Source organism: Sabethes cyaneus, chromosome 3, assembly GCF_943734655.1.
Source record: "Sabethes cyaneus chromosome 3, idSabCyanKW18_F2, whole genome shotgun sequence".
Taxonomy (NCBI): Eukaryota; Metazoa; Arthropoda; class Insecta; order Diptera; family Culicidae; genus Sabethes; species Sabethes cyaneus.
Window position 1 is genome coordinate 15481358 of NC_071355.1, and position 144179 is coordinate 15625536.

At 40.2% G+C, this 144179-nt stretch overlaps 1 protein-coding gene across 1 annotated transcript; it reads right to left on the bottom strand.

Annotated features, from left to right (window-relative positions):
* Positions 1-65556: 65556 nt before the first annotated feature.
* LOC128739306 (hemicentin-2-like) lies at positions 65557-112083 on the bottom strand. The gene is made up of 6 exons (XM_053834784.1): positions 111870-112083; positions 83180-83409; positions 66366-66576; positions 66151-66253; positions 65892-66079; positions 65557-65762 (listed from the first exon to the last, which is right to left on the bottom strand). Exons 1-6 carry the CDS (start codon positions 112081-112083, stop codon positions 65557-65559), a joined length of 1152 nt encoding a protein of 383 aa, XP_053690759.1.
* Positions 112084-144179: the final 32096 nt, after the last annotated feature.

Sequence of the window (144179 nt, forward strand, 5' to 3'; positions counted from 1 at the left end):
CATAAATGTAGTTGCTGTCTTGAATTTAGTCTGTCCCAATTTCAGTCTGTCCTTATTATAGTTCGTGCCACTTCTGGTCTGTCATCATCTCCAGCTACATCAATTCAAATCTATCCGAATAATATTCTTTCCCAGAATTGGTCGTTGCCCCAGACCAAGTCAAAGTATCAGACTTAGCCGGTGTCCAATGTTTATCCACTGTTTCAAATTTATTCTTTGTCCCAAATCTGGTCGCTTTTCTAATATTTGTTTCTGTCCCATATTTGGTTCCTGTCTCAGATTTAGTCGTTGATCCAAATTGAGTAGCTGCCCCAATCTCAGTTCCAGTCCGCCGGTTTTTCAAGCCAAGTTCAAAGGTGGAGGAGTGGCAAAAAAGTTTGCAATGGTCTTAAGTTGATGTCCCAAATAACATAACTTTAGTAGTTGTCTTGAATTTAAACTATAAGCCAATTTCAGTTTAACCCGTCCATCTAGGGTATCTCAATTTCAGTCTTTCACAATGATAAACTGTCTTAATTCCTGTCTGCCGTAATTCTATTCTGTCCCAATTAAAGTCTGTCCCACTCTTGTCTGTCTCAATTCCAAGCTGTCTCAATTCTAGTCTAACCCAGTAATATTCTTCCCCAGAATTATCCAGTTTAAGCAAAGTCGTAAGCAAAGTTACTGCCTCAAGTCCGTAGAGGACTACAGGTCTGATTAGCGTTTTGTACATCGTCATCTATGTGCGGCGGCGCATGCTCCAAGATCGAAGCATTTTGCGGAGGGAAAAGTAGGCTCGATTTTCAGCTTGAATGCGTCGATGGATCTCCTTACTCGTATTATTGTATAATTTTTGTTACTGTCCCAAATTTTGTCGCAGTCTCAGATAAAGTCGTTGATCCACTTTAAAAATAGTTTGGAGGGGCCTTACGTTATTGTCTTACATATCGTGAATTCGGGATTAATTGTCTATCTCAATTTCAGTCAGTCCCAGTCCTAGTGTGTCCGGGTTTCAGTATGTAACAATTATAAATTGTCCCAATTCCAGTCAAGAACCCTAATTCTATTTTGTCCCAATTATACTTTGTTCCAATATTAATCAGTCTCAATAATAGCCTGTCCAACTCCTCTCTGTCTCAATACCAAGCTGCCTTTATTCTAGCCTATCCCAATAATATTCCTCGCTAGAATTAGTAGGTGTCCCAGTCCCAGTCCCAGCTAGAGCTATATTGGATGCTCCTCATTTTCCTTCCCCATTTCATACCAATTTTTTTGTAACAAATAATTTAATTACGTAAAAAAGATACGCGATCCGAAAATTTGCATTTGATAGGTCGGTGCCCTACCTTCTGTTTAGGTCTAGGCACGCCAGTGAAAATAAATCAAAACTCAGAAACAAGAAAAAGTGCAGTCGCAACGAACAAATAGTTCGTCCTCGTCACCCCCAGATTCCCATCGAAGCAACAATAAGGCAACCAAACCCAAAAATAGAATCCCCATCGCAATCGTGAAGCATAAGAAAACAGTATTCCGAAATCAGAAGCATGTCGACAATAAATATCCATCCTATTCGGTTATTCGGCGGCCATTCCCCCGTTCTAAGAAACGTTCCAATTGTTGACTTCCCTTGCGGCGGGCAGCCAGCCAGCCAGCCAGCCAGCCAGAGCGCAGCGGTTCACAAAGCACTCCGCCGCCGAGTTAATAAACTGCTAAATGAATCGAGTGTACGTGCCGCACATTAATTAAAAAAATCAAAACCGGGGAAAAAATAAGCAGCAAAAACAAGCACCATCCGTCGGCGCCATCCTCACTAGGTCACACCCCCAGCTACGTGTTTCCACCGGACACCTCCCTCCCTTCCAAGTCCAGCAACGCACCGCGTTGCTTTTGATTCACATAAATAGAAATGTACATTCGTTCTTCGTATCGTTCATTTCGCCTGGGGGTCGATTTGTGTCCTTCTTTCATTCACAAGCACAACACACACACCGACACACAAACGATTCCGGTCCGCTAGCCCCTGGAAAGCATTATCCGCTGAATCGGGAAGATCCAAATCGAAAAGCAATCAAGCAACGTCGTCAGGCTCCTGACTTGGCACTGATCCGTCATCTGGTACTCCACTGATGTACTGTACTGTGCACTGTTACTTGCCAACTGTATATGTGTACCGGTACTAACTTTCCAGGATCCGCCGAGCGGCGGTTGGCACGTTTTCATTACTTCTCCTTATTAGGAAGCAGGAAGAAGATCTAATTTGCAACTAATTAACCTTTCAAAACAAAGAGATAAAGTTAAGTTTTATTTAGTTGCTGCTGCTGCTCCAGCTGGAGGTAGTGGTGGTGCCATATTCGAGTGAAATGCGCTCAAACAGCTCCGGATTGGACTGCGACCGAAGTTGGTGTCACTTCTCTGGATGCTGTGTTTGAGTTTGACTTGAGCGAGTTTGTTTGGTTGGTTGACGAAAATTGCGACAGCGCGACGGTCCCCGCTCTGTTTAATTGTAATTAAACTCTGTGGTTCCCAACTTTTTAACGGGCATGCAAACTGTTGATTCGGGTTAAATAATTTGTACCCGTGTAGTGTAATTTATTCCACTACACTGATTAACGTGCGACGGGCCGGTTCCGCCCTCCTTTCTGTGGTAGTTTTTCGGTAATGGTAATTTTTCCCGAGTGATTCATCATCTTCCACTTCACGTAAGCTTAATAATTTGCTAACAAACCTCCAGTAAAATCCCTTATCGTACGTTGGGTGAAGTATTCGTGTCCATTATGTTCAACAGAAACTCACCAAATCAAATAGGGCTGAAATTAAGTGTCCCATAAAAAATCCATCCTGGATCTGCCCTCGCTTGGATGGTAAGAATAATTAGCATCCGATGTTCGAAACTGGATAGGAATGAATAATCCAAGAATAATTAGTTTGCAGCCTAAATCTTCAAGCCCTCCTTTATAGAATGAATTATATATCATATAATTTTAAAACTTGATTACAATTTTTATGCGCGGAATAACCCAACCATAGAATGCCAGGAATATATATGAGCTAAGAAGTTTTGCTGTAATGAGAAGCTCAATTTATTATTTATCCACTGAACTTAAATGTAGCTATGTACGAAAACGTCGTGCAATTAAAACGTTTCGCAGATGAGAGCCAAATTACTTCCCATGTCAGCTAGACGATCCGTCTACCAGCAAGGTTGTACTCCAGGTTAGGAGCGGCTCGCGACAGCGTCTGATCCGGAGCTGATAGCTGAATTAAAAAATCTATAGTTTCGGTACTACACCTAAGCAGACTTGTAAATACATGCACCGCACCAGTAACGGTGCTCAAGCACTGTGATGCTCCGATCATAACTAACACGCATGCCGTTTAGGTGCATTTTATTAACACGCATCAGAAACGAACATGAAACCGGACATCAGTGCCGAAATTTTCTATTTGGCTCGAAACGATGTGTGTTTGGAGCGCTCCGGTTGACACCTAGGTAAGAACGTCAACCGAACACATGCGCTGAAAACACCCGTTCGGGTTCAGAAGTTCATAAGTTTTTACCGTATCCCTGCAAGAAATAATTTTCGTTCTTTTACTTTACGAGCGAAATCATGGCAGTTTACTAGCCGGCACCGAACTAGAGCGCGGAGCCCGAGTGTGCTAACAGCTCGGTCACATACACCGAATACGAACGTATAAGGAAGAAAGCAAAGTATGAAATTATGGTGCAAATCATGCTCATCCGTGCCTAGCCGAAGACAAAGCACCGGGTTCGGGTTCTTGCTTTCTTCGGGAGCGTGCCAATATGTAGCAGCGGCATTGCATGCTGAAAGTACCCGTTGAGGTGCGTACCTGGATTGGTAGCAGCGGTACCGCTCCGAGCAGTGTTTACAACAAGTCTGCACCTAAGAAGGCAGCCCCATAACGAGATTCGGCAGCGTGACCCTAGTAAGGTAGCCTACATAAACCTTTCTATTACGAAAAAATCAAGATAATTTAGTTCGATGCGTTCGAGATGGGTAAAGGCAACGAAATAAGGGCATGGAATGGATGGCTGGCACTTGGAACTGCAGATCGTTAAATTTCGTGGGTGGGGAAAGGTGCCGATCGATTAGTATCACAAAAAATACTGGTCGATTGAACTGAAATGAAAGTTGAAATTGGACTAGAAATAAGATCTAAAACTGGAGTGAAAATTAGAGTTGGAGTTGGACATCAAATCCGACTTGACATAGGGCATTAAATTAAATTTGAATTTGACTATTTAGACTAGATTTACTAGTCCGTCCAGTTTGCTTCGAGGTACGATGCTGGTCTAACAAGCCAGTCGTCATATGTTCGTATCTCGGCTAGGCGGTGCTTGCTACACAGAGTCAGAAGGATCGTTGCACTGGCCCCGTAACTTTCCTGTACTCTAAGGGATCATTCAATAATGACGTCCCCTGCTTATGGAGGGGGGTGCAACAAAACAAATAAATGAAGCTGATTCTCTCCTACCTTTGCTTCACTCAAGAAGTGACCTGTTTCATTTGTTGAACAGAATCTTTCAAGCAATTGAAACTGGTTATTGTTCCAGCTGACGGCGTTTGAAAGTCAGGCACGATTTTTTCATTATTAACTAGATTAATTATACCATGCGTTACATTGAAAGATATATGTAAATCAATCTCAGTTCATTTACAATCAAAGTTCCTAGCCTTTTACTAAATATTTGATAGAACAAAATCAACTCTAAAAGCTATCACCACGACGCTGCTTCACCGACGCAGATTGAAGCTTGTCTTGAAGCGGAACGGTGCTACTTTAATTGAAACCAAAGCTTCATTTTTTCATTGATTTGTGACGATTTGCAATGGAAGATTGTTCCCAGTTCTTAAATCGTGCCCATAAAAATATTTTTTACTAATAAAATTACATACAAGCAAGTCAGTAATTCAATAAAAAAAATCTATTTATCCGTTATGTGTTCGACAGGGTACCCGGGTACCTTTTCAGATTTCAAAGTAAGAAATTCTAAAGTTTTCTTCGACCCAGGATACTGAAACTCTGTGACATCTCAGAACTAGCTAAATTACAACTTTTCATAAAATAAGTTTTCATGTAGCACTTAAGGGGGAGGAAAGGGGAAGCTTCGAAATTTTTTACCCTTTAAGTGCTCGACAAGGGTACCCGGGTACCCACAAATTGAAATGCTTGTAACTTTGGCAATATTTGACCGATTTGGACCAACTTACCACCTAAAGATTCAGGAACTTATCCACTTTCAATGGGGTTACAACAGAACCGGAAGTAGTTCATCTGGTTTCCGGAAATCCGGTATTCCGAGGATGTGTTCCGGAATTAAAGCTAAAAAGTGCTGAAAAGGATTTTTCTATCTTCGCTAAAGAGATAGAAGGTTACTGTCTTCTAGAAAATTTCTTGTAATAACATGCTCTAAAACTTTGCAGAACCCGTAAATGTGTTATATTGAAATTGAAGAAAAATATAAATTTTATTTTACTTTTAGGGGGATTAATCAAAATTTTAATTTCACCAAACGATAGAACTTTTAATTTCAAGAAACTCTTCCAAAGCCTTTATAAACCTAAAGTCAAGTTTTCCCACTCAAAACTGTAATACGCTTGTTTATTGAAGCACTGGTTTTGAACCACTGTGAAGCCCCACGGGAATATGTTGCGGAATGGCCATGCCGGGGCAAAATCATTAGATAGAGTTAAAACAATGAAAAACGACCTTCCGGAGTAATTTCATGAATTTAGATACCCATATTGCCAGTGTTGCAATCCAAACAGTTCTGTGGCCGCAGGAGGTCCCATGGGAACTTGTTCCAGAATGGCCATTCCTAGGATAAATCATTATACTGTTTTAAAACTATGAAAAATAACCTTTCGGAGTCATTTGAGGAATTTTGGATACCCATATTACTATGATTACATCCAAAATCTTAAAAAGTGCTTTAATTCCGGAACACACCCTCGGAATACCGAATTTCCGGGAATCAGATGAACCACTTCCGGTTCTGTTGTAACCCCACTGAAAGTGGATAAGTTCCTGAATCTTTAGGTGGTAAGATGGTCCAAATCGGTCAAACATTGCCAAAGTTACAAGCGTTTCAATTTGTGGGTACCCGGGTACCCTTGTCGAGCACTTAAAGGTGTTTTTTTTGTCGAACACATAACGGTTATTTGTGACACAATCGGACAGAGGGTGGAAAGGGAGTCTAAAAAAGCAAAAATTTGGTGGACGTCATATTTGAATCGTCCCTAACAGCCGGCTGCGAAGCCGGTCGATAAAGAAGGGTAATGTCTATAGACGGTATAAATCCAAGGCTTTGCTTTTTTAGACTATATTTAGACTTGGAATTAGACGTCAAAATATATTTGAAATTAATGTTAAAATTGGACATTAAATTGGATTTCAAATTGAACTTAAAATTAGAATTGGAATTAGACGTGAATTGGATTTGAGAGTAAACACGGAATTACATTTTAAATTAGACTTGAAATCTGACTTGAAATTTAGCTTGAAATCTGAAATTGGTCATAAAATTGAACATTTATCCCTCCATTTTCTCCATTTTCGTCCATTTTCTCCGTTTCCTGTCCCATTTTTTCTTATTTATAGTTCTGTTTTTTTCTGTTGTTTTTTACTCATTATTAAGGAGGTCTGAGATTGGAAAGGGTTAGAACTATTCCGAGCTAATTTACAACTGTAAAGTATTTTATCCATTATAATAGGTATCCAGGATAATAGGTTAGCATCATATCCAGAAACTTGATCCTACCTTGCTGTTCTCTTTCTATGGTAAACTCAAGCCGTTCATGAAATGCATTAAACGTATCCAAGATTGCTTGGATATGCTCTTCTTTCGCAACACACAAACAGTCATCCACATATCGGCGGTAGTATAGAAGCGGAACCTGCTTTCCTTGTAGTGAGTGCGTACTCTCCTGTTCTAACCTTTCCATTACTACGTTAGCAATCACAGGCGAGAGGGGACTCCCCATTGGTACCCCATAGTGTTGCTGGTGGTAGTGTCCATCATACACGAAGTAAGTCGATTCCAACACTAGCTTTACCGCTGCCAAGAAGCTCGTTCTGTCGATGTTTGTATTTTTGTTTATCGCATTCCACCTTTCGTCTAAGCAGTCCAACGCAAGCTCAATTGGCACGTTAGTGTATAGAGACTTAACGTCCAATGAGAACAAAATACCGTCGGTAGGGAATTCCTCTCGCGTGATCTCGTTTGCAAATTCGAAGCTGTTCCTCACATGATGTATGGTTTGTCCAACAGTGCTGCTTATGGCATCGGTCAGCATTTTTGCCAGGTTGTATGTTGCAGAACCGATGGTAGACACTACTGGTCTTAGTGGTCTGTTTTCTTTGTGTATTTTGGGTAACCCGTATATGCGAGGCGGCTCGCTGCTGGACATTTTGAGTTTTGCGTGTATGCGTTTTTCGATGTACTTTTTCTCCAGCCACTCGTCCGCAAAAGCATTAACTTTCTTCTGAATTTTGTTTGTTGGGTCCGTTTGCAGTTTCTGATACGTGGTTTGGTCCTCTAGCATTTCACTCATTTTTTCCCGATATTCTTGTGCGGACAAGATAACGGTTTGGGTACCCTTGTCTGCTTTCGATATTAGCAATTCTGGGTGCTCTTTGAGAAATCCCTTGCTATGTTGTGCGTCTTTCCGAATCCAATCATTTTCATGATTTCGCGGTTGCATTTGGTAGTTAATGTGGTTAACCATGATGTTCGAGATTTCTGCTCTAATATCGTCCGCATTCTGCTTGAATCTTATGCTTTTTTCAATTTCTGACGCTACCTCTATGTATGGAGTATTTTGCTTGTTCTGTATATTGAAGTTTGGGCCAAGCATTAAGATTCGTTCTAAGTACGGTGGGATCTGTGTGTTAGTGGTGTTTACTATCCACTCTGAGTTTCCAGTTAGTGCGCTTACTTTGCGGGATTTTAGTGTTTCTATTTTCCTCTTCTCTTTCGTCTGGACGATGTTGCATACCACTGCGCACTTCGTGTTGATAGTTTGTTTTACTTTTAGCAGATCAGCGCTCTCGTACACACTACCCATTTTCAACACAAGAAAGTCTTTCTTCTTTTTCAACTCCACTACCGTTCGCTTCGCGTCTGCTATCATGATGCTTAGTATTCGTATTTTTTGTTTGAAAATAATTCGTTCGAACTCACGAATCGATGTCTCACTGTTCAAATTAATGTGAACCTTGTAATTTAAACATACCGGTATAATTTTACACTTTCTGCATTGTAGTAGAAATTTAATGCGGTTGTTTGTCTTAACGATACGTATAGATGTTTTTTGGTACTGTTTCATTAAATCTCTGCCACCGTGGCCATACTTGGCGGCGATCTCTTTTGCTATTAGCATTGTGCTTGATCAACTGGATACTATTGTTGGGGTTTCATTAAGAAAAGCCGTGTAGTCCCTTGAGCAAGTGCTATGAGAATATGAATCAATCTCGTTATGGATCCATACCGAAGCCTGATAGGTGTAGGGACGAGGAAATAATCTGATCACAAACGACTGTGAGGTGGTAGACAGGTGGAAGCAATTCTTCGACGCACATCTCAACGAGGATATAACGGAAGGAAATGCAGCAGAAGTTGACCTAACAGCGTACCGGCTTCCGATCCCGAAGAGATTCGACGAAAAATCGGTCAGCTGAAGAATACCCGAGTAAATGATTATAACAAACATATAACAAAAGATATCTCAATTAGATAGAAATAACATAATTTGTTATATTTTTGATCAGACAAAATAATGAGTCTAACAGAATTATTACAAGTTTTGTTCTTATATCAAAATTTGTTATAATTTTGTTACAGAGCAATTTCAGCTTGTTCCGGTTTGTCTCGACTATTTTTGATTGCAATGAAGTTTTGCTAATACATTACAATCACGCACCGAATCATTTTCCATAAAATATATTTTTTCGTCAAGAGTAACTTTTAAAAAGACCGTATTTAGAAATGAGATTTTTTTTTCAAAAATTCTATCTCGAAAACTATTTCTTTTATGAATAAAAAGAAAAGGTATAAAAAGTTGTCAAAAGAAAAGTTATAGTAAATTAAGTATATTTTCAGTAAACAATTACACTGAAAGAAAAAAACTTTGCAAATACGTGATAAAAATCATAAATTGTGAATTATCCGACAACATGTCTTTTTTAAGATTTTTTTAAGCGCAAATAATGCTCTAAAATCTGTTAAAGAGCTCTTTCGGAGTTTTTATAATCTTTGAAAACTGACAAGTTTTTGTGAAACTAAAATAAAATCAAATTCTACCCATAATATTAAACAAATTATGTCATATAAACTTTTTTCTTAGGTCGCTCTCAAATTTTTGCAAATTTCAAATCTAAAAGTCACGTATTAGGGTAATTTTGCGCGAAGTGTCCGAGATGTAATCGACCTTCACGGATTTGAACCAAATTTTGACAGATTGTTTGTTTTAGGTCAGAATGTAAAAATCCTAAATTTGGTGCTCCTCCTCACGATTAATGCGAGCATCAACTAGCAACATGTCGCATTCCACATGTTGCTAAAAAATTGTCTAATCTAAATGCACCTTAAGAAACATACTCGATGCAGTGGCACGCCGCTTCTGTTAAGTCACGTTCCGGATAAATAGTTGTACTATTTTTGGCAATTTAGCCGAAATAAATTGTCGATATTGCAGATGAAAGCAAAGAAGTTTTTGTTATATTTTAACAAAATTATAACAAAACATGTTACAAATATCATAACAAATTTTGTTACATTTTTGCTACTGCTGCTAAGAAATTCTGATAGAATTTTTGATATTTTAACTACTAACGAGACCAAAATTATAGCAAATCATGTTAGAAATACCGTCATAACATAATATCATGATTTGTTATAATTTTGTTATGTTTATCTGATCGGGACGCTTACCAGGCCTTAGGGACTTGTGGAGTCCGTGGTAAGCACGACTTCCGGTCTGCGTATTTCCCTGCTGCAGTCGTTATCCGACTTCATCAACGACCCGAGGTATACCAATTCATCCACGACCTCGAACTCGTCCCCGTCGACTACCACACTATTGTCTATGCGAGCTCGATCGCGCTCGGTTCGTCCTGCTAGCAGATCCTTGGTTTTGAACGTGTTCACCACTAATCCAACCTTTACTGCTTCACGTTTCAGTTTGGTATACTGCTCAGCAACCGTCTGGAACATCCTTTCGACAATGTCCACGTCGGCAGCGAAACAAATAAATTGGCTAGATTTATTGAAGATGGTGCCCTGCATGTTAAAAACAGCACATTTCATAACACCTTCTAGCGCGATATTGAACAGGAGACAGGAAATACCAGTGCCTTATCGAAGTCCCCTGCGTGTTTCAAACAGGCTTCGAAATCCCTCACAGCACCGAACACCAGCCATCGAGGCCTTAATCAGTCTTTTCAGCTTTTCGGGAAACCCGTGTTCGTCCATAATTTTCCATAGCTCTTCACGGTTAGTTACTTTAGCGGCTTTGAAATCTTTGAATAGATGGTGAGTAGGGACTTGGTATTCACGACGCTTTGGAGGATATGTCGCAGCACAAAGATTTGGTGCGCGAATCCACTTGCTAGCGGCGATAGACGGCTAAAGATGATCTGAGAAAGGACTTTATAGGCGGCGTTGAGAACGGTGATCGCTCGATAGCTCCCACATTCCAGCAGGTCGCCCTTCTTGTATATTGGGCATATTACTCCCTCCTTCCACTCCTCCGGTAGCTGTTCTGTGTTCTTCCTCCTGGCCAACCTGAGCTTCGATGTCTCCGATGACGATTTTGACGTCATGTCTTGGGCAATTGTCGTATTCACGATCAAGCTTTGCGTAAAAAGCGCCCTTATCGTCCTCGTCTTCCTTATAACCCACGAACGAGTACAGTGGAGAGGAATTTATGATATGGCAAGAGCCACCCCGGTTTTATGCTGTTAGAAGTAAGAAGAAGTAAGCCGTCGGTGCTGTAGATTAGAGCTCGATTCAATTAATATCTGAACGTGGAATAAGCTCTACCTCGGGTTTACTTTGCCATAATAGAAGCATTAAATAGTCTAAATGAATAACCTACAAATGTTAAATCAGACCAGACCAAGTCACAAAATTTACAGAAATAAGTTAATGACAGCAAACGATCAAGAATTTTCTAAACTACATTTTACTCTAATCAGACTACATAAATGATGCAAACAACCAGAGTTATGGGATGACCGGCTCACCGGCGAATACTCGTGGCATGCGGCTATCTCGCCCTGATTTATTTAAGAAACATTCACTATTGGCACGGTAAATGGGTCTCGCATCTTAGCGGTGTTCTTCAGGGAAATGTTCTAGATTCGCAGGGGGAAATAGATAAAAAAATCTATTCCAAATGTGTAAATGCATTTCTAATTCATGTTTTTTCATTGAATGATTATTTACGTATTCCGAGAAAATTCGTCTTATCCAGTTAAGCCTTTCAAGACTCAGTCAAATAGGGATTCGGCCTTTCGTGATTCGGCCAAATATAATTTCGGCCTTCTGTGACAGTTGTTGAAATTCGGCCATTTGGATTTCGGTTATTTGTTATTCGGTCATTTGCGTTTCATCCATTTGGTACCAGCCCAACGTCCGTATGCCTAATGGAGTACACCCATGATGTCCAAGGAATTGGAACGCAGGTTGTTTGTAATTAACGCTTTGCGGTATTGCTTCAATTTGGTTTTTATTTGTACAGTCGGTAGTTTCAGATTACTTATTACACAATAAGTGTCGATAATGACCAAAAAAAATCAGTAATCAAAACAAGCTACTGATTTACTGCAAACATTCCAGCAGCACCAACAAAGGCTAGCAAATTCATTACATACAGTTTGATTCCATCGCCGCTCAAGTGGCTTCCAGATTTAGATTGCATAACGAAACTTTCCAACATTTCGTGAGATTCATCTTCTAACCTTTTTCAAAAATCATCCATACCGCATGTATCCTTGAACTTTGCCTCTGCTGTGGGATGTGGGATCGAAGACTATGCCCTTTGCATTATGAGAAAGCAGAAATTTATCACGCCCCCTCTCACCGTGTTGCTGAGCCGCGTTGCTTCGCTCCTCGTTTCCGTTTTAAGCTGCTGATGATGGGAGCTTAAATCACTCGCCAAAGCATGCGGAGCCTAAAATCGAGCGAGCCCAAGCTCGAGGTTCGATAGAATCCATTACCACACTACCGGTACCGCATATGTTCGAATGCTGACGGGTCCTTTCGTGGAATGTGCGCTTCTCTTTCTATCTCTGTCTCTCCTCCTTGGCGAAGAAGCAAAAGGGTTCTTCTGTTGAGCTGCTGCTCAGAAACATGTCTAGGGAATTAATCTGCAATCTAAACGATGTTTAAATGCAATGAAATAATAATTACTCTGCTATTAACACCGCTTGACGCCACTCGGCACCGTACCAACCGGCCCTGCCACAATGAATGCTTTGGGGGAAATGTACTCTTCCGCTTGAAGTGACGTAGAAATTGAACGTGAGTTTTCCGGACCGTACATCCTATACTACAGTAATGTGTGCGATCCTGACGGTTATCCACGGAAAATCGCGTTAGAAGCAGCAGCAAGTAAGCACGCCAACGACGACGACGACGACGACGACCGACGGTGATTTCATTGGAAAAAGAAAACCCCAGGGTCGGTACTTGAATATTCATACCGAGTCTTCGAAGCGTATTTAAATCATTCCCGGGACAAGTGTTGAGGCGGAAATGCGAAAATAAATTGCGCTTCACTTGGAGACAGCGCGGTAATGCACATGGGTTACGTCTCTGCGTGCCCTTCCGGCCGGGCAAACCGGTCCGAATCATGCCGGTCGTACGAGCGAGTGCCAGTACCTACTCGAGGGGAGGGCCACAGTGCGGGCAAATGAAAAAAAAAATCTAATTTCGAGATGTTCTAGTTGAGAGTGATGTGTAATTCTATTACTTAGTGCTGACGGGTTGTTTAATGGGAATTTCAAGGTCTGTTTTCTTTTGTCCCGCAAATGAGATGCGCTCCGAGGCAACAAGGCGTGAACAGCAGTTTTGTAAATAGGAACATACATTTCTGACAAGAGCTAGCAATCCCGTGCTGACATTCTCAACAACTTTGAACCGAATCAAATATTAATCGACAAAGTTTTTCGGGCAAAATAACCTTGGCCAAAGATGGCTCCTGCCTTCGCATCACTACACGCACTCCAGCCAGCAACGAAAGCTGTAAACGAGAAGGAATTTATATTTATGTGAAGCATAAATTTGCATTATTTCTTAAACACATGTCGATAAATAGTGAAATTCCCTTCGATGTGTGTGCCCAGGAGTGGCTCGAATCGACAAACGAAACATGGAAGTGGCGCAGCAGCAAAGCTAAAGCGGAAGCTGTTTGTGTTTATTGTTTCTGTCCTGGAAGACTGCAGAAACTGTCGGTTGTGGTGTCGGTTTGGAATAGGTTCTCTTTCATTGCGCAATTGCCATTGGCAAACAGTATCCAGCAAGGTATGGGAAGACAGCACATTCCGGATGGACTCTCTGCTGGCAAGAGGCTCAACCAGGGAACGCACTTTATAGGCTTCTCGACAGATGCTGTAAGAAGCACTTGGGAATCTGTGCTGGTTGTTCGCTTGCATTAGAGTTGTGTGCTCCTCGAAAGGCTCGTTTCGAAAGGGTGCGATGAGTCAAAATGTTACCCACGGTAAGCAGCTGGAAGGATACATTTTACCCGCCTTGTTTGGGTGCTTGAATGTACGACTAACAAGGGCCGCCTGATTATCGCAACATCCGAAGCTGTTGAGTGCTTTTGTGAATTGAAGTGGAGAGGGAAATGTAATAAGGCTAACTATTTTCTCATGAACGAATACGTTTCCGAAAAAGCCTCCCCGACTGTCGAAAAGCCTGTTCTCCCGGTGGTAAACTCGGGCGAAAAGCCAACTCCAGATGTGAGTAATAAACAAGATGTTATTTATGTCCGGAAGTCCGGTTTTGTGGTGGGTGGGTGGTGGTGATGGGCCATTGGTTGTGCTCTTCCAAAAGAAGACAGTTCATAGAGGCTTTTTACGGAATGTTTCGGTTCGATAGAGTTTGGAAGTTAATTGAACTTTCATCATTGATATGCCATACCTATAGAAACAGAATTGTATGAAAAAAAATTTTTACGGAAGATATAAAAAGTCTCAACGGTAAGTTGTTCCATAACATGACATGGGAATTTATTACCTCCGGATCCTTTCTCGCCGTAGACAGCCACTCAGACATAGTAGAAAGAGACGGAGAGAGAGAGTGCACTTTCTTTCCGTTTTCTGAGCTTCACAAGCTGCATATTTACGTAACAATCCGACACTCCGGAGGCCAGCAAAAACTTTCTCTCGTTGTTTGGTTCTTCCCAAATGGAAAGGAATTTTATCGCAGCAAAATGTCTTTCTTCTGGGAACTGACTTGAGCCGTCGTTTTGTTCGGCGAGGGACTGCCGGATGGAATAATCGTGTCGCACGGTATCGAGTGTGGAATTATTATTTGAAAAATAGTTCTGTTTGAGCTGCTCAATGGGATCGGTTCTGGGGCGTGCCAAAAATCCGTACGGAAATTTTGTTTCCGGCTTTTATTGAAACATTCCAAATGCTAACAGAGATTATTTTATGCATAAGGTACGTTACATGTTAACATATAGAGTCAAATTGATTGCTTTTCAGTGAGCTAACTACGTTCAGTCTGCATTTCCGCATTATATTTCAATGTAAGCAACTAACAACTAACACTACCTGATTTACCAGCTGACTCAGATTTCTTTTTGAATAAAATTTGCCTAATTATTTATCATTCAATGTTTGTTTAATGTTGTCCCAATGTTAGTAGTTATTAAGATTTGAGAAAGCAGACAAATGGTGGAAAATAGAATATCGCAAAAATTTCATTTTTGTTGGAATAACCAAACACAAAAAGAGCTTATCAAACCACCGTTTTTGCAACCGGACAACTAGACATACCTTCTACTCTTTTTATTTTTCATCCACTCTTTGGGAAGCTAGTAGCTGGGAAAATTAAATATTCGGATGAATGTGAAGCTTCCAACACTCGATTACCGGTCAAGTGTGTTTCCAATTATACCATCGTGCAGTTATTGGACAGATAATGGCTTGATCAAGTTTCATTACGTACGAGCTCTCGCTGGAGAACGAGGCAACCCTTTAATACCCAAAAGACTGAATCTGAAAATAACCTGGCACATTTTTGGCTAAGCCAAGCGAAATTCATTTGTTTGTGTGTTTACTTCCTTCTTCGGACCATGAGGCATGCGGAAGAAGCAGTTTGATTTATTTTATTTTTGCTGTGCGAAACTGTGTCGCAAGTTCTAGGGAATATTTTGTTGTTTTATGCCACCGTTGGTCGTTCTACATTGCTGTATTTTTACATGGATTGACCGGGATACGATCTTCTGGATCCAGGCTAAATCTCTAAAGTATGTTCGCTACAGGGTAGGGTTGAAACACCTGGAATATTTAACGAATGTTCCAATGACTGTGAAATACTCCCAAAATTCCCAAAGTTTGTTGAAGAAAAATCAATTATCCATGTCCTGCCTAGTTCATCGATATTCTCGTTGAGCTGGTTTTCTCGATTTTAACTTTATACGAAATTTGGAATTTACGCGGAACGTATTTGTAAAAATCAACTTTACTGTACTTTCTTATTCCTTTCTTTCGTCACATTCGTCTCGTCTGTCCCGTCTGTCCTATTTGTCTCGTCTGTCCCATTTGTCTCGTCTGTCCCGACTGTCCCATTTGTCTTGTCTGTCCCGTCTGTCCTATTTGTCTCGTCTGTCCCATTTGTCTCGTCTGTCCCGATTGTCCCATTTACCTTGTCTGTCCCGTCTGTTCCGTCTGTCTCGTCTGACACGCCTATCCCGTCGGTCCCGTCTGTTCTATCTGTCCTGTCCGTTCTGTTCTGTTTGTCTGTCCTGTCCTGCCTGTTTGTTTTGCCTGTCTGTCCTGTCTATCTGCCCTGTCTGTCTGTCCTGTCCTAACTGTCTGTCCAGTTTGTCTGTCTGTTCTGGCTGTCTATCCCGTTCGTCTGATCTGTCTGTCTGTCCCGTCGGTTTGTACTGTTTGTCTGTACTATCTCACTGTCTTCCCTGTTCTGTATATCTTTTCTGCCTGTCCGGTCTATCCGGGCTATACCGCATGTCCCGTTTGTCCTGTATGTCCGGTTTGTCCCGTCGCTCGCTATCTGTCTTTCCTGTCTATCTGGGTGTCCTCTCTGTCTATCTGTCCTGTCTGTCTGTCCTGTTTGTCTGTCCTGTCTGGTTGTCCTGTTTTTCTGTCCTGCCTACCCTGTCTGTCCGGTCTGTCCCATATGTCTGTCTGTCTGTCTGTCCTGTCTGTCCGTCCCATCTGTCGCGTCTATTCTGTCTATCTATCTGTCTGTCCTGCCTGCCCCGTCTATCCCGGCTGTCCCGTCTGTCCCATTTGGCCTATCTGTAACATCTGTCCCATCTGTCCCGCCTATCGCATCTCTTCCATCTGTCCCAACTGTTCCGTCTGTCTGTCTGCCCTGTCTGTCTATCTGTCCTGTGCCGTCTGCTCTGTCCTGTCTGTCTGTCCGGTCTGTCTTGTCTGTTCTGTCCTGTCTGTTCTGTCCTGTCCTGTCCTGTCTGTTCTGTCCTGTCCTGCCTGTTTGTTTTGTCTGTCTGTCCTGTCTATCTGTCCTGTCTGTCTGTCCTGTCTGTCCTGTCTGTCCTGTCTGTCCTGTCTGTCCTGTCTGTCCTGTCTGTCCTGTCTGTCCTGTCTGTCCTGTCTGTCTGTCTGTTCTGTCCTGTCTGTCCTGTATGTCCTGTCTGTCCTGTCTGTCCTGTCTGTCTGTCTGTCTGTCTGTCTGTCTGTTCTGTCCTGTCTGTCCCGTCTGTCTGTACTGTCTGTCTGTCCTATCTAGCTGTCTTGCCTGTCCTGACCTGTATGTCTTTTCTGCCTGTCCTGTCTGTTCCGGCTCTCCCGTTTGTCCCGTCTCTCGTCTGTCCCGTTGATATGTCTAGCCTGTTTGGTTGGCTGTCCTGTCTGTTTGTCTATCCTGTCACTCGGTCCTGTTTGTCTGTCCTGGCTGTCTGTCCTGGCTGTCTGTCCTGTTTGTCTATCCTGTCCTTTTTGTCGGTCCTGTCTGGCTGTCTGCCTGTCCTGTCTATCTGGGTGTCCTGTCTGTCTATCGGTCATGTATGTCGGTCCTGTCTGTCTGTCCTGACTGTCTGTCCTAGTGCCCATCCTGGCGGTATGTTCCGCCTGTCTGTTCTATTTGTCCTGTCCTGTTTGCCTGTATGTTCTGTCTGTCTGTCTATCTATTCTGCCTGTCCTGTCCTGTCTGTCCTGTCTGTCAATCCTGCCTATCTGACCTGTCTGACCTGTCTGTCTGTCCTGTCTGTCCTGTCTGTCCTGTCTGTCCTGTCTGTCCTGTCTGTCCTGTCTGTCCTGTCTGTCCTGTCTGTCCTGTCTGTCCTGTCTGTCCTGTCTGTCCTGTCTGTCCTGTCTGTCCTGTCTGTCCTGTCTGTCCTGTCTGTCCTGTCTGTCCTGTCTGTCTGTCCTGTCTGTTTGTCTATCTGTCCTGTCCTGACTGTCTGTCCGGTTTGTCCGTCTGTTCTGTCTGTATATCCCGTCGGTCAGTCTTGTCAGTCCTGTCTCGCAGTCTTGCCTGTCCTGTCCTGCATGTCTTTTCTGACTGTCCTATCTGTCCCGCTTGTCCCATCTCTCGTCTGTCCCGTCGGACTGTCTATCCTGTTTGCTTGTCTGCCCTGTCTGTCTGTTCTGTCTGTCTGTCCTGTCTGTCTGTTCTGTCTGTCTGTTCTGTCTGTCTGTCCTGTTTGTCTGTCCTGTCCTGTTTGGCTGTCCAGTTTGGTTGTTTGTCCCGTCTCGCTGTCTGTCTATCCTGTCCGTCTGGCTGTCTTGTCCATCTGGCTGTCCTGTTTGTCTGGCTGCCCTGTCTGTCTGTCGGTCCTGTCTGTCTGTCCCGGCTATCTGTCCTGGCCATCTGTCCTATCTGTTATGTCCTGTTTGGCTGTCTGTCCTGTCTGTCTGTTCCATCTATCCAGTCTATCCATCTGTCCTATCTGTCTGTCCTATCTGTCTGTCTGTCCTGTATGTCTGTCCTGTCTGTCTGTCCTGTCTGTCTATCCTGCCTGTCTGTCCTGTCTGTCTGTCCTGTCTGTCTGTCCTGTCTGTCTGTCCTGTCTGTCTGTCCTGTCTGTCTGTCCTGTCTGTCTGTCCTGTCTGTCTGTCCTGTCTGTCTATCCTGTCTGTCTGTCCTGTCTGTCTGTCCTGTCTGTCTGTCCTGTCTGTCTGTCCTGTCTGTCCTGTCTGTCTGTCCTGTCTGTCCTGTCTGTCTGTCCTGTCTGTCTGTCCTGTCTGTCTGTCCTGTCTGTCTGTCCTGTCTGTCCTGTCTGTCTGTCCTGTCTGTCCTGTCTGTCTGTCCTGTCTGTCTGTCCTGTCTGTCTGTCCTGTCTGTCTATCCTGCCTGTCTGTCCTGTCTGTCTGTCCTGTCTGTCTGTCCTGTCTGTCTGTCCTGTCTGTCTGTCCTGTATGTCTGTCCTGTCTGTCTGTCCTGTCTGTCTGTCCTGTCTGTCTGTCCTGTCTGTCTGTCCTGTCTGTCTGTCCTGTCTGTCTGTCCTGTCTGTCTATCCTGTCTGTCTGTCCTGTCTGTCTGTCCTGTCTGTCTGTCCTGTCTGTCTGTCCTGTCTGTCTGTCCTGTATGTCTGTCCTGTCTGTCTGTCCTGTCTGTCTGTCCTGTCTGTCTGTCCTGTCTGTCTGTCCTGTCTGTCTGTCCTGTCTGTCTGTCCTGTCTGTCTGTCCTGTCTGTCTGTCCTGTATGTCTGTCCTGTCTGTCTGTCCTGTCTGTCTGTCCTGTCTGTCTGTCCTGTCTGTCTATCCTGTCTGTCTGTCCTGTCTGTCTGTCCTGTCTGTCTGTCCTGTCTGTCTGTCCTGTCTGTCTGTCCTGTCTGTCTGTCCTGTCTGTCTGTCCTGTCTGTCTGTCCTGTCTGTCTGTCCTGTCTGTCTGTCCTGTCTGTCTGTCCTGTCTGTCTGTCCTGTCTGTCTGTCCTGTCTGTCTGTCCTGTCTGTCTGTCCTGTCTGTCTGTCCTGTCTGTCTGTCCTGTCTGTCTGTCCTGTCTGTCTATCCTGTCTGTCTGTCCTGTCTGTCTGTCCTGTCTGTCTGTCCTGTCTGTCTGTCCTGTCTGTCTGTCCTGTCTGTCTGTCCTGTCTGTCTGTCCTGTCTGTCTGTCCTGTCTGTCTGTCCTGTCTGTCTGTCCTGTCTGTCTGTCCTGTCTGTCTGTCCTGTCTGTCTGTCCTGTCTGTCTGTCCTGTCTGTCTGTCCTGTCTGTCTGTCCTGTCTGTCTGTCCTGTCTGTCTGTCCTGTCTGTCTGTCTGTCCTATTTCTCTATCCTGTCTGTCTGTCCTGTCTGTCTGTCCTGTCTGTCTGTCCTGTCTGTCTGTCCTGTCTGTCTGTCCTGTCTGTCTGTCCTGTCTGTCTGTCCTGTCTGTCTGTCCTGTCTGTCTGTCCTGTCTGTCTGTCCTGTCTGTCTGTCCTGTCTGTCTGTCCTGTCTGTCTGTCCTGTCTGTCTGTCCTGTCTGTCTGTCCTGTCTGTCTATCCTGTCTGTCTGTCCTGTCTGTCTGTCCTGTCTGTCTGTCCTGTCTGTCTGTCCTGTCTGTCTGTCCTGTCTGTCTGTCCTGTCTGTCTGTCCTGTCTGTCTGTCCTGTCTGTCTGTCCTGTCTGTCTGTCCTGTCTGTCTGTCCTGTCTGTCTGTCCTGTCTGTCTGTCCCGTCTGTCTGTCCTGTCTGTCTGTCCTGTCTGTCTGTCCTGTCTGTCCTGTCTGTCCTGTCTGTCTGTCCTGTCTGTCTGTCCTGTCTGTCTGTCCTGTCTGTCTGTCCTGTCTGTCTGTCCTGTCTGTCTATCCTGTCTGTCTGTCCTGTCTGTCTGTCCTGTCTGTCTGTCCTGTCTGTCTGTCCTGTCTGTCTGTCCTGTCTGTCTGTCCTGTCTGTCTATCCTGTCTGTCTGTCCTGTCTGTCTGTCCTGTCTGTCTGTCCTGTCTGTCTGTCCTGTCTGTCTGTCCTGTCTGTCTGTCCTGTCTGTCTGTCCTGTCTGTCTGTCCTGTCTGTCTGTCCTGTCTGTCTGTCCTGTCTGTCTGTCCTGTCTGTCTGTCCTGTCTGTCTGTCCCGTCTGTCTGTCCTGTCTGTCTGTCCTGTCTGTCTGTCCTGTCTGTCCTGTCTGTCCTGTCTGTCTGTCCTGTCTGTCTGTCCTGTCTGTCTGTCCTGTCTGTCTGTCCTGTCTGTCTGTCCTGTCTGTCTATCCTGTCTGTCTGTCCTGTCTGTCTGTCCTGTCTGTCTGTCCTGTCTGTCTATCCTGTCTGTCTGTCCTGTCTGTCTGTCCTGTCTGTCTGTCCTGTCTGTCTGTCCTGTCTGTCTGTCCTGTCTGTCTGTCCTGTCTGTCTGTCCTGTCTGTCCTGTCTGTCTGTCTGTCCTATTTCTCTATCCTGTCTGTCTTTACTGTCTGTCTGTCTGTCCTATCTGTCTGTCCTGTTTATCAGTCCTGTCTGTCCCGTTTGGTCCATCTGTCCCATCTGTCTCGCCCGTCCCGCCTGTCCCGTCTGCTCTGTATGTTTAAGGACCGAAAGTATTATGCAGGCGGTTGCAGATTTTGGCGCCAGAGGTCCGATTTACAATTGGTTAGGAAGTTATTTGCTGCACAGAGTTCAATTTGTGAAGGCTAAGGAAAATGTTTCAGACTCCTTTGTTGTTACTTCGGGTGTGCCGCAAGGTAGCCGTCTCGGTCCATTGTTGTTTATGCTGGTGGTGAATAAATTTCCAGCTATGGTTTATATGTCCAATGCTATAAATTTTTTTTTAGTTTCAATACTCTTACAACGGAATTGTCCTGCCCGCAAAGAAATTGTTCGTGACATAGGAATTATTTTCGACAGCTCACTTTTTTTTACAAATCATATAAACAATGTTATTAAGGACTGCCTTAAATTATTCTCTCTCGTAAGGCGATTCGGGCGAGACCTAAAGGACTCACATGCAATATTAGCTATATACGTGGGACTTGTAGGGAGTAAGCTTGATTTTATGAGCGTTATATTGCGCCCTCAATGCGTAACTTATATACAACGAATTGAGAGCATTCAAAAAACGGTTTGTACGTTTTGCCTTGCGGAATTTGGTATTAAATTTGACAGGTATAGAATAGCTGATATAGTGTTCTTCGCAAACATTTTATCTGGACGAACCGATAGTCAAACACTTGCCGCACGGATGCGCTTTAACCAAAGTCCGTAACAGATGTGTTTTCAACCTGTTTTACAGAAATTATTCTCTTCATGAACCAACGTGCCGTTTTATGAGAGCTTTCAATGATCTACAGCATGTAGTGGATATTACTATGCCACCAACTACCATTAAAAATAAGCTTAGTTTATATTTAAGGGGACAACTGAATTCCTTTTGATTATTGCATTCATTTGTATTCATTGTGTTAATATTACGTTTTTTTGGGAGCGAGCTTGTAGCCTATCCTGGCCAATAAATGTCCCGTCACACCCGTCTGTCTCGTCTGTCCCGTTTGTCCCGTTTATCCCGTCTGTCCCGTCTGTTTCGTTTGTCCTATCTATCTATCTATCTATTCATTCTTCTTTTTTTCTCTTGTATTTCAAACTCTCTTCTTTTCTTTCTTTCTTTCTATATATTATCTCGTTTTTCATTATAGTTCTTTTAGATCACTTTTCTCTCTACTTCTTTCTTTCTACTCAACTCCACTTGTCTCTTTTCGGGCTTTCTCTCTCTCTCTTTTTATTTATGTTTCATACAGTTGGCATCGAGATACAACACTGCACTGCACAGTAGTTCGGTTTCGAAAAAGGGCAGACAATAGCAATTGGGTAAAAAATGCGTAATTTTTCAAGAGTGGTATCTTCGGAGAAGTTTAATATTATAAGCAGCAATCCTTGAAAAATGCTTGAATACAAAGCCGAAACGACGGAAAGAATTTAAAAATCTGTTCTGATTTTTACAAAAGACTGAAAAGCCGGACAGAAAGTGAAAATTAACATCAAAAAGACACCAGCCGATAGAGTACATTTAGTAATAAAATATAGCGCATCTTTCTGCACTATAAAGGTAATCATGAATTGACCTACTAGAGTGATACGAACTTTAAGGCCATGGTTGTTATGGTGCATGGAAAGCTCCGAGGTAGCAAAGATATATATTTTTGGATAGAAGTCTAAACTTAATTATCTGAACAATTTTAGGCAAAATTAAAGCAAAATTGTAATTGTGTGATAGATGCATATTGTACCGGGATGTTGAATCTAAACATACTGTCGATAATTGTAAGCGGTAGGCACCATACAATTGTCCTAGCGCTATCGAAACATCAGTATTCAGTCTAGATTTGAACCCTTTTGAACATCTTTTTAGATAATTTCATTTCTATAATGAGAAATCTTTCGATTTCTTATCAAAATGTCTTAAACCGAGCTCTTGTAAAAAAATGGTCAGCAATTCACAGAGGGATATTTGAAAAATTGTTAATTTTGTCCCAAATAGATTAAAACAGGTCATCAAGAATGTAAATGGTCCTACAAGGTAGTAGTTGAGCGAGAAAGGACATTTGTTTCAACTAATAGTTAGCTGTTCGAATACTTTTTTGGCTGCATTTTTAGTCAATTCAAATTATATGTACTCTATATTCAAAACGGAAAGCTTTTCCCCGAATTTTTGTTGTGCATCTAAATATGCTTTGGTTAAACATTGTTTTAAAAATATATGGTTCCATTCTTTGCAAAAATACTGCGCAAAATTACTAAAAGAAAAATTTATGCGCTGCTGTCCGAATACTTTTTTGGTTGACTGTATATTCAGAAAGAACAGTCTACCACTCTGCAAAATATTTCACTCATTGTTAATGTATTTCCGAAGCTGTGTGTGTGAGGGGCTCTGTAGCCGCAAGGTTACCGAGTCTGCTTTGGCAAGCGAATGGTCGTGGGTTCGAATCTTAGTAGAATCAAGCCATTCGATGTTCAAACTGACTTTTAGCATGGGTTTATTCTCAGGCCCCTCATTTACCCTTCCTTAATGCTGCATTCTATGTTATCCCGATAAGGCCTATTGACAGTGCAAAATGAGACCCTTATAGTTAAATGCACTGGTGTGCAGTGCCAGGGATGGCTATAATTGGGGCAGCGCTATCATGTGGAACAAGGTGGGTGAAGTAGAGAAAGCATTGAAAGAAGGGTAAAACCCAATTACACACAAGCACGCATGAAATTCAATAAGCATATCGCTCACTCAATAGCGATTATAGCAAATAAATGCAGTGCAGGTCATACAGTAAACACCCGGGCGATATCACAATAGATCTAACTATACTGGTCGCAGTGATGAGTCCATACAAAAAAAAAAAAAAAAAGCTGTGTGTGTTTAGGGGAGTCCGAATGTCGCGAACAAGCCTTATCATTTCTGTCTTCCTTTTTGAGCTTATAACGTATTTTTTTGCTCGATTACCTCGTCTACTTTCCTGACATAGGCACAAAAGACTAGCATTATAACCAATTTCGATACGTATTACATCCAAACTGATGCTTGGCATCAATATGTATATGCATTGTCTTTTCGTAATCGACAAAAGATAATGTAAGACAACCACTATTTTCACTATTTTTTTCAAATAAAAGTCCTCTTGGTTTTTCTATTCGCTTTGAATATAAAGAAGACCATCAGCAGCAGTTCAGTAGATTTCTTTGAGTAAAAACATCAAAATTTGAGCTCTGGATCAAACTACTTGCACTTTTTTTGTACAAGTTAGATACCTCGTGCACACGACTCCTTCCCTGGCAGACGATCGTAGCTTACACCGGGGTTAATTACCCAATCTCCGCTATGGTTGCTCGTATTATGGCTGATATCACGAGAAGATAGGGATAGGAGTTGTTGGATAAGAGGTTGGGGACCAATATGGGGTCTATTTTGCGGGTTATCACCCGTTGTGAAAATAAATAGGTTTACACTAAACTAAAGCAAATTCGATTTGAATACAGGGACAATTTTCCAATCTACTGTGAATATTTAAAGTGCTTTAAATTTCACGATAGTGATTGTTCCTCGTGAATTATGGCCGAATCCTACTTCGAAAAATCTATGACCAAATTTTCATATCAGTTTCATGATATTCTGTTATACTGTAGCTCAACCCGGTAACAATAATGTTGAAACATATCCACCTGCGTGGAGAAAATCCTTGCTGGAAAACGTGCGTCCCATCGGGGTTACCTACGAACTAGTGGATTTGTGTTACATGTTACCGACTTCGTTCCACAAAAGTGTTTACCTCTTTGATGGCATTTTATTAGGTAATCGATTGAGGTGTTCTGCCTAAAAGCCCTAAAAATGAAGTACGTTTTTCAGAGTCCAAGTCATTTGCAGTTGGAGCGAGTGTTTAACGAAAGGTATATTGAATCTATCCATCATGGTGTCGTTGTGGACCGCGCGGTTTGACAACTTGCCGTTGCACATCCACGAAAACATTTTCAGCAATCTCAACAATCCGGATCTATTGAATGCTTCATTGGTATGCAAACGTTGGGAAGCGATTATATCCCAATCACGAATGGTTCTTGCTGATTTATTCGTACCAGCGTATTATTTCGATAAGGAGGGCAAATTTCGTGTGTCGGACGACGAAATCGTAAGAAGCAGTAAACGACGTTACCAGGGTGTAAGGTTTCCAGTATTTCCTGGCCGGCAGAATCTAGAGCAACTACGTAGCTCAATCAGGCAGCTTGACGCTCAATTTCGCTTTCAGTCAGCTATGATCGAGCGGTGCAGCTTGTTTATTACCTGGACCGGGAGCTACCTGTTACACCTGCAGCATTTGGAGATCGACTTCGGCCACTCGGAGTGGGTTTGCCATGACTGTTTGTCTAAATCGTTTGAATATTTCCCAAATCTAACCACGCTTACGATGTGGAACGGTTCCGATGAAGTTCTCCGTTCGGCACAGAAACACTGTCGGAAACTTACCATGTTGCATCTATTACACTTTACGGACTTCGCAACTCTAAAGAACAATCTCAACTTTCCAGAGCTAAAAGTTCTTTTAATAAACCAAATGTATGATGAACCTGATAGTGATACTGAAGATAACACAGAAGGTGGTGGAGAGACGCTGTATCTGCCGAATTTAAAGCATCTCACTGTATTGATAGAAAACTCTAGACAGCAAGCAATGAGGGAGCCTCCATTTGATTCGGTTTTGAAGCTGCGTGCCCCTCAGTTACGAACCCTAGAGATGTCGTACATCGCTCTGCGTGCGATTAACATTACCGAACCGAACCTCATCGAATCACTTGTGTTGGACGAAGCTCCAGCGGAAACAATTCCCACGCCGCATGATTTCGGCAATCCTTCCTGGCTGGCTAAGCTTGAACGGATGGCAATCCGCCATTGGTCGGACGACATGTCACTGGTGTTGGCTATGTATGGGAAGTTGGGCCCGCGCCTAAAGCAGTTAGTCCTAGATAAGGATGTGGAATCTCAAGCGCCGGAATACAGACCAGCTTGGCGTCGCAGCACGACCAAACGAAGAATGTTGGATTGTAGGAAAGTTGCTGCAGCTTACTTTTAAGTTACAATCATAATAGTAATCATACATCATAATTTTGTGCTTACTACAATAAATATAGCGATTTTTTCAATTACTACTTGTATTCTTCTTTAGTATTTACAGTTACACGACAAGAAATTCGTTTCCGTTGCCATGAATAATAAATCATGAAAACAAAAAGCTTAGAGTATCTTAAAATCATTACCCATAACCCATGATTTCAAGACTAAACCGACAGGTATCATAAATTACAACAAGTATTTCTGTGAGTAATCAAGCGTTAAGGTGCGTTTAAATATGGCAATTTTTTGGCAACATGTGGCATGCGACATGCTGCATTCGATGTACAGACTTCGGATTCGGACCAACTGTCAATGTAACAAAGAGGTTCCGCAAGTGGATTTCTCATTTCTGGGAAGAGTTATGATAATATGCTAGGGACAGCTAGCAATACAGCTTATCAGGAGTAACATTCGCCACATATTTGCATATTTTGCCCCGCCATAACCGAGCTATAATGGTAGTCGAAATTAGGGGCAGGGTAAGCGTACCAGTAGTGGAGCATTTAGAAATAAAATGACAAATTTTCAGTTCAGTATTTCTTTGAACAAGGACTAAAAATAACAACCGATGTATACCTGAAGATTATGAAGGATGTTGTTATCCCATGGATCCCCCAGCAACCTCCTTCGCTACTCTGAATCTGAAAGTTCAGCGCATCTGCTCTGTAATTGCGGAGCTCTTGCATTATCAAGGTACAACTTTTTCAGAAGTTTCCTTCTTACTCCATATCAGGCATGGAGCCTAAATCCCAGAACGGTCATAGACTTTATAAGCCATGTAGTACCGAATTGAGGCACAGGATTACAACTATCCCGCTCAACTCCATCATTCGGTATGAATGGTCAGTAAACTGTGTACACCAATCGGGGTCTGCCACAAAAGACGATCATTAAGACTGTCGCAGTGGCCTTTTAACCAGAGGTGGGCACAATTCCGCTAATCCGCTAACAGCTAATTAGCTCAGCTAACATTTTGGTTAGCGGTTAGCGTTTTCGCTAATTTTTATAACCGTAAGCGTTTTTGTTAGCTTCCGCTAAATTTATGTACCGCTAAATAAACCGCTAACTTTTTTTTGGCAGAAGGAAAATTTGTGAGAAATATCACACAGGCTTCGGTTGTAGGGTTCCAAATTCCAAACTTTTGTACGTACTTTACCAGCCAAGAGCCGGGGTGGCTCTTACCGTATCAAGAATTCCTCTCCATTGTACTTCTGGGGTGACATTGCGATTCTCGTTTCGAGTGATTTTGGTTCGTTTTGCCCATTCGTTTAACGTGGTCGAAACGAACCAAAATCACTCGAAACGAGAATCGCAATGTCACCCCTGGGTCCTGGGCTACTCGTTTCCAAATCATTACGCGTCTCGGCACATGCAAGTCGGCTTCAACCTGGTCAAGCCATCTAACTCGTTTGGCCCCTCTATTCCTGGTGCCGGTGGGGCTCTTGTAGAGAACAGATTTTACTGCACAATCGTTCGGTATCCTTGCGATGTGGCCGGCCCACAGTAGTCTCCCAACTTTTTCCAAATAGCGACTACAACTCATGGTGCATACGCCTATGTCACTCTCCGCTATCCGTTTGTACTCCGCCAAAAATAGTTCGCAATACCTTTCGTTCAAATACGGCAAGTGCATTTCCGTAAACAAAGTTTGGACTACTTTTGTACGCGGGCTCAAATAAATCGATATTTAAAAAAATTCGAGGCCTCCCACATTCACTGAAAACATCAAGGGAGATTTTTCAATTTTCTCGGACATCACTAGTTTAATAAATTCGTAAGTGTTGGGCCAAGTATCAACGCAATAAAGTTTTCACAACAACCAAGGGCAATTATTATCAACAAAATATGTTTTTACAATTTTTCTACCTGCTAATTCCCTTTATTCTGATTTCATTGTATTTTTACTAAAAACTTGAAATTTTATAACTACCTTTGAAACAAAAATTATCTTTTATTGCCGAAATCAGCGCTTTTCGCTTAAGTAATGTTGATTCTACAGTGCTAACAAATTTAGCTGTTAGCGGTTAGCGTTAGCTTCCGCTAAATTGTTGATTGATTTAGCGGTTAGCGGTTATCGAAGCTAACGTTTTGATTTAGCGAATTAGCTGTTAGCGAAGCTAAAATTTTGGTTAGCGGTGCCCACCTCTGCTTTTAACCCAATGCCCTTCTGGCATACAAAAGAAAACCTCCTTCGCTGCTGGCCGTCATTTCATCTTCTAACAAGACCAGGGATGGAAGATCAGTGATTTTGATAAAATCTGTGAGTTATCGCCACACGCACAGATCACGATCCGTACAGATCATGACAAACAGTGAATCTTTAGCGTTGATCATTAGATTTTGATCTCTAAACAGTCTCAGCAGTCGATCACAGTGTTACATCTTATCTAGCTGCGATAAAAAAGGTCACACATGTTGTTTGTATTGTGTTTCATACGATGCACACAACCAATTGTCTGTATCTGGCAGATACTATCTGCTATATTTCTCAACGCAATCCTGCAATGAACATGATCTGACATGAGGTTTGTCATAATCTGTACGGATTGCGAAGAAGTGTTTGTTGCTTACAAGTAGTGATGCCAATGCACATAGGAGTATTTGAGCCGAAAAGTTGGCCAAAAGTATTGTAAATCATTTTTATTAGAGTAAACAAGCGGTAATGAGTTAAAAATAGTTTAATAGTTCATTAGTTCTATGAAGTGTTTTTTTATGGAATTAAGTTTGTATGTACCTACTAGTGTAGTACAACTTTTCTGCTATTGCTTTTACTGATAGTTGAAGAATGGAAACTTTTATAAAAATTGCGTGAATTAAGGGAGAGAGATATGAGAGAGAGGTAAGATAGAGAGGTGAGAGAGAGAGGTCCTAAACACTTTCCTTCGTTTTCCTACGCATGCTTCTCTCGGTCCATTATGAAACCCCTTCGATGGGCTTCGATCACAGGAAAACCTAATCCAGATCCAGCATGTAAAATCAGTCCACAATCATGGGTCATTTTAACTTTAACTGCCGATTAATTCATGATTGTTTTACTAATTGATTGACTAATTTGTTACTCACAAATAGCACTAATAATTTCATCAACTATTATGGGATATTTAAGCATTTAAGCATTAGCAGCTAGACCTAAAATGACTCACAATTGTGTGTGACCCATGATTGTAGACTGACTGTACTTATTTTTCTTACAAAACTGGCGTTTTGACTGATAGCACGCTTATCGAATGAATTGCGTAATGAAGAGACTCAAAGCATGCGGAAATTTGATAGATATTAAAGAAATTTGGCGAATTCTTCTTATAATACATGAAATTTCTTGTTCAATTAGTTTATAGAGCATTGCTCTGGTGTCTCACAATCACAATGGCATAAAATTTATCTTTCAAATGCTTGAAATTTCATGATAGTATAATTTACCCTGAGAAAAATGCTGCAAAATTGAAAATTTCATCATTTAGTAAAAAGTTTTTATTTCATAAAATTCCAAAAAGTTGCAAAAATTTCACTCACAACCTTCTTCCTGGGACTCTAAGCTATGAAATGGCATCAAAGATTGTGATGAGAAAAGGCGAGAACATAAACAAATATTAGTTTAAAGTAGCATCATATTTGCGCTATTTTGCTATAATAAATAATGCTCGCTTGTCATCATTATATTCATTGAAATCTAATATCTATATCAACAAATAATTGTAAAATCTTTGAGTTTCAAAAGCCTTTTTACAGCTGGTCGATAGGATATATATAGCCTTAGAAATGTGAAAGGCAACATCCTTACCTACATGAGCGAAAATATGTGGCCCATTTTTACTCGAAGTTTGACAGCTCTATGAAAGACGTAAACAAAACAAATGGGTTCAAAATTAACGTTACATTGTGTGATAGGTATCTGGGAAGACAGCGAGGTTTAATTGGAGGGGATTGAACGAGTTTTAATTTTCCTCATTTTGGCCAGCTTTTTGGTCCAAATACTCCTCTGTGCAATGAATCTGAATCTGATCGTTTCTATGATCTTGATCGCTAGAAGCGATTTTTTTCCATCCCTGAACAAGACGAAACACCTGCTCATAATGCCAACAAAACACATTTTTGTGTTGCTTGCTAAAAAAGTTCCGGGGTTTGGGAGAAAGAGATTTGGCCTCTAGCAGTCAACGAACCACGAAACATTGCTCGACTAACTGGTGTTAATTTTCTGACACATGTCATTTACTGCAAAAAATCGTGACGCACCCTGTACTTCACGTTCAGAGATAATTACTACAAGCAGTCGAAAGGTGCGCCAGCAATTTAGTTCGGAAACAGTCACTGTTGAAGCCTGCAAGTCGTAGGCGAAATGCGTATCTGTGGCGAGTAAATACATATAGAAGAATTTAATAGCTTTTAAAAGCCATGGCGGGCTGCGATCTTACCTGTTTGATCGTACGCTTCGAGTTAAGCTCGGAAATGTTGAATCTCAGGCCTTCGCGAATTTATCTGGGGTTCCGCAAGGCAGTAATCTTGGTCCATTAAGATTTTTGTTATACGTAAACGAAATTTGTTTTTTTTACGTTGGGTGCCACTTACTGTATGCTGATGACTTGAAAATTTTTCTGGTTGAAGATTGCCATGAGCTCCAGAAACTTCTTTATATTTTTGTACAGTGGTGCAAGTGGAACCATATCATCACAAGCGTCGAGAAATGCTGTAATACTTCATGATTATTATATCGAAGGAAGTCGTTTAACAAAAGTACAAAAGATCTTTTACTTCATGATCTAAATGAACGTAACATTAAACTGCGTAAAGTGACTTTTGATACAGTCAGTCAGTCAGTCAGTCAGTCAGTCAGTCAGTCAGTCAGTCAGTCAGTCAGTCAGTCAGTCAGTCAGTCAGTCAGTCAGTCAGTCAGTCAGTCAGTCAGTCAGTCAGTCAGTCAGTCAGTCAGTCAGTCAGTCAGTCAGTCAGTCAGTCAGTCAGTCAGTCAGTCAGTCAGTCAGTCAGTCAGTCAGTCAGTCAGTCAGTCAGTCAGTCAGTCAGTCAGTCAGTCAGTCAGTCAGTCAGTCAGTCAGTCAGTCAGTCAGTCAGTCAGTCAGTCAGTCAGTCAGTCAGTCAGTCAGTCAGTCAGTCAGTCAGTCAGTCAGTCAGTCAGTCAGTCAGTCAGTCAGTCAGTCAGTCAGTCAGTCAGTCAGTCAGTCAGTCAGTCAGTCAGTCAGTCAGTCAGTCAGTCAGTCAGTCAGTCAGTCAGTCAGTCAGTCAGTCAGTCAGTCAGTCAGTCAGTCAGTCAGTCAGTCAGTCAGTCAGTCAGTCAGTCAGTCAGTCAGTCAGTCAGTCAGTCAGTCAGTCAGTCAGTCAGTCAGTCAGTCAGTCAGTCAGTCAGTCAGTCAGTCAGTCAGTCAGTCAGTCAGTCAGTCAGTCAGTCAGTCAGTCAGTCAGTCAGTCAGTCAGTCAGTCAGTCAGTCAGTCAGTCAGTCAGTCAGTCAGTCAGTCAGTCAGTCAGTCAGTCAGTCAGTCAGTCAGTCAGTCAGTCAGTCAGTCAGTCAGTCAGTCAGTCAGTCAGTCAGTCAGTCAGTCAGTCAGTCAGTCAGTCAGTCAGTCAGTCAGTCAGTCAGTCAGTCAGTCAGTCAGTCAGTCAGTCAGTCAGTCAGTCAGTCAGTCAGTCAGTCAGTCAGTCAGTCAGTCAGTCAGTCAGTCAGTCAGTCAGTCAGTCAGTCAGTCAGTCAGTCAGTCAGTCAGTCAGTCAGTCAGTCAGTCAGTCAGTCAGTCAGTCAGTCACTTACTCTAGACACACAGTCAGTAATTTACTCAAGAGAAAACTTAAACATGAGAAAAATTATATTTGAAAATTAAATCCAACACACCCCTGGGCGCTTGAGCGCCGCTACCTTACGGAGCTGATTTCCGGCATTCAAACTGTCCACTTTAGTATCCCTACCCGGCGCGGCAGTGTAGCGTACATAGTAAGACAGATAATTTAATGCTGCCAGCGTAACAGCCGGTCGGTCGCTCGGTCGGTCAGTCAGTCGAGCGGACTGTGCGGCACAGTTACTTGAGCTCAGCCTCACAAACGGGCGGCCTCTTCAGGCTGTTAGTTACCCACCCATGACCTGGGGGACGAATGCCGGACCAGACCAGAACCTGTCAACTGTTCATTCAATTTAATGGCATTAGAGCGTCACATTTGCATTTTAATTTAGGTCCGTGCGGTTTATTGTCCATTGCATTGCTTTGGCCGGCCACTGCTGCTGGCTGCTCGGACAGAACGAAGAAAGCTGACCAATGAATGGAAGGGCAGTGGACAGACAATAATGAGGATATTATGAGAATGGACCACCGCTGAGAGACGGGGCATTATGAAAAGCGGATGGTGGCAAGAATAAGGGACGCGTAATAAAGAAGAGTATTTTATTGAAATGCAAAAAATGTTCAGTTCTTTTCGCGACTTACGACCAGGTGACGGTATTTAAAAATGTTTCATTCGCCTTTTAACTGGCGAACATTACATAACTTCCAAGAGATTGCTAGTTGACAGTTTTTACTTTGACATTATGTAAAGCCATTCTGCCATTATCAAACGAACCCCGTAATCGCCACCGTCCTACGTCCTACGCCAGGGTTGTTCCGTTGCTATTATTATATCAGCATGGATTTGTTGGCTAAAGTGGCAACCGGAACTTTGGCTTGCTTGCTTGCTAGCTAGGTCCTTTGTACGCCACATACATGGGACATGGCAAATCCAGTTGCAGTTCTGTGGCGTTGGAGGTGGTGATGGGGGTGGGTGGATCGAACCGACACCGACAGGTTTACCAACCGCACCGCATCAGAATGAACGTGATGTCGACAAAAGATACCACTTTAGAGAACGTCAGAAAGGCGGTGAGGCGGCGTCCTCAATCACACGTGTACGACAGCACGAACAATAAGTTTTCCCATCCAGCAATTCAAATTTGTCAATATTTGTAAATTCTGTACGCCATTGGCGCCTTAGTGGCACGATACGGATGCTGGCCTGGATTGGAAGGTAAGCGGGCTTTTTCCTTCCGACGGCGATGGATTCGATGGCAAGTGAACATCCTTTGAACGGTAGCACAGGTTTTGCCATCCGTGCTGTTAAGCGGGGAAATTGAAACCAAATTTGATTTCAGTTATCGATATCAAATGGAAAGAAAGCGACTCGATAATGCAAACAGGAATTTTCCTCTTACCTGATGGTTGCCGGCTGCCTGCCGGGCTGGAGCCGAAGCTGCTCCGTGTTTGATCGATACTAATTTAATTAGCTGTAATCGCATCAACGCTCGAAGAGCGGAGAAAGCAGAAGCGTAAGTCTCTAAGATGAGGTAGACAATATTTTTTCAATTTTTGTTGCTACGTTTGGGTTTAGGCGAGTGTCGGGGAATGTTCGTAAGGTGTACATGTGGCATTTTCTACTACATGATTATCAGAGAATAATCTTGTAGAATTTAAAACGAACTGACTGACGTCTACATAACTACATTTAACCTACATTGGCATTTTGAAAGTAGCAATCATTAAAAATACCAGCAATTAACTTGTAACAAAACGAAAACTTCCGTCGTTTATCGTCTTCCCCGGTTCCTTACAGCACGGTACAAAACTTAAAGTCTCCAGGCAGCTTACCAGCACAGCACTGATTGCTGAGGCCAACCTGGCACCTGCCGACACAATTCGCCAGGTCCCAGTGCTGTGCAATTTGCCCAGATCGGAATCTGGTAAAGTGCCCCGGACCGACGACCGAGGTCCGGAGCTGGACGCCTACCGTCAACGGTCGACGGTGCTCAGTACCCGTGAAAAACCCGAAACCCACATCGGGCACCAGGGCAACCAGAGCTGGATGGCAAAACCAAGCGCAAGAAACAGGCGGAAAATACAACACTAAACCAATTTGCATAATTTTTGTGCGGTTTCGTCCGAACAGGCGGAGGCAAAAAAGTGACTTAATAATGTATGTGCCTCTGCTGGCTGGCCTGGTTGCCGGTGCTTATTTGCTTTTTTCGGGACCCACTTCAAGCGCCTTCCGCGTCGGATGTGAAAAATGCCCGCTTCTCTTTCGATCCTGGCACTTTTCCCATCCGGCCGATCGGGCGGCTAAGTAAATCATTTATGCATAATTTATGGCCATACTAATTTCAACGGCGCGGGGATAGGTCCCTTCTTTCCCGGCAGCCTTAACTATCCGCATCGTACCGACCGACCAAGAGTGGGAACCGGTTACGATTAACGTGAACTATTTTTCAGTTTTCGACCGGAACACCGGAAGAGCCGGAGTTCGGTTTTTCTCGAGAAATGGCAAACCAAACGAAACAGGTTCATGGAAATTTATGACCTGCTGGAATTTTTGTTTTATCTTGTAGTTTGTTCGCACTGATCCGTGAAACATTGATTCGGGTGCAAAATATTATAAATGTTTTCGTTCCTATTTTTTTGCTAGACAATATTTGTTTTTTTCCTGAACTGTAAACATCCTTGGAAAGCTATTTTATCCTGACAGCTTCATCGATGGCCGTATCGACATGCTGTTTATGTCTGCGAAAGTCACAAACCATTCATCAAAACTAGCCTGTTATCCTCAACAACAGTCATCAGAGAGCATGAGTTTTCCGTCAGGATCAATTTATTTTCAATTTTACGCTGAATAACAATCAATTTAGCACACATCCGCCACTCTGCCGGGCTAAACCAACAACAGCAACAACAATATTACAGCCAACGGGCCAGACGACTAGCGCTGGGTATTTATATCTCATCGTTGTTCCGACTTATGCTATGAATTCTTGATACTGGTTTTGATATCGGCGCTTTGGCTCGGCACAAGGCACACACCAGCAGCGACAGCCGCACACATCCTGTTAAGCTATTCTAAGTCCTTCCTGTGATCAGTCAACCACCCGCGCGCGCGGGCAGACCCGCTTTGGAGGCCAAACGGCGTCTGGAGACCAATAGTCACATCCTAGCATATTCATAGGCCACCACATATTGCCGCCGCACTGCGAGACAGCGAGGCAACAGACAGCAAAGAAGCGTTATCGGTTGAGGCTTTATCCGAGGAAGTGAGTTCTGGTCTTCCCAGGAGAGCGATTTTTTCCTTTACGAATCTGTCCAAGTCGCCATCCGGTGACGTCCGCTCGCTCGCTCTCTCCCTCCTTCTGGTTTCTTCTCGAAATCTTCTCGCAATCTTCCAACGGAGCACAATCTGTTTCGACCCCGAGGCTAAACTTGGCTGCCGTGTTTCCTGTTAAAAATAAAGAAAGCCTACCACACCGTCTGTTTCGTCTGTTCATTCGTGTATCGACCGCCTGTAGCTGAAACCCACAAAGGTAGCGCCCACCTACCTACCGGAAATGGGAAAGTATCACACTGCCAGCCAACGATTTTGTGCCGACTCACAAAATCGATTTGGAATCTGCTATTTTAGTAAGAATTTCTGAAATGCTTGAATAGTATCTTCAATCAGGAAATATCTGGGCGAAATCTACTGCACTATACTTGCATGACTCGTGAATTTCGCATCACCAAACTTTCCCCTTCTGTATCCGGTAATTATTTTGCATCATTTGTTTGCATTGTATTTGTGTTTTAACTACATATCATGTAATTTAATTGCGACCGCTATTTTGTTCTCGATTTGGAATTTGAAATAATTGCTTAGATCACTTCGTCGTTCTTATAATCTAGCTGCAGCTACATGAAATATTAAAGTCAAAACGCACATAAAGTCTATTAAAAATGATACACATCGCCAGTGTGGTGCATTTTAAGCTTCATCAAGTCCCTTAATCTCAAGCTTCTAGTGCGGACATTGATATTGACTTATGCAAGAAGATGGGGCGCATTAATTTTACCAGTTACAAATTTTCCAATGAAAATGACTCTGAAAATATCACGTCTTTGCGCAAATGTTTCCATATTAAGTAACCAACAACACTGCACATATCCGTAAAATGGTATTGGGTCAAAGATCTAAGAGCACTACGTAAAAATCTAGACTGTACACCCTCAATTCTGTTTATTAAAATATCTGCATAAGGACTCCAAATTACTGCTGAAGTTTCCCAAACAGAGCGAACAAGAGAGTAATGCAGTGCCCTGTGCCCTCAAACAGTATGGGTCAGTGAACTCTTAGCCAATTCTGGTGATGAAACCAAAGTTTCTATTTGCCTGAACGATAATCGTTAAGCGGTGACCTCTAAAGGGCATGCAAGCGTCCAACAGTACCCTAAGATCCTTAAATGTTGACCTTTTTGCAAGCGAGTGACCAGAAATAGAGTAGTCCCAAAAAAATGGACGTTATTGCATGAGAACGACATTGCGTAGAATTTAGGTATACTGAGAATCAGCTGATTATAAAAAACACTAGTTGAGCCCAAATCTTACGATCCGGAAAAAATAAATATCCATTCAGAATTCAGAAAACTGCGGATACATTTCATTGGCCAGTGTTTGCGAAGATGTTTAATCTTTGTATTACTTCTTTGAGTTCTTATAAAAGAGTAAAGCTCTAAGATGTTGTACATAAAAAGTAAAGTGTTGCTTAGCAAAATTCTTGATCGTTTGCTATCATCAACTCATTTCTTAAAATTTTGCGACTTGGTCCGGTCTGATTTAACACCGACCATATGATATCGCGACAAGCAATCTAGTTGAGCAGGCCAGTCGAGCAGCCGAATAAAGCAATCGAGTCAAGCAGTTGGGTCGAGCAGTCGTTTCGAACAGTCAAGTCGAGCAGTCAAATCAAGCAGTCTAATCAAGCAGTTAAATCAATTCACTCAAGCAGTCCGGTCGAGCAGTTGAGTCAAGCAGTCGAGTCGAGCAGTTGAATCGAGTGGTCGAGTCGAGAGGTTGAATCGAGTAGTCTAGTCATGTACTCGAGTCGAGCAGTCGAATCGAATGGTTTAGTCAAGCAGTCGGGTCAAGCGGTTAAGTCGAGCAGTTCATCCGAGCAGTCAAGTCGAGCAGTTGAATCGAGCAGTTAAGTCGAGTTGTCGAATCAAACAGAAGTCAAGCCGTTGAGTCGAGCAGTCAAATCGAGCAGTCTAGTCAAGCAGTTTATTCGAGCAGTTAAGTCGAGTAGTCCAGTTGAGTAGTTGAATCGTGCAGTCCAGTCGAGTAGTTTAATCGAGCAGTTAAGTCGAGTAGTCCAGTCGAGCTGTCGAATCGAACAGTTAAGTCAAGCAGTTGAATCGAGCAGTCGAGTTGAGTGGCTAAGTCGAGCAGTAAAGTCAAGCAATCTTGTCGAGCTGTTGAATCAAGCTGTCAGTTGAGTCGAGCAATCAAATCCAGTGGTCTAGTCGAGCAGCTGAATCGAGCAATCAGGTTGAGCAGTTGAGTCGAGCAGCCGATTCGAATAGTCCAATCGAGTAGTTGAATCAAGCAGTTCATTCGAGCAGTTGAGTCGAGTAGTTCAGTCGAGCAGTGGAATCAAGCAGTTGAATCGAGCAGTTGAGTCGAGCGTCGAATCGAACAGTTAAGTCGAGCAGTCGGGTCGAGTAGGAAGTCAAGCAAATGTGTCAAGCAGTTGAATCGAGTAGTTAAGCCGAGTAGTCCACTGCGAGTAATTAAATCGAGCTGTTCAGTCAAGCAGTCAAGTCGATCTGTTCAGTCAAGCAGTTGAGTCGAGAGTCGAATCGAACAGTTCAGTCGAGCAGTTCAGTTAAGTAGTCCAATCGAGCAGTCTAATCGACCAGTCCAGTCGAGCAGCCTAGTCAACCAGTTGAGCAATCGAGCAGTCCAGCAGTCGACCAGTGAGGTGACTTGAAATAGAACTCATTGCTACGAAAACATGATGTCCTGTCAGGGGCCTGTTTTGGTCTTAAATGCCATCATAAGATTGTTATAAAACCCAAATTGTTACTTGGGTAAGTCATGAATTTTGAAAAAAAATCTAAAAAAAATTCCCGATTTTGTCAGTTTCCCTATTTTGTCAGCCCAAAATTTACCATGGGGCTGACAAAATCGGAAAATTACGGTATACAATTTTAAGTGCTTAGCATTAAAATATCTTTGTTATACATCTTGTTTTTACCGTTGACTTAGTTTGTTTAATTAACCCAATATTTTTCAATGTTGAAACATTTTTGTTTGTTAGAATTATTAACATATATCCTACCTACTTATACTCACAAGAAGCAGCAATTGACAATTATTTATAAGAAACGAATCAATGCTCGACCACCAGGACCAAAGAAAAATAACTCGTAGTAGGTAAACGTAGTAAAACGAATAAGCTTAGGCAAAAGTGATTTCTTTTTCCAACTTCAAATGAAGAACAATGCCTGTTTCGAAGGCTCAATCCGTGGATATCGACTGGGTACAATGCCCTGTGTGTATGTTTTGGGTACATTAAGTACAGAAAGTAGCCAAAGTAGATTGGCATTGTCCCCAGTGTGTGCGGTCAGATGTTCAGCAGTTGAAAGTTCCGGAAACTTCTACTAAAAGTCGGGCTAAGTAATCCGGCTCGAAGAGAGATGCGCGGTCTGATCAAAGTGCTGATTCCACCTCTGACCGGCAGACAGGAGAAAAACAGCTATTGAGAGAGGTTTTTGCGACGCAAATGGTGGCGCGGAAGGCACAGCTCGCCAGGAAGAAGGTGCTATTAGAACTGCAAATCCAGCATGATTGGGAGATGGGGGAGTTCGAGTGTGAGATGGAAAAGCTACAGCTGGAACAGGAACGGAAAGTGCTGGAGAAGAAACTTCCTACAGAGAAAGGTATCTGAGAAAGAGGGATGCTATTCAAAGAGAAATAGACGATAGCATTCAGATTCAGAGGTACCACGCGTTGAGGGATGACGGTGCTGCTGTAGCGGGCACAATCAGTGGTGCTACGGACGTGAAATCGAACAAAAGGTAGTAACAAGGCTGAGGAGACAGCAAATACTGGAACAGTGGTAGGTAAAAGTCGGTGCGCTATTCCGAAGGCAGGACCAGTCATCAGTCAGAAAAACTGAGAGGCAGCGAGGTAGATAGTGATGGGAGTGCATACAGTGCAAATCCATAGATTATAAACGGCTTTAAGACTTGACCCTACTTTTACGATAGACTTCGCAGCCGGTTACTTAGAGAATAGAACCATTACAAGACTAATGCAACAATCCTACTGACTCTATCTAGCAGCATCATTCAGCCGAGATTCGAACACACGACGAGTGGCTTGTTAGATTAGCATTGTACCGCGAAGCTAACTGAGCAGCTTTTGTTTTTGAGGCTCAATTTTTAGAAATTAGGTTTTGATTATGCCATGCCCTAATAGCACAGTTGTTACAAACAGGTTGTGGCGACCGATTTGTGACTAATTTGTAACCGTCGGCCTAGTCTCCACCCAAGATTTAGGAGACCGTCGCGCGTGTAAAATGTTTGATAAATGTCACGAAATAAAATGTCAAGCAAATAGTTGAAATATTTTATTGCGAACAGCTTTCCCCGGCGACGTACGCAGCCACGCATCAACGGTTTCCGTGGCGTGGATTGAGCATGGCAGGAAAACGATCTGCCAGAGATAGAGAGAGTAGGGTTTTTGGCGCGAAGAAAGGTCATAGGTCGTTGGACAAAAGCTAATCGAAGCCATTACCTTGTCTGAAGTCAAACCGTCAACGTGCATAAATTCAAATAGACAGACGAAATTAGACTAGAAGTTTCAGTTTGTTAAAATACACAAATTAGAACGAAGATAGGAGTCAAAGACAGAAATTACAGAAAGTTTGAAGGAGGAAAGGAAAGACGTGTATAACAAAGTAAACAACAGGTATGGCTATTCAGAAATTCTTCTACCAGAGTCCCGACCTTGACCGCCGTGAACCGGATGCTAAAAAAACCTCTCGCTCTTAGGACCCCTGTGTTTACCCTGAGCTTCCTGAGAGCAGTACCTTTACCTGCCGTCCTCACATTCGCCGTTGTCACCACATCCGTCAACCCCGAAGCTGGAAGAGCGTCCCTGCCATCGACGCCATCGCAGTAACGTCGCGTCGTCGGCATCGCGCTTGACAGAAGCCCTGTGTGAGCCCGCAGTCGGAACGCCGGAGGTTAGCCGTCGAACCCCTTTCCAACGTCGCCGACCTGACCGCAAGTGGATTCCGGTCAGCATCGCTACCGGATGTGAAACCCCGAAGCCAAAAGGTAGGAGTTACCGAAGGGAAAAGTCGTGAATAAGTTTGCGCAGGTTTTCAAGTGTTTTCTTAATAGTAAGTCGCGAACGTTTGCCGTCCCTGGGGTTTGTTTAAGGGGGTCTCGTAAGTGCTGGGTAGTTACGACCAACCCCGCAGAAGTCACGAAAGACCCAAGTGTTAAAATCTCTTCGAATTTCTGCAATAAATTCCGACTGGAGAGTCGCTTTTGAGATGATCGTTGTTCGGTGATGATCAAAAGACAGTTTCGGGTCGAGAATCACGCCAAGGTTATTCACATCCTCAATCCTTTTTAGTACCTGGTCTTCAATTTTGTATTCGAAAAGTATAGGCGATTTGGTTTGGTGGAACGTCTTGACCTCGCATTTAAAAACTGATAGTCAAGTTATTCACATTGCACCAATTTACAAACGTTTCCAAGAGGAGTTGAAAGCGATGACAATCCTCGATGCTACTAATCGTCCAGTAGACTTTAAAATCGTCAGCATAAACCAGTCTGCAGCCTCTTTCACGTGCAGAGGTAGCATCTTTAAAGAATAAAATGAACAAAAGTTGCCCTAAGTTACTGCCTTGCGGCACATCAGATTGATTCGTGAACTATACTTTTACGTCACAATGCGTTCGAGCCAAGTTTTACTCGTAAAACTCTCTCCTACAAATACGAGCGTAACCAAGTGTGACAGACTATTGCGAAACACCCAGTCGTGATATAGTATTAAGCAATATCCGATGATTGATGCGATCGAAAGCAGCTTTCAAATCAGTATATATCACGTCTACTTGCACCTTACACTTCATTTCAGTAATGCAATTAGAAGTAAAGTCAAGTAGGTTCGTCGTCACGGAGGGGTCAGTCACGTATTCATGTTGGTAAAATTCCGTGGTCGAATGGCGATCAAATGCTGTCTTTAAGTCTGTGTAAATTGCGTCAACCTGATGCCGCTGGTCCATTGCCCGTAAGCATACAGAGGTAAACTCCAACAGATTAGTTAATACTGATCTTCCAGGAAAAAAGCCATGCTGCGACGTAGATATATAGTTCTTAAAATGGAACAAGCGATGCTTATTGACAATTGCCTCCAAAACCTTTGAACAAGCGTACAGAGAAGTAATTCCGCGGTAGTATTCGACATTACGCCTGTCTCCTTTTGAGCAGTTCCACGTGAAATAGGTAAATGACAAAATTTGAACCTCTCTGATTTAGATGAAACTTGTTAAAATCTTGAATTATATGTAAAGAAGCTTATATCAGATTTCTTCTACATTTATATGTTAATACTATTGCGTCAATTACTGTATTTGGATTGGTGATAGTCCAATGTGCCTCCAACTTGAAATTAATTCCTCTTAACCCTCTAAAGGGCAACATCGTAAAAACGATGCGATCGAGCAAATGATTACTTTATCATTAAAATACACTCAAAAGAAGCTCGAGTGTTGATTTTCATGGGAAAATATTTATCTGGAGGACCGCTAGGTATGAAATAGTCCAATTTCTCTTTTTAGTTTTTTATGCCTAACGCTCTACCCAAATATTTTTTCAGTTCAAATATCTTACAAAATTGTAAAAAAGCATGTAAATTACTCATAGGAAAAGTTTGAGATTGAACGTTTTGTTCTAGATGTCCTTTTTCTTCAAACGTAAAATAGGGGATTTTGGCACCATAATTTTTTTCGGAATTTTTCGGAATTTTTGTTTTTAAAAGATGATAACTTTTGAACGCATGGTCAGAATGTTGTGATATTAGTATCAACATGTCAGGAAATCTGTTCTGAACATATTTCTCATATTGTCAATTCAAAAAAAAATTCGTATGTGGTTCTGAAGCTTCAAAAGCGAAGGCCGTCTACAGACGGTCTTACCCGTTAGAGGGTTAATTCTATCATTCTACGTGCATCAATCTGCATTTGCTATTTTTAGCACAACTTTGAGATGACTTGTGTTCACTGGTAGTTTTGCAATAGTGTAAGTCGGTTAAAGGAAGTTTCCCCAAGGTAATGCCAACCTCTTGTAAGATTAAAGCTACTTCCAGGAGAAAGATACGTGTCTAAACTAACGTACAATCGGTTTCCCAGTAGTACACTTCCATCGTGTTTATTCGCATCATCGAGTCTAAAACGGTTGCAGTAACTAAATGTGAGAGAGTGTGATTATTGTTCAGTAGCCGGACAGACAATGTTGCAATCAAACCTAACCGTATTAAGAAGCAAAATTATTTGAATGTATAATAAGAGGAAAATATTATTTTTCCCGATTGTACACTTGCGTATCATTGACGATCGTCGACGTAACTTTGTGGTGCGAGCTGTTTGTTATGAATGTAGCAAATCTGATTGAAACTATCGAAGGGAAGTGGTCCACAGAAAACGGTGGTATTTCAGATGACGACGTGCAACTATTCGAGTCTGATGTTCTACGATAAGAAACACTGTGCAGCACATGTTTGCAGTTCGTATCCGATCCACTGCACTACAAAGTCGCTGAACTGCACTGCACTGCAGTGCTTTACTTCGCTTATTCTAAGCGAACTTTCTCGCCAATCTTTCATAACGAGTAACATTTTCGATTTCAAAGAACCCGGCGCGTCGTTTGTTTGCTGTTCGATTTTTCTTCCCGCCTGATAAGCTGTGGCAAATGTTGTGCAACCTGGCGGATGTCCTCCTACTATGTAAAGCATTCCTTACAACAACCCATCAAAGCGAACCCAACCATACTGAAGTGCAACCGCTTCGCAGTATGCAAATTGAAACTCCAAGAGGAAGCAGTAATCCTGCAAAAAATTGGAAATATTTATATTAACTTCCCATGCAGTTTTATTCCACCGATCGAACGAGATCACAAAAAAAAACATTCTTCCATTACCGGAGGCGGTGAATTTTTTATGGTAATTTCGCGGAATGCATCATCATGCGCGCGCGGGAATGTTTTCACTACGGCCCTCCGCCGTATCAGAAAACATCAAACGGCGCGCGCGGCCGATGATGTTATTTTCATAAATTTGTGCAGCCACTAGCTTCTGGCGATGCGTTGACAATCCGACGGAGACACGGACACGGAACCGTAAGCGCACACCTCATCAGAGTAATTAAAAATATATTAATTATCGTGCATCGCACATTCCGCTCGGTTAAACCCCACAGTGAAAGTTTGATTGAAATCTGCGTGACGCTCATGTAGGGTTTCCACCGATCCGACCGACCGACCGACCGACCAACTGGCTGACCGATTGATTGAGAGGATAATGAATAATGTAAATATTTTCGATTGTTTTTATTCTTGCTACTATTTTATTGGCCGAACTAACAGTTCGCTGACGAGTGCGGATGTTGAACAAATACACAGGAAAAAAAACTACTGCCAGGTTTATTTAAACAATTTAAAAGTGTACTCGATAGTTAAGCTTTAAAAGTGCCTAAGGATTTATTTATTTATTGATTTTATTAATCTAACTTGTGTCTTAATGAATTTGGGGAAAAACCTAGGAAGGCATAAAAAACCCTTCTTTTTGGTTAACAAAACAAAATTAAGAACTAACAATCAAGCTTAAAAGTTGACAAGCTAAATTAACAAATATGCAATAGTCAGGACAATACATCTAATAGTCTACGATGAAAACTAGCTTTACTAATACCGAAATCAAAAAGGTGAAACAATTCATTAAATAGGGTTTATTTCTAATTCCCGTCGTAGTAAGTAAAGCCATTCTAATTTTCATCATTTGTTGGATGGATTTAATGAATACTCCAAAAGTTCTTGTGCTAATTTGACTAAAATACGCTTACCTTCCGATCCAAGAACTTTAAAATCACTGAAAAGCGATTATTTATTTTATTTTTATTTTTATTTTATTTTCTTACTTCATCGGAACTAATGTCTAAATGAAGATTTAAACTGTGGATGGGAAAAGCCTATTTAAGTTGAGATTTAATCCCATTCTCAAATCGGCATAAAAACCCATTATCTTTTAATAATAACAATAACATTGGTACACAAACTTAATCAAACATAGAGACATAAAATTCACATCAAGTCACACTATTTCTTATCCTATTCTTAAAAGTATTCGTCGATATTGTAAAGTCAAAATGTTCATACACCTCATTGAATAAACAACACATCGCGTGAATTGGTTCATGTAGTCCGTAACTTGTACGGTGAAAGGCAGGCCGTAGAAATCCTCGAGATCTAAGCGGTCGAGGCATTACATTTACATCAACCATACGTAGAAGCTCTGGAGCGTCGACCTCCCATTTCAAAAGTTGGGCAACGAAGACGGCTCTGGATACGTCTCTCCTTTTACATAGGGTTTCCACATTCAGCAGTTTACAACGGTCCTCATAGGGTGGGAGATTTTGATGGTCCGACCACGGGAGATGTCTTAATGCGTGCCTTATAAATCTGCGTTGCACTGCTTCGATTCTTGTTGACCAAATGTCCGTGAACGGACTCCATACCACAGAAGCAGTCTCAAGAATGGAGCGTACTAGGGAAAAGTAAAGAGCTCGCAAACAATATGGGTCGCGGAAATCTTTAGCCACACGCATGATAAAACCCAGATTACGATTCGCCTTTGAAATAATGTCTGAGTAATGGTTGTTGAAGGTCATTCTAGTATCCAGCTCCACTCCTAGGTCTCTAACAACTTTGACCCGCTCAAGACAAGAGTTGTCGATTGTGTAATTGTACGCAATAGATGTTTTGCTTCGTGTGAAGGTGATGACTGAGCATTTGGAAGTACTGATGGTCAGGTTGTTTAAACGACACCAGTTTGTAAATTGGTTGATAAAGCCTTGTAATAGTTTGCAGTCCTCAACAGATCGTACAGAGAGAAACATCTTTAGATCATCAGCGTATAGTAGCTTGCAGCCCGATGGGATCACCGAGCAGACGTCATTAAAAAATATTATGAACAGTAATGGGCCTAGGTTGCTTCCTTGCGGGACTCCAGATCTACTGCAAAAGCCGTACGACTCAGTAGAGCCCAATTTAACTGAGAGTTGTCGATTTGTTAGATAAGTCTGAAGCCAGCAGCCGAAGCCATCAGAAGCTCCTAAGCGGTCTAGTTTCCGAAGCAAAATATGGTGGTCAATGCGGTCAAAAGCAGCTTTGAGATCTGTGTATATTGTGTCGACTTGGGCTGCGTCTTCTATCTGGCGAAGACAGAATGAACAGAACTGCAGTAGGTTGGTATTAATTGAGCGTTTGGGAACAAATCCATGTTGCTCTATCGAAATATATGATTTCACTTTACTAAACAGTAGCTCATTCACGAGGATCTCAAGTAACTTAGAACCAGCACATAAAGAGGTTATTCCACGGTAGTTCGCGATGTTGCATTTATCTCCTTTTTTAAATATTGGCAAAATATAAGATCTTTTCCAGGACCCCGGGAACTTACTTTGTCGAAGAGACAAATTGCAAATTTTCAGTAGCGGTTTATATAACGCATCAGCGCATTTTTTCAAAATTACAGACGGTATCCCATCAGGGCCTACACTGCACGATGATTTTAATTTCGAAAGGCCGGCTTTAATGTCAGCTTCGCAGAATTGTATAGAACCCATACTGAACGTATTATTAAAGCATATTAGGCCATTACAAATCATAAATATAAAAGGCTTATGTCTGTCGCCAAAACAAGGGGCGCGATATGTATTTTCGTGGTAATAATCGCCCACATTAAGCAAAGACTCAAACCAATCATACCAGATTACATTCAAGACGAGCAAAAGTTACGTAGTTGCATTTCATAGAGTTACATAGCGTATCTCCAATTTGCTCTCAATTAGACGCGAGGCGACGCGCGAGGGTTACAGCTAGTATTTTATAAAGTTATTGTCCTTCCGGTTTTCGCCCACTGAAGGGGGAGGACGAAAAAAAACAAAGTGATTTTTTTAACCGAGCAAAAAAAAACATGGGTTTTAAGCATTTTTATTTAAAGTTTAAACGTGAAAACCGAATCTATTCTTGCTTATAATATATACGTTATTATTTTCTATTCAAAAATCTACGAAAAAAGACAAAAACGAAGGAAATTTTTTGGACGATTTTCAGAAATCCCATTGTTTGAATTTCCATTTCTGTAACGTGCGAGAAGCGTTAACTCAACGCGGGGACTCATTTTTCGAGTTTTGTAGACTGTAGAGCCCACAGACAATTGGTTTTTTAAAAAAAATTTGACTCATATCCTACAAATTTTTTTTTTGCTCTCCGATTTTTCAAGCCAACTTCTAGGGGGGGGGGGGGAGGGGGGGGGCTTGACAAAAACTTTAAAAATGATTTGCAATGGCCTTATTGAAATTACGCAACTGACTTTATTTCTTAAATTCGTCGTACCGTTTTAAAATCCGTCCATCAAAATTTTTCATCGCCCGAACTAAAAATTCCAACAATGTTTACAAAGCTAACGCGTATGTATTTGTGTAGGACGGCATGACAAATGTTATTCTGCAAAATTTCTGCAGGTTAGGCAAGTTTTCCTTGCGTGAGTTATTTTCATTTATGAATGACGGAAATTAAAACAATTAGTCGACCTTTTCTTCTTCGTCGCACGAAAAAACCTAAGAAATTTGACTAGTAGGACTTCTTTAATGATAAAAAGCATAGATCTCAGTTCACTTTGATTGATCGCGTATGATAGACAACAAACTAAAATATTAGGGAATAACTTTATTTGCATTGCGAGTCATAAAAATGCTGATATTTTTAATAATTTGTGTTGGATAGGACGAAAATAGGCAATTACGACGAAGCAGCAACATACCCTACTGTGCACATAGAATAAAACGGAGAGTTACGTAGAAACTCGGATCTAGCGAAAGGAAGGCTGAAGAAGCCATCACCATCTCTTAAATGTCTAGATTGGACCTCAGCACCAAGTAGAGACAACAAAAATGTTATTTTCTTTACTGTCTTTTCGTCATTCTCTTATCGTCTTTTTGTTCCATATTCGTCGTCCTTTTTAGCATATTTTGTCGTCTTTTTGATGCTTTTCAAATGTCTTTATGACATTTTCTGTCACAATTGGGACAATCAATTTCGAACGAGATAATTTTAGCAGTAAAAACAGCTTTGCGATTTTCTTCCTATTTTCGAGTGAAGTAATACCAAGCAACCGACAGCGGGATTCAGACGGCGGCAAGTGGTCAGGGTTGATCCAGGGTAGGTTTCTAAGGGCGTACCATACAAACTTCCGCTGAATATTTTCGATGCGACGGATCCAATTCATATGATACGGGGACCAAATAATAGCGGAAGATTCACGATGGGATCTAACTAAAGCATAGTACAGCGACCGTAGGCAGAGGGGGGTGGGGGGGTCATCGAACCCCTGCGCTATCCTAAACATAAACCCGAGTTGCCGATTAGCTTAGTCGACCACTGATGCTTGTTGCTTCGAGTCTAGGTTCACTCCTAAATTTTTACAACTTTTGTCCGCTCCAAGGTATGATTTCCAACTGAATAGTCAAAGCTGCAAACTTCCCGGCTTCTTTTGCGATGAAAAGATATAACGACGCACTTCTCTACGCTAAGGGTCATCCTGTTTACATTACACCATTCAGAAAAACGATGCAGACGGGCTTGAAGAACGTGGCAGTCAGTGAGTTTTTCGAAGGGGTTGTGAATTTTGAAATCATCAGCGTAAGCTAGTTTACATTTACCGTTATATAAATTCGCTGCATTGTTGAAGAACAAGGTAAACAAGATAGGTCCAAGGTTGCTGCCTTGTGGAACTCCGGAACAGTTAGAAAATTCATGCGATTAGGCAGTACAAACTTTGACTTGCAGGGTTCTATTTTTAAGATAGGATTCCAGCCATGCCTAAAGCTGCCTGGAGAAACTGATAGCTTCACTGCAGTGAGTAGTAAACTCCATTAAATTAGTGTTCACTGAACGACCAGGCATGAATTCATGCTGCTGCAAAGAGATGTAACCACGGTAGCTAAACATAATGACATCGCAGACAATTAACTCCAAAAGTTTAGACCGGAACAGAGTGATGTAATTCCACGGTAGTTTTCAACCAACTGCTTCAGTCCTTTTTTGAAGTCAGGAAACATGAGTGACTTTTTCCATTCAGAAGGAAATTTCACCTGCCCCATTTAAAGGTCGAAAATGCGTAACAAAAGAATTTTGATCACCCAGCTAGCATTTTCATATGTCTAAAAAAGATCAAAATCAGCATTACGTACAGACATACATGCTAATAAATCGTATTTGAAGCGAAATTGGCATATCCGTACTATTTTGGAGGTGATATACGTAATTATGAATAATTTTGAGCGTTACGACTATATAAGTATTTATATAGGGTATTGTCGTTATCGTCGGGCCACTGTTATGGTCGGGTCATCACGATTTTCCAGTTTCAGTAACTCATGATATCTATGATACAACCATTGTAAAACTTCTTACTGTGATAGCTAACTTTTCATAATATTGTGAGTTTCAATCGCGTATTCAAAACACCCGTACTGAATTCAGTGACTAAATCATACAAAAAAAGTTTTCCAGGCGCAATGAACTTTTCTTCAAGAAATGATTCATGAAATGCAATTATCGACATAAATTTCGAAAATGTATGAAGTGTGTTGTGCTGCACACGAAGACTATAGAAAAATCCCTCAAGTAAGGTGTTTGGGAAGGCTAAGGTGAAATACTAGAGAAACGCGCTATTTGTAAAGGTCGGGCCACTTGAGTAGTCATGGTTGGGCCACCATAGTTTTAAGCGCAGAAGCGAAATAATCGCTAGAGAATGTCAGTCACGTAAAATGTGATGAAATAAAGCAAAATTAGTTCGATAAAAACCTAGATTTTTGTTGTTTTTTTTTCATTGTAGCTATACACTTCGGAAAAGGCGATTGTAGCAATATTAATTTTACAAGATCGCCAAAATTTCGCAAAAATGCAATTAAAAATAGGGTATTTGTACCTATGTGAGCCGCTGTTCACGGAATTCATTCTTTTCATGCCTCTATATAGAATTTTATATAGATTTTCTGCTGTGGCCCAACCTGACTATGATAAAATTTTTTGTCTTCACGTAAATGCCTATACTACCCACGCTCCGTACTACTATACGATTTTGTGCAGAAAATCGTATGTATGTCAGTTATTATCATTATATATGATAAAAAATCAACCTGGTCCTACTTAGTCCAGCTTTAGTTACGATTTCGAGTTTGTTAGGAGATATTCACGATAATTTCCGTACATTGATATACGAGTTGATGCTAGCTGGGCATAGATCTACAAGCTTTTAGAATTGCTAAAGGCACTCCATCTGGTCCCGGTGCATAGCGTGGCTTTAATTTTCGTGTAGCTTTCATTAACATATCTTCAGTGATAGTAAAAGTATCTAGATCGATCAGATTAGCCGGAATATGTTCTACACATTGATTGTCGACCATTGCACAAGTTGGAGGGTTGAAAATTGTAAGAAATGGTCAGCAAAGAGTTCACTTTTCTCCGCGTTTGACGTAGCCACAACATCTCCACGGGTTATGTTTACAGGAAGACCATGATCGTTGGTTTAGCTTTTAACGAATGACCAAAATTTGGCAGGGAACCGTCGTAATTGCTCTTGGGTTTTGCGAACATAACAAGTATATCTCTGACGATTGTATCAACGATAGTTGGCGCTGGCGACATTAAAAGCCATTTTAGTGATGAAACATCACAAAAATGGCTCTTTTACGGCGGGTATATTTACGTAATGCAGATGCACGCCCAAGTAACAATTTGGGTTTTATTACACTCTTATGATGGAATTTAAGACCAAAATAGGTCATGAAGACCGCCATAAGAGTACAATAAAACTCACATTGTTGCTTGGGCGGAGTCTTTTGAGTAAGCGAAGGTGTGCATTACCCCATATTGGCTTGGAAGGGGATTTAAAGCGCGGAGTATATCTTGATAACGCGTCTTGAAAAATGAGGTTGAACTGCAGTGTTGCATGATCCACATCGATGCAGCTTGGGACTGGATCCCAGTTGACCGACTCGAAAAAACGAAGTAGAGCTGGTACATTAGTTCTCTTGAAATTTAACGCTGTGCTGTCCTGGTCGACGTTAAACTCTAGTGCAGGATGATATTCGTCAAGTGGAACTAGAGGGTCAATGCGCCGGGACGGGAAAGAGTAACTAGCTGGTTCGCTGATGAATATGAGGTTGGTAGGTTGAGATATCGCCCATAAGGATTATAAATGCCAGTAATCTATAAAAGATTGCTTCTAGCTACACCATCAAGAAGTATTTTTTGAAACATTGTTTCATTGCGTCCTCTGGAAAGAGTATTGGCTGCATCAACATACAAATAGCCTTGCTGCGAAAATTTCCACTTCAAATTAGGCTGATTATAGTCACCGGCCACAATTATTGTACCATCAACATTTGAAACTTGGTGAACCCTTTCATTATAATTCACATGTGTTTGAATAACCTCGAGATCATCACGATTATCTGGAGATAAATAGAAGCATCCAACATCTGTTTCTTAGTCGAATAGAAACGAATAGAATATCTGTTCTAGGTCAGCGGAATGGCCAACTTCGCAATAGGTTGAGTCAAAACACTTTCTGACGGCAGTTACAACACCGCCATCAACCCCACGGACACTGTTTAAAGGGTTTCGAAATACGGGTACGGAATTGATTCTGTCGTCGAGCCAAGATTCTACTAACATGATTCCGTCATATTCCTGGTCGATACAAGCTAGAATAAACTCGTCAATTTTAGACTTTAACCCTCTGACATTCTGGTAGTAAAATCGCAGAGAAGTATCGGCGTCGTCGTCATCTTTGCGCGATCCATTTGGTCCAGTAGAAGCAGGCCGGGACCCCTTTGCCCCAGTCTCACTCACAGGATTAGAACGACTCGTTTGGTGAAGGGTAGCAGAAGACTCTGGAGGCTGGATCGAATAAAGCTGAAGTTCCCGTAGTGCCTGAAAACGTGCGTTCTGGTTCATCATCGAGTCCATAGTAACAATTGGGTTGCATTAGAAGACCATCGTTGCTGCGAATAGGTGGGCTTTCAGGAAACGAAGGAACTTGCCTGATCGAGCAATTTGGAAGAACCCCTCACCATTTCCGGACACAGGAACGGAACGACTTTTCAGGCGGGAACTTCCAGTGTCAGGATACTAACTGCAACGCACGACTGTGTCGGAGAACTTGGGATCTTTCAGTATGCTATTTATCGTGCGTTCCGTTGTCGAAGCTGTCATCAATGAAATGGAAGAAGCATCTAGACTGGACTCGTCCTTACTGACAAGGGGTGTCAAATGGGGTGAGCGGTGGGACAGCAGGCGATGATTTCCCGTCCCGATTCGAGGGGTTTTGGAAGGCCCCCAAAAATCCCGTTCCGTACGGATATTTTCAAATTCCCGGAACAATATTCTTTTCGACCAGATGAATGGATCAAGAGCAGTTTCCTTCAACTTGATATCGATTCCAACTTTGGAGGATATAAATTCTAGTTGAGTAAGGTCAGCATCTCTACGCACAAGTTTTTTTACATCAATTAGCTGGTCAGTCTTTAGGTAACCTTTCACTAGCTTGGCTACATCCTGTTCGGTCACGTGAGGTGCAATTCTCGAGACGTAAATCCAAAATTTTTCTGGCGGCTTAGCAACAGTTTGGACAATCACCAACGAGAATAGCCGTCGGACGAGATCTTGGTGTTTCCCTTGCAGAAATTTCACGAGGACGTTTTATGTTTGGCCAAACGGGTCGGGTCGGATTTGGTTAGACTACTGGTGCTGCTCGCTTGTACCGTTTCATTCAGTGATACCGCTTATTGCTTAGTCTCCTGCAATTCAACCTTCAATTCAGCTAATGAATCACTGAGTACATTTTTCATTGCATTCACAATATCTGCCGCTGGTGCTGGGTTTTCTTTAAATATTTTCAGTTTTAATAAACACCCGTCACAGAACCATAGTAAGTTTTCATGTTCATTTATGAAGTCCATGTTGGGACGTTTTAAGCCGACGCATTTGAGATGTGCGGTTTGTTTGCAAAAGCCATCGCAAACTCGAGCGATCTGATCGGTTTAGAGCACTCGCAGCAATTCGAATCCATTTCAACAGCACACAAAAGATGGATTCAACGAGAAATGCAATGACGGTAGAAGTTCACTCAATGTTCGTCGTCAGACTGACACTCAAAAATCGCTACGTAATCGACAACTCACACTTGTCAATCGATTGCCACCACTTCAATTTTTTTCAGAACTTTTATTTATTTTCGATTTTAGCCAAGCGCATTCCCACTGAGGACCACCGTCATTTTAAATCTTTCGTTTACACTGTTAGTTAATCGATTTTCACCTCAACTTTCATACAACACGAACTAATAAAAAGGATTGCAATAAGTTTTATCAACGTTTGTAACAATTCTCAATCTTTACAAACGTCTTCCGCTAATACGTTCAGGAATACATCTCTTTGATTACTTATTACATCGGAGTGCACTTTGGGGAAAGCGTAACGATAATGTCAAAAATGTCGAACATCTGGATTACACCATAAAAACTTAAAGATTTTGACAATTATATTTTACAGATAATGCGGGAAACGTTCCGCAACGTGCTTCAGGTCGTCGATCTCACACTCGACCTCGGCATCAATTCAAACAGGTCGTGACAATGTAGGTTTTATTGCACACTTATAGTGGTTTTAGGGACCAAAATTGGTCATAAAAGTCGCAATGAAATTGTAATAAAATTAAAATTGTTATTTGTGGGAGGTCTAGTTGTTCTCATATATACTCGGCCACATGTCCATTCGATGACGTATTCAATTGGCCTTATGTTCATTGTTTGTGTGGCATTGTACCATTATTGAATAAAAGTCGAGTACATATAACAGGAGGCATAATGCTTTTTTTTCGGCGGAAGCAGAAAAGAGATTTCGAACACTTTATGCTTTTCTGGGAAATGCGGATTCCCGTGGAGATAAAATTGTGATTAACATTTTTGATTACTGCAATCAAAAATGATTGCAAAAAATTACAATAATGAAGTTCAATAAAAACAATTGCAGCAGCTGTGGCTGAAAGCTGTGATTCCGGAGAATCCGAGTTAATGGAAAGTAAGCTTTTGATACTGTAAAATTAAAACATGCGACAATTACTCTGCAACTTTAGCCTTAAATGAATTATTTAAAACAGATTTATTTGCCAAATCCATATGCTTTCCATGTAGAATAGAAATATTTGTCAATGTTTACTAACTCAAGTAAACTCTGCGAAGGGATAGTCAATGGCACCACACTAATCGTTTCATAAGCTCGAACAAAGAACGAGTGACTTGTTGCACCAGGCTTGCATCTCGGCATCACTTCCGAGCCTTTGTTCTTTTCATTTTGTTCGGTAACAATATTGTACGTCACACAAAAAGTGGTTTACCATAATGTTCGAGTTTTCCGCTGCATACATGGCAGCCGAACGGAGCATATCGTTTTGATTGCCCGCCAATTTCCACGAAAAAATGCTTCCAATTTTCATAAAAAAAAAGCCATGAAACTTAAATTGTAGTCCGATTACCGTGCCAACATTCGTACTTTTACGACAGTGAATGGAATAATGATTACGATTGCATCGTTCCCGAAAACCGATGCAACCCCAATGCAGTGCTTTTGCTTTTAAGGCAATGGATAAATTTCATTTTCAGGAAAGAACAAAACCCAATCGGTGCTGCAACCAACCAATGCACGTGTGCGTGCACAGCACAGACACACAAACATAACAAGCTCATTTCAACAAAACATTCAAATAACCGCAATCCGCATTTTAACATTAATTGCAACTACTCAATTTAATTACCAGCAGCAGCAGCGATCGTTCTCGGAAGCTGCATATGTTGGATTACCAATTAATAAGCAATTGGTGTCGCTTCCTGCAACCATAATCCTTGGATCGGTTGGTTTTGAAAATTGATTTTTCAGCGCACACAAAGGTACACACTTTACTGTTACAACCCCAAAACTGAATGTAAATTTGAGGAAGAGGAGTTGCACATTTCCATTAGAAAACATATTGTTACGAACCAAAATGATGGCACTACAGTGTGGTTTAGGTTTCGTGTCAGGAAAACAAAGTTGCGATAGCCGTGAAATATGCCCACGAATATCAACAAATTGTATTTTTAACGTTTACCCATTTAGGATGATAACTGATGACGACATAGTTCAATTCAAATCGTTTACCTTTGAATTACTATAGACACAAACGCTTGATGAAGCACTGGCGCTGGCACGTACGACATCTTGTGACTTATTGTTCCATATTGCGTCCAATCACCGTCACCCTTACTAAGCGTGTAAGCCTGTGCAAAGTAATCCAATGAGTTAGATTCCGGTAATGTTGCAAACCTTTATTTGAAGAATAATCTGGTAAATTCACTTGAAACCACTCCTATGTCCCAAGTAGACTTGGGTGAAACAGAATCTAATTACGATGGACTATTACTATGAAATCTCGAAGCATGGGGAAATGAAGGGCTTTTCAAAATATTCAATTTAAATTTATCATGTAAAAACAATAACAATAACAACAACAACAAACCTTTAGAACCTTTAGAAGCACGAAAAACTCGTACGCGTGCATTTCTCCGTACTGACCATGATGAAAAAGCAGTCTCGTTATTTAGATCGAGAGTACAACGAGCACACGCATCACATCTTTATTGATTTCAAAGCAGCATACGACATAGTCGATCGAGAGCATCTATGGCACATAATGCACGAATACGGTTTTGAATTGCATTGAATCGAATGACGTGCTTCGTGCGCATCTCGGGACCACTGTCGAATCCTTTCTTTCGAGATGCAGCGACTGTTGAAACAAGGTGATGGATTATCCTGCATGGGGGAGGGGTGATCCGACGAGCAGGCATCGAAACGAGAGGCACGATTTTTACCAAGGGTAGTTAATTCCAAGGCAGATGACTTTGATATCATAGCCAGCAATTTTGCGATGACGGAGGCAATCTAAACCAGACTGAAAGCGGAGTCTAGGACGATTGGGCTAAAAATACCTGCGTCGTGGACAAATTCGTGAAAAAAGAGGCTTAAAGGAAACAAACGCCTACCCCCCACAGACGGTAACCATTGACGGCGAAGAACTAGAAGTGGAAAATGGGTTCGTTTAATTGGGATCGCTGGTAACCGTGGACAAAAACACTAGCAAGGAGATCCAGCAGCGCATTCAAGGGGGAAATCGGGCCTACCGAGCCCTTCACAAAACGCTACGATTAAGAAGCATATGCCGCTGTACGAAGCTAACTGGTAGTTCATTGTGGAATTAAAGCCGTGACATTGCTCACGGAGGACATACCCGCTCTTGCCGTGTTCAAGCGAAAGGTGCTGCGGACGATATTTGGCAGAGTTCAAACTAAGAGCGGAAAGTGGCGGAGGCATGTGAATCACGAGTTACACGCACTGTTTAGATAGATCTCCATAGTACATCTGGCTACGGTAGGCCGGACCCGCCGTATGGATGCCGGACGACAGTGCGACGAAAACAGTTCTCTTCTGCAACCCCGCCGGCACGAAGAACAGGGGTTTCAATGTGCAAGATGGCTCGACCAGGTCGAAAGTGATTTGCGACTTCTGAGTTGAATGGAGACCACCGTTTGAAACAGCACGAACCACCCCGGCTCTAAATGACTGACCACGAAGACGGCGTCATTTAGATGTTATCTAATCCTGCTACGTGCAATTGAAATGTGTTCTGTCCTGCAGCTGCTTGCTACCGTCAAGGCGCAAGAATTTATTCACAGTAACCACTCCGTGTGTGACTGTGACCCCAAGTAACAATTCTAAAGCCATGTCTATTGTTACCAAGTACACTTACGCTAAGCTAATGTTTTAGAATAAGCTCTATGAATCATCAGTCAGCCTTTTCAAGGGCAATACGGGACTTCAAATTATTTCATTTCTTTGCTTAGCAAAATAGTTTTTTTAACCAGGATCCTTCCTTATTAAATCAACCAGAAACCCTTTCCCGCAATTAAAGCAAAAGATAATGCTATCTGCCGGCTGCAGTTTCTTAGGAGTCCAAAACCCAATGAGATAATTTTTTTGTAAGGCGCTAGTACTTGTTATAAGCTGGGCTATTATCAAAAATCTGCTAATTGGCCTGAAAATTATTTAGGAATCACAACGGGTGAACAGTACCGCAGGCTTTATGAGATCTGCACCAGTATTTTATTGCATCAACCTTACGTAGTCCTACGTTAAATAGGCGGTCTTTTTTTTAAAATCACGGCTATGAACTATGATAGCGTCTTTTCCAACCAATCACGAAGCGAGTGTTTCCAATTGGACAACGTTTCATTATTTTCAATTTTTCAATAGTACGTATTTTGAAATCAATAAGTTTCGTTATTGGTGTGGATGTGTAGAAGATTTTCCGATCGATTGGCCTAAAAATATTTAAAATTGATCTGGAAACCTGTAAGCTATCAAAATCTTTCATTTTTTCGTGACGCCCGCATTTTTCGATTTTTTTGGAATGCACCCTATCCACAACCTTGCGTTGCCACCCACGAATGGTAACCGTTGACGGTGACGAACTAGAAGTGGTACACCATATGAGTTCGTATATTTGGGATCGCTGGTGACTGTGGACAATACGGATTCAGCAGTACATTCGAGCGGGAAATCAGACCTACTTTGCCCTTCTCAAAACGCTTCGATCAGGAAGCATGCGTCACCATACGAAGCCGCAAAGCAAAGCAAAGCCTTTGTCTTAAATGTCTTTTCTAAGACTTCTTTATCGACAGACTTCACAGCCGGCTATTAGCGTACAGGACAGTTACGGGGCTGGTGCAATAATCCTGCTGACTCTACCTGACAGCACCGCCTAACCAAGATTCAAACATATGACGACTGGCTTGTTAGATCGGCATTGTACTTCCAAACGAACCAAGCGATAGCTAAAGCTAATAATATACAAGACCACTAGTTCTTAATGAACTTTAAGCCATTACGCTGCCCCCGGAGGACATTCACGCCCTTGCCGGGATCTAGCAGAAGGTACTGCGGACGATATTTGGCGGAGTACCAACTGTAAGCCGACAGTGACGGAGGCGTATGTATCGCGTGCTACATGCACTGCTTAGAGAGATTCCCATCGTACATCTGGCGAAAATCGGTAGGTTACGGTGCGCCGGACACGTCGTAAAAATGCCGGAAAGAAATGTCGTCCACCATGTCCACCAAGGATCAAATGCATCGTTTACGAATAATGAGATCAACAAAAGGCCTAGGCTACTACCTTGCGGCACATCGGATTGATTCGAAAATGTATGGTTAACAGTTTCAAATGCGGCATTAAGATCAATATATACCTAATGTATCTGTTTGTGCTTTGCAACTAATGTTTCTAATGCAAAACGAAACCCACGTTGCACTGTACTAGTGATAATTTCAACAAGCAGCATACAATCTCTCCTTCCGATAATCTCGAAAACATTTGACTCCGCACGCAAGGAAGTTATTCCTCTGTAGTTCACTGTACACTACTCCGTCCACCTGTCGAGACGTGAACCGACCCGGAGATGGCGACCTAGTTAACGTCCATTCTCTCACAGCCACCCTCGTAGCCTAACTCGTTGTTCCTCTCTCCATCTAGGCTGCAGCTGTGACAGGATAACTTTAATCGCCAGGCTTACCGCATTCCAGATGCTCCCGTTTCGTTAATAATTGTATCTGTCTGAAGCATCCATGTCCAGACAGAAATTGCGTCGGGTAAAAATCCACCTCTCCATGGTTTCAGTTTATCCAAGTCGACAGATCTGGAATGAGCCTCTGGGTCCATCGTCCTTTCTCCTTTATCCGTTGTATACCATTCTTGTTGCCACTTCGCCATCGACTCAATTCTAGCGGTTTTTCGAATTCCACTCGCTATCCTCCTCCAGGATGACTCCGATTGAAATCATTCCGGCGATTATACACACTGCTTCGTAATTTGCAGTTTTTTGCTCCCTGCAACCAGTTTTCGATCATATCGATTGCCTCAATGCAATGCAAAGCCCACAATCTCCACACTTTTGGGAAGCTTTAGCGTTAGTACCCCGTCGTACATTGCATTCCATAGTGTTGGACCAAGAATTGATCCTTGCGGAACTCCTGCCTTAATCCTAAGGGGACATGAACGACTAAAAATTTTGAAAAAATCTAATTTTTTTCATTTCAGATTTTGATTCTACAGTCCTTTCCGCTTATTTTGATACTACATTTATAATTATCTGACCACGGGAAGTGCATTCCAATTCAGCGTGAAACAACTTCAGCGGAATAAAACGCCGCTCCTGGAAAACCACGATTTTCAAACTTTATGTACCTTTTTCTCGGAAACTACACAACGTATTGGAACAAACTTTTTTTTGTTTTGTTGGTAGTTGCTTGGTAAAGTGTGTCGTAAATAAAATACAGCTTGAGAAAAACGAAAAAGAAGAAGAAAAGATGGCTGAAAATATAAAATTTTGTCTTCTTTTTCTTTTTTCTCTGGCTGTGTTACGTTTACAAACCTCAAAAGTTATAAAAGTCTTTGTCAAGCTACTACCAACAAAACAAAAAAAGTTTGTTCCAATACGTTGAGTAGTTTCTGAGAAAAAGGTACATAAAGTTTGAAAATCATGGTTTTCCAGGAGCGGCGTTTTATTCTTCCGGAGTTGTTCCACGCGGCACTGGAATGCTTATGTGTATGATCGTTTTTCGGCCACTTCCCATGATCGGATCATTACAAATTTAGTATCAAAATAAGCGGAAAAGAATGTAGAATCAAAATATGAAATCAAAATATAATGACCAAACTCGTGACTTTAGTCATGACCTTGAAATGCGGTCAGGCATATATTAATATTTTTTTTGAAACGATGATTCTACATCCTTCTTCATTACTTTCCCTTACCGTCCCTTCATCAATTGTAGAATCATCGTTTTAAAAAAATATTAAAAATATAATGATTTTTTTAAAATTTTTAGTCGTTTGTGTCCCCTTAATAGGTCTGGGTCCCACGCTCGTCTCATAAATCAGTACTCGGTTTTGGAAATAGCTGCTCAGAATTCTGCAAAGGTAGTCAGGCACTTGCGTTCTGTGTAGAGATTCTGTGATAGCTTCCCAGCTCCCAGAATGACTTTATTCTTAATATCTATTGTTATCACGGCACAATAGCGATTTCCCCTCCGTTTTTTGTTTAGACGCTTTTTCAGCTTTCTCCAGCACTGCCCTAACTGCATCTACCTGCTGTTGATCTCCCTCTCCGAAAGCCAAACTGCGCTTTCGACAGGCCTTGGCTACCCTCTGTAACTTTCATCAATCGATTGTGAATTACTCTTTCCAGAAGTTTCTCGAGTGTATGTTACAAGCAGAAAGGCCAAGCATGATCGGACCACATCCAGTCAGCGCCGCGGTAAGCTCATCCAGCATTTGGTGAAATTGCTCAATCGTCCATCTGGAAGGTGCATAATAGCTGCATATCAAGATCCCGTTAATTTTGGCGATCACGAAACCTTTACATGTGTTGGACACTAACTCCTGTATCGAATACTTGCCCATAACATGTATCACCGCCATACCTGCTCTATCCGTTACCCAATTGCCGTTATTGAGACGAACTCGATACGGCTCCGCAATGATCGCAACCTCGCACTTTGTTTCTATTGTAGATTGCCACAACAGTTGTTGTGCAACGTCACAATGATTGAGGTTAATTTGGGTAACCTCCATTACTTTTGGCCCGCCTTCGCCTTTTTATAAACTGGGCATGAAAACCCCCCGTCATATGGTCGTTTCCGTTCTCATTTTTACATAGCATGCACCTTGGAGGCTTCGAGCAGTCATTTGCGATGTGACCCATTTCTCCGCGTTTTCTACACAGATTTGAAATTCTTGCTTGGTGACCAAACCCCATGCATTTGAAGCTTCTCTCCATTTCCGTAGCAGGTCGAGGTACAGTCTTCAACGAACACACTGACCACCCAAATTTAATTCGTCCTATCTCCAGCAGCTTTAATTCGTTCTATCTCCAGAGGATCAAAAGATCAAAGAACCTGTTTGAAGGGGACTTAACAGGTCATCTCAGTATTCTAAAAACTATTGGTATTAATCCTCTTGTAACCAGTAATGAAGATTGGATGGAGAAAAAATACAACTTCAACCGAATATTTCGTGTATTTGAGCCTAGACGTGATTCCTGGGAAGATGGTGGTCCCGATATTCGTCCAGGCTCGACAGTTTTCTATACAGATGGTTCAAAAATGGACAATCAAGTGGGAGCATGAGTAACTGGCCCAGGAATAGACATGTCAATTTCTATGGGCAGATGGTCTACTGTATTCCAAGCTGAAATACAAGCAATTCTAGAATGTACGACTGTGTGCTTGTGCAGGAACTATAGACATTCAAATATATGCATCATGTCCGACAGCCAAGCAGCTCTAAACGCTCTAAAGTCGGCGACATGCACATCAAAACTTGTCTGGGAATGTATTCAATCACTCCAAAAATTGTCTCGTCGTAACCAAGTCAACTTGTACTGGGTCCCAGGTCACTGTGGAATTGATGGAAATGAAAGAGCTGATGCACTAGCAAGACTCGGATCATCTCATCAATTTGTAGGACCTGAGCCCTTCTGTTGCTTATCTGCTTCTGCTTTAAAAATGGAGCTAAAAGCATGGGAATGTTCGAAAGTGGAATCAAATTGGAATAACACTTTCAATGCTAGGCAGTCGAAACGTTTCAACTCTCCAAATGTTTCAATTACTCGCAAAATACTGGAGCTTTCGAAGAAAGATCTAAGCATTTACACTGGTCTTATAACAGGACATTGTCCGAGCCGCTATCATCTGAAGCTAATGGGAAAACTTCATGATGATATATGTCGCTTCTGCGGCATAGAAAAAGAAGACTCGGAACACCTGTTATGCCGATGTCCGGCAATTCTCAATACAAGATTAAGGTTCTTCGAAAGAGGGCTGTTAGAACCCTCTGATATTTGGAGAACAACTCCCAGCGCAGTAGTGCACTTCATCCGAAGTGCATCACCGGGCTGGACAAATGCTATTATATTAGTCAAACAATGACAATCACTTCTGATAGTGGTGCGTCATCTTGACAACATAGCTATAATAAAACGGGGAATATATCACAATAGATCGAACAAATGGTCGCAGTGATAAAAATACCCAACATGGAAAAAAAAATCTCCAGCAGCTCACCAATAACTTTGTGAGAAAAGGTCCTAGAGATTTGCAATCTTTTGCAAAAACATGTGTTTTGAGTCCTTCAATAAACGCCCAGAACCATATAATCCTGTAAAATGCAACCAACATACGCAAAGCATGAAATTTTTTTTTTTAAAATATCCAAAAAACGCTCTATAGTTCTGCACTCGATAGAGATAGAAATGTCATTTCTTTAGCAAAGTTGTTTGCTTTTGCATTTTCTATAGCTTTTCCGAAGAAACCATGTGTCTATCTACTAACGCAATAAAATGGACGCGAAGAAAAGCTACTACTCCAAACTTTTTTCCACTGCAAACCAAACTAGTATGTGGAGAAATCTAAAAAAAGTTTTGGGTGGCCAGGCAGGCAGTAAAGAGATGATAAAACTGAAGATTGGACATGATGTAGTCACACATGACGTTACTGTAGCAAACGCTTTCAATGAGTATTTTTGTACGGTTGGACCCCAGTTAGCCTCGACAATAAACAGTTCTCACGATATCAACAAATTTGCCAGTTTGTCTCCATTAAATAATTCTATATTTTTACGGCCTGCTTCTGAGCAAGAAATCGTCGTTTTGATAAAGGAACTTGCCACTAACAAAAGCTGCGGTCCGGATGAAATTCCAGCATCCTTTATCAAACTGCATCACAGAACCTTTTCTGCATTGTTGCGAGATGTCTTTAACCAGTCGATAGCCACGGGTATTTTTCCAGATTTTCTTAAAATTACGAAAGTTATTCCCATGTACAAGGGAGGTGATGCAACGCAGGTCAGCAATTATAGACCAATATCCATTTTATCTATGTTAAGTAAAATACTCGAGAAACTTTTGGTGAGCAGAATGAACGAATTTTTCAAAATTCATGGTGTTTTATATAGTCATCAGTATGGTTTCCGCTCCGGGTTCAGCACCTTGACTGCAGCCAGTGAATTAGTTGACGATATTTACAGTGCATTAGATTCGCAACAAGCCCTGGGCGTACTTTTCCTGGATTTGAAAAAGGCATTCGACACGATTGACCACAACATTTTGTTACGCAAGCTTGAGTACTATGGTATTCGGGATCCAGCAAACGACTTGATAAGAAGCTATCCCTCATCAAGAACACAATTCGTAGTCGTAAACGATTCCTGTAGTAATAATCTAAATACCGCCGTTGGAGTGCCCCAAGGCAGTAACTTGGGGCCCCTCCTCTTCTTGATCTATATCAATGACCTTCCTAAAATTGGGCTACATGGAATACCACGTCTCTTTGCTGACGATACGTCCCTGTCATAGGCATCTGCCGTCTCGAATCAAATCATTCAATAAATGAGGAATGACATGGAGAAACTGCAGATATATTTCGGCGAAAATTTGTTGTCACTTAATATATCCAAAACGAAATCAGTGATGTTAAAAACTCGAAATCTTAAAACTCATCAAAAATCAAAATCAACTGTGAATCATGTCAACTTGATCCTATGCAGAAAAAACTCACGCGTGAGTTTTTCTGAGTTCATAGCAAGTAGCACAAAACTCACACATATTTCTTCCCGCTTGATCATATTCTGCTTTGCTTCAACTGCTACCCAGTGCTATACACCTATACATACAAATTCGTTGTTGAACAGCATAGGCTTTCTCTCGTGCGATACGTAACTGTGACTAAGCGTAAGAGAATGAATCTCTAAATAAATCATAAAGTTGAACTAAAACACACATTTAAACTACATGTTTATCTAATTCTTAGGCCATTACAAATATTTTAAAAAGTTTTTGTCCCTCCGGTGTTGGGCCACTTAAAGGGGGGGGGGGCAAAAAAAAACAATAAGAATTTTTTAATCGAGCAAAAAAAATGGATTTTAGGCAATTTTATTTTAAATTTAAACGTGAAAACCAAATCTATTCTTGCTTTTAATATGTACGTTGTTAATTTCTATGCAAAAATCTACGAAAAAAAGACAAAAACGAAAGAAAATTTTCAAAAAGTTGACACCTTCAAGCATCTTGGCTTAACGTTTGATACAAAACTCACTTGGTACAGCCACATAGCTAAACTGCAGTCTGAAATTAGTTCAACTTGCGGTCTACTGTATAAAATTTATAAAACCAATACATGGTTTTAATATGGGGGGCGGCCAGCAAGTATAAAATTAAGTGTTTGCAACCCCTTCAAAATCGCTGTCTAAAGACAGTATATCGGAAACCACGTTTGTATTCGAATTGTTTAACGAAACAGCTACAGCTGTCTCGCCAGTAGCAGCACTTCGTGAAAAACAAATACTGATTCAAATGCATGATATCCTGTGGAATCCATCAATGCATCATAACCGACAGTTTGAACGGGCTTCACATAGTCACTTCATTAGAAATCAGACTAATCTGTCAATATCAAGAGTAAATACCGAATTCTGGAAAAGAGCATTTTTATACCACGGTATAAAAGAAATATAATGGACTCCCAGCCACTATGAAAGACGAGAGAAACCTGAAGAAATTTAAATGTTACGATTAATGCGACTCAAACTTCCACAATTCTTACGGGAAACGGATCCAATTTTTTGAATGCTAAACATACGAGCACTCCCTGCAAAGATATCTAAATCTCACTGGGGGTGCCAATCTGCCAAGTTAGTTAGATTACCCAGTAAATTTAGAAAAGAAAGTGTAGGAATTATAATGAAATTGTAATAAATATTGTAAATAAAATAATAAATAGTTACGACCACTACCAGGGGGATCAAAATATTTAGAGCCGCCCAGGGATGGTTCGATCACTTTGACTCAATTTTGATTCATTTGACACTACCGTCTCAGCCGAGCAAAATTTGACAAAGTTATGTATGAGACATTTGTAGAACTCGTTATTATTTATAATTTTGCAGAATAAAGTGTTGCTGTAACTTTTATAGTTACGGCGCTACAATGCTAGTACCTCTTTAGTAACTAAATGAACGTTCATTTAGTTACTAATGCGGTACTAGCATTGTAGCACCGTAACCTCAAAAGATACAGCAACACTTTGTGAAGCAAAATTGTAGATCTAGTTATTATCTACAAATGTCCCATATATCAATTTGCCAAATTTTGCTTGGTTACCACGCTACTGTCAAATGAATCAAAATTGAGGCAAAGTGATCGAACCATCCCTGGAGCCGCCTGGAGTGGGGGTGAGTGGCGGGCGCAAAAAAAAGAAAAAAAGAAAAGTCAAGTATGAAAAACCAATTTTTAAAGAATTGTTAAAGAATATGCCCTATAGTTCAGCACTCGATAAAGATAGAAATTTTATTTCTTCCGTAAAGTTGCTTGTTTTTACATTATTTATAACTTTGTCAAAGAAACTATGTCTATATTTCCTAACACAAAAATGTAATTTTTCAATTTTCATTATGGTAAGCAATGACTAAATTTTGACAGTTTTAGATTAAGGGGAATATTCATACAAACAACAGTGCTGAAGACCATAAATGATAAAATGAAAACATAAGAAACTAGGAAAAAAGCTCCACTTTTCGCCCTTTTGAACTACTGTGCATTCGCTTTGGGCAACTTCAAAGGTTTGTGAATCTTTTATACTGAATCAGACGCAAAGCAAGTACCATCTTGAACTCACAACTTAAAAGAATTGTTGATTTCGTTCCAAAAACAAACTGAGAATAAATATTTTATATCATCGATTCGTCTGCTCACTGTGAAAGGACTTTATTTGGCAGTCTGCTCTACATAACCATCGAACCAATAATGTAAGTAATAAAAGATTGCTAAATTGTATTAGCACGAACCACACTTACAGCTAATGCATTTGTCGTCCTTCTTGTGGCAGTATTGTACTTACCATCTGCACCCCTGGTGCACGATTTGTCTCATCAGCTGACAAACAAAGTGAAACAATGTACTTACGTGCTGCAGAAGGAAGCTCAAACGACATCAGCAGCAGCAGCAGCAACCAGCAACGCTTTCTCTCTCTCTCTCTGTCATCGTATTATGTGGATTCGAAGAAAGAAAAATCCTCCAAAGCCATCTTATTATGTTGACAACAAAAGGATCCTTTTAAAGGGAATACGGGAAGCCTTTTCGGATTCAAGCTTGTGCTTTTTTTTTGCCAGCGAAAGTAACATCGATTTACCTACATTGCTTTCGTTCGAAGAAGGCGAAAGCATGGGTGGAACGAAACTGCAATTTGCTGCTCGATAAGCGATACACGACTAGCAGCATACATTCAATATGCTTAGAGCTTTTTGTGTTATCGTAATGATACACGTATCGAAGATAGACTCGTAGAAGAGTGTTGAACCACTTCATCGGCGGATTTCGAATTTTTGAATTTTAGTAGTTAAAAAAAGGGTTGTTTAAAACTAGTACTCTGTTATTATTCAATTCAAATTTTTCTAGCATTTCTATCCCACAAACTCTGTCGGTGTCGAATTTTTAAAACATTAATTTATTCATCTTAAAATTTACATCATCATCATCTACGGATCTGCTTTGATTATGTACAAGATCACCTACAGAAGCCGGCCGGGCGCCGCCTCTCACTAACCAATTGGGTCGTAATCGGATCGTTGAATCGTACCAATAATGCGTGACTGCGCCAGTAGATGGCAAGCAGCACCGCCGTCGTACCGACGAGCAGCGGAAGCGCCGCCGAACCGGATTGCAACCGCATTGCCATCTGTCCGCTCGTTTGCATTGCCGCGGGATGCTCACCTGCCGTGGCAGTGAACGCGAAAAAAAAGAACATCGATAGAGAAAAAGAGAGACACAGAGACAGACGGATAGAAAAACAAATTAAGTCGTTACTTGTATCAACCGTCAGGCAATTGGCGACGAACTTACCATGTAGCACGTACACCTGGACACTGGCCGGGATGGCTCCGGCCGGGACGCACGTGTAATTGCCGGAGTCGTTTACCGTGGCCTTCGTCAGCAACAGCCGGCTGCTGGTACCGGCTTCGGTCTTTTCCGTTTCCAGGCTGATGCCACCGCGTGCCGAGTCAAAGTTTACGATCGATGAACCATGGTACCTGCGGAAGGTGTGGAGGGAGCGGAATTTCGCTAATAAAAATACGACCAATTCAGGCGATTGAAAACTAACCAGGTTATTGACGAGGCATGGAAATTCACCACGCAAGACAACGAGATGGTGCTGCCTTTTCGGACGTGAGCCTCCTGGGAGCCAAGGATTTTTGCACGGGCCGCTGCTTACGGTTGGAAAAACGAAACGACAAATTCAACAAAAAACTTAGACTACCGTCGAATGTTTACTCATCACACAGTGTAATACTCATACTCGGTAGAAGATTGCCTTACCCGTAACGTGCAGATAGACGGCCAGGTTGATTTTCGGCTCGGTGTTCACCTGACACTCGTAGATTCCACTGTCCCGCGGTTGGGCGTACGCAATCTTCAAATCCCAATCGTCGGAGTCCGGCGGGTGGTGCACCGAAAAGCGCTGATCCCCGGTATAGGTGTGAGTGCTGGAGGTCAGAATGTGCAGATCCCGTTTACGCATCCAGGAAACCTGAAAGGACACAGACAGAAAACGAAAAACAACTCGATGTAATGCCATCCGGAGGAATAAAAGTGGCCCGTGTCGTCCACAAACGAAAGCAAATTGAAATAAGGAAATTTAATTCGCCCACTTCCGGCGAGTGCTCCTTTTACGACAGTTATAATCGCAATTTGTACGCACAAATCATCGTAAAAGTGTGTCCGCTAGCTGGTGAATGGTCGAATGGTTGGAAGAAGTCGAATTGAATTGCTAAGAGGCGTCCGTAACCATTATCCGCCGGCAGGCGGTAGAGCACTGAGCGCTGGACAGACAGCATTATGCAATAATTGCATTAAAGATGATTGATTGATATTAAATTGAATTATTTTACATACTATTTCAATTTATTTTTTAAAAATTTTCCATTGATAAATTCATTACCATTTTATCGTACTGAAGACAGACATTACTTAATTACGGTTTTTGCCCGAAAGTTCAACGATCGTGAACAGAATAACAAAAGTGAAACCAACTGGTCAACAATGGAAATGGAATATGATTTATAAAAAGTGGATCAGAAGTGGATATGATTTGTAAAATCCATTTTAACCCGCCTTCAGTTCCACACTTCGGAGGGAGTTGGGAGCGAGTCGTACGGAGTGTCAAAAAGGCGCTCAATGGCCTGTCCAGCTGCAGGAGATTCTCTTAAAACCAGAGCCAATCGTGAACTCAGCTCACCTTTGACGTCCGTCTAAGTTAAAACTAGTGACCAAGAGGCACTTATCTCTAACCACTTCATATTTATGAGTATAGAGTGGTCCATCCTCCAAAGCTATTAGCAAAAGTCAGCTGCCATTACAGCACCCAAGTAAGTCGGTTTTCAGCTGCACTCAAGAGATTTTCAGCATTACCAAGTAATAATTTTAAAGCCGCCTGGTTTTATTTAAATTTTACAACATGCTTTTATTATGATGGCACACAATATCAACATGATACGAGTCGAAACATAGTTATAGCTAGTCATAAAACCATAGCAAAACTGTCTATAAAGCAAATTTATTGTGGTTCTTTATATTACCACGATAAAACTAGTTGACTACGCCACATCTCTTATTAACTTACTTTAAGGCCATGGTCACTAACGTGGTTTACTCTGCGCCGCTTGGACCCCTCAATCTGATAATTGAATAAAATTGGGCTGCATCACCACGCAGTTTGCCACACTTAGTGTCAGCCAGTTTCGTTTACACCATTCCACAAATGAGCCTTTCCGAATTATAGTGGTCTATTGACCATTCAGTGAATTTTACAGGAGACACAATTGTCTGAAAAAGTCTATAAAAAATTTTATTCAATTATTTTCTCCAAACCAAGTGTTCTAATGTGTAGGGTATAAAGAGGTTGAACACGAGAATACTTAAAAATCCAAACTTATGTCATAATATGCGATTTATTCGAACCAATGTACATAGACCACTATGATTTCATATATAATTTATCTGTAATCTCCAAAACGTTCCACAACATAGTGGTCTATACCCATGGGATTTGTAAATGTCAATAAATGATACAAAACCCAGTATGGCAACTGGGTATGGAATATCGAGTTCTGACGCCATTTTGGGATCAAAGATGGAAACTTCCGGTTTGCTGAAAATGACCGCAAATGACTGGAAATAATAAAAAAGTACCCTCAATATTGGTATCAGATGAAAGGGTTTAACGAGCAAAAGTCAAATATTGTGTTCAGACCTAGTTTTGAAATCAAAAATGGTCGAATATCCATTAAAGGGTGTCCCACATCAAATTGCACCACGGAAGAACTGCTGTAGAAAATTACCCATTGGGTATTTTCTCTTGAAAATAATATAGTATAGATAGTAAAAATAGTTTAGAGTGTATTGTTTACACTCTATTTTTATCGCGCTCAGTTTTTCGAAAATTGGAAAAAATAACGTCACCCGAAAAGCAACGTCGCGAATTTATTTTGCGCAAACACCTGGAAAATCCTCAACTCTCTCATCATGAATGATGAGACTTACGTCAAGGCGGACTTCCTACAGCATCCGGGGCTACTGTAGTTTATCGTCCAACACAAGTTTGATGTTCCGGGCAGAAACTTTCATAGTTTGCCAAGAAATATATGATTTGGCCCAGAAGTACATCATGTGGCAAACGGAGTGAGCCGTTCGTGACTATAAATGGACGGGACTGTAAATGGAGAGATCTGCCTCAAGGAGTGTTTACAGAAGCATCTGCTTCGTCTGTCGAAGCAACACGAGGGCCCTACGATCTTCTGGTATTGAAGTGGTACGAAGCTAATGGAGTCACTTTCGTACCCAAGGACATGAACGCCTCCAACGCACCGGAACTACGGCACATCGGAAAATACTAGGCTATTATGAAGCAGGCACTACGGAAGCATCCCAAGGAGGTCAAGTCTGAGGAAGAAAAAGTGGATTTCAGTACAGATGAAACTGCAGCTAGGTTGTACAAAACTTTTTGAGTGGAGTTAAGCGTAAAGTGCGAGCATACGGTTATAGTATTGAAGTTGAATGAAGCAACTATGCCAAAAGCTTACTAATTGGTTGTATTTTGTTTTCTGAAAGTTTGAAAAGGATCGGTCGATTAGGTAATTTTCTACAGCGTTTCTTCCGTGGTGCAATTTGATATGGGACACCCTTTAAGTCCCATGCAAATAGACCATAAAAACCGCATTAATTCAAAAATCATAACAATAAACCATGTAAAAAGAGACTTGAGTGTATATAAAAGTGAACGTGAGTTTGTTTGTATGTTCCACCATAACTCCAGAATGCCTTGACCGATCTCCACCAAACTTGGCTCACATATGCCTTGATATACGGGAACCAGCACTGGAAGGTTGATAAGATCGGGGGTGTTCGTAACAGGGGGAATAGGCCATAACTCCGAAATATGTTGAAGGAGTTGACGACAGGGAAGGTGGTTCATAACAGGGAGGGGGTAGTAACAGGAGGGGAGGTCCTAACTCCGAGACGCCTGGGCGCTTCTTCATCAAACTTGGCACATATGTTCCTTGACATAAAGGACTCAGTACTTAAGGGGTTGACAAAGGGGGGGGATCATAACAGGGAAGGGGGGCCCTAACTCAGAATCGCATGGATGGCTATTCATCAAATTTGTCACACTTGACATAAGGGAATCAGCACTGGGAGGTTCCCAAAAGGGGGGGCCCTAACAAGGGACTAAGTAAAAGGGGATGCGTTTTTCTTGCATTTAAACCGATTGCAGTTGTGCAAATAACTTTGAGAAAAGAGGGGGTTCCACCGAAGAGGAATATATGGTAAACAAGACCTTTGTTTAGTTTCCACTATAGTGTTTTTCATAAAGCAAACCAATGTATAATTAGCTACGTGACAGAAGAGGGAGCTGACTGGGAAAGAAGCGACAAGTAGGGGGACGAAGAACGTGAGTATGAATGTATGTTTCGCCATAGCTCCGGAACTTCTGGACTGTTCTTCATTAAACGTCGTTTGTCGAACACATGTATTTTGGCATAAAAGAATCAGCGCATGGGGGTTGACAAAAGAGGGAGATGGTCTCTTACAAGGGGAAAGAAAGGTTCAAATGGGTAAAGGGGCTCGTTTCCCTTGCAATTGGAATGATAGCAGTTGTAAAAGTTACTGGATTTCTGAAAGGGGGGATACGGTGACCATTAACAAAGGGAAGGTTCAAAAACGGTTTTTTGTCGATTTATAGGAATTACCGAGAAGAAGTCAGTTTTACAAGTGGCTGGGGGACAAAATGAGGGAAACTGATAAAGAGAGTAGACACATTAAAATGAAAAAAGGGTTTTGTTTTTAGCATTATGAGAATTTTGTACAAGTGACTGAGAGGCAAAGGGGCCCCGTGTAAGATCGTGTAATCAGCTAGTAGACCACTATAATTCGGAACGGCTCAAATATATCGAGTATGGTTCTTGTATCTCTTCACAATTCATCAATACCGCAATGTAGTAATATGGGACCATTGCTTTTTTTTCACTGTTTTAACGACGTCACTTTCTTATTGGATATCGGTTGCCGACTTGTCTAAGCTGATGATTTGAAACTGTTTTTAGGAGAAACTACGCTGCCTTCAAGCACTACGCAAACTGTTGAAAATTTATTATTTATTCTATCGGACGTCATTACAGTCACAATAAACAAAATCGTTCAGGACAATCTGACCGTAAAACTTTAACGTTTCTGCTCACGAACAGATATTTTCAAGGTAACAAAGCAGGCAGACTGATTTAACTTTTTACCGGAGCAAACTTTATGGTTTATGGCTTTGTATTAAACTATGGCGGTGGCTGTCAAGTAGTATGACATGATTACTTGAGCCTATAACCTGATTTCACTTGGTCGGAAGGTAGTTTTATAGCGATCATCAGAAAGTTTTGATGAAACTGAAAATTTTATTAGTAGTTTAATGGAATTGGTTATGAGATCCACTAGATGTACGTGATAAAACCTAAACTTACTCCTTAAAACCGATAATAAAACTTGTAATTCTACAAAACTGCGGTAAAACATCCATGAAACTCACATAAAACTCGAAAGGACTACACTAAAGAAGCTTATCAAGAATACTTCCTTCTCTAAAAACTTATAAATTGTATTAATATCCATTTATAGTGATTACCTTTAGTCTTTTAAAACAATAATAAAATCACCATAAGTGTTGATGGTTTTATGGTTCTCCTCTTGAGAACACTTGCAACACATCGTGAATTTTTCACAGTTTTTTTTCTCTAACTAGTTTACTTCAATTCTTAATAACGGTCATTTTTGACGTAAATTCCAATTTTGACGAGTAATTCCAAAAAATCTTCCTCATAAAGTGGCCAGGTTTTGAAAGCTAATAACTTAACTGTTTCCTGATTCATATTCAATAATTTTGCACCAATAGATCGGAAAATCTTCTACGTGTTGACCCAAATGAAGAACGCTATTGATTCTTATGTGCGCACTATTAAAAAGTAGAAGGGTCTGTGCCTAGGGGCACGAACGCAGGCTTGGCGTAGGACTACGGAAAATAAGTATTCACGTTGAGTTGAAGAGAAGCTGTTTCTATCCTTGTGCTGGTTTCGCTACTGTTCTGGGAGATTCACTCGGCAGATTAATGTGGACGAATATTCCACATTCGCGTATGTAGGATAGAAAAATCAATCTTACTCTTCAAAATATTATCGATTTTCTTTAAAAAGACAGTTTTCTGCTATCAACAGATAGGATAAACGATGAGATGGCGAAAACCAGCGCCTGGTTCCTCGGTTGATTCATGCTAGTCGTGGTCGCGCAGTTTGCTGACGCGACTGTTGAGTACTCCGGCGCGTCTGTTTTGTTATGCCGCTAAGTTCACTCGCTGCTATCGTTGCTGCCGCCGCTCCCGGGTGGTGTGGTCACGCCAAAGATTGAGTTGAAAAGAAGCTGCCTTCAGACTTGTGATGGTATTTATACCATTTCGACTTCTGTTTTAGTCCACTCACTTGGCAGTTTTAATGGGTGCTGCGATTCGTTGTTGTTCTTTTTCTTGTTCCTCCCTGATATTTTTACAGTTGGCTTTCAACGTATTGTAGGTATATCTGATAGTCGTCCGTGCCTGGGGTGCAAAACGATCGCATGGAAAATGTAACGTAAAATTTAACCTCAAAAGTTTTGGTTAAGTTTTGTTATATAACCATTAAAGAACGATCATTAAATAATAACCAGACTACCAGACAATTGCTGCATCTTTTATGAATCGAATGGTATGCGTATCTTCAAAATCCGTTTTATATTAGAAGAGCTATTAGCGTTCAAAATCTTTCACTCTTTCGTGACGCTGGTCCCAAACTAAATTTTGGAATGACACCCTGCGCTAAGACGTAGTCCTACGTCAAAATTTGAAAATAATGAAACTGAATAACCTTGGAGAACAGTTGAAAGCAGTAAAAAATGGATGTAAAGTTATTGGGCAGAATTGATTTTTAGGTGTTATTTTTAAACAAATTATTAAATCTCGAAACTAGTAAAAGATATCTAGTAAGTACAGTAGGGCGGAGCATAAGTGCGATGTTTGAGGTTGTCATCAATTTCCATGAGGTATAAAGAAGCACAACAATAAATGTTTTATATTGTTGCAATAACTCAATATCTTCACATTCAACTAGAAACCATTTGGAATAATAGTGTTATTGAAAATAAATTCTTCCTTTTTACTAGCGGAGCTAAAGTGCGAATCTTTCATTTATATTATCTGTAATACAGTGCCTAAAACTGTATATAATTACCTATGAATTTTTGCCTCGCCCATGAATCGCACTTTTGCCCCATCCGTGAGTCGCACTTTTGCCCCGCTAGACGCTTGACGGGGTTTGATTAAATTATGGAAAAGCGAATAATTTAATACAAAATATATTTTGTAAATTCTGCTCATCGCCTTTTCAAAAGAGATAGGTAAGTGATGTAAAACGCTAGTACAAGGAAGGTTTTTTCAAGACAAAGAAGGTTATACCAAGAACGCGACAAGTTATTATATTCCTGAAGAAGACAAGTAGCGCTTGAATGGAACTTGTTTTAATTCGAACGAATTCAACAGTGCCTCGTTTTGCAACGATCTAAGCTTTAGTTGGAAAAAGCATTTTTGTAGCGAGGAATGACTGTGAAAAACTCGTAGCCAAATTAACAGAAATCAATTCGACAATTCAATTCTCTGTTTCGTCATTTACGATGGAACACCTAAGTAACGAGAACTCAACCATGCAGTCACAATATGTGAGCGGACTTTTTACTTTTTATTTATCATCCGACTTACTGACTGAACGATGCCTCATTACTGAATAAACAGTTAACTTCTATGAATGCTTTCGCACTTGGACGAAATGACACTTCTACACTATACATAGGTGCATAAAATTAGATTAAAACTGAGAGACATGTATGTAATGTATACAAAATATTTCAATGATTCTGGAGATAAGCACACTTTCCTGAGATGGCGCTATTCAAAAGCTCTTGCAGTTATTCTTCAAGCACATTTCACATCAAGTCATTACTGCCTGTCATGTCATGTCATGTCATGTTAAGCCGCTATTTATTTTCCATCATTATAGAACTGAACAGTTTTGCGGTTTGTTTCAAAAGTGATTTGTTTCAATTGATGGACCATTGCAGCGCAAATACAAACTATTTGCCCACCAATAATGCCCAAAACTAATGACCCCACTAGGAAGCCATCGGAATCATTCTTGCCGTGGAATAAAATTTTACGTTTCCGCCGGAAATAAATCCGTTCACTTGAATGGAAGAAAAATAACGGCTTCCAATGAATAGATCGGAACATTCGGCGCCGCTAGCCCGCGGCACGTGATTAATTCGAGCGTGTTCTTCGATATGCCGTCGGTGTTTTTTTTTAACCCGTCGCATCTTCCTCCCACTTCCAACCCACAACGAGTCACGACGACTGACTGGTCCGAGGTTATTTGACGGTAAAGGTATCCCTGGCGCTCAGGCGAAAGGCGGAACCACAAATGTTACACTTCTGGTCACACCCGTCAGAAATTTATTGCGATCGTTTGGTAAAACCAAATGGCGGAGATGGTCGCTGGAGACGGCAGCTGTTTGTGGAAGTACGAAACGAATTGGAAACAGCTGGGGATTTATTGGTGCGATGAAAGCAAATGGACGTGCTGCCCTCCAGCCAGCAGCAAGCAGTTGATGGTACTTTTTTCCCGCTGTCTACTTGTTGTTCCCTTTCGATTGCCAATATAAATGGACTGAACTAGAAAATCCTGATGCAGCCCAGTTATCTCCTCTGTGGAGGCGGAAAATATTAGCTTAGCCAGGAAGCGTCGAACGCAGCAGCAGCAGCAGTAGGATTTTAATGTAGAATATTGCCTTTTGTGATGAAATTCTTTTACTGGCATGCTTCCATACATTCCACAGCATGATGCCGTATAATTAATAAAATAACTAAATACGTCGCAGAATAATTCTATACCGTTCCAACTTGTCATACTTCTTGGGAGGATCATAAACTGGTATTGTCATAAAATGTTGAAAACAAATTTATTTCCTCGTGCAAAGGGCTTCAGAGAATCTAACTTTCGTCAACGGAATTGACAGGCTGTGTTTGTCTACCCGGGAGGCAACTGGCTCCGTGTCGTGCTGTTAGATTAATTAAATTTGAAAACTTTTAACGCAATTTTCAATTGCAGAATATTTTTTTTTGTATTCACTCAGTTGGACGAACCGAACAATCTAACGTAAATTTTTAAGTCAATGCAGGTTCAAATTCAATGCAAATTAAATATTTCTGATTATTTAAAATTATAAGACGAGTAGCTATTAATAAGAGGTCCAGTAAACAGTAAAATTTCCAGTAAATGATAATCAATAAAACCGTCACTTCTAGTGTGGCAAGGCATTTGGTTATGAATTTGCCGCATCAATTCAACAAAGTTGACGAAAGAATTGAATTTTCATTTCGAGTTAATTTTCAATCTAGTTTCAAAAGTCCTACCGACAGAATTAAATTTCAATCTCAGTCAGTCAGCTATATTGACTTCGTTGAGTTTTATGAGTAAAATTTCATAGGCACTCAAATTTAGCAGCACTCTGCCCAAGGCACCCCGGACGAAAACCTGGCTAATTATATCGAAACACCGGCGATCAGCTCATCTCGCAGACTACATCTTCTATTCTTCATCGTTTCCGAGTTGCCCTAGGAACGGTAACTTTCCAGCCGACTAGAATGAATCAAAGTGGTTATAAATTGTGCGCTAATTAATTAGTTCTACTCGGGGGAGCAAAGTTTTCCTGTTCACTCAACCTCGGCTAGGAATCATTGTTAGCAGCGCCTTCGCCGGCACCATGCTGGCATAATAGGGAAAAGGTGAAAAATGTCAAAATCTCACGTAGCACCCATCCACTTGATTCATGATCAATTACCCCCACCCCCATATTTCCCTCACTGCGCTTTCCACAGTGTCCTTGCCAGTGGTATTTCAACCCGTCTATGCGCACATCAAAAATTACGACTTCACTTTCGCTGTCAACGAAGCAAAAAAAAAATCTCCGTCATATTTCATGACTCAGGCCATAATAAGCCAATTAAGCTGATAGGCCAGTAACATAAAATAAGGATGGCATCGCGTGGCATCGTGGCGAAGGACAAATCCGCTACTTTTTACTATCGTCCTTGTCTTCTACAGTGCTACGCTACGCTCGCAGCGTTAAAATGACCGCGTTAGCTAGGTCCGGATCTTCCGTGTCGAGTGACACCGGGGCGCGAAGCGGCAATGGACGGCTATCTACTTAAATGTTTGAAAATTTTCCTCAGCACCCACATCAAAACGGGCGGAACCCAGCCGTCAGCGAAGATGATGGCATATTTAAAAATTTCGGACTTTGACACATATTACCTACTGACAATGAAGAAGGGAAGTGAAGAAAATGTGAAAAGCGTAAATTTTTGTTTACAGTTAGAGGGTTAGGCGTTAAAACTTTTAGCGCCACTGTGGGATGATTAGCAGTTTTAAAGTAAAATGCTTCGAATAATAGGAAGCCTTAAACTTCGTGTAAAACCTTTCTAAAGTTGTATTTACACCTATGCCACCATCCAGTATATATTGCCACCAATAATGGATTTTTGCTTGTAAACAAAGTTTTACTAAATCATATTTAGGTGCATGGCTTTTCCCCTAATTATTGTCACGCATCTTAATATGCTTTAGTTTAGTTTTTCAAAAATATGTGTTACCATTCTTTGAAAAAATACTGAGCAATATTATTAAAAGAAAAATTTATGCGCTGCTGTCCGAACACTTTTTTGGCTGACTGTATACATGCCACATGCTATCCCAAGTAACAACATGACTTCTATGATACTCTTATTCCGATTTTGACGACCAAGTTTGGTCATGAATGCCATGCCTTAGTGCAGATATTTCAGTGATAGAGGACCATATTTGACGAAAAAATCCTTCTACATATATGGTCAGATCTGTTTGCCTAGTAGCTCTAGTATCAAAACTATTCTAGCTAGCTTAATTCTGTTACTTTCATTCAAAAGCTGAGAAAATTTCGTATACAAAATTGCTCTGCAACCTCCCACTTCATGAAATTTGGTAACTTGTTAGAATCAAAAAGTTTTGAAACGAGTGTTTTCCAAGGTGTTTTTATCAAATTTCTTAATAAAACAGATTGCTTTTGTTCACCAATTTGAAACTCTGCAGAGCTCTGGTACCGTTCTACAATTCATTCTTTAACGCGAAACGCCTATCTCTTTTAGTTTCGTTGCAATTTCATTTTAAACGTATGGTTTTGGGTGTTGAATTAGTGTCTGAAAACAGCACGAATGCATACATCACGCATGGCACACTAGAAATCACCGCGTGCGATGGACACGGTCTGAGGCATATGCAAAACAATAACGCAACAGGCTTCTCCGGAGTCTCTGAGACGTTTCTGAAAACGATTGCAGTATTAAAATGTATTCTCCGGAATAACTCGCGGACATTTACCTTTGTTATGGCTTTGCTAATTATGTAGCCGAAACAAAGGCCCAGCAGAAGTATGGTTGTAGATTTTTTGATCGTCGGCTACCTAATGCAAGTAAGTGAACAGAAATCCAGAAGTGTTCGTTTTACACAATGATTTCAATTCAGGGACGTATACGAGTACGCACCGTCGCTTCCGAGAAGGAAAATTGTTATTGACGAGGTTTCGAGGGGTGCATCATCAGCAAGTGGCGTCAGCGATTGACCAAAAAAAATTTCGGAAATAGGAAATGGTCTCAAGATAAGCCAATTGCGGCACAGTCCCACGTCACCCTAGAGGTGTGGGGCGTGTTGAACCGGGTAAAAGTGCATCCTTTCTACACTACCTACATGTTCAAGAGTTGCTGCCCGCGAATAAACCTAAGTTCTCTCACATTGAAGGGTTTTACCAATTTGATCCCATTTTATTAGGCAGCGCATATTTTCACAACACTTCCACCGAAACGCAAACACGCGCATCCATACGGAATTATATTATAACCGAACAGTACAGCTGTAGCGAGCTTATCCAATACAGATATTAAATCTGCCTAGGTTATATCGTCTTCTTCTTCTTCTTCTTCTTCTTCTTCTTCTTCTTCTTCTTCTTCTTCTTCTTCTTCTTCTTCTTCAGCATAGAGCCGGGGTGGCTCGTGCTGTTTCACTCGTCTCCATTCAACTCGGTCTTGGGCCACTCGTCGCCAATTTCCTAGTCGTTTCAGAAGGCGCAAGTCGCTTTCACCCTGGTCGAGTCATCGTGCACGTTGGGCCCCCCTGTTCCTGGTGCCGGTGAGGTTGTTGAAGAGGACTATTTTCGTCGCACTGTCATCCGGCATCCTTACGACGTGTCCGGCCCACCGTAGCTTGCTAACTTTCGCTAGATGGGAGTACGATGGGAGTCTCCCCAAGCAGTGCCTGTAGCTCGTGATTCATACGCCTCCGCTACTCTCCGCTTTCAGTTTGTACTCCGCCAAATATCGTCCGCAGCACTTTCCGCTTAAAAACCCGGCAAGGGCGCGTATGTCCTCCGTGAGCTACCGGTCTAATAAGGGTTTTGTACATTGTTAGCTTCGTGCGGCAGCGCATGCTTCTTGATCGTAGCGTTTTACAAAGGGCAAAGTAGGCCCGATTTCCCGCTTGCATGCGCCGCTGGATCTCCTTACTAGTGTTGTGACCCGCGGTCACCAGCGATCCCAAATACACGAACTCCTCTACGTCTTCTAGTTCGTCGCCGTCAACGGTTACCATCCGTGGGAGACGTGCGTTTGTTTCCTTTGAGCCTCTTTCTTGCATGTATTTGGTCTTCGACGTATTGATTTTTAGCCCAATTCTCCTAGACTCCGCTTTCAGTCTGGCGTAGATTGCCTCCGCCGTCGCAAAGTTCCTGGCTATGATATCGAAGTCATCTGCAAAGCCTAGAAGTTGGCTACCCTTGGTAAAAATCGTGCCTCTCGTTTCGATGCCCGCTCGTCGGATCACCCCCTCAAGAGCGATTTTGAACAACATGCAGGATAAACCGTCACCTTGTCTCAACCCTCGCCGCGTCTCGAAGGGACTCGAGAGTATCTTGTCTCGATCGACTGTATCGTATGCTGCTTTGAAATCAATAAAGACGTGATGCGTGGGCACGTTGTACTCCCGACATTTCTGCAAGATCTGTCTGATAGTGAAAATTTGGTCTGTAGTTGCACGAGACACCATAAAACCCGCCTGATAATTCCCTACGAAACCCTGTGCTATCGGTGACAACCGGCGTAACAGGATCTGGGAGAGTATCTTGTAGGCGGCGTTTACCAGCGTAATACCGAAATAGTTGCAGCAGTCGTGCCGATCTCCCTTTTTGTAGATGGTTAAATCATCTTGCCATAAAGAATTTGGAATCTGTTTGGACAAGGAACTTTTGTCATTTTTTTCTGGTACACTTCCCTTACACAGACATCAAATTGGGCAGGGTTTAATCGCGTTCGTAAGAAAGTTTATTGGGACGAGGAGACTCTATCATTTGTTTTGGCTTACTTGCCAAGCACAGATATCAAATTGGTCTAGGTACAATCGTCACAAAAAAATCTTCGACCTATTGGGACGGGAAGATTTTGTCACATTTGTTCTAAAAACAAGTTAAAATTATGATGATGTCTTTTCAAATCAATCACGAAGCAAGGATTTCTAGTTAGACAAGCTCCATTATTTTAATTTTTTCAATAGTGCGCAGTTGAAAATCATTAGTTTTCTTTAGGCCATTACAAATATGTTATAAAGTTTTTGTCCTTCCGGTGTTGGGCCACTGAAGAAGAAAAAAATTGATTTTAGGCATTTTTACTTAAAGTTAAACGTGAAAAACAAATCTATTCTTGGTTTTAATACACTCAAGTCGCTTTTTACGCGAAGGGCACGTCCCGCGTAAATCCCGAAATTCGCGTAAAAAAACCGCATAAATTCCGAAACTCGTGTTAAAAACCCGTGTAAATTCCGAAAATTGCGTAAAAAACCGCGTAAATTCCGAAATTCGTGTAAAAAAAAACTGCGTAAATTCCAAAATTCGCGTAAAAAAACCAAACTTTCGCGTAAAAAAAAACTGGGTTTCAACACTACGCAAAAAATAGACGTTTTGAGCACATCCGCGTAAGTCCCGAAAATCGTGTAAAAAAACAGCGTAAATTCCGAAAAACACGTAAAAAAAACCGCGTAAATTCCGAAAATCGCCTAAAACCGCGTAAATTCCGAAATTCGCGTAAAAAAAACAAAATTTTGCGTAAAAAACTGTGGTTTTCAACACTACGCGAAAAAATAGAGGTCTTGAGCACATCCGCGTAAATTCCGAAAATCGCATAAAAAAACCGTGTAAATTCCGAAATTCGCGTAAAACAAAGGTAAAAACCGCGTAAATTGCGAAAATCGCGTAAAAAAACTGCGTAAATTCCGAAATTCGCGTAAAAATAGTCGAGTAAAAAACCGCGTAAAAAACGACTTCAGTGTATATACGTTATTATTTTCCATACAAAAATCTACGAAAAAAGACAAAAACGGTAGAAAAATTTTTCGGCCGATTTTCGGAAATTCCGTTGTTCGAATTTCCACTTCTGTTTCGTCGAAGAAGCATTAACTCAACTCGTACACTAATTTTTCGTGTTTTTCAGGCCGAAGAACCCACAGACAATTGATTTTATGATTAAAAATTAACTCATATCCTACAAATAATTTTTTGCCCCCCGATTTTTCAAGCCAATTTCCAAGGGGGGAAGGGGGGGGGCGGAGGGTTGACAAAAACTTTCAAAATTATTGTTGTGAATGCGTAGAAGATTTTTTTTACATGTTTTTGTGTCAATCGATCGGAAAACCGCTAAACTAATAGCGCTAAAAAAACTTTCAGTTTTTCGTAACGCTCGCATTTTTTTGATTTTCTGGAATGACAGCCTATAGCCAACCTTGCCGTAGGACGTAGTCCTACGTTAAAAGAGAAACAGCAAAATGAAAGTATCTTGGCTCTACATGACATTGAAATTTTTGTTTTTTTGTTCGACATACTTCGCAGCCAACTGTTAGTGTTAAAGATAATGTAAAGCGAGTATTATAATCCTGTTGACCCCTGTGAATGAGGAAAAAAGACTAGAGAAAGGATGAGATAATAAGAGAAAGCGAGAAAGAAAACGAAAGAATAAGAATAAACGGCAAGATAATAATAGAGGATTGGTGAAGGAAAAGGAGAAAGAAGGAAAGAGAAAAAAAGAAACAAAATGAGGCAAGAAAAAGAAAAAGAGATGGAAGAGAGAGAGAAAAGCTGAGAAAGATAGAGAGAAAGAAGAGTCATGTAAAGAGAAAAGGGAGAAAGAATAAAAGAAATAGCTGGAAAGAAACATAGAGAAAAGACTGCAAAATATACTGGAGGAGAAAAAAAGAAAGAAGAAAGAAAATGAAAGTCAAAAAACGAAGATGGAGAAAATCGACAAGTGTGTAAAGTGTTGACCACGATGCTGAAGAAAGAGCGCCAGCAGGACATAAATCGTTGAAAACTGGAATAACTGGTAAAGTGAACACGTAAGTTCTAATAGAAGGTGAATGGACGTTGTAAAGGCACTAATAGAGACAATGAGCGAGTTTTGTAGAATTCAAAACAGTTTTTTAAATTCTTTCCGACGTTTCGGCTCTGTAGTTAAGGTTTTTTCGAGGATTGAATAGTGTCCGTTCTTTGTCGTTTGTCTTTAGTTTAGTGTCTTCCGTTTGAATTATTTTCACAATTGGAAGTAATTCGATGCATTACTTTCCTGCACTGTGGTTTTTCACGCTTTTCGCTCTGGTAAAAAGCTAAATCAGTTCGCCAGCTTTGTCAACGTGAAAATACATCCGTGAGCAGTAAAGGTAAAATTTTACTGTCAGATCATCTTGATCGATTTGATTTATACCGACCAGAATAAAATATCTTATAGAAAATTTAATAAATTTTGAGCAATCGCCTGATAAGTCAGGGTAATACCGTTAAAACTAACAGATTTATTGCGGTTTGACAAGCAGCCATATTATATAGCTACACCACATTTCTGGAAAGTTTATAAGAGACGTGGCCAACTAGTTTTCTCGTGGTAATATAAGCAACCACAATAAATTTGCATAACAAAACCAGAGATAATGATTGATACCCTAAAAAAACTTTTTGAAAATTCAGGTAAAACCAAGTGGCTTTAGACTTGTTACTTGGCACAGAACAGAATCCACTCTAGAAGTTTGCCTTAGTAATAGTAGCATCATAGTTCCCGATATCGACGGGATCCGTCTGGAAATCGAAATTTTGAAACACAACAATGCTGCCACTAAAACTGGGTAACTTCCTGCATTTGGGAGAACGATAAATTAGTGGAGGACTCGTTATTTTTTCCTCTTCAAGGACCTCACTGGAATCAAAAATAGTGTGGCATGACTCGACGAGATTGATGCTGGTTAACGGGTAGCGAAACGCTCGATCAATTAACGAGGAGTTGCCGAAACGTAACCCAACATCGAAGTTGAAGATAATAATAAAGAAGCTTTTTTTTGATCCAGTACTAATCTACGGTACAAAAAGTCATGTTAAGTCATTTTGTTTCACTTAGTTCATGCAATGACCTGCAATGTATGTTTACCGGCTAGAAGGAATCCTTGAAATGGTCAATCCCAAAATCTATTAGGCCCTTGCTATTCAAACTAGGATTACTGACTGCAGAATTTTTGAAGCAATTGCCGGAAGGAAAAACCGAATCAAAAATTGATTACTGTGAACTTCAATCTTTATTTTGAAAAAAAAGAATGACTCACGATTTCAGGATTCTAAAGTGATTTGTGAAAGTACATCATATTTAATGAAACCATGATGGCATGAACTTCTTGCGGTACAAAGATCGCGATTCATGACCTCGTGTTGTCTGATATGTCTGTTCAGTAATGATTTTATAACCTGATCCTGAAATCATAATGCTTCAAGATTTCATGATTTTATTCACGGAATTGAAGTCGGATTTTTTACGTGGATAATAAATATTGTAGTAAAATTTAACGCTTTTCTATTTTTCTTACTTTTTTTAATATTTCAACAATGAAACCTAAATTAATTAAAACGCGAAGCGTTAATCAATTCTATTAGACCTGCATAAAGAACTAAAGCTCTTCGCAGGGAGGAAATATTTATTTACCAACTTTTTATGAATTTTCAGCAATAAAAAAGCTAGGAAACATTTAAATTGCCATCACTTTTGGACTTCATTTATAACCGTTAAATTTTCATTTAACCGTCAATCGTCACCGAGCAACAAAAAACTCGCTAACAAATGGCTCGTTTTGGTCACATGATCCAACGGGGGAGCAAAAGAAGAAAAAAACAGGACGCCACCAAACAATACCTTTCGCTGGCCAACAACAATGGTTGCGTTCCGCAATAACGACCCTTTTTATTGAACCATCATTTCCACATAAGTGCGCGATAGAAAGCGGAAAAAAGAACGGGAAAAAACGCTTTGAACCTGAATGGAAAAGACCAACGTGGGGGATGAATGGAATGGAAAGCTGTGGGAGAAAAATAGAACCCATCCTAATAAATCAGTAATAATTTATACGACTCACCGTTCGGTTGCCCTTGTGCTTGACGCGACATTTCAGCAGCGCCGTGTCGTCCACCACGGTTGTCACGTTCCGCGGGCTGACATCGTCAAAATACGGCTTATTGTCACCTCCGGTGGCCACTGGTGGCAGCAGAAGCTGGGGAAGGGCGAACGGAGCTACCAAGGCCTCCGGAGAGGCTGCCGATGGTGGGTCGTTTCCATTCCCGTTGGAAACCGGTAACGATGTAATGCCTGTAACGGTGTTGGATAAAAGAAACAAAATCGTAAGCCAAAATGGAAACCCAGCTTAGCACTGCCTGGTACTCTGGTAGTGAGAATTGGAATAAAACCAAGAGAAAAGCCCATTTTCACGCAGTTGTTGGTGGGTATTTCACGCTTTGCCACGCAGAACAATATCGTAAGAATATTCAAAACCGACAAATAACAGAGCTGCTGAACAATCAACTCAAAATACAAAATTTACTTTCTGACAGCTGAGCTGTGATGCGGTCGCAAATACCCAACCATGAATTATTCAACGAACCAGTGCAACAATCACGATCCCGCATATCTTAGCGCTGGAGCCGGATCCATCCGGGTGCAGTTTCTCGTTGGGCGGGCAAAACTTGCATCCTTTCCGCTCAATTGCCGAGGACCAACCACCGATTGTTTCCCGGTACCTCTACCGTGGCACAGTTCTACGGGCAGAACCAGCAGTGGTTGGAAGGTTGCAGCTCAGTGGCAAGCTGACGAAAAACTTTTACTCTGGGAAACCATAAATTATGCACACATTTTGTCAAAACTCATCTCCGCTTTGGCCTGCAGCTCTGGCAAGACTGTCAAACTTTTATCCCTTCCGTTCCTCTGTGCGGCCTTTGTCCACCCCCCTTTGTCAGAGACCCGGCAAAGCGAAACCGACCAGTTTCGGCGACGAGTATCCGTCGAGCCTCCGGGTGAGCACTCTCGGACGGATGGAGATCTAATGTAATGAAAAGATCAACTTATTCGAGTTGCTCCGCTCGATGTAACAGTCGGTCGGTCGCCCGGTCGGTACCTGCAAACGAGGAATCTGTGTGCCTTTCTTCGCTTTTGTTGAAATTTTCACGGAACTTTCGGATTGTTATGAACGAACTCGAGATAAAACTTTTTCCCCTTTTCATAATGCGCTGGGGGGCAACTAACCGGGCCGGCACGGGAGGAACACGATTACTCACTAATGGTAACTTGAGTTCTGACAGAAAGTCGGTTTCAGAATCGGTACACACTATAAGCAAGGAGGCTCCGAATTACAGACGACGTCAGGCCACACGCACAGAGACACGCACACACACAGACACACACAAAAAGAGAGAGAGAGAAATGCTGGAATGTAATCTAATGGGTGAACAATCTGACAAATCTAAGAAACTTCAAACTTTTGACAAATTTTATTTGCGATTAAATTATCCAGTTGACAGCTCAATTTATTTCTGGCAAATCTGGGTTACAACAGTTTTCAAGCTTGGATTCTTTTCTCTAGTTTTTTTTCTTCTGGTCCAGTTGGCACCGCACGGCAGTTCAGCATCCATTTCGCCCATGAATGGATCTATAAAATCATGGATAGCTAAACCATCCTACCGGCGAGGTTAGCGTCCATTCACAATCAGTTCATTATCGAAGCATTCAAAGGGTCCAATATTTAGTGCGACACTTAAGCGTCGAGAGCGATAGAGATCAGGCCCAGTCCCCGGACGAATGTGCGTGCCTTTATCTCTGTCCTCGATTGAGCCCCGCGATAGGACAGTTCATATTACGACCAATTAAGCTAATCCTTCCGGTCAGATTTAGCGCATCGCTTAGCTTGTTGAATCTATCAAATGCCATCGTGTTGATAATAAGTAGCCGTTTAAACAAGAGTGATGGAGTGCGTGGCCACTCCTGAATCAGTCTACCTAACACGGTACCGTGCCATATCCGTCCTACATGTAACGACAAAATAAAGAATTATTAATGGAAGCACGCGATTGGAGCTGAACTGAAATGCTGCTTGGCTCTCCTGCTGCTGCTATCGTTTCAGCCATCTGGGCGAGGCATTTATCGAGCATCGAGCGCGCAAGCCTTTTCTGGCAGGCAGGCATTTCCGGGATATAATTTCGCACCGCATACTCGCATGCTATTAGTAGGACTCGGCACTGGGAAAGATGAAAAACGTTCATTATGTGCCGATAGTGACTCGGAGGCCTATCTAATGATGGAAATAGTTCGATATCGCGTTCTGCTGCATAATGGCCGTGTGAGCGTGTGTGTGTCCCGGTGTCGGGATCGAGAGGACTGCGTGTGCGATGTCAGAAAACCCCTACCGAGCGGGTGCATGTTGTGCGAAAATTTCGTTTCGTTACGGTTTCCCGGGTGCCGGCCGGGCCCATGCCGCCACTGCTGCCACTATTGCACTCGTCCTGGTCATCGTCGTCTAGGTACCTACGCCGGCTTAGGCAGTGAACTCAGCTGTGTGTACACGGCAGGAACTCGAAATGGGTGGAGATCTGTACAGATTGGATCCAGTCGGATTAGTTCCGGTGCTTAACTATTCAATAGCTGAGTGGTGATTAATATTTTCATTTTCGCTTCGCATGGTTTATCTAATAATTTATGGAATTTCGGCCGTGGATGCGTCATCCAATGGGAACGGTTGTGCCGAACACCGTGGAGTGGAGTTTTCGGACTGGTTTGGCGATGGTGTCTGTTTGGCTCCGTTTTGTAGCCTAGAAACGAAGCGGCCGGTTGGTTGTGCAAACTAGTTAATCGAGCAATATTTGGCTAGAATATTTCATCCTTTGAGAGTAATACAATATTTGCCTGGGATTTAGTCGTACCGTATGAATATAGCAAATTGTATGTTTTAATTGGCATTCATCGATTCCGATTCCGTTTGATGATTATGAAGAGGGTAACTTTGTTCTACATTTGTATGTATCAAATTACTTTTAAGTGATATTGTGCAATCGATCTGTATAAAATACAGAATGCACATTTGAATCAGCAAATCTCTACATTATGCCTAACATAAAATTAAATAGTTTGAATGAATGCTGAATGCTGAATGGTTTTGTTTTTTAGTGCCAATTTTTGCTCTTTGGTACGAAAACTAATGACACTCCAATTTAAAGGCATAATTCATATAGACATGTTTAGTTTTGAATTGTCGACACTGCGTTTTCCAGACTATTTTTCATATTCATAATAATAACACCTTTCATGTAGTATTAAAATCATCAAAATCGGTTTAGTCGTTCGAAAGCTGTTATTTTGAAAAAAAAACTTTGCAAAACGATGATTTGGGAACACTCTATCTCAGAAAGAGGAACACCAAAGATACGTCGCGCGCTTAATAAGGGGGTTGTGTAGTCTCCTTTTGTCCAGTACCTCTATGGTTCAAAGGTACTTTAGTACTAGCGAGTCACATGCCCTGGCGGGAGTTGTTGGTTCGAATCCGGTTATAATCTTAGATTATAGCTTGATTCGACCCATGCACCTTCCAGCATTGGACAAAAGGTAGGAGCCACAACGATTACTTGTTAAGCGTAGCCCTCTCACCTTTCCACTCTTTCTATATGCTTAAAAAATTTTATGTGTGCTTGTGTGTAGTGGAGTTAATCCTTCCTTCAATGCTAGACTACTTTACCCACCTTGCTCCTCAATGCCAGTACTGACTCTAATTACAGCCATTCCTGGCGATGCTGACCAGTACAATTAACTATAGGGGAACAACGGGTAAAAAGCCCGGCGAAGCAAGACGGACCACATCAATTTCAATAAGAAATCCCCAAAATTTTTATTTTATTTAAATTTTAAGGATTTTCTGCACAAAAATTATATGTTTTGTCGTTTGTTCGTACCATTGTACAGTGGTCAAATTTTGAAAAAACACGGGCATTAGCAATTGGGTAAAAACTGCGTATTTTTTCAAAGATGATGGCTTCGGAGATGTTCAATAATAAAATATAGCTCATCTTTCTGCACTATTCAGGTGACCGGGGGGGCTCCCATACAAATGAAACACAAATATCTGCATAACTCGAGAACTAATCAAGCAAATGGAACAAAATTTCGCATGTGGGTGTTTTTGGAGACAAGAATTTTTTCTATAGTGAATTAGGACCCCTCCCTACTTTAGGCAATACGAACTTTGTCGGGTCAGCTAGTAAGTTATAAAATAAATGAAAAAAAAAACTTTGCAATATTCAAAAAAAAATTTCGATTTCGGGCAGCTTCGCACAAACCAGACAACCGTAGGTGAAAGTGCTATATTTTACCTATGAAAAAAATATTTGCACCAGGAGATCTTCAAAGGAATCTCAGAAACATCAATTGAAAAATGTGTTATTTTTTGAAATTTTTTTTTAAAGCTCGTTAAGCGAAAGAGATAGAGAGTTACAGTATTTGACAAAGTTACTTATTTTAATGTGTTCTACCACTTTGCTAAAGACACCATACCTTTTTGAACGCATTTAAATAAACGAAAATTTTTATCACCCTACCCAGGTAACCGCTAAGCACTTAACTAAGCAGAAATACTATCCTATATTAGCATCTCATATGCTAACGGCTATAAATCCGCATCGTGAATGCATAGCAGTTTTAAATTTGCTTTTGCAGTGCGAAGTAACAGGTTAGAGATAGCACTATGGAAAACAGATTAGATGCTTTAAGTGAACTTAATTTCTCTGTCAGAAAAAACGACAAAATAAAAACTGTTGTATGTTTGGATAACAAAAATAAATGGAATAGATTCCTGAAAAGTGGATCCTAGGGAAGAAGTATATAAAAATATATGTCCATCGGGTGTAGGTACATAAAATAGAAGCGCATTAAAATCAACTTCATCAGAAAGGGTGAATTTATCCCTGGTTTCGGAAATGCCACTTGCATTTGTTTCCTCAGTGACAAATTGTGAGCATGAAGATGAGCAAATTGCTTCGAATTCTATTGAAAATAAAAACGGATATGAAAGTGAGAGTTCATGTGGTAATGAGTCAGATAGCGAAGGTTATAATGTCGATAAACTGACCACCAGTGTTAGCACCATGAACGATTCGGCTGCACCAGATTTAGCAACGTTTATTCAAGATTGGAGTCCAAAGTACAACATAAGTCATAGTTCCCTAAATCCTCTTTTGTGTCGGTTGGTAGGGTAACCAACGTATTTTGGACCCCATCAGCAACTGTACATAATTTGGACACTTACAGCAAAATCAAATGGAAGTGTCCAAATTATGAACAGCTGCTGATAGGGTCCAAAATAGGTTGGTTACCCTACAGTATGACCGTACTCTTCCTACCGATCCCCGGAGACTACTAGACACACCAAGAAAACCGGAAATGCGTATAAAAATATCGATATGTATTTTGATGAACCTCTGAAATCTGTTTATATCAATGTATTTGTTACAAATGACGATACCGAGATTTTTTCTCGTGCATAGTATCCATTATCCATTATTTATTGTAAGTTAGTTGCAATCTGCATCGAAAGCAAAACTGTATTTACACATCATACTTTGCCAGGTAAATAATTCAAAGAGTATTAATAAAGCATTATATGACTATTGTCAATTTTATTTAAAGAATATCTCTTCAATTTATAAATCCCGACATTAATAACGTAACAAAATGCAAGGAAAATAACAAACTTTACATGGTTAGTGAAATAGCTCAAACCTCCCCGGTTCCTAATTCCAATTTCCAGTCACCTTCCTGATCCGTCATAACCAACGGTTGCAATTCCTTCATCTGGTCTAAATATTCTATAGCCTCTCCATCTTCAGAATGGTCGTTCAAGTAAACGGGTTCCTGTTTATTTACATTTGCCATTTTTCCTCTTAAACGAGCTGCCGGTTTTCTAACTCCTCCAAATTTATAAACTCTTTGTTTGGCGTTTCGCAAGCATCGATGAATGAAATTTTGGCATTCATTAAAGGTAAAGTTTGGGTCAGAAAACAAAACTGTTTGATAAAACCAATCGATCACTTTAACGTATTTTGAGAACGGTATCTTGCGAACCAGTTCTAATTCAAAATTGCGACTGATTCCAGTACAAGAACACTCCATTAAAAATCGTCGATCAAAAAACAAATCAATAATTTGAAGGGAAACAGTAGCTCCTTTTCTGACGTATTGTTGTCGAGGCAATCACGCTCTCCATAAACTCCTCCTTGCATTTCTCTTCCAACGCTTCCAGCTCTGAAAGATTTTTCACCGGCTCTAGACGTAGTTTGTGTATTTTCACTGATCCGATTTCAAGATCTCGCTGCTTAGAGCCGAGCGCATCCACCTTGGCGCTGAGGTGAGAAAGTAGTAGAAGACATTTATTGAGTTGATCAGAAACTTCGTTCAAATCAATATTCCTCGAAGGAAAATGAGTTTGAGTCATTGAATTTGTTTGCTGCGGTTGTTTCGGACAGCAATTACTTCCATTTTCGTTTTGTAACTCTTCGAAGAATACTGCAGCGGAACGCTTCATCGCTGATTTTTTTCTAGACATTCTATCTGCGCAATCAAATGAAAAACATTAATCATTAAATAATATTTATTCTGATGTAATACTTACCTTTTTTGTTGACTATTTTGTATCGATGTCTAATGAATCTTGGTAGCTTAAGTAGAGCTATCGTTGGTAGACTCACAACTTTCGTTTACAGCTCACTCGGCAAAGGCGCGGTACACTGCTTCAAGAACTAATTACAATCGATGGGTCATTGGTTCAATTCCAACCGGAGAAGAGAGGGAAATCAACGATCAGAAGTCACGCGAAAAACAGCAATTTAAAAACGTCAAAAAAGAGCGCATCCAGCTAGCTAAATCACAACAACACGTTACGGGTCAGATCAAAATTCGCAGCGCAGCTGTCAAATGAAGCAGCAAGTCAGAGAGAAAAGAAAAAAAAATATTTTTTTTGCTTATCGTTTCAATGACCGTTACGTTGCGTTACGTTTTATGACATCTTTCACTCGGAGACCAGTGTTGGCAGTATTGCTCAAATTAATGGTTAAGCACTAATGCTGCTCTATATTTCGCCAAAACCGGCTTTATAATAACATTATTTAAGCATATAGGTCTTTATTGCACGATAAGGGGTGCTTTACTAGCAAATAAAAAGTTAGATTTATGCTTCTTTAAATGCTCACTGGTTACTTACTCATTATAATGAAACCACAAATCACAATAGATTGCTATAACGTAAAAATGAGTTATTTTTGAGGCACAGTGTCTTTGGAGAAGTTTTATAATAAAATATAGCGCATCTTTCTGCACTATTAGGGTGACCGTGAATTCACCTATTAGAGTGATACAAATTTTTGTTTTTTGAAATAAGGCCATTACAAATAATTTAAGGTTTTTGTCCCTCCGGTGTTGGGCCACTGAGGGGAGGGGGGCGAAAAACAACAAAGAGAATTTTTTAATCGAGCAAAAATATATGGATTTTAGGCATTTTTACTTAAAGTTTAAACGTGAAACCAAATCTATTCTTGCTTTTAATAAATACGTTGTAATTTTTCATGCAAAAATCTACGAACAAAAAGACGAAAACGAAAGAAAACTTTTTTGGCCGAGTTTCGGAAATTCCACTGTTTGAACTTCCATTTATATTTTGTGCTAGAAGCGTTAACTCAACTCGTATGCTCATTTTTCGAGTTTTTCAAACTGTAGAGCCCACAGACAATTGATTTTATAAAAAAGTTTAACTCATATCCTACAAATTATATTTTTGCCCCCCGATTTTTCAAGCCAATTTCCAAGGGGGGGTGACAAAAGCTTTGAAAATGATTTGCAATAGCCCAATTAAAAAAAAGTTTCTTCAAAAAGTTGCAGAACATACTAAAATAAGCAACTTTGCTGAATACATCAACTATCTATCTTTTACCGGTTGCGAAATATAATGATGTGCCAAAAAGGAGCACTTAAAAATCAATTATGCTCAATAACTTTCCACACGATTTTTTTATTGCCTCCAAATGTTCTACAAAGTTATTCAGAATGCTAAAATACACATTTTCTCTGAAGACTGTTTTTCACGAAGATGCATATTTAACGAGTTATAAAAAATTTTTATCAAAAAATAACACTAAGATTCCTTTGAAGATCCCCTGATGGAAATATTTTTTTTATAGATAAAATATAGTACTTTCACCTAATGGTTGTCTGGTTTGTGCGAAGTAACCCGAAATTGAAAAAAATTTTTTTTGAATTTTGCAATTTTTTTTTCATTCATTTTATAACTTACTAGCTGACCCGACAAACTTCGTATAGCCACAAATTAACCTGTGTTGTACATAAATCATGAATCTCGGATGATCTTTGTCACTATCTCGAGTTTTGCAAGCCCCCCAGTGGGCGGCGCTTCCGACGGCGGGTCACCGGCAACACTCGCAACGCTCGTCCTGAATGATCTAGTGTTACTATAGATAGTTTTTGTGGTCTTGTTATTGATTAATGTTTTATGGAAGAGTCTCGAATTTCTCGAGTTGGATTAGTTTTTGAGTTTCGCAAAAATTTCTGTTTTATTTGTATGAGAGTCCATATCCCCCTACCACAGGGGTGAGAGGTCTCTAACTATCATAAAATAAATTCAAGACTCAAAAATCTCCTACATGCTAAATTTGGTTCAATTCGCTTGATTAGTTCTCGAGTTATGAGGAAATTTGTATTTCATTTGTACAGGAGCCCCTCCTCTTAAAGTGGGGAGGGGTCCTAATTCACCATAGAAAATTTTCTTGCTCTCGAAAACCTTCACATGCCAAATTTGGTTGCATTTGCTTGATTAGTTCTCGAGTTATGAGGAAATTTGTATGGAAGCCCCCCCTCTTAAAGGGGAGAGGAGTTATAATTCCTCTTATAAAGAGGGGAGGGGTCTCAATTCACCATAGAATAAATTCTTGTCACCAAAAAAACACCCACATGCCAAATGTTGTTCTATTTGCTTGATTAGTTCTCGAGTTATGAGGAAATTTGTATTTCATTTGTACAGGAGCCCCCCCTCTTAGAGTGGGGAGGGGTCCTAATTCACCGTAGAAAATTTTCCTGCCCTCGAAAACCTTCACATGCCAAATTTGGTTCCATTTGCTTGATTAGTTCTCGAGTTATGAGGAAATTTGTATGGAAGCTCCCCCTCTTAAAGGGGAGAGGAGTTACAATTCCCCTTATAAAGAGGGAGGGGTCTCAATTTACCCTAGAATAAATTCTTGTCACCGAAAACACCCACATGCCAAATTTGGTTCTATTTGCTTGATTAGTTCTCGAGTTATGAGGAAATTTGTATTTCATTTGTATAGGAGCCCCCCCTCCTAAAGTGGGGAGAGGTTCTTATTCATCATAGAAAAAATTCTTGCCTCCAAAAACACCTACATGCCAAATTTGGTTCCATTTGCTGGATTAGCTCTCGAGTTATAAGGAAATTTGTATTTCGTTTGTATAGGAGCCCCCCCCCCCACTTAAAGTGGGGAGGGGTCCCAATTCATCATAGAAAAAAATTTTGTCTCCAAAAACACACACATGCCAAATTTGGTTCCATTTGCTTGATTAGTTCTCGAGTTATGAGGAAATTAGTATTTCATTTGTACAGGAGCCCCCCCTCTTAAAGTGAGGAGGGGTCCTAATTCAACATAGAAAATTTTCTTGCCCTCGAAAACTTTCACATGCCAAATTTGGTTCCATTTGCTTGATTAGTTCTCGAGTTATGAGGAAATTTGTATGGAAACCCCCCCTCTTAAAGGGGAGAGGAGTTATAATTCCCCTTATAAAGAGGGGAGGGGTCTCAAATTACCCTAGAATAAATTCTTGTCACCGAAAACACCCACATGCCAAATTTGGTTCTATTTGCTTGATTAGTTCTCGAGTTATGCAGAAATTTGTGTTTCATTTGTATGGGAGCCCCCCCTCTTAGTGGGGGGAGGGGTCTCTAACCATCACTAAAACCTTTCCTGGCCCCAAAAACCTCTACATGCAAATTTTCACGCCGATTGGTTCAGTAGTTTTTGATTCTATAAGGAACACAGGACAGACAGACAGACAGACAGACAGACAGACAGACAGACAGACAGACAGACAGAAATCCTTCTTTATAGGTATAGATTGAATATGCGTTTTAGCGACAAACGTCTTCAGTGAAAATGTGTATTTTAGCATACTGAATAGCTTTGTAGAACACCTGAAAGCAGTAAAAAATCGTGTACAAAGTTATTGAGCTTAATTGATTTTAAAGGGGGGACCCTACTCTGGAAGACCGAAAAACAACAGATTTTCGCAAAAAATTTTCAGATGCTAGAATTACTGTTAAGTGTTGGGGTATTTTGGTTATGGGTTAAGGCATATTTGAAGATATATTTTGTATTTTTTGGATACCAGAATAGTGATTATTATGCTGGCGGCATGGGGGGCGCGTGAATGCCCTCTAGAAAATAGTTCCTTGCTGACGGTACGTGCCGGGAACCAACGGAGTATCGTAGAACGGATTTCAAGGATGATTTCAAAGCTTTAGGTTGATACCTAAATTTCTACGTAGCGGTTTTTGAAAATTCAAAAAATTACCAAAATGGCGGCAATTTATCCAAAAGAAAGGTGTTTTTCATCAAAAATCGCCAATTAAAGGCTCATAAAAAATTGAAAAATTGGGATATCAAAAGATTACAAGATATACAGCCCTAAAGGCTGTACGAAAGGGTGACGTAGGACTATATCAGTTCATTAGACATTAGTCTTTGATCTAACTGTATTTCTGGCATATATATGTTCATAAGAATCTGTGAGTGCCATTGTTTAACTGGATGTTCATTGAATGCAATCAATGCACAGTGGTTTGACTGCTCGGTATCGTGAACTTTTTTAATAACTCTTTTCACGGTATTTTTTTTAATATGGCGTCTTCGGAAGAATTCCTGTATATTAATAGACGCAATAACTGGTGGTTAGTATTAGTTCGAAACTCAAACACAGGTGGCGCTGCAAAATTTAACTTTCTTATTGGATGATATAAAGTTATAGTATGTTCTAGAAAGTTTTAGATAATCTTATTACGAAGCTTTTTGCTGAAAACATTATTCCTCTAAGTATCACAGTTTTTGAGATATCAGGCGTCTTTCATGACGGTCCCCCAAAGATCGGGGTTTTCACTGTAGCTTCAAAACTATGTGATTTAGGGAAAAATAATGTTTGGCAAACATTCTATTAAAATCACATACTTTTGCAGAAGAACGTGAACACGTATCTTCTATACAGAGCGAGCTAATGAACGATTTAGGTAAAAATTAGCCATATTTCGTACTGCTATATAATAAAAAGTTGGAAAAACTGGCAACGGAGATATATTTAAAATGAAAATATATTCAAAACTTATCTTAAAACATGCTAAGTCATTTATCTCTTTAAGTATCTTCATCATTGAATTTACATTTTCAAGAAGTGTTACAGAGTCTTTTAGAGACATATATATCATAATGTTTGCTATATTCCATCGCCCTGTTAACAGCAAGGTACGCAAGGTACAGAACAGAAGTGGAAGTTAAAATCCAAACACGTACATGCTAGTTTCTGCAGATACTAGCGAACTTGGCGGTGGCGAGTCACTTTTTTCCACGAAAACACCCGAACGCTTACGAATGCACACGAAAGCATGTGAAAGCTACTATGCGATTGGCAGCGAGCGTTCTGCTTATATTGCTGTTATTCGCTTCTATACGAAAACCTTCCCAAAGAAAAAGAAAAACAAAAAAGACTCTGTCACCAGTTTTGACCGCCGAATCGTTCGGACTTCCACTTCTGTTCTGTGATGCTAATCTAACAAGCCAGTCATCGTATGTACTAATCTCGGCTGTGCGGTACTGCTAGAGTTTAATAGGATCCTTACACTAGCCCTGTCATTGTCCCGTACTCTAATAACCGGCTGCGAAGCCTGTCGATAAAGAAGGGTAATGTCTTAAAGACGATTATACCTAGGGATGCTTTACCGGTTTTACCGAAACCGGTTTTACCGAAACCGGTTTTACCGGTATTACCGTGCGATTTTCCAATACCGAAATACCGGCTTTATCACGATCTTTTGATGACCGGTAATTCCGGTATTTTTTTCTATTTACAAAGAACATATCCAGACAGGTTTATTACTTTAAACGGTCGTAGGTTTTTGAAAAAAAAAGGTTTCAGTAATTCGTTCAAATTGGCAACAGCGGAATGCCTGATGTAGTTCCTATTTTTCTTTGCAATTGATAGCGATTACAAGTGATGGAGTGCCTAGTTATCAAAGAAGAATAGAAAAGAAAAAATAACATATACATGCAATGCATGTGAGAGAAAGAAATAGCATCAAGCTACCTCCAGCATGAGGCAAGCGACGCCGAGCGATGCGCGGTGCTGATTGGTTGTTCTTTCATCACCATACGCATTGTATCTAGAACATTCTATGTATTATATATGAGAGCACCTACGGGAGCACATTTTTATTGTCTAAGCAACCGTGGAATAGTTTCTTTCTGTAGGTACGTGAATCATTTTCATTTATACAATCCACTGGAGTTTGTAACGAGCCTGAATAACAAACGGATAAAATGGAGTTCGAGGAAAAATTAAAATCAGGTATTATGGAAAATTCAGTTTGGAAATATTATTTTAGAGGAAAACAAAACAAGGGAATAGCTAAATGTGTCAAATGCAATAAAATTATAAAGTGTGAAGGTTCTAGCACAAGCGGATTGAAGGCACATCTCCGAACCCAACATGCAATACTATTAGATAAGCGTGCTTCTACTGATATTTCTAAACAAGATGAGCAATTTGCATCAACATCTGGATCCGAATCAAAAAAGAGGACTATCGTTCAATATTTTTCAAAACCATGTCCTCTTGATATTGTTCTCGCACGATTGTCTTGTAAAGACGGAATACCATTTAGCACAATATGTGAATCGGAAGACATTAGGCAAGGATTGCTTGCTCGTGGTTTTGCGGACATCCCATGGACGCATACTGGAATTAAATATTTTTAAATATTAAATATTTTTTCGAGAAAGTGGTCAGCGAATACAGGAAGGAGTATCAGGTCATCAAAAAAGAAGGAAGAAAGCTGAGCCTTACGTTCGACAAGTGGACATCGAACAGGAATCGACGTTACATTAACATAAATGCTCATGATGCTTTCAAAAGGTGGACCTTGGTCTGCAAAGAGTAGAGAGTTCCATGAATGCGGAGTGCTGTATAGAGATACTATCAGTGAAATTAAGTATGTTAACCTTATTATAATATAACAAAGGTAAAACAATATGATTTTGTTTTTCAGATTATGGCAGTGATGATGATATTGGTATCGATGATGACGATAACGATGGTACTACAGATTTTTTCATGATCGAAATAAATGAATCAGTTGAGTATAAAATTATGCGCAATAGTCAAAAAAGTACGAGGAACTGTAAGGCTTTTCAAGAAATCTACAGTAAAAAATGATGAAGTACTCCAGAAAAATGTCAAAGCAGATCATGGGAAAGAAATTTGTTTGCTTATTGATTGCAGCACAAGGTGGAATAGCCTGTTGACAATGGTGCGCCGATTCTATGACCTTCAAACTTCGATACAAAAGTCTCTGCTCGATCTGAAATGTAAGCATTCGATTAACTTAAGCAACGAAGAGTTCATCATAATCAAAGAATGGCACACTCTACGAAGCTGACGTTGGTTTACAATTTATGCTAGAACAGCTCTCGGAACTGCTTCTGGTTCTTGAATCCTTAATGGAAAGACTTTTAGAAAGACGATTCGTAACTGTTTTGACTGAACACTGTCTCGAAATTTTTCGTGGTTTGATTATTTTCGACGATAATTTATAAACCGAACCAATAGAAGAATTAGAACGACAAGATGATATAACTGATATTGAAAACGATGATTTGACCGTAAAGACCGGTTGCAACAGTCAAAACTTGTAACTTCTAGTGTCACACCAACGTCAAAGTCAGCAAGCAGTATGTTAAAAATTCTTACGCAAGAATTTACCTATTACGATGCAGAGGGTTTAAAAGGAAAGTATATGAAAATGGTCTACGACTCGCTTTGTACTGTACCCAAAGTTATACCCAAAGATTCGCTCTACTTGCATCGCAAGCGAATAGTAAGAAAATCAAACTAATCAAAAGGTAATTAAAAGTCATTACTTTGAGCGTCTTAACAGAATCTCGAATACGGAAATATTGTGATATATTTTTGTTATGTAACAGAATTAAACGGAAAACAGTAGGTAAATGAGAGAAAAAAGAACATTCAACGGAAGTTCACACTCGAATTGCGACTTCTGGCATGAAGAAAGAATAATGAGGGGCCTGAGAATAAACTCATGCTAAAGCCACTTGACATCGAATGGCATGAACCTACTAAGATTCGAAACCACTCCCTTGTCAAAGCAGACTCGGTTACCTTGCGGCTACGGAGCCCCTCCTTTGGTAGAATAAAAGAATCAAGAACCCTGCCAGCAACTTTCTCACAAAAACTGCTCTGGAAAAGTCCCTTCTTCTGGGCAAAGTGTTCATATCAAGTATATGGTGGTAACTTCACTAGGTACCGCCAAGGTAAAAGTCTCAGCGCATCGCGCAGGAACCTTGATTGAATTGCTTTGATTCTGTTTGACCACACATCCGTATATGGGCTCCAAACTACGACAAAGTAGAACTTGTGATCTGCATAGATAAGAAATCGGTTTGATGGTATAACATGGCAGACGTCGTTAAAAAGTAATGAAAAAAGTAATGATCCCAGGTCACTCCCTTAAGGTACGTCCGAGCAGTTTGTGAAATATTGTGTTGATGTTGGCCGAAGCCCCAAGCTACTAAACTTTAGCCAATATAATAGAGTGATCATCGCGATCAAATTCCGCCTTTAAATCTGAATACACGTTATCGATTTGGGCTCCTCCTTCCATACCCTGAATGTAGTGCGAAGTAAACTGTGCCAAGTTTGAAATATATGTTTTGGCGTCTCGTAATAGGATTCCACCAACCAGGATTTCAAACAGCGTTGGATTTCGAACAGATTTGGAGTAATCGTAGGAAAGTGAATGTACTTATCACAAAAATACCGGCCGATTAGGCTTAAAACTCCGGACTTTCCGGGGTGCAATTGAATTTAAAATCATAGATAAAATTGTACTGGTAATTAGAGTTGACATTGGGCCTAACACAAGACATTAACCCATTTCCTCCCAGCGTTGCGAAAACGCAACACCACCTTCTAACGACTCTAGGGACAGCTAGGTTTGAGGTATCAACTGGAACCCAAAGAAACAAATAAAGATTGAGAAAAAATCTAATCGACCTGTTTTTGCACAATGCTTGTTGTTACATATAACGAAATTACAGTCGTGTAAACATAACAAGTCTTGCTAACTTTCAGCCAGCTCTAGCTGGTAACTTGGCCTCGGAAGGTGGAGGCGTTTGGCGTGTGGGGTTTTTTGGAGGCATGAATTTATTTTGAATTTATTTATTTTATGATGCTTTGAGATCCCTCATTCCTGTGGTAGGAGGACAATTCATTACCATTTGTGGCCAAGTGATTTTTGAAAGAAATTTCTATGTCTCAAAGGTTGCAGGTATTGTACTTGTGAACCCGCGTCCACGTATTTTCAAAGTCACAATTGCATTAAATTAAGAATTGAATCTAAATATTTTGCTCTTCTCTTTTAAACATTCACTTAAACAATGGCACTCACAGATTCTTATAAACATACATATGCCAGAAATGCAGTTTACATTAGTCTTTGATCTGATGATCTAATATAGTCGTACGTCACCCTTTCGTACAACCCTTAGGGCTGTATACCCTGTAGTTTTTTCTAATTTTCCGTACCTTTTTCTGGATTTTTGCAGTCGCTTTCCTTCTTTTTTTCACTTTTTTACATTTTTTCTGACTCGTGTTTCAGCTTTCCGTTTTTGTCCGTTTGCTATCTCATTTTTTCTTGTTTTCAGGCATGTTATCCACTCGTTTTTTGTTATTTTCTTACTCTTTGTCCTATTTTGCTAAACTCCTGCTTTTGTCTTTTACTAACTCTTTTTATTACCTTTCCTTCTCGTTTTTCGTCTTCGTTTGGTTCATTTTTTGTCTCTTCTGTCATGGTTATTTCATTTTTTGCTCCTTTTTTCTTTTTATGTCTCCGCTTCTCCTTTTAATATCCAGCTTTTTCGCATCCGTGTTACCTTTTTCTGTAGTCATTTTCTCCATTTTCTTTAATAATTTAATAATCTTTTTTCTTTTCTTCTCATTTTATGTCCAAACTATCTCCGTTTGACCTCTTTCCCGTTTTCCTCCTTTCCACTATCGATTTTCTTTCCTCTTTTTCTGGCTATTCTCATTTTACCTATTGATTTCTCTTCTTTCCTTTCCGGTAGCCTATTATAGTCTCGTTTTTCTTCTATTTCACTCTTCTTTTTCCTTTTTTCTGTCCCAGGGGAAACCTGTTCTTTCATATTCCTTTTATTTCTCTTTTCTGTCCCGTTTTCGCTCTTTGACTGGGCCCAGATTTTCCTCTGTTCCCTTTTTTGTCTCTTTTCTTCCGGTTTCTAATCATTTTCTGACATTTTTCATTCTTTTCTGTGCTGTTTTTTGTCATTTTCGATCCGACTACCGACTTTTTTCTTCCATTCGGTCTTTGGTTTTTAAATTTCATCCGTTTCTGTCCCTTTTTGTCCCGTTCTTACTCCTTTTCTTCGTTCTCTTGTTTTACTGTCTAGTTTTCTCGTTTTATGTTTCGTTTTCCCTCGTTTCTCTCCCGTTGAAATCAATTGTCTGTGCGTTCTATAGCTTAAGAAACTCGAAAACTGAACAGAAGTGGAAGTGGAAGGAACAATGTAAAAACTCAAACAGTTTTCTATCGATTTTGTCTCTCTTTTGGTAGTTTTTTTGCATGGAAAATAATAACGTTTATATGAAATGCAAGAATAGATTATGTTTTGTTCAGTTTCTACAACAACTCAATAACAACTGTGGGAGACACGAGGGTATTGCGACTCTGTAACATTGTAACATTGTAATCAATATTTCCAAATAGAAAAATTAAAGGGGTCCTTTCAGGTACAAAACTAAAATGAAGAAAACCAAACCAAACAACGTAACCAAACAAAAATAATAGAATACATACATAGATACAACACTTTTGTTTGCGACCAGCAAAACTGAATTAAGAAACGAGAAATAAACTAAACAAACGGGACACCCGTAAATTATCTATTATATTGACAGTAAAAAATTAAGATTTTATCACATGTTTTACATACAATATATAGTAGCACTTAGTACAAACCAATAAGCAGTTCAGTTACTGCACTAAACTATCTGCATTACAAACAACAACAAAAATTTGGTTCTCGATGGCATCGGTAAAATAAAGTTTATTTCACATTTCAACCTTCCCTAGCATAATATTGTTGCCACAATCTCTCCCTCTCGTCGGCGCTTTTTTGTATGTTACCAATCAGCAGCAATTCATACGGTATAGTCACTAGAAAAAAGTACAAATTAAAATGCAAATATTTATGGCACAGCCAACGAGTTACATGCGACGACCGCATAATAATGAAATGTCTCAAGACATTGGCTAAATCCGTTCCTCATATTCCACATGAGTGACAAGTGGAAAAATCCGAATACTAAAAGTATTTGCGAATAAGTGGCTTTGTGAATTTTTTCCTGTAACCCGGGTACGAGACGTTCTATAGAGAATTGAACCAATAATGTCGAGGTGTAGAAATGCAGCTCGATGAACATCATTTTTATGGTCTCCAGCAGGGTGTTATCGGCTGCAAAATATAGATTGAATAGTTCGCCGGTTAACAATTGAGGCACACGAAAGCGCCGGCGCAATTGTGCTGTTACGTTTTGTAAGGTAATTAAGTACCACAACGGTCACCAGACTGAATTTCACGAGGGCGTACAAATGCGCCATAAAACGAAGTGCGAAGGACACTTCAGAGCAACACATTTTACCACTCAAAAAATCACGGAAAATTAAAATCACCAGATTAAAATTTGCTCACTGCTTTTGTTCTGGTTGCTAGGAGATCTGTTCGGAAGATGTTTACATTTCTATTGCTATTGTTTAAGCACTCGAATCGAGCAGTCACTCAACTTCATTGTTGCTAGTTGCTTGGGAAAATTAAAATCTGTCTTAACTTTGACGTGCACAATTACAATAAAACTCATAAAATGTGAATTTTCTAAATCATGCTGAAAAGTCTGAAATTTGAAAATATTTTCAAAATTACCCAAATTTTATATTTTTTGTAAAACTGAAGCAAAATTACGTTTAAGTGTCATTTTACGCAAAGTGTCCAAAATCTGTGTATCCAACCTACACGGATTTACCTCAAATGTTGTCAGATTATTCGTCAGAAAACAAAAATCCTAAATTTGGCGCCAGTTGGTCCTCCTCTCGCTTAATGGGATCACCTAGTTTTTTACAGAAAATAACCATTTTTTAAAGAAATTGCACAATTAATCCGGAAAAATATTAATTTTAAACGACAATGCTGCCAAATTGTTTTTCATCCGATTGGAAAACTAAATTTAAATTTTTTCTCTGGATGAGCACAATTCGGCCTGAAAATGTTCCAACCACAAACCATTTTTTTACAGAAAAATTACCCATCACCATATACTAAATGCCTTTAAAATCCTATACTACTGTTAAGCGAATATAGTGGTTCTTAGTTACGGTGAAACGACGGCAAAAAAACGAAGTAAAAACGATTGAATGACGACGAAAAGACACCAAAACAACAACTAAAAAGTTGACAAAAACGACCCAAAGTAAGAACAAAAATAGGACAAAGAGAAAAAACGACGAATACGAAAAAGGGACAACAAAAAGATGGTGCAAAGGCGTCGAAAACATAACAATGAAAAACAGACAAATGATGGCGAGTACATGACCATAAAAAACAAAGAAAAGACGATAAAAAGATGCAAAAGCTGTATCAAAAGTAGCCACAAAAAAGTCAGAAAGCTGCCAAAAAATCATCAAAAAAGCCAAAAACAAAAGTGACGTTTTTAGAAGTTTTTAGAGCGTCTTAGTAGAATACGTACGTACTAAAGAACACTTAGCAGAGGTAACGAAAGCATCAAGAGATGCTGAGAAGGGTCTGACACACCATTTTAGATCAAAATTGGCTGAGCATATCTTCAGCGACAACCATCCGCTGACCATTGACAACGCAAAAGTAATAAACAACTGCTCTGCGTGGAAGATGGATGTAACGGAGAGATTAAAGATTTACAAAGATCTACACACCGCGGCGCGTGAGTGTTGCTTCGAGTTTTCAGTATAAAACCATACAAATGTAAAAACCCTGCAGCATAAATCCCTGCAAATGCAAGCTACACCGTGCATAACAGAGGGTGCTAGTGTGCAAACAAAATGTATAGGACGATAGTTTTAAAGGATTTTCTTCTAAGTGTTATGTCAGTTCGTTAGTGGTTCTACTAAGAGAGAATTGATCAGAGTAGCAAATAGGGTTTACTACCCTAAAGAGTAGTGAATTAAAAAGACAAGATGAACGTTAATGCTACCATGCTGTCAATTCGAACTTGCATTTATCACTTTGACGGCAGATATTCGCAAAACTCTTTGCCATGAAATGCGTTTTTGACCGTAGTAAATTCAAGTTACAGTAATACAAACATTTTCCCTGTTGTAATACAAAAGAAAAGTGGAATATTTTCGTTGCTGCAATTCTGGTTTTATTTGCAATAATTGGCTTTGCCTCTTCTGAGCGAAACTTGAAAACCGTGGAATATATAAGCATACAGAAAGCGCAACAAAAAAGCGAAGCAACGAAGAGCCGGCGTAAAGACAACGAAACTGCGTAAGACGACAATAATACATCGTTATTCACATGAAGTTACGATGAAAACACGACGAAAGGACGCTAAAACAATGGTAAAAAAAAGCAACGCGACAGAAAAATAATTAGAAAGCGTCAAAAAGGTGATGAAATTCCGTCAACATTATTATTGTATTAACAACAAATAAAATGACGAAAACTGGAAACAAGTGGCGAACAAATCATTATTAATAAGATGACAAAAAAACGAAGAAAAGACGACGAAAATACGCCAAATCAGTAACAAAAAATACAACAAAAAACGGCAAAAAACGACAAAAGTGCCAAAAGAAGGCGTTAGAAATCGACGAACAGTCGATGAAAGAACGACGAAAAGGTCGCAAAAAGATCATGAAAAAATAACAAAAATACGAAGAAAAGAAAACAGAAAGTATGCTGCTGCAATTCTGGTTTTATCTGCAATAAACGGCGGCAAAAGGCGGCGATAAGACAACAATATGATGACCAAAGAACAACGAAAGGACAGCAAATAGACGACAAAATGATGACGAAGAGGCAGCGAAAGACGGTATGTTGACAACGAAAATGCGATGATATGATGATGAAAAAGTTATGAAAAGAAGAAAAGAAAAAGCAACAAAAACAAAAACTGTTAAAAAGTCATTTAAAAATCGTCAAAAAAGCTGCAAAACATGTTAAAAAGGCGACAAAAATATGGCGACCGTACGACGGAAGAACAACACAGAGGCAGTAAAAAGCCAACTGACAATGAACAAGACGACGAAAGAATGGCAAACAAGTGACAAAAAGACAATAAAACAAATGGCGAAATGAAGACGATGAAAAGATCACAAAAAACGAAGAAAAGACGACAAAATGACGACGAAAAGATGACAAAAAAATGACAAAATGAGGACGAAAGGACGCCCAAACACCAACAAAAAAGACAACGAAGACACCAAAAGTCACAAAAAAATAAGGCCATTACAAATATTTTATAAAGTTTTTGTCCTACCGGTGTTCGGTCACTGAAGGGAGGGGGGGTGAAGAAAAAACAAAGTGAATTTTTTAATCGAGCAAAAAAAACATGGATTTTAAGAATTTTTATTTAAGGTTTAAACGTGAAAACCGAATCTATTCTTGCTTATAATATTTACGTTATTATTTTCCATGCAAAAAACAACGTAAAAAAGACAAAAAAATTCAGCCGATTTTCGGAAATTCCGTTGTTCGAATTTCCATTTCTGTTTTGTGCTAGAAGCATTAACTCGTACACTCATTTTTCGAGTTTTTCTGGCTGAAGAACTCACAGACAATTGATTTTATGAATAAAAATTAACTCATATCCTACAAATTATTTTTTGCCCCCCGATTTTTCAAGCCAATTTCCAAGGGGGGGGGGGTGACAAAAACTTTAAATATGATTTGCAATGGCCTAAATAAAAAAAAGACGAACGGATGATGAAAACACAACAAAAATAAGACAAAGAAATGACAATAAGACTATGAATACAAAGAAAAGACAGCAAGGAGATGACAAAAAGTCGTCAAAAGACAGACAAACATGAAAATAAGATGAAGACGACGAAAAGACACCAAAACAGCGACTAAAAGGGCGTGTTGTAATGACAAGAAACTGTCGAAAACAATCAATATAAACACGATAAAAAATCCTTTTTAAGCGCAATAAAAAGGGACAAAACATGTAAAACAGACGACGAATGCAGGATGGACGACGAATGATACGACAGTAAAAAAACATATGCCTTTGTTATATGCCAATAAGATTTGTAAAAACGGGCGTCAATAAATAACGAACACTGGGGTCAGTCCCGGCGTAGTGGTTTGCATTCACGCCTCTCACGCCGAGGACCCGTGTTCAAATCCCAACCCCGCAGAAGTCACGAATGATCCAAAACTGGATAAATTAACTATAAACTAAAAAAATGACGAACACATAACGAAAATTTGGTGTACAGAAGGCGAACAGGCCATGAAAAGACAACTAAAATACGATTCGATAGAAATGACAATTTTTTTTTGTCCGATTATAGTCACGTTAACAGCTTATGTCATTCGTGACTTCTGCGGGGTTTGGATTTGAACCCGGGTCTTCGGCGTGAGAGGCGTGAATGCTAACCACTACGCCGGGACTGACTCTGAGAAATGACAATAAGTATCTTTAATTAACAAGCAAACATTTAAAAAGACGATGAGAACGCGTCGAAAGAAACAACAAAAAGATAACGAAAAAACGGCCTAAGAATTGCGAAAAGACTGCAAACGACGACAAAACGTCGAAGTGGCGACGAAAAGACAACGAAAAGATGACGAAAAAGTGACGGCAAGTAGGCGAAACGTCGATGAAAATAAAAGACAAGACACAACGAAAAGACGCCGAAAAAATGCCAAAAAAGATGCCAAGAAATGTTAAGAAAGATACTACAAAGTGGAAGGTTGCATCAGAGACGCTACCGCCTATGGACGAAGGACTACGAAGAGCTGTTATTTATATACTTTACATATGTTCTTGGGGTGCAGTTTATGATACGAAAATTGCTGACTACATATCGGAAAGTGGATACTTTTCATACACTCAAAACTCTGCCATTTTCTAAAAGACCTTAGAGATTAACTATTGGTTATATGAAAGTTTTAGCAATATGTTTTCCCTATAGAAATACTTTCATCAATCAATTAAAAAAATTTATGCATTGAAAAAAAATACAGAAATTTATAGATATTTTAGGTTATTAATAAGGACTACAACTCCTTCAAAATTAATTTCGAATAGAACAGTCGCTTCAACTAATTCTCACTTGCTGAAATATTGCTCTATATTAAAAGGGTTTGCTGAATTCGATTTAATATTTATTTTGAAACGATGATTCTACAATTGATGAAGGGACGGTAAGGGAAAGTAATGAAGAAGGATTTTTTCGGGAATGAAGGGGAAGGGTGGAAAGGAAGGGGGGGGGTAATAGGTAGCTATGGTTAACAAGTTGTCGTTGTGACTCCTATCTTTTGTCCAATGCTGGAAGGTGCATGGGTCGAACCAGAGATTATAACCGTAATCAGAGATTATAACCGGATTTGAACCCACAACACCTGCCAGGGCGTGTCGCTCACTGGTACCCGTGTACCTTTGAACCACAGAGGCGCTGGACAAAAGAAGTCTGCACAACCCCCCTTATTAACCATAGCCCGACATGGGTTGTTCTATTTTTAGACACACAATGTGCCTCTTCCTACACCTACTGTAGAAACCACCGACCGAAAAGTTTTAGTCTAACGTCTTTTTACTTTCAGGACGACGACACTATGCAGCCCCTTGGGTTCAAATCCGGTTATAATCTCTGATTACAACTTGGTTCGACCCATGCACCTTCCAGCATTGGACAAAAGATAGGAGTCACAACGACAACTTGTTAACCATAGCTACCTATTACCCCCCCCCCCCCCCCTTCCTTTCCACCCTTCCCCTTCATTCCCGAAAAAATCCTTCTTCATTACTTTCCCTTACCGTCCCTTCATCAATTGTAGAATCATCGTTTCAAAATAAATATTAATATATGCCTGACCGCATTTCAAGGTCATGACTAAAGTCACGAGTTTGGTCGAATTCGATTTATAAAACAAACAATTGGGTCCTAAAATTTGTGATAAAAGGATGATTTTATTAGAAGGAACGATAAAGCTTCCCATTATGACTACCAGAGTATAGTTTTTTCTTTTTTAAAAAGATGCAGAGCACTAAAAAATTAAAAAACAAAAATATTGTAATTTATTCTCCCTTGACATTAGAGATCTTCCTTGACATAACGAAAATAACACGTTTCTGGCAACAATGATAACTTTTTCTCACTGGCAACTTTGGTTTGACATTAGAGCAGCTGATCGTTTTGACAGTTACAGCTTCGCAGTTGTCTCTTGTGCTTGTCTGCGTTTTGCTGGTCGTGAGGAAGTGGAACATCAAATTTGTACTAGTTATCGGATAAAAGTTTTGATTCAGGCAATGTATTCCAATCCATCGATTCACGGTGCTAGACTTTGTCCAAATCTAGTTTGCGCTAAGAATGACTAAACGATGTCAAACTGATGGCCAACAGTATAATCTCGGTACAATCGACCCCGCAGAACAGTATGAAAAAAAAACGCCAACCGAAACTGGCACCGTATTATCAATCAGATTGGTATGTTCTGCTATTCCGATGTGAATCATCAGTAGGGCGAACGGCAGACCAAAAATTTCTGTGCGTTTCTAACCAAACACGGTCGCATCTCGATGGCGGGTGTTGCATCCGAAAACTGAAGCCATCCACGCTGTGACCAAGTGCAGTCACTACGCTTATTGCTGATTTTGACAAAGGCCTTAATTAAACTGAGATGACCGGAACCAGAAAATAAGCTGTAAACTCAAAAAATGTTTTAGGTCGCGATTGCCAAGCCATTTCCTGACTTTGCAACTTTTGACTTTTTGACACACTATCACATGAGCGTGAAGGTAAACAAAAAGTTTTCCGTGACATTTCAAGACATACTATGGTTTCTTTTTATAATTCGTGTTGTCTAGACACCGCTTGACACAACCATGCACAACTATAGTTTGTCTATATAAGGTTGCCCAAATGTTTATTTTTTGTTCAAAATTTCACAAAATTAAAAAAAAAGGTTTTTAACGGCAATAGCCTAAAAATATAAAATTGAATATCAAAATATGTGTTCCTAACCCTAACCTCATCGATTCAAGCTAAAAACGACATAGGGCTTTAGGACCCAATTGTATTGAAAATTTTACGGAACGGATCGAGTTTCAAAAAATATCTAGTAAATTTAAAACAAAACTCGAATTGAATAACTGAAAACCGATTTCTAAATTAAGCTTGGAACACAAGCATAAATGAACAAGAATGAAAAGACAAGAATTTTTAACTGATTTCGATGAAACCTTTAGAACCTGATAAGTTAATTTCAGTGAAAAGAAAATTAATTCTAAGACTTCTTCAACAATTATTTAGTGGCTTTTAAAGAGGCTTATTGGTGGATGATTTATAAAACTGAAGTTTTTGGAGCGTCTTAGTAAAATACGAAACCTGGAAATTAAATAAAAAGAAAACTTATCCAATTTATTTCTACTAGGGTTATGAACCCGGTTCGTCATACGTAAACACGATCCATACTTCATTGCGAGTTTTTATAAGAACTAATCAGCAAGTACTCAAGTTTTTTACACCAGATAAATCGGACACATCTTGCCCGAAAAAGCATTTCGGAACTTACATTTCTCAGTGGAACAATTTATTATGCTCCAGCGGGAGTTCGTCATACGAAGATGCACTTCGTGATAAGCAAGTTTTCTTTCGTTCATCATGGACAGTCAGCAATTATTTACAAAAATCTGGGCATGTATTCTTCGAGCCATGTACAAGAGTTACCCAACTACTATAAGCAAGTGGAAATAGTTTGAATCACAACTCAAAATTTCAAGTAGTTACTCCGAGTGATCAGCAGATTCCCTTCGTCATAGTCAAAACTGGTAGAAAAACCGATAAGACTTCTATTTTTCGAACAAAGAGTAAAAAATAGTAATTTTCTAACCTATTCTTTTCCTCAATAGCGAAGGGAAAAACTATAAATATCAATATCAGGTTTAGTACGAATGTAATTCGCATCAAAATTGGTTATAATGCTGTTTTCTTGTCTGGAAAGTAAACAAAGACCCACTGTAGGCGAACCCATCCAGCACCCTATGTATATTTTATTCCTGACAGATACGTGTTTCGCCTACGACTTGCAAGCTTCCTCAGTGTCTATTTTCGAAAACAGACACTGAGGAAGTCTGAAAGTCGTAGGCGAAACACGTATCTGTCAAGAACAAAACATGCATAATAGAATTATATTGGATAAGTTTTCTTTTTATTTGATTTCTAGATTTATAAAAGTTTTGCAACATTTACTTAGAATTACCAAGTACACAGGTAACAGCTACCAAACACACGATTAGAGGTGATGAACTTGTCCAAGTCTCCTGCATAAAGTGAACCTGCTTCAGAACCTTATGTACATTGTACCGTATGTACATTTTGTCTTCTTATCAGTCTTAGTGATGTTTTTGTCATTAATTTTCGGAGTTAACTGGCAAAATTCACATACCAGTTATACATTTCAACGTTTCGCAGAAATTAACTGTGTGATCAAGTAGTTTCCGTTTCATTAGAACGGGGATTCAAAGTCAGTCCTTCTTTTCAAAGTCTCTCATTCCATCTTTTACGTAACTAAAGGGCGTAGCTTGTGGTTGCACTACCAGCAGACCGCGAAACTGTTGCTGTTTTTGCAACACGTATTAATGAAAACTAGTAGTGTTTTGTGTTGCATTTCAGGATGTCTGGAAGGACTCAGCATAAAAGGAAAAGCTGAGGAATTGAAATTGTAACATCAAATATTCAATAAAATTGCAATATTTTCATTCTCAAATCTACCTGGTAAATGCAATCAACTTTTTATAAAACTTTCAGCTTAGCTTCAGCAGTTAGCTGTAAAAATCTATCTTTTTGTAAAAACCTCAGAATAGACACACATTTTGTAAATTGATTGATATGCAAACTAGCAAAATTCACACAGAACTGCCTGCAGTTCTATGTGGATTTTGCTAGTTTGCAAATCAATCGATTTACAAAATGTGTGTCTATTCTGTGGTTTTTACTAAAAGATAGATTATCGTTCAATATCTATCACTTTTTCGTGTCGCAACAAATCACTGGAAAGAAACATAAGACGATGTAAAGATGCCAGAAAGGCAGATGACAAAAAGAATGTATTACAGAGCCGCCACTACACGAAGAACAATGAAAGATGAAAGACTGAAGAACATAGACGAAAGGTGAATGATCAATAACGAAACCCGAGAGTAAGCGTCCTCAATCAATTTTAGTCAAATCTCAAATCTATTATGAAATAATTTAATTAAAAAAGTACTGATCTCCTTCAAATAACAATGCCTATAAATGAAATGTGATAATAAGTTATCACCCAATTAGGACAAATAAAGCGTAGTTCATCTGAGTTAAAATAAATATTAGTATATTGGAAAACAGGCAGCGCATATCGAAATTAATTTACACTTTCCAGCAAAACGAACAAAACAATACTAGCAAACCAGCAAATCAAGCACAAAGTAAAATTTAACTAAACTTCAAAATTAAATTAATTTTGAAACGAATGTGTAACCCTTTCTTCGGCGATAAAGCTACCTACAGATTTTTCCTCAGCAAAACCTGTCAACGCTGTCTCGTAGTTCCCCCAAGAGACTGAGAATGCGTCATAAATACTTAAGATACAGCAATAGCAGTTCAATTTTATGGATAATAAATGCTAATAAATAATAAATGCTATAAATGCTCTATACAAAATATTTTCGAATTTTGCTTGGTTGAGATGTTACAGTTAAATAAGCAAAATCGGTGCACTGAGCACTGGACAGACCTAGTTATGACTGAATATAAGATCTTAAATATTTCGAAGACTTGGGCTGTCAAATTTTGAAGAACATCATCAACTATTGAAGACCACAATAGAGCCATTTTCTGGGTGTGGGCACCCTTTCACTGCTCTAACGCTGACAGTAGATGAGCTTCCAAGGTTGCTGCTTGAAAACATTTCGTTAATCAAGTGGATAATAGACATGTCAAATCCACGTTTCATTCATTCAATTATTGAATTTTGAGCTGGGTTATCAAATGCGCCTTTTACGTCAAGGAAGGCAACTAGTGGAATTTCTTCCGCATCAAAAGGCTTTTCTAGTTTTCTTACAACCATATGTAGTAATGTTATAAAACATTTGCCTACTTCTTGATGTGTATTTTTTTCAGCTTTTCTCTTTTTTTAAAGTACCTAATCCATTAGAATGATCTTTAGCAAAAAAATTATTGCCGCTAAATAGAGTACACATTAAGATTTCAGAACTTTTACAAAATCATGTACCCAAAAGGAGATATCATTTCATTAAATCAACATACCCACCCACACACAAATTTACATTTTGTTAGCCTCATCGAAGATCAAACTGTAAATTTCAGCCACAACATCCGCAGCCATCCTCATCGAATTGCATCGATTTTCCTATCGCACATCAAACACCCCGCCACAGCCAGCAGAAGGTTAAAAATCTGTATCACACTCTACCTGTGCGGGTCACGTGATTTACTTCGGCACGTGTGTAATCAGTGAACCGGAATCACCCTGCCAGCCAGCCAGCCAAAGCAGTTCCAGTGCAGTGTAGCATTCATTAAAACCTTCGGGACTTTCGAGACTAACAACCCTGAACCGGGTCCTGTTTGTGTGTGAATGTGTGTGGTTGTGTGTGTGTCACCCCAACTAACTGTACGATGATACTCCAAATTCCGCCCCAAAGCCCGGACGAACGCTGTCCTGCTCTCGTCCAGCACCCAGCAACGGCGCACCATGTTTGTGTCCGTGTACGTTCATTAGATTGGTAGTATTTTTTTTTGCGGGAAAGTTAATCACTGAGCAGATAATCAAACAAGCAAGCCCGCCCACATCACCCACATCGGGGCGGTGGACTAATGTTTGGAAAAGGTCCAACATTAGCGGGGGGATTTGGGTGGTTTCATCGTTCGGAACTGGTCTGACATTAGCGTGCGTGAAATACAACTTGAAAACAACCCAACCGTTCGTTCGGGCGCTAGACCCGGTAACATGCTTGTTAGATGCTGTTTCGATTGATAGCAACAATCGAGCGAAGGTTTAATTGAATGTGATTCCGGATTAGGGCTTGATAGTGGACCATACGTTATGAGGTGGATTTCCGGGGGGTGGCAATTGATTTTCAAAGCAAGATTTACTCACCAAAATGTTGCAGCGACACATCGTCCTTTTTGGTCAATTCCGGCGGTGGATTGCAGTCATCTCTGATTAGGGATCCATCCAGCGGGTTGGCAGCACCGGCTTCGCACTGACCCACGAAATCCACGTACACGCTCAGCAGAATCAATGGATAAACGACTTGTGATAACCGCAGCAGTTCGGAAGATTCCCGACTGCCGTTTCCGGCGGGTTTCATGCTTGCTTTATTGTATTGAAAAACGACAAATTTTCCCTACTTTAATTGTCGGCTTTGCCGCTCGATAACGAAGACTACTAACATTTATTGATTATATCGTTCAACAGTATTGTGGAGTCACTCGACGGCATGATTCTGCAAGAGAAAGGAAAAAAACGAAAACTAAGTTAAGCAAAACGTATACGGATTTTAACCCGGTACGACAAGCTCCCGGACAAGGACATTAATATTCAAATGGTTACGGTAACTGTCGCGCCAAAATGACTCCGCGCGGCAACCCAGCATCGGAGCGCGAATGAGAGCACCGCCGCGACGCCGCGATGCCCAAAGATAGGTAGCGACCGAAGCGACAAATGCATAAAAATTTAAATTTTTATGCAATTTTCCACCGTCGCGTCGCTCTTGCCTCGTATGGCGGTGGCGTCGGCGATGGAGGATTGTCGCTGTCTTTTGTCCGACGTGACATAACTACAACCGGCAAACGACGACGACGACGGACGGTTCGGCGGTGTCATGCACAGTGGCCGAAAACAGTGCAGAAAACAAAGACTTTCTTTATTATGAGTTATTGATTTTGGAATTTCTAGAAATATTGGAACGGAAGAACACGAAATGGCGATCGGATTGAAAAGCAGCCAAATACTAGCTTCATCAAGATGGTTGTTTCACTTCTCCAGTGAAACATTGTAGCACATTGTTAGAAAACATAATATTTGTGAAGGTTTTTTTTTCCTCCAGGATCCCTAGGCTATTTAGTTGAAAATGTTCGCAAACACTGATTGGATGCTTACTATTTGTTTGCACTGGAAAAATACCTGCCTGTTGGTGATGAGTTTCCGAAGCAAGCAACTGTTTGTTTAGGCAATGTTTCGAAGAAACATTTTTTCTACTTTAGGGCAACTGTCGGACTTCTAACGAAAACAGTTTACTCTTCGTGTTTGGTCAACATGTTCTGGAAAAGTTTTTTGTTTCTCTAAGGGGCAGCCGATTAATTTAAATTGGGAATTTGTAGACATTCTCCATCATTTATCAACAAAAATGAAACAAAACTTCAAGATGGAACTTTCCTAAAGAAATCTTTCATCTTTCGTTAGATTTTGCCTTTTCGAAGGATTTATTTGAAGACAACACAGCTTTTAAATTGCCCAAAAATTTCACTCACATTTCGTTCACTGTGCCTGGCAAAAGCCTGGAGGATAAAAGCGCATACAGTCTATTATCCTCCCCGACACCGGCAGCGGTTGTTGCTGAGCCCGAAAGGTGTCAAATTTGGTCACCAGCAGCGCAGAGCGGGCGGCTCACGACCTTTTTGAGGAAGCTGTGACCGAGTGGCATGTAGGTACTTTTGTTCGTGCCACGGTTTGCACTGATCAGAATTTCAAATGTTTCATATTTAATCACATAAACCGGACCGACCGGTCGGTTGTGCTGTTTGTTGGTTTGTTAGTATGCTAAATATTTGGTGTTATTATGCAGATTTTTGGATGTTTCTGGGAAGGATTTTTCCGCATTTTCCTGTCTGCTGTGTGTTCGCTTCCGGCAACTCGTTCGCGATGCCAGTCAGTGACAACGTCCTGTGCGCTTGAGTACTTATCGTTGTACCGCAGATAAAGCTGATTATAATAATCATGTTCAGTTTCAGTGTTCAGAGACCAAGCAAAAATGGTCATATTTTTAATACAAGAAAGGCACAATAAAACCAATCAGTTGAAACAGCTTCATTAATAAACAGAACATTTCTAGTTGACTTCAAAACTTCAAAATCCAAATGTAGCTTAGGCGACTTTGAGAAATGTTTAACTGAATGGCACAGAAGGTTGCAAAAGACAGAAACAAGAAACAAGAAACAAGAAACAAGAAACAAGAAACAAGAAACAAGAAACAAGAAACAAGAAACAAGAAACAAGAAACAAGAAACAAGAAACAAGAAACAAGAAACAAGAAACAAGAAACAAGAAACAAGAAACAAGAAACAAGAAACAAGAAACAAGAAACAAGAAACAAGAAACAAGAAACAAGAAACAAGAAACATAAGAAAATTTAAAAAGCTGGAAATCAAAAGAACAGAAAATCTGAAAATCAAGAAAATTGAATTAAAAACCTGGAGAATCATCAACATCCTCAGAAAACCGGCAGAAAACAGAAAACAGAAAACAGAAAACGAAAAACAGAAAACAGAAAACAGAAAACAGAAAACAGAAAACAGAAAACAGAAAACAGAAAACAGAAAACAGAAAACAGAAAACAGAAAACAGAAAACAGAAAACAGAAAACAGAAAACAGAAAACAGAAAACAGAAAACAGAAAACAGAAAACAGAAAACAGAAAACAGAAAACAGCAGAAAACAGAAAACAGAAAACAGAAAACAGAAAACAGAAAACAGAAAACAGAAAACAGAAAACAGAAAACAGAAAACAGAAAACAGAAAACAGAAAACAGAAAACAGAAAACAGAAAACAGAAAACAGAAAACAGAAAACAGAAAACAGAAAACAGAAAACAGAAAACAGAAAACAGAAAACAGAAAACAGAAAACAGAAAACAGAAAACAGAAAACAGAAAACAGAAAACAGAAAACAGAAAACAGAAAACAGAAAACAGAAAACAGAAAACAGAAAACAGAAAACAGAAAACAGAAAACAGAAAACAGAAAATCAGAAAACAGAAAATCAGAAAATCAGAAAGTCAGAAAGTCAGAAAATTAGAAAAACAGAAAATCAGAAAATCAGAAAATCAGAAAATCAGAAAATCAGAAAATCAGAAAATCAGAAAATCAGAAAATCAGAAAATCAGAAAATCAGAAAATCAGAAAATCAGAAAATCAGAAAATCAGAAAATCAGAAAATCAGAAAATCAGAAAATCAGAAAATCAGAAAATCAGAAAATCAGAAAATCAGAAAATCAGAAAATCAGAAAATCAGAAAATCAGAAAATCAGAAAATCAGAAAATCAGAAAATCAGAAAATCAGAAAATCAGAAAATCAGAAAATCAGAAAATCAGAAAATCAGAAAATCAGAAAATCAGAAAATCAGAAATTCAGAAAATCAGAAAATCAGAAAATCAGAAAATCAGAAAATCAGAAAATCTGAAAATCTGAAAATCTGAAAATCTGAAAATCTGAAAATCTGAAAATCTGAAAATCTGAAAATCTGAAAATCTGAAAATCTGAAAATCTGAAAATCTGAAAATCTGAAAATCTGAAAATCTGAAAATCTGAAAATCTGAAAATCTGAAAATCTGAAAATCTGAAAATCTGAAAATCTGAAAATCAGAAAATCAGAAAATTAGAAAATCTGAAAATCTGAAAATCTGAAAATCTAAAAATCTGAAAATCAGAAAATCAGAAAATCAGAAAATCAGAAAATCAGAAAATCAGAAAATCAGAAAATCAGAAAATCTGTAAATCTGAAAATCTGAAAATCTGAAAATCTGAAAATTAGAAAATTAGAAAATCAGAAAATTAGAAAATCAGAAAATCAGAAAATCAGAAAATCAGAAAATCAGAAAATTAGAAAATCAGAAAATTAGAAAATCAGAAAATCAGAAAATCAGAAAATCAGAAAATCTGAAAATCTGAAAATCTGAAAATCTGAAAATCTGAAAATCTGAAAATCTGAAAATCTGAAAATCTGAAAATCTGAAAATCTGAAAATCTGAAAATCTGGAAATCTGAAAATCTGAAAATCTGAAAATCTGAAAATCTGAAAATCTGAAAATCACAAAATCACAAAATCAGAAAATCAGAAAATCAGAAAATCAGAAAATCAGAAAATCAGAAAATCAGAAAATCAGAAAATCAGAAAATCAGAAAATCAGAAAATCAGAAAATCAGAAAATCAGAAAATCAGAAAATCAGAAAATCAGAAAATTAGAAAATCAGAAAATCAGAAAATCAGAAAATCAGAAAATCAGAAAATCAGAAAATCAGAAAATCAGAAAATCAGAAAATCAGAAAATCAGAAAATCAGAAAATCAGAAAATCAGAAAATCAGAAAATCAGAAAATCAGAAAATCAGAAAATCAGAAAATCAGAAAATCAGAAAATCAGAAAATCAGAAAATCAGAAAATCAGAAAATCAGAAAATCAGAAAATCAGAAAATCTGAAAATCTGAAAATCAGAAAATCAGAAAATCAGAAAATCAGAAAATCAGAAAATCAGAAAATCAGAAAATCAGAAAATCAGAAAATCAGAAAATCAGAAAATCAGAAAATCACAAAATCACAAAATCACAAAATTAGAAAATCAGAAAATCAGAAAATCAGAAAATCAGAAAATCAGAAAATCAGAAAATCAGAAAATCAGAAAATCAGAAAATCAGAAAATCAGAAAATCACAAAATCACAAAATTAGAAAATCAGGCTAGGGCTAGGGCTAGGGCTAGGGCTAGGGCTAGGGCTAGGGCTAGGGCTAGGGCTAGGGCTAGGGCTAGGGCTAGGGCTAGGGTTAGGGTTAGGGCTAGGGCTAGGGCTAGGGCTAGGGCTAGGGCTAGGGCTAGGGCTAGGGCTTGGGCTAGGGCTAGGGCTAGGGCTAGGGCTAGGGCTAGGGCTAGGGCTAGGGCTAGGGCTAGGGCTAGGGCTAGGGCTAGGGCTAGGGCTAGGGCTAGGGCTAGGGCTAGGGCTAGGGCTAGGGCTAGGGCTAGGGCTAGGGCTAGGGCTAGGGCTAGGGCTAGGGCTAGGACTAGGGCTAGGGCTAGGGCTTGCGCTTATTGGGAAGTTTATTAATCGAATGAAAAAGCAAAAATAATCAAACAATTCGTTAGCATGCACATGTTTGTCTGCAGCACGATAGACATCAAACTGAAGTCTGCGCTAGTAAAGCAAATCGTTGTCTTAGCATATATACTGAATTTGACAAAAGTAATTGTAAGAAATGCTTTTTAAATTTCAAATGAAACAAGTTCCATTTGAAAATCTCTTCTTACTTGAAATTGAATTGTCACCAATTCATTTAGTATTTTTTGCGGTCTTATAAGCAATGAAAGATTTAATTCTACAAATCGAATTAAAACTGATTGATAAAACGTCTTAATCATCACAACAAGAACAGAAAAGAAATCTGATTCAATTTTCTCAAAGTTTTATCCAACGATTCATCACATTGGATTTTTTTTCTTCCCAATAATGAGCCGTTGAAAAAAACAACAAACTTTTTTAAATCATATCCATTCCGCGATAAAACTTTTCCCCCTCCACCCCCCGTCCCGCCTGCCATCCCACAGCTAACATTAATTTTACGTTTCTGGTTGGCTCATCCATCGTAAACTTATTGACAATGGGATTTGTTCGTCGGATTCCGGCAGTGAGCGGCCAATTAAACGTCCCGCTCCCTTCCACCGCGTGCCACTACGTGGGAAAATTGTTACCACCCGCGCGGCGACGTCGCTTCGGTTGCTTCCACTCTGTGCGCTATCGTTTTGACACTCTCGGCTCTGCTAAGCACGGAAACCAACCGAGCAACTTTAGTAATAAATATAAAATCTTTATATCAATTTTCAGCCCTTCGCCGTGTACGCCATTAACTCGATCACCCAGCCAGCGCCGTCGTACCTCGCTTGTTTTTCCTCATCACACTTAGCATTACGATTGGGAAAAGTTTTCAGTTTTCACCTCCCGAAAACTTGCAACGTTCGCCCCGTTAGCCGGAGCAGCAATACACTGTCCAATAACACAGAGAGCGGGCGCGCGTTCTGCGGTTGTGCTTCTACGGGGCGCTCAGCTCGGAAAAGATTTCGAACTTTTTCCCAGTTTGGGCAGCATGAAATTGAAATAAATTAATTATACCAATGTTTCAATACTCCGATTCGATTCTGCGGTGCACGAAAAACGGCAAGAAATGGCAGAACGATTGGATGGATGGTGGACAAAAAAACACTGTTTCCATTGCACTTCCGGCCAACCAACGCAGCCTCCTCCCTGTGCTGTCGGGGTTCGCCAAAAAAAAATCCTCAACCAGGGCTTTGCTAATGGCTAATGGAAACAGGAGATGAACTGGGTCAATTTGCCGGAAATGGGAACTTTTTCCCTGCCGAACAAGCCTGGGTTGGAAAGTTTTGCTGTTCTGTTTTTCGCCCCGGATGGATAGTGCCTGCCCGTCCGTCCGTCCGTCCGTCCGTTTTTTCTCTTGCATTATTTTAGCGCCACCCGCTGGAAGCGGGGGAGGGTCACAAAAGGCGGTAATTTGAATTTGATGATGTTAGCGAAAGGGTGAATCAATTATTGCCGGAATGAATAGTTTCACTTTTGTCATGAATGACAAAATGGAATTGATGCCGGGCAAACTTTCGGCACACTAGTTTGCAATGGTTGGGTTATTTATTTAAATGCGGACGGCGCGTACGAATGGCGCTCGTTCGCAGTTTTGACGGTCGTTTCATTTGAAATATTTAAAATTGTTCACCAATTTTCATTTGCATGCCGTTCTTTGTTAGACAATTGAATCAGTAACTTCCGGTTTGGTATTCTAATTTATTTACATTCATCAAAATTATTTTATTACAGTCAAAAAATGCCGGTTAAATGTTCCAAAATGGAATGCACATGCCATTTATTTTGTAATTCAAATTTTCGCAATATTTAAAAATCCAGGTCAAACTTCACTGCACGCTTGGGATGGTTTGCATATGAAATCAATTAAAATGATTCCTGTTAACCAGAAAACTAATTACGAAATTAACTACGTACTCGTAAACTAACACCGTAAATCTGCCCACCCGCCGTACTAATTAACGATGCATCACTTTCCTCTAGGTACACTTCCTTCTACAGTATGCTCCTTTGCACGTACCAACGAGGGAAATAACTAAATAGGAAAAACAAACATTCAGCAGAAACTATCCCCGGCCCCACCCAAGGACGGACGGTGAAGTGCGTGCGCTATCATCGTCAAGCCGTAATAACGAACATACGCAGCAATTCCGTTGGAAGGCTGCTTTCTCCGCCTGGCTAGCCGTGTCGTAAACAAAACCAATTTTAATTAACGCATTGGATTCTTCCATGTTTTCCTAGCAATTAAGCACCGACACACAACGGCAAAACCCCCGACCTGTCATTATATTTTCGCAGAAGGTTATAGGAATTTTCCTAGAAATATTGCATTCGGAAAAACCCCCCCAAACTGCCCAAAGCCAAATAGCAAAATCAACCGGCTTATGCAACCAACCACAGACTGCTGCCGCCTGGTAGAATGGTGATTATTTTAACGACTAATTTCAATAATATTTTCCGCCCCCGCCCCCACCAACCGCACCAGCAGGAGCAGCCAGCGTCCAATCAGAATCTGACCGGTTCTGCTCTCACTCACTTCTGATGCGACAGCTTTCTGGAAAATCCGAAAAACACATTCGGTAATTAGTACCGTCGTATGAATCTCTGGAATTGTTGAATTGGTTCGTCCGGTTTCGGCGCATCCTCGCATACGCCCGAGCCCGACCATAATTCTAATAATTCACCATCCTCGGACGCACAAACAGTGGACCCCACGGTGGATCACAATTTGCTACCCGCGCGTCGGGCTCTACGGAATTCTAACCACACGGAGCGCCACTGTGCGACGCGTCAGCAACTCATTTTCATTCGCTGAAATGAGTTTAATTACCGTTAGGTTGATGACGATGCTGATGTTGACGCTAACTGCTGGCTGTTGCGCGGGCGGTGGGTGGCGTCGAGGCTGCAGATGATGACAATCGGCAAATTCGAACGAGTAGAGTGCGTGGCTCAGGGGGGCGCCGCACGCCACGTGAAGTGTAAAGGGGTTTGAGACTGGTGGGAAAGGTGTTATAATTCGATCATAATGACAGCAAAGCAAATTATAATCGGCCGAGCATTAGATTCGGAGCTGATGCTGTCGAACGATGACGTTGATGTGTACATACGTTGATATGGACTTATGGACAGGTGAATTGTGTTCCGGGTAAATTACCTTTCACTTTTTTCAGTTTTATTTGAATATAATTTTCCTTTCATAATTATATTTTTCCCTAAAAGATTACAACAATTGTATTTTAAAGATAGTTTCAAAATAATTACTATTGAACCCCTCTTGTCTAGTGATAAACACCGTATGGCACCACGCTCTGAATATTGTCAAACCAGACATGAATCTATCACATTTATCAAAAACACAGGCGCGCCTTTTACGCTACACGCAAATACAATTCACTCTTCTTCGCCTTTTCGCGTAGAGAAAACAACAATCAATTCATTCTGTTTCGATTTTCGTGCCATGTATAAATTGAAAGATAGGTTCTGCTTATCCGCAGAGACCGATATAGTGACATTTTCCATTCATTTACCAGCACACGGTGTCACGTCGGTGCTGGTGTGCCCACAGTGACGCAACTGGAACTGCGTGACATATTTTCCACATGAAATTTGATAAATTTTAAACACAATAAAAGGATGAAATAAAATAACCAGCCAGAGAAAAAAAAACAATTTTGAGACAATAGCTTAATTGAGCTTAATTAAAACAAAACTTCAGCTACCTCGGATTTGCCGCTTATTTATGTGGTATGCTACAAATATTGCCTATCAAAGTTTCATATTTTTATTTCATTTGCCATAAAAAGCTTACAATGAAATGGAGAACGAGGGTTTCTCATGTGTGCCTCGTACGTTTGTTTATACAAGTTACACCGAAGACTTTATCAGTTTCATTACCTTTATGTGTTTCAACTAGGTTAAGGGGTTTGTTTACAAATAGAATTTCAACGATCAATTCATAGGACTGATTTCCGGGAAGAGAAAGTGTTTCAACGATTTTAAATAAGCTGTGCGCATATATACCGCTTGGTGAATGGCTGGATAATGCACCATATTGACTCCATAGTGGTCCCTGGTCTCTTATTCAGCAATTTCTACGACCCAGGTGAAAACTAAGGTCGTATACTGGGAAGGAGATACGAGACTCGGTAGCGTGGCTCTAGTAAGGTAACCTACCTAATTCGACTCGGAACATACAGCATGGGCAAAGGCGACGAAATAAGGACCTGGAATGAATACCTGGAACTGCAGATTTCGTGGGAAGCACCGGATGCTGTTCGGTCAGACAGAACCCCGATATTTCAGCATCGTAACAGTGCAGGCGATCTGTTGCAAAGGCGAGAAGGTGTGGAGCATCCGTGGCGGCAAAGCTCAATTTTACCGGAGCGGTGGTGGGGTGACCAACGAGCTGGGAACCGGTTTTGTAGTGATGAGAAAAAAACAGTGTCACGTAATGGACTGGAAAGCTATCATATGGAGAATGTGCATGTTGACCCAGCCAATATTTGTGCTGTATAATTGCTTATAAGGCGCTCGTTTCCTGAACATTGGCTGTATAATGGTTGAATAATCTACTATTCAAATAAAATGTTTGTCGGGGAGGATAAGAGACCGTTTCTTCGACTACACCATCATAAACGTGTACTGTCATCACGAAGGTAGACCTGACGACAAAAAGGAAGCGTTCTATGATTGTCATCCGGGATATGAGGCTGTAGACCGACACGAACCATGGTCAAAAGCATTGTCTTTCCCCGCAAAAATATCGACAAAGCCACCTGGAGCTCACCTAACCAATGAACATTGCACCAAATCGACCATATTCTCATCGATGGCCTACGGGGTGTGTAAGTCGACTCGCATAGCAGTGTAAGTGCACTCAAAACTATCGACGTTTTATATCTCGCGACCAAGCCACCATCCACAACAACATAACATTTGACTTTGACAATTAGGTAACCCGAGAGTTGCCGCGAACTACGCGCGCATGCTGGATGAAGCTAGGTGCTTCGATCCTCGAAAACGGATGGAGCAGGATGCCGCTTACTATAATGAAAATAAAAAATTAACTTTTTTGTGTTAAGAAATATGGATATGGGTTGTAAATAATGTAAAAACAAGCAAGTTTGCTGAAGAAATAAACTTTATATCTTTATTGAGTGCTGAACTATAGGGCATATTCTTTAAAACTTCTTTAAAAATTGGTTTTTCATACTTAGCTCTTCTTAGTTGCATTTTACAAGAACACATTGTTTTGGGCAATTATCGAAGTACTCAAAATACACGTTTTGCAGAAGACGGCGAATCTCTTGGACCTTTACTTGCTAAGTTATCGCATATTTAAGCTTTAAATTTCCATAGCTTCACGAGTCCATGGCGTAAAATGGGGCAAGCGGATTTATTAAATCAGCACTTCATCTTTAAGCTTTAGTCAAGTACTATACACTTGTATGGGTTCCGCTTGTCCCCAACCACTCAAATGAGAGTACGGCAAGCATACGTTTTATGTGTTTCGCGTTCGCTGTAGGCTCGATACACGTCCATTCCTTAGTGTTAGTTAGGGATGTGCGATATTTTATCGATACCGGAGGTATCGATATTTTCATTCGATATATCGAGTATCCGGCATCGATATTTTACCATGCGATATTATCGGATATCGATACCTTTTCATCCGATATTAGAGGTATCGAAAGCTACAACCAGTTCTTCACGCATAACTTTTTGCCAAATTATCGAACTCGCGTTTTTCAGTTCTCAAGCTTCCAAACAGCTGTGTCTAAAAGCTGCATGCCGCGTTTGAAAAATGCTACAAAGTTTATTTGAAGCGGTACGCTGCTGCCGTGCCTGATAAAATGAATTGCACGCTCAAAAAAGCAACCGCAACCCGTTTCGGTGTTGTCTTTCAGACGCCGGTTTTTAGCATTTCGGTAACACTCGGGATTACGTGTGCTAGCTTTGTAAAAGATCCTCGGATATATGCTGGATGTGTGTCTTTTTGCTAGCGTTAAGTTTTCGTATTCCCTTATCTATTTCATTGACTCACACGGCCAACTGAGATAAATATGAAGCACCTCCATGTGTGTTTTTGCAAACTTGAGAATACTCTTCTACGGTGGATGCCGATATCAACGGATTGTTAGGTTAATTGTTTCCTGAAGCCACCGCCGAACATCGTACGCGTTGCAAGCGCAGATTGATTTGCAAGAACCATTTATACTGTGAACTGTGAAGCGAGCTACGTATAATTGCTTTAAACCGATCCTGCTCCTGATCAGTTATTTATATTTTCTGTCTAAAAATGCGAATCTCATAATCCAGCCATGCCTTGTGTCACTCAAAATATTTTAGAAAATCGAAAAACTTTTTTATTACTTAACATTAGTTTATTAGATGTTTCCGGATATATAGGGCTTTACCGAAATTAACTAAAAGGAGAGCTTTCAACTTGGACCCCAGGACCAAACATTTCGGCTTCACTCAAATTATATGTCAGTCGAAATCAGTTAACTCGCGTTGGCCGATATCAGATAACTCGGAAATGTGTTAACCGGGTGTATTGAAAACTGGTCCTAAAAGTATGACAAATTCAACACCACCGATAAATTCCTAGCCACACTTCGTGTTTGTTTGCATGTATGAAAAAGAGATGAACTTGGTTGCGTCGTTTTAGGAAACGGTAACGACCGTATAAGCTACGTTCGGTGTTTTGCCAAAGTCTGATTCTAATTTGGAATTTTATTTCTTGAAATGTGGATTATCTTTAATATTTTCCTCCCTAGAATAACAAAATGTGAATAAATAATGTGAGAAGGTAAACTTATGCGAATCTAATTTACATCCAACACTTTTCTGATTATAGGAGTTAATGTAAGCATTTATGATACTACTTCTGTTGAAATATAACAAACTATGAAGCAAATCAGCGGGGTTTTCAAAATAAAATCTTGCCAGGATATTTTGTTGCATTTTAGACCAATCTATTGAAAAATTGTTTGAAACTGATCAGTTCTAGTCCTGGTGCTTCTAGTTAAAAAGCGCCCGCCTGACCGATAAATCTGCAGCGAACATTGTCGAGTGGAACGTATACGGTATCTTGGAGGTGCGGAGATGCCGGCGACATAAACGAGGCAGGTGGCTGCATCGTAAGCCCGTGACGGATCGTATCTGAAAACTTTCTGAATATTTCGGGTTTCGATATCGGTGAATATCGAAGTATCGATATTTTGGTTGCGATATACTCATTACTCAGTATCGGATCGGTCCGATATATTGCGATACCAGATATCGATACTTTGGCTTTCGATTCCCATCCCTAGGTTAGTAGATAAACTCATGGTTTCTTCGGCAAAGTTATAGAAAATACAAAGGCAAACAACTTTGCTAAAGAAATAGCATTTCTATCTCTATCGAGCGTAGAGCTATAGAGGATTTTCTTAAGAAGATAAGATTTAGAATCGCTCACATTATGATATTCTTTTCAAACTCTTCAAAAACTTTGATGACCCTAAAAAGGACGGATTATTTGAAACCGATTTTGATTGCGCTGATCTGCTCTTTCCGGGACAAATCAGGCGACGAATGACAATGCCACGCTTTAAGGTACACACCACTCAAAGTACTTTGTTGTATCTTTCGATGCATTGATGTTTGTTCGATCGGTTTGAAAAATATTAAAAATCGACAGGAAACCACTGACCGCTTTTCGTTGTCAGATTTGAAATGATCAAATCAATTGCAATTGAATCAAATCCATCCTTGCCGGAGAGCCTTTTGTGAGAGCATCCTTCCCACTGCTGAAGAGCGTTTCTTGACATTATTCTTGAGAATAACGCTTCATTTCTACGAAAAACAAATATCACATTTGAGACGCTAGTCACGTCGGAGCAAAAAAAAACCAACAAACCAAAACTTGACAATACATAATTGCTATCAGGGCCCGACAATGTCACATTCAATTGCATAGCGTCACTCAAAAATGAAGCAGTGAAGCTTCGGTTTCAACAGAAGCAGCACCGCTTCAGTTTCAAACTGGCTTCAGTCAGCATCGGTTTCAACTTTTCATTTGTACTTTTCTATCAAATATTCAGAAGAACGCCAGCAACTTTGAATGCAAATAAATTGAATTTGAGTAACATTTCCTAGGGGGGGCTCCGTAGCCGCAAGGTTACCGAGTCTGCTTTGACAAGCGAGTGGTTGTGGGTTCGAATCTTAGTAGAATCAAGCCATTCGATGTCAACTGACTTTAGCATGGGTTTATTCTCAGGCCCCTCCATTTACCCTTCCTCCGTGCTGAATTCTATATTTACCCTCTGAAGCCTCTTGACAGTGCAAATGTCCCTCCTATAGTTAAGTGTACTGGTCAGAGGTACGAATGAGTCCTCGCCAGGGACGGCTATAATATGGGATAGTGCTGGCAGCGAGGAATAAGTGGGTAAAGTAGATCAAGCTTTGAAGGAAGGGTAAACCCCCAATACACGCAAGCACGCATACAATTTAAAATAAGCATATCGCTCACTCAATAGCGATTATAGCAAAAAGAAATGCAGTGCAGGTCATACAGCAAACACCCGGGCGATATTACAATAGATCAACTATACTGGTCGCAGTAATGAGTCCACACATGGAAAGAAGAACATTTCCTAGAATGGTGTTGAATTTGAAATATTTTCAGCCCCAGTTTTCAATGCCCTCGGTTAGCACATTTCCGAGTGGTTAACTGATATCGGTATCCACCGTAGGCTCGATTTTCTGCTTATTTGCGCAACTGGATCGCCTTCCTTGCAGGACTGTTCAGATCTTTGTACTCCGACTTAATTCATTGTTACATATTTGCCCGTACAATCTCAGCCAAACTATATCTGAAAAAGTTAAGTATAAGTTATTTATAGAGCTTATTATTATCGATAAAAATGTTGAATTAAATATTACTCTATCTTTTGCATTTATGGCGCACTTCTGGTTTACATCCAGTGCTACACAAAGAACACCAGTATGAACGACCCAATATATTTTTGGCCTATATGTTAAAAAATTCTGGATCATCCAGTTTATCGTTCTTTGCACCAGATACTTCCCCACTCCCGGAAGAAAGAGTTTACGTCATGACCACATAAACAAGTAAAGACACAAAATGATAAATTACACTGAACTTGCCGTATCGACGTCCGGCAACAGATTGCTTGTTTTTATTGCACCGACCGAGTAGATAACAGTCTATCTTTTTGGCGGTAGAAACAAAGAACAATCATGCAAAAATATCATCGTCGTCAAGGTGAGTGTGTGGTGCGTGGAGTGATAGAACTGGGAGAATAAAACAAAACTCAATATTAGACTACCTAAGGGTGCGGCAGTAGTTTAGTTAGTAAAACATTCGGGTACGAACCGAAAGAGTGTAGGCGCGAACGATCCAAAGCATTGTTGGCGTACAACGAAAACAAAATTTCTAGTTCATCCAGTTTATCATTCTTCGCTCCAAACACTACCTCACTCTTCAAAACAAACGTTTACGTTATAGTATCCCAGTACATATCAGCTTTACCAACTAATCCCACACTTTGCAGATTTTACACATTACACCCCTAAAATTATAGAACTTAGAAGATTTTAAAATTGCTACATGCAGAGAACGCAGCTTAATATACATTGGATTGGCTACCAAACTAGATTATCGGCTCACTAAATTAGTATCAATTAGTAGGAGAAGCCCTCCCAGTTGGCCACGAGGTATGATGCTGGCTTAATAAGCCAGTCGTCGTATGTTCGAATCTTGGCAGGCAGAGGCTGTTAGAGTCAATAGGATACAATCTGGCCCTGCAACTGTCCTGTACTCTAACGCTTGTACGCTTGCATCGTCTCGCGTCTAAATGAGAGTGAATCGGTGCTACTATACTAATTCTAAATATATAAAAGTGAGCGTGAGTATGCTTGTATGTATGTTCCACCATAACTCCAGAACGCTTTGATCGATCTCCACTAAACTTGGCCCACATATTCCTTGATATAAGGGAATCATCACTGGGGGGTTGCTTAGAAGGGGGGGGGTTCGTAACAGAGGGGGAGGCCATTACTCCGAAATGCCTGGATGGTTCTTCATCAAACTTGGCACACATGTTCCTTGGCCTAAGGAAGTCAGAACTCAGGGGGTTGACATTAGAGGAAGGCTTCATAACAGGGCAGAGGCCATAACTTCGAAATTCCTGGATAATTCTTCATCAAACTTGGCACACATGTTCCTTGACATAAGGGAATCAGCATTGGGAAGTTGACAAAAGGGGGAAGACCTAACAAGTGGGGGAAGATCTAAATAAGTACATAAGGGAATCAGCACTGAAGCATTGACAAGAAAACGGAGGGTTCATAACAGGGGGGAGGCCATAACTCAGTAACACCCGAACGGTTCTTCATCAAACTTGGCACATATATTCCTTGGGATAAGGAAATCAGAACTCAGGGGTTGACAAAAGGGGGGGGGGGGGTGAGGGTTCAAAGCAGGGGGGTAGGCCATAACTCCGAAAAGCCTGAAACAACAAACTTGGCACACATGTTCTTGGACATTACGGAATCAGCACTGGGAAGTCAACAAAAAGGGGGAATCCCTAACAAGCGGGGAGATATGTAAATAAGTAAAAGGGGTTGCGTTTCTCTTGCATTCAACCCGATTGCAGTTGTGCAACTGACTTTGAGAAAAGCGGGGGGTTCCACTGAGGTATAATATATGGTAAATCAACCTTAGTTTCGTTTCCATTATAGCGATTTCCATTGAGCGAACCGATGCATAATAAGCTACGTGACAGAATGGGGATCTGACTGCGAAGGAACCGACATGTAGAGGGACGAGGAACGTGAGTATGAATGTATGTTCCGCCAAAGCTCCGGAATTTTTTCCGGGTCCACAGCAAATCCTGCCAAGTATTCCATAAATTGTACGTTAGATTTATATTCCATGTAGTAAGATATAAAGATGTCTGAAAAAGAATAATTTGTCATGAAAAAATCCTTATTTTCAAAAGCATCACATTCGAGCCTAATATTTTTTCGTGTGGGTAAAATGAACATACCGTGGGGGCAAAATAAACATGCCATAGAAAACGAAAGATAACATGTAGTTTGGATAAATTAAACATTATTTTACATTATCATCGTTCCAATATTCAACAGGGCTGTAGATATTCAACAGGGCTTTTGGAATTAAAATGGGACTCCACAAAGTTAACTTCGCCACGTTCATAAAATGATCGCCGTTCAATTCGCTTTATCGGTCATTTTTCGAGAGACTCGATCATTTTCATTGCTTGAATTGTAAATAGGTCGTGGTTGGTGATAAACGGAAAATCGAACATTTCATTTTACCCCCAAAATACCAATTGTTTTAAAGTGTTTATTATAAACAAACAGTTGATAAAAATATTTGGAATTTTCGACAGATCCGCAGGATAGTGATGAGCAAACAACACTATATGATACCAATTTGTTCGAAATTTAATTTGTTTCGCCAAAAAAGCTTATTTACTAATAGCGGAAATTAACATCGGCGTCAGATTTCAGCAAATACTCGTTAGTTTTTCGGTTTTGTTCACATTAGAAAGCTTATGATCACCACATATTGTCTTAAACAGCTTGAAATACTCTTAGGAAAAGATACTTATTGATTTGGAACAGATTTTAATCGGTTTACTGGGAATTTGGCTACCTGTTCATTTTACCCACAGTTCCCCTATGTATTAGTTTCTACTTTGTATAAAGCGTGTAGGGAGCGAGCGGTGATTTTTACTACTTAAATATGGTGTCCTGTCAGGGCCCTGGTTTTAGTTACCGACGAAATTAGACGGTTATGGTATTTGATTACTGTCAACGATCATGTCATCTGCCGCCATCGGAAGCGACAGTAGTTTTAAAGCCACACGAAGGACCACCTACGCTCCGACAATCGATACGGTCTATAGCTATGAGTCTTCCTTTTTTGCGTCCTATCACTACCGGTGTGTTATTCACATTTCATCAAACAATGTCAAATTTTTTTACTATAAATGTTGTTTCTATCTCACTAAACATTCTATTCAAAAATGGACCTTGGATATAAATGTATTTAAAACTTGGCCCTTATTTATCGACGCTGACTTCACAGGTTACGGACAATTATGGGGCTGGTGCAACGATCCTACTGACTTCACGAGCACACCTCAGCCATGGTTCGAACATACGACGACTGGCTTGTTAGACCGGAATCGTTCCGCACGGACGAAAATATTCTATCGATTTGGTCTGAATTAGAAGAAATTTCCTTTTCGGCAAAATAAGTCATTCAACCACATAAACTACCAGTAAATCGGCTTAGCATTTTGACTTTTAAAATTACAGTGTTTATTATTAATGTTAATGTTGTCAATGTTAATCAATATCATACCCGAGTTGTGCTTAAAAAAATTAATCTTGGATAAATATTTTCGAAAAACAAACTTTATAATAATATTTACGCATTTCCTTCAAAGAATTGGATTTGCTTTTAGAACCTCAGAGTCACATAGGAAATGTGTTTTGTTGAATTGGTAATATAAAATGTGTATTCGAAACAGATTTCTTGACATTTTGGCACTAATATTAAAATATTGTGATAATGCGTTGAATTGTTCTTTAATAAATTTTCTAAGAAAAGTATAATATATTTAAAAACATATCTGTTTAGCTTCGGTGTACCTCCTCACTCATTCGCACAGACTATAAAAAGATCTAAGTAAAGTACCCCAATAAACAATATCTATGTAGATCGTTGAGCATACAAAAAAAAATAAGAAAGGCTTTAGACATTTTCTAACCTAGCACTCGTCTGGACTATAATTTTTATCATGAAAATCAAAACTTGAATTTGATTTGAGTACACTTTCACTACTTAGTTATCAGCTTTAGAGGGTTAGAGGGTTAAATAATCTCCAGACTAAAATTACTCCTTCACTTAGTCACCGTCTCTATCTGACGTAGTAATATTTAACACGTCCGAATAGGAAACAAAATGCGCAAAATTTTGCCGCATTAAACTGGAGCGCTTTCTCATAATATGTTTCCCATCCAGCATGTGGCTACATTATTTCCACCATGTACCAACACTGTCATGACGACAGGTTGTCCGAGCTATCCACTGCTGACGGAAGAAACATCGACCAGGTGAACCGGTCGGATTTGAAAAGTGGCCCGCACAGGGACATTACTGTAATGAGATGGCACGAACTAAACGGTACGGTGGCATCGCTCCAATCTTACAGCCGCCGCCTTCGGGAAAAATTCGCCCCCAGGGAGGATAGGGTTCACCCCAACATCATCAGCAGGTCACCGAAGATGGTGGCAGGTTGGTGAGGGGAAGCGGTGGTAGTTCCGGATAAAAGTTCAAAGAAGAAAAACCTTAACACAGCCAACTAGGGAACGAAAAGTCCCCACTTCAGAAAAAAGTCATTTCCTCACACAGCGACGACGATGACAATGATGATGATAATCTTTTTTCTCTTTTTTTTATCATGACACTCGAGCTAGCATATTTATGTAGATGTTTCATTTTCGCCCCTACCCGGCGGCAGATTTGTTGTTGCTGTTGTTGTTGTTTTTATTTTTCGCTCTGACAGAGCTAGGATTTTGTTTTGTTTCTCCGGAAACCACAAAGTATGCTGGGATTGCAACAACGGGAGCAACAACAACAAAAAAAGTTTACACACAAAAACTTCACTGGAAAAGAAAGAGCGGAATGACGAGGCAAGCATTTTTAATTTGTATCCCTTTGTTGTAAAAGGAGGCTTCTGCCCAACCGGAATTAACCGGGTTGAACCGGGGGACCGGACGGCGGGAGGCGGGTTGCCGACCTGGCCGCCCGCCGGAAGCGATGCGATGGTAGCAACGCAACGCAACGCTCGGTGGCAGTAGCTGTTTTGCCGGTTTCGTCGGCAGGCCTGAAGGGGAAAATTGTTGCCAAGCACGGGTTCCCGCCGCACATGCCGGCTCGAGTTGCAAAGTCCGTAGAAAATTATCCGCCGGAAGAGATAGGAAACGGGAATGATGTTAATAAAGGATTGATTGAAAAATTCTTTTTTTTTTGCTGTTGTTTTTGTTGTGTGCAAACCGATCGGAGATTTTTAATTATTGCTAATTTCGCTCGAATAATTTTTTGAATTAAAATTCTAGAGATGAAGACGTGCAACGCATGAATGGACGTGATACAAGAGATAAATTTGCTTAAATGAACTTCAGTCTAATGTACCTGCGAGCAAGTTCGTATGATAATAAATATATAACCACCATGAAAGATGTAATCTAAAGTTGTTTCGTAACCACAACGGAGCCATCTTTCCGCCTTAATCGAATTCCTAAAAGGAATCAATTGTCACAAAATTGCTAGACAATACAATGAATTGCTCTTTTGCAGTGCAAACAAGTGACATGTAACAAATAGTTTTTCCACGAGAACGTTCCGGAGCTAGTGTCACACAGTGGACACTATCTTTGATCTTTCCGGTTCCACCAAGAACAGCATCCTGATATCGACCGACGACGGTTATGTACACTGCCGAGGAATGTTCCCACACGTCCTACATAGATATCAGCTGCAAATTGAAACAAGCAGCACATACCAAGCGTCCCTGAAAGTGTCAATATCAATTGGATAACACTCTTTATCAACTCACACAAACGTGTACGCATGAGCCCAAACAAGCGGACGGATCGAGAAAGAATCGACAGACGATAGAGCATCAGGATTCAAGTTCAGCGCCAAACGTACAACTAGCAGAAGTCCGTGCACTTTTCTGAGAAACGAATTGTTTTCATTTCTGCCGTTAGTTGTTAGCACTTTTCCAGTGCACTCTGTCGGCTGTCGCCCGCTTCTATCGCCCGAGGGCGAGGAAATGGGGCGTAAAGAGACTGCATCCGAATAGCTTTGATGTCACCGACGCATAATATGTACAACTTCTGGCAGTTTGACCATCTCCACCCACCAAGCCCCCAACCCCACTTGGAATTCAACCGGACAACTCTGGTACGGGGGATGAGCTGTCGGAGATTGTTATAAGCAGCAATTGCATTCGTGTGCACTTTTCGCTTCGTAACACCGTTTGGCATTGCTGCCTGATGCTCTCTGGATGCTGGTCAGCAGTTTTGGTTTGCTCTCTGCGTTGTTCTTCTTTTTTTTTGCGAAAGGATTTTTCCCCCGTTCGCTTCCGGTAAATTGAAATATTGCTGAATACGCTTTTCAAACAGAGATAGCATAATGCACTTGGTCACTGGGGCGTGAATCGAGTAGGAAACAAAGAGCCGGAGAAAAAAAAGCATCCTAGGGGCGCTGCTGCAGGGATGGGATCTTTGTTCTTGCTGTACGGATCTGTTGCGCAATGCGAAGGGATAAATTTATCAACAACTTGCCAGTGTTCAACAGTAGTTTCTGCATGCCATTAGGGGTTCACTTTTTGGGGCTAGTTTCAGTCGAATGAAATTTACCATTTAGTATGCGAGCAAAATTTCACGCTAGGTGAAGCGCTTTTTGGTCCAACCGGAAATGTGAATATTATTATTCTACTGGCTGAGTGCCCGATCTTGCTTGGGATTTAAAATTACCCTGGGATTGTGGGCTGAATGATGCTGGTCCTGGTAGAGCTAAACTTCGAAGTCGAATTTTGTTTTGAAATTCAAATCATGTGTTGAATAGCAAAAGGTTGTGTTGTCAAATGACATATTTTGTCTAATAGCTCACTTCTTCTAATTCTAATGATAAGGAAAGTTGGCAGAAGTTATTTATTTTACTTATTTATGCGAATAGTCTAACTGATCAAAGTTACCCCGTTTTACGGTACCAGAAAAGTATCTATATTTCTATTTAGAACATATATTTTTGAAGAATAATAGATTTGACCGCGATCGTGATGTTTTGTTTAAACTATAAGAAAACGGATATTTTCAATTTTCCTTTGCCGGAACTATCGAAAACACCGTGCGTCTCCATTGCATGATCAAAACCAAACCAAATACAGTAATGACCCGATTTTCTCACCCCCATGATGAATTTATGGGCGACAAAATCGGGTATTTTTTCAATCTTTATTTTTTTGAAGTTAACTTAGAACGAACTACATATATTTCATTCTGATCGCATTTAGGACATTTCGCAACCCCTTCTATCTCTCTGTGGACATTTGTCACCTTTTCACAGCACAGGTCTATCAAAAACAGGTACCAAACACGCGTTTTTTTAATTGCGCCGAAATGGTTGATTATGCTGGTTAACTGGTTAGGAGGCCTCCCAGTTGGCCTCGATGAATGATGCTGGCCTAATAAGCCAGTTGTCGTATGTACAAATCACGACTAGGAGAGGCTGCTGGAGCCAATAGGATCTCGTAGCAACTGGACCTGCAATTGTCCTGCACTCTAAGAGCTGGCTGCGAAGTCTATTGTATGAAAACAGAAGGACAATTTTCGATAATGGAATGTAGCACCTAGGTTTTTTTGCTGGTTGACTATGTTCAGAGAAATTTCTCAGCGTAAAAAACTTTTTCTTATGATATGAATGATTCTTTGACCAAACTCGTGACATTAGTCATGACCTTGAAATGCGGTCAGTCAGATTACAGCTTGGTTCGACTCATGCACCTTCCAGCATTGGACAAAAGATAGGAGTCACAACGACAACTTGTTAATCATAGCTACCTATTACCCCCCCCCCCTCCTTTCCACCCTTCCCCTTCATTCCCAGAAAAAAAAGTCCTTCATTACTTTCCCTTACCGTCCCTTCATCAATTGTAGAACCATCGTTTCAAAAAAATATTAATGATTCTTTGATGAATCCCCTTGAAGGTAAGATAGAAAATTTATTTTTTAAGCAGTAAAAGATAGAGCAAAACAATGTTCCACAAATTTTTTAAGAAGATAAAGAACTTTGCCAAAGAAATCAATCTTCTAGTTATTATAGTTGTGGAGATAGAAAAGGTTTGGATGGCTTACCGGTCAAGTTTATAAAGATAATTTTACCATTGGTAATTGAACATGTAACTCACTTGTTCAATGCCATCATTGAGTCATCTACTTTCCCAGAATGCTGGAAGCATGCGAAGATTCTGCCACTGAAAAAGAAGGCTCATCTGAACGACAATGCAAATCTACGCCCGATCAGCCTACTATGCGCACTGTCGAAATCCTTCGAGAAGCTTCTTAAGCAACAAATGGCGCACTACATAGAAAACAACAACCTACTGACTGAATTCCAGGCTGGTTCTCGTAAAGGTCAAAGCATTAAAACTGCTATTCTACGAGTACATGACGATTTAGGAGCGGTAGTCGATAAAAAAGGAGCTGGTATTCTTCTGCTGCTAGATTTTTCAAAGGCTTTTGACATTATCCCTCACCGGAAATTGCTGTCAAAACTGGAGGCTCAATTTAACTTTTCCTCTGCGGCTGTGAACATGTTGTATGCATATCTACAAGGCAGAAAACAGACAGTATACTGTGGTGGTAGCTGTTCCAGCTGCGCCGTATCTACATCTGGTGTACCGCAAGGCTCTGTCCTCGGACCGTTGCTATTCTGCTGTTACATAAACGATCTTCCGACGGTTCTTAAGTTTTATTCCATCCAGATGTATGCTGATGACGTACAGCTATACATCAGTCGTCTTGGCCCCTGCACATTTGAAATAACCAGGATGATGAATGCGGACCTAGAAATAATTTCGGAGTGGTCACGGCGAAGTGGGCTTGTAATCAATCCTACCAAAAGTAAAGCGCTGTTCATAAAAAGTCGACGACGACGAGAAATTGGATCTGTGTCTCCGGTATCGTTCATCAAGATAGACGATAAGATCATTCAGTGGTCGGACAGTGTGAACAACCTAGGGTATACGTTCCAGAGTGATCTCCAGTGGGACGGCTTAAGAGGCCAACAGTGTGGGAAGATTTACGCTGGTCTACGAACACTATACTCCAGTGTTTCTGCTGCGCCGGTCGACACTAGGCTAACTAGGCGACACTAGGACAAACTATTTAAGTCGCTAATCCTGCCACACTTTTTATTCAGGGATATCTTCCATGACCGCCTCAGTGCAAGTTCGTTTGATCGTCTACGTGTGGCATTAAACTGCTGCGTACGTTTTGTATATTGTTTAACCCGATATGACCATGTAAACATTCTACAGAAGAATTTGCTGGGATGTTTTCTACAAGTTTTCTACGTATATCGATCCTGCATGTTCCTGAAAAAATTAATGTCTACGCAAACCCCGGCCATACTGCATCGAAAACTGATACAATCACACCGTCGTCGTTTACAGAACTTAGTGATCCCTGCAAACAATACAACAAGTTACACCAATTCACTGTTCATTCGAGGTGTTATTAATTGGAATAGTTTACCTCCCATAGTAAAGCATTCTTCATCGGAAGCAATTTTTAAGAGTGGCTGCATAAGTTTTTGGAACCGTAGTTAGATTAGTAAATTAATTTATTAGTGACTAGATTTAAACAAACATTATGATTGTAATAACTGTGACAAACCGGAGGTAGTATGGGGAAAATGGGGAAACTGACCAAATCGGGAATTTTTTTTTTGGATTTTTTTTTCAAGTTTCAAGACTTAAGGCCCTGCAATAGCGCATTACAGTTTAGAGCGGTAAAAGCTGGTTTTAAGTTTATGAAACCCTTCCAAAGGTTTCTTAAAATCAAAAGTTCTATCGTCTAGCGGAATTCAAATTTTGATTAATCCCCCTAAAAGTGCAATAAAGAGTTTATTTTTCTTCAGTTTCAATATAACACATTGATGTGTTCCGTCAAGTTTTAAAGCATATATTACAAGAAATTTTGCTGAAGACAGTAATTTTTTCTGAAGAACTTTATCAGTAATTTCTTCTGAAGACTTCTATCTCTTCAGCATAGATAGAAAAATCCTATTTCTCATATATGAACAATCGTTAAAATCCGTTTTTTATTTCAGCTGTTTTTGTAGTTGTTGTATGACTTTTTCCTGTTCTATAAAGTTAGCATAAGCATAAGCATAAGCACTTTTTCCTGTTCTATAAAGTTGTACAAATAATAAAAATACACAATATTGCTGAATGTAGTAGCACAGGACAATTGCCGGGCTCGTACTACCATCCTTGTGACTAGCTGTCTTCCCCACCCGAAATTCGAATATGTGATGACTAGCTTGTCAGACCAATGTCGTACATCGAGGGTAGCCTCTCAGTTACCTGCTGAATATATTTTATTATGCATTTTCCAACACACTTCCTCCCGTAGTACTAGTACTAAAATGCACAGCCCATCCCTCCTTTTTCTCTCTAAGAGTCCAATTAGGCCATTACAAATATTTTATAAAGTTTTTGTCCTTCTGGTGTTGGGCCACTGAAGGGGGGGCGAAAAAAATAAAGAGATTTTTTCAATCGAGCAAAAAAAAATGATTTTAGACATTTTTATTCAAAGTTTAAACGTGACTACCAAATCTATTCTTGCTTTTAAAATATACGTTATTATTTTCCATGCAAAAATCTACGAAAAATTTTTCGGGCGATTTTCGGAAATTCCGTTGTTCGAATTTCCATTTCTGTTTCGTGTTAGAAGCATTAACTCAACTCGTACACTCATTTTTCGAGTTTTTCAGGCTATAGAGCCCACAGACAATTGATTTTATGAAAAAAAAAATTAACTCATATCCTACAAATTAGTTTTTTGCCCCCCTCCGATTTTTGATGCCAATTTCCAAGGGGGGGGGGGGGTGGTTGACAAAAGAAAATTATTTGCAATGGCCTTACTGCTACCCTACTGTACACTATAAAGCAATAGCATATGAAATCTAACCAGAAAAGCAGTTCATTTTGACAAATCAAGTGTGACAAAATCGGGTAAAAAATGTGACAAAATCGGAAAAAACATGACAAAATCGGGTTTCCACTGTGACATCCTAGCTTTCTAGTAAGCAAATAAAAATAGCGATCTCTTTGACCCTTACACCATATGTTCCGCTGGCTACACTTGGATATTTTTATGCGTAATCTGTCTCCTCCGCAGCGGTCTCGACGGCGTCATGCCGTCTTTTTCCCCAAGATCTGGTATAATTTCCACGACTAATTTAAAATGGGGGGGTGAGAAGGAAAGGGGTGTAAGTGACAAAATTGAAAAAGTAGAGATAATGGTAGGAAACGATACTTTGAGCATAGTTTTATGCATGCTAGAAAATTCACGACAAAATTTTGCCGTTTAATGACTTTTTTTTAGAATCATGAAAAAAACAACAAAATAAAAGTTGGTTTTCACTTGGAAGGAAAGGGGTGTAAGTGCACTATATGAGCAATGCCAGCTCAACTAACAAAACGGTTTGTATCGAATATTTTTCATTGGGATGATATTTTGCTGATATGTTGGACGCTACGCAAGGATTCATTTTCCATGAAACATAATTATTTTCGTCAGGAGTAACTTTTTAAAAAGGCGTATTTATAAATAAGAATTTTTTCAAAATATATCTTGAAAACTACTTATTTGTTAAAAATGACGCCAACGGAAAAGCTGTAGGAAATTAAGTGTTTTTTCGGAAAAATACACTGAAAGAAAATACTTTGAAAAATCAAAATAAAAAGCATAAAACGTGAATTATCTCATAACATGGTCCCTCAGATTCGTATCATCTTCATTAATGATAAGTTAAAACATGTTCTTATATCTAGCGAAGAGCTACTAATGAGCAGTCTTTCTAATTTTTTGTTTGATTCCGACAAATTTTCAAAAAATTTCCAAATTTAACTTATTTTTGTAAAATTAAAAAAAAGATCAAATTCTTCGCATAAAAAATTGAACAAATTAGAGTGCTCTAAGCAGGCTACCACTATGGCCGAGGATAATTGAACAAATTAAGTCATATAAACTTATTTCTTAGGTTCAGCCGTTTTGAAGTTAGGCCATTACAAATATTTTATGAAGATTTTGATTTTAAGATGTCAGTCCACTGAAAAGGATTGTGGGGGGGGGGGGGTCAGCGAAAAACAAACAATGAGATTTTTTTAATCAGGCAAATCAGGGTTACATACAATTAGAATTCTAGGAAAATCGATGTTTAACGATGTTTCCATTTTCGAAAAAAACGATTTCTTAGATTACTAAGATCATGAGCTGTGAGTAGCGCAGGATACAGCCCTCATAAGTACATTACATGTACGCTGCCGCCACGCAGTGAGAAACTTCTGTACTATTTTCCCTACTATCAGCAAGGCTGCTATTACTAAAACCGTTTTCCCGAAGAAAGTAATATTTTTAGTTACTCATATCATGCTATATAACGTATACGCATATACGCTACCCCCACCGATGACAAAATTCTGAACTATTTTTCATACCATCTTGAAGGTGACAATCACTTGAATAAACTTCTCAAAGACCACTACTTTCAAGGTAATCAGAAGCGTATATTACAGCGTATACTTTAATATTACATATACATATATTACATATACATTACATGGATTATAAGCTATAGCAAATAAAACGAGTTCGCATATACACTAGCGCTGCACGTTGAGAATATTCTGAACTATTTTCAATGTCATTTTCGAGATAACAATCATTTGAATAACCTGCCCGAAGACTGCAACTTTCTAAATAGTCAGTAGCGTTAGATACAGCCTATACAAGAATATTACATCTGCACTAGCGCCACGTAGTGAGAAAATCCTGAACTACTGCTGCCTGCCCGATAACCTACCTTTCAATGAAGACGATTGTAATATGATTGAAATATTTGCACTTGCACCCTTTTCACTCCAAGTAGTAATTCCCTATAATCGCTTGGAATGAAAGGGGTACAAGTGCATAACTGAGAAGGAAAGGGGTGTAAGTGCAAATAACATTTTCAAAACTATCTTATAAGTCCCGAAAATCAAAGTGGTTTTCCAAGATTTCAATAGATTTTAATAAAGTAAAGCTAACACAACCATAGTGCGTCATTAGTTTTCTATTATATAATCTGACGAATTTTCTAGACAATGTTAACTTTGGATCTGATTTTCTCGAAATTTACTTTTTGTCACTTACACCCCTTTCCTTCTGACCCACCCAAATAGTACTGTGCTTATCTGGTTTCACCATTTGTTGACCAGCATTTAAATTCTATCGCTTAAGTAGCAATATTTTTCGATTTCGTGAAAAAATGGGTGTAGGGTGTAGGTACCACAAGATATTGTAGATAGTTGGAAACATACGCTACGGATAGGCAACTAGTCGCACAAATTGGTAACTGTATCGGTCCGCAGCGTTTAAAAATAGTTTCTAGTGTATCACAGGGAAGCAATTTGGGACCACTGCTATTCTGTATTCAATGTATTACAAAGATGCCGCTAAAGGACAGAGCTGGTCAGCCGTACAGCTGGTACTGACCGTACAGAACAGCTTAAGCGATGGACTGAACATTTTGAATAACTCTTCCGAGTTTCAAATGTCAGAGTCCAACAAAACCAGCAGCGTACGACGCCTACAGTTCGTCGAATAAATCGCGTGAACTCGGAGGCGCCATCGCTGGATGAAATTGTAGCAGCCATCAAGAGTATGAAATCCAATAGAGCGCCAGGGATAGATCGTATTTCAGCCGAAATGTTCAAAGCTGACCCATCTTTGTCAGCCCAGATGGATGCATCAGCTTTTCAGCAATATTTGGGAAACCGCAACTTTTCCGGTGGACTGGATGCAAGGCATATTGGTCAAAGTCCCTAAGAAAGAAGACCTAACTGAATGCGGTAACTGGCGTGGCATCCAGGACTCTCTTCTGCTGGTGTTCGTTGACTTCGAAAAGGCGTTCGACCGACTCAATCACGAAAACATCTGGGGCGCACTTAGGCGTAGAGGAGTTCCAGATAAGCTAGTCCATCTCATCGAGGCTCAGTACGAGGCGTTCTCGTGCAAGGTTTTGCACGACGGCGTCTTGTCCGACCCCATAAGGGTTACTGCTGGCGTGAGACAGGGCTGTATTTTATCACCGCTTCTGTTTCTCATCGTTATGGATGAGATATTAGTTGGAGCAATTGACAGTAGACCAAATCGAGGATTGCCTTGGAATCCTCTAACGATGGAGCAGCTAAATGACCTCGACCTAGCCGACGACATTGTCTTGCTCGCACAACGCCGAAACGACATGCAGAGCAAGTTAGACGACCTCTCCGAGAGCTCCCAGGCAGCAGGTCTCACAGTCAATGTAGCAAAAACTAAGTCTATGGTAGTGAACACTGACAATTCCACCAACTTTACAGTAGCGGGACAACAAGTTGAGCAGGTAGACGCCTTTCAATATCTTGGTAGCCAAACAACGCCCGATGGTGGTACCAAAACTGATATAGCGACATGGATCAGGAAGGCCAGGGGTGCCTTTGCAGGTCTGCGAAACATTTGGCTCTCAAACCAGATCACTCTACGTACGAAAACCCGAATCTTTAATTCAAACGTTAAATCCGTACTGCTGTATGCCTGCGAAACGTGGTGCGTCTCAGCGGAGACAACGCAAAAACTGCAGGTATTCATTAACCGGTGCCTGTGATACATTATTCGTGCCTGGTGGCCTGATAATTGGATATCCAATGAGGAACTCCATCGTCGGTGTCATCAACGGCCGATAGCCACAGAAATTCGTGAACGTAGGTGGAAGTGGATCGGACACACCTTGAGGAAAGGAGCGAACGAGGTTTGCAGAGCAGCACTCGACTGGAATCCACAAGGACGGCGTAGAAGAGACAGACCCAGAGGCTCATGGCGACGGAGCTTAGCCAACGACATCCGGGCTGTAGACGAGAACCTATCCTGGCGACAGGTAAAAGCCATGGCGGTTAACCGTCAGCAGTGGAGATCTCTGATTTCATCCCTTTGTTCTGCCGGACCGGCGGACATGGACACATAAGTAAGTAAGTGCAATAAACTAAAAACAACAACAATTTATTAATCAGTAATTTAAGTTAGGGGAAGGGCGGTAAAGACGGACACCTTAAGGTCAAGAGTCAATATCTACTCAAATATAACTGTATTGATTGCAATTTTCATACAAACTGAAACTTTAAGTCTCTGTCTAATAAAGTTACAGCGTGTACTAGAAAATTTCTTCCAAAATTTATACTCTTTTTAATATTATAAACATTATGTATAAATCAGAGTTTCTGCGCATGGGCGGGAAAGACGGACACTTGATATGGGAAAGACGGACACTCGCGAAAAGGTGTCACGCGCCGACGAATTATCAGTATTAAGAAAGATTAACATATTTCATCATGTATTTAGGAAAGAATTGGCTTGGAAAAACCCCCTACCCAATTCCCCCTTTGAGCGAGGAAATAAAATGGTTCCCTTTTATAATCTTCAATATTTTAATTGGTGATGAATTAATCGTTTCTAAAAGTTGGCCTATTCCAACTGTTAAATGACTTCTGGATACTTTTACATGTATAATATGCAAGTATTTGCAATTTAAATCGTTGTTAGGCAAAATGAGTACGGAATCTTTGTGTCCGTCTTTCCCTACCTTCGGGTGTCCGTCTTTCCCGACTTGGATACCATTTTTTCAAACTTTAATAACTTTTTACTGAATATTCAAAAATTCACTAGATTTCCAATGGACATTCAGTGAAGGGTTAAACTAACGTAATGTCGTCGATATAGCACGAAAGTATTGCTTTTTAACGATTTACCAGCTATTTTCTTCACACACAAAATTACATCGGTTAGCGTATTTAGGCATTTTTTCTTTGTTTTGCTTATAAATTTGACAGCTGCGCTGCTAGAAATCGGCAGTTTAATTCAAAAGTGTTTATTCAGTCTATAGAAACATTTCCCATCATTGGTTTGCTTCAAAAAATTATTGTTTATGAAATATGATAAGTGTCCGTCTTTCCCGCAGTGTCCGTCTTTACTGCCCTTCCCCTACATAGTGTACATATTTACATTTTATTTTGTGACCAGCAAGCTTTACAACAAAGTAATTAATATTTATTATGTCGGAGCACGATATCTGATTGTACAATAATTTTAAGAATTAATAGAGGAAAAACTATTACAAAAAACCTCAAGATTTTGAAAAAATGTTACGTAAATAAAAAAAATCTTTAAGTAAGTAAGTAAGTAAGCTATTCTGTATGTATAAACAATGCATTGTTACTACTCATTGGAGGTGGAAGACCTTTCTTAACTGATTACTTTAAAATCTATCTTCTAGTCGGACGAATCAAGTACTGCAGAATGTTTCAGTACCTTTTGAACTTGTTTGAACATGTTCTGAGTAGGGAATCAATTGTTAGGTATTGAGTATGAAGGTATGCTGCATCATCTACTTTCATCGCACTAGAAGCGCAACGGAGTTTGATTGCGAAATTTCTGGAGCCAAACTGGATGGGATGGAACAGGTGAAGGATCTCATTATGAAGTCCTACATTTCTGTCGTAATTGAGAAGTCCAATCGTAGTCTTGTTGGGTGAATTCCATGACCCACTTTACTTCAAAGCTCTCTATTTTTCTATTATTCGGTCGACGCTGGAGTTTGCAAGCATCGTTTCGGGCCGCTAAACAAGAGAACAAACAGCGTAATTTTTTTCATTAAGCGCTTCTTCAACTTCCCTGGTGGAATCAGCAATATTTAACACCGTGCGAAGACCGCTGTCTGCTGTTGGGTTTAGACGTGTTAAGTCGACATAGACACATTTCGCATGTTTTTTTTGTATGCAAGCTTGTAACTGGTGAATATGATGCGCCGGACATCAGAAGCAGGATAACGATTGATGATGATGGACAAGCTTACCGCTAGCACCAACTCGTATATCAATGTACGAAAATTATCGTAAATATCCCTTGACATATTCAAAATCTTAACTAAAGCTTGATAAAGTAGGACCAAGTTGATTTTCTATTGTGTATAATGATAATAACTGACATACATACGATTTTCAGCACAAAATGGTATAGCAGTACGAAGCGAGTCGCGCTTAATCGGATGTCATCGTAAATAAATACTTATTTAGTCGTAATTCTTAAAATTATTCCAAATCACGTATATATCCCCCAAAATAGTACGGATATACCAATTTTGCGCATCAAATACGATTTATTAGCAAGTATATCTGAACGTAATGCTGATTTATATCTTTTTTATACATATGGAAAAAAAATTCTATTCATTTTCGAGATTTTCAGCCGTGGGCTGGTTCATCTCGTAAACATATGAAAATGCTAGCTGGGTGTAAATCTACCAACATTGAACGAGGGTAAAAAAGTAGCTAAAGAGTTAGAAAATGGAAGAAAACTATGACAGTTAATTGGGTGTGATAAATTTCCATGGAAGGTTATTATATTAGTTTACTTGCAAAAAAATTCTACAGCTCTATCAGTTGAACTCTAACCGTGATGGCGAAAACAGGGAAGCTACTCCGTTCAGAAGTGTGCGCGTTCAAAGAACGGTACCCCGCCGCGTCGAAAACGGATATCGTGCGGCACTTTGTGGACGCGGCATCTACAACATCTTGGCACTAGTGAACAACAATCAGAGCTTTGAAAGAAAACCCGGTTCTGGACGGCCGACGACCCTGAGCGACAAGAAGCTCAAAGGATGCTGAAGAGAAAGACCGAGGGAAAAGTGGCTCCATCACTGCATGCGGTTGGCCGCGAGATCGGTGCAACCGGCCAAACAGTGAAAAAGTACCTAGAGAACATTGACATACATGTCAAGAAGCGGCAGTTACGTCCACTGGTCTCGAACCTGCAGGCATTGACGTAGCGGCAGTGGCTGCAGAAGATGATCAAGACGATTTTCCCGGCGAATCGCGACGTGGCGGTGGTGATGGACAACGAGACCTATCTCACCCTGGATGGCAACGACTGGCAGGGCACATCGTATTTTACTTTCCCCACGAAGGAAGTTAGCTCCGAGATGAAGGCTTTTTTGCCACACAAAGTTCCCCAAGAAGGTGCTGCTGTGGCTGACAATCAGCGAGAAGGGGAAGTCAAAGCCGCTCTACTTTCGCTCCGGATTGGTAGCGGACGGGAAAATTTATGGTACGAAGTGCCTGCCGGAAGTTGCGGCGTTTTTCTAGAAATACCATAAGGGCGAAAACGTGTTGTTCTGGTCGGCTCGGTCGCTTGCAAGGGCGTAGAATTTTTTTGCAAGTATGCTAATGAGAGAACCTTCCACGGGAAATTTACCAAACTCAATTAGCTGTAATAGTTATTTTTTATCACCATCCGAAAAAAGTCCATTTTCTTAATGCATACGTTATTGTGCAATGCATCTGGTTCTACTGACGGTATGAACTAAGGAGGAACTGCCTTGCTAGCTACCTGCAGCAACTATCGGGGCATTACTCTCCT

Bases quoted from the DNA above. Each gene is read 5' to 3' on its own strand.
- LOC128739306 (XM_053834784.1), bottom strand. From the start codon at position 112,083: ATGAAACCCGCCGGAAACGGCAGTCGGGAATCTTCCGAACTGCTGCGG. The intron at 66,254-66,365 runs GTAAGGCAATCT...AACCGTAAGCAG, and splicing joins CGTCTATCTGCACGTTACGG to CGGCCCGTGCAAAAATCCTT. The intron at 65,763-65,891 runs GTAAGTTCGTCG...CTGCCACGGCAG, and splicing joins CCAGGTGTACGTGCTACATG to GTGAGCATCCCGCGGCAATG.